General features: G+C 42.6%; 1 protein-coding gene across 2 annotated transcripts; it reads left to right on the plus strand.

The window, feature by feature from the left end:
* Positions 1–321: 321 nt before the first annotated feature.
* Positions 322–114,050, plus strand: TAF2 (TATA-box binding protein associated factor 2). 2 transcript variants are annotated; one of them, XM_014577326.4, is made up of 26 exons: positions 322–1,234; positions 3,157–3,211; positions 5,695–5,855; positions 16,645–16,763; positions 27,188–27,329; positions 27,774–28,005; positions 29,578–29,762; positions 30,795–30,908; positions 33,542–33,641; positions 38,049–38,134; positions 43,259–43,394; positions 45,003–45,157; positions 47,009–47,123; positions 47,270–47,379; positions 51,725–51,790; positions 53,910–54,162; positions 62,040–62,180; positions 63,906–64,016; positions 66,431–66,624; positions 67,475–67,614; positions 76,855–76,924; positions 79,144–79,253; positions 91,637–91,866; positions 95,797–95,949; positions 96,343–96,448; positions 112,361–114,050. In XM_014577326.4, exons 1-26 carry the CDS (start codon positions 1,182–1,184, stop codon positions 112,624–112,626), a joined length of 3,603 nt encoding a protein of 1,200 aa, XP_014432812.1. In that variant the 5' UTR covers positions 322–1,181; the 3' UTR covers positions 112,627–114,050. The 2 variants fall into 2 exon arrangements, with proteins under 2 accessions (XP_014432812.1, XP_014432813.1); XM_014577327.4 differs by lacking the exons at positions 322–1,234; positions 3,157–3,211; positions 5,695–5,855 and having other exon boundaries at positions 16,659–16,799.
* Positions 114,051–144,179: the final 30,129 nt, after the last annotated feature.

The following is a 144,179-nucleotide window of genomic DNA, read 5'->3' on the forward strand; positions in this document are numbered from 1 at the left end:
GGGCACAGCCAATCAGAAGACAATTGCCAGGGGGAGGGGTGAGATAGCGCCTACAGCCTGACCTTACAAAGCATATTGTCTCTTGCCAAGCCGCCAGTAGCTCACTAGCTGCGCATGCGCTTCCTGAGGTCCTGCTCACCCTCCGCTTTGTGCTGTTACGGTCGAGAAGCGCATGCGCATTCTGGCCGAAACGCTTATCAGTATAATTTTGATTCCCCTACCTCCGTTTTTTTCTGTCTCGCTTATATTCTCCCGAGGCCGAGACGGAATTAGAAATGATAAGGTTTTCTTTAAAAAAAAAAAATCAAAATCAGACTTGACCTTTCAACTGCCGGAAGGTCAAAGGTTGCCGACAAAATGGCGGCCGTGGCTGCTGGAGGGCTTACTGGCGGAGTGGATCCGGTGAACGCTGGGACTGCGTTGCATTGAGGGGCCGAGCTCCTGTGTTCACGACTTAGCACCTAGCCGCCCTTGTTGCCCCTGAGAGACGCTGCTGGACGGCAGCGGCCGCCAGCCCCAGCCAGGAACCGGAGCAGCTTCAGGCGCGTAGGAGCCATCACCAGCGCCACCAAGTCAGGAGCACCCCTCGCCCAGGGTGCAGCCGCGCCCCCACGGCACCCCACCCCACCCGCTAGAAGCCCCAGAGCCCCCGCCGTGCCCATCCCCTCCCCGCCTTTCCTGCCTCAGACCTTTGCAGCGGCAGCCTCGCTCCCGCCTAAAAATAAAACGCCTCAGCAGCCCCCTCCCACCTACCTATTAGCAACAGCCCCTGCTGAGCCAGCACTGCCCATCCAGGAGCATGAACTCACCATCAATAGTTCCCAGACCTCCCCCAGCAGCAGCGTCAATTACCTGTTGAGCAGCAGGCCCACAACACCAATTTCTCCTCTGCACTTAACAGTTCCGGTTGTGCACTTTCCAGAGGGAGAGAGGCAGGGGAAGGGAACTGTGTGTCACACTCATACCTGTATATATAAGACTGTATATTGTTGACTTAATAACTGGGCTGCTTCTCTGATCTGGTCATGGCTGAATCTTGGGAGTCTTAGATCCACTGCTGGGAGAACAGTAATGAAAGGGAACTTGACAAGGGGAAAAATCAAATCACCTATTCAAAGACTGCTACTGAGGATGATGTTGATGCATATTTGACTCTCAACAATTCAGTGCTGCTGTGCAGGATGAATAGGAAGAAAGGAGACAAGGGATTTGAGAGCCCGAGACCTTATAAATTATAAGTATTTTTTGTATCTCTTTTATGTGCTTAAGATTAGTGTTCCTTCTCTTTATTGTATAATATGAAAGCTTTATTGTATAAGCTGACCAAAAGTTGATCATTAAGGTTGGAGTTTAAGTCAAGTGAAACTGTACAGGATAACCTAGGGATGCTTTACTATTATTGCTGAACATGCAGTTATACACTGAAAAATAACCTAGTAAAATAATTTTACTCTTTAATGATGCATGGTGTGTTTCCATGTTCCCCATGTACTATATCAAATATGCACTAGATATGTAAAAAAGTGTTTGGGTTTTTTTTTTCTCCATGTGAGGTGGGAGAGGCACCTGTTATGGTGCTGCTGCCTTTGACACGGGGGAAGGGAGGGACTTGTGTAACTGTTTAACCATGACACTCACATCCCTCATATACACAATTTTCATGTAATTTTTTTCCTTCAAATTCAGTTTGATATCTGGAAGGAAAGCTATATGCTTTCCAACTCATGTATAAAGATTTTTCAGCTAGAAGGTAGTTAACAATATTGTTTATTATGCATGGATGAGAATAGAATTCTGTTACTTGTTCTATGGGTGTAGGTGCTCCGTACTTAAACCATAGGAAAAAGTGGCAAAAATTATTTCAGGCCTCAATCCTGCATGATCTTTACAGAGATGCATAGTTTGGCTGCACAGAATTTGTTGTGGAATGCCATATGATTTCTCAGGACTTTCTAATTCTTGAAGCAAGTGCAGTTTCCCATAAAACATCCGGTGTCTTCCTGTTCATGTAGAGAATTATATATATGATGAGAGAGTCAACTGGTCAGAGATATGATGTCCATAGCATACCTATTCTCTTGCAGTTTGGCAGGGATAAAATTCCATTAGTTTTATATAGTTGGTCATATTATACTTTTATAATTGACATTTAATGTATTGAAAAGCTGTCTAGATAATTGCTAGAGCTTTCATAGCTTCCTACAAACCCTGTACTATTGTATTTGGGGTCATAGACAAAAAGATTAAAAAATAATTCCTGTGCAATATTTTAAAGCTATTCAAAACAGTTCAACAAGGATGTTAGAGATTAATTTAATAATTGTGTAACTGCATCAAAGGTTAGTGGTTACATGATTATTTGATAATCCCTAGAGGCGGGGCCAGCAGCCACACACCCATGCTATCCCACGCTGCTACCTCTGTTTAAGCTGGCTCTCCTGAGCTCCCTCTCCTGCCTGCCCTGGCTGCCTCTGAGGCAGCAAGGGTGGGTCAGGTGGCTCTGCAGAGCTGGCATGTGTATTGGCTCCTGCTGACCCTCCCCACACTCATGTGCTACTGCGTTGAAAGAGAAGCAGTGACTTGGGGTGATACACATGGGGAGCTGGCTTGAAAGCTGGTTTTTCATGTGTATCGGTTCCTGTCTGCCCCCGTCTCTCTCCATGCTGCTACCTGTCTATCTCATACAGAGGCATTAAGGGGCAGGGGAGTACATGTAGTTGATAGGATTAACAGATAAACCCAGGCTTATCGGTTAATCGTGTTGTTGACTACATGTTGACATCCCTATAGTTCAAATTATATTTTTTCCTGTAGCATGTATGAGTACATGCTATATAATGGTATATAGAGTTACTTTAATGATTTTAGTGATGCAATGGGACATACTGTACAATTCCCTTCCTATTTAATTCACTGTATGCCATTCATACAGATAAGATCTTCATGCCACATCAGTCATGCATTCTCCCTATATATTAATTTATACATATTTACATAGAGTATAATATGTATTCAATATCTATATGTGTATAGAAACACATATGACAAAGATTGTTCATCTAAGATTTTTTTAACTATGTGAATGAGACATGAGAAATGACATTAGTATGTTACTTGTCTGTACCTTATTTTAAATGTTTTTGTTTTTTCCAGCACAACGCAACAGGTAGTCTGCATCAACAACATAAATTTTCAAAGAAAGTCTGTTGTTGTAAGTATATTATATCCACAGTGTTAAAGGTCATGTCCAAAACCAAAATTTCCTTCTTTATTTTTTGAGGAAACATAACTACATAAAAGCTGCACATACTCTGCAACTTCTTTGCGCTTTTCTGTGTCCTAGATGCAGGACTCTTGCCTGAGAGAAAGGGGCCAAAGTTTCAGATCTATAGATACAGGATAGACAGTAATTTGTGCCTGGATTTATCTGGAATGTGATTTAAGTCTCTTAAATTTAATTTGAGCTGTGCCTAGCAAATAAAAAGTTACTCTTAAGAGAGTATAATAAGTTTAGGTCTTAACTTATTATGTTGAATTCAGATTTTATTTTACACAAGTTTATTTAAAATTATAATTGAAATTACAAAATTAATAAATCCAGTTTATATAAAAATCTGATTCTTTTTCTGTATGTCTTCCCCCCAACAAATCTATTTTTATCCATTCTGGTTAAAATTAGCTTTTATACCTTTAAAAATAGATCACTACAATTTCAGCTAATACCCTAACTAAATAGTGGCATGTCTACAATGCACAGGTATCCCGAAATAGCTACCCCGCGTCTACACAAGGCACCCATTATTTTGACATATTTTTCGAAATAATGGGTGTGCTATTTCACCATCCTGGCAAATCTTGTTGCAAAAGGGATAAGGGACGGCTCAAAATAGTGCGTTATTTCGAAATATGGCACTATGGAGATACGCCAATTTTCAAGACAAGCTATTTCTAAATAGAGTTGAGATAAGATACACAATTTGCATAGTGCAAATTGCATATCTTATTTTGAGTTTTCGGTGCTATGTAGATGCACCCTTAAGGATCAGAGTAGTAGAAATTTAAGCCCTGATCCTGAACCAATGTGAACTAATGACTAGGGATGTTAAGGACTAGTCACTTCCCCCACTCTTGCTGCCTCTATCAGATAGAGGCAGCAAGAGTGGGGAAGAGAGGGGTACTTCAAAGCAGCAGCGCTGCACAGTCCGGGTCTATGCAGTGTTGTCACTTTGAAACACTGCAGTAACGTTTCAAAGCGGCAGTGCTTCAAGGAGCCTAGGGTCAGCTGGGGAGTCCCCAGCTGATCCCAGACTCAGTGGGGCGTTGCCGCTTTGAAATGTCGCATGGAGCCCAGGGTCAGCTAGGGCATTTCAAAGCGGCAGGCTTCCTGCTAGCCCTGGGCTCCACACGGCGTTCCAACTTTGAAATGCACAAGAGTCCCCACTGGGGCTCTTGTACATTTCAAAGGTGGAATGCAGAAGTGCCTATCAACTAGTCGATGGAAATCCCATTGACTACTCGACTAGTATATTAATCGCTAGTTAACATCCCTACTAATGACCAGGCCCTGGCAGTCATGCAGAACACAGTTGATGTTAATGGAGCTTAAAATGAGTTCACAAATCTGCTTGTGTAGATAACCTTGCAGGATTATCAGGACTTTGGTTATGGAAATTGGTTTTATTATGATTTAAGTAGTCATTTCAGTTTGAACTAAAAGGGACAACATCAACTTGAATTCTAGCCAATTAAAATTAAATGATCTTCAATAATTTATCTATTCCTGAGTCATACTGCCAACTTCCTTAGTTTTATGGTTGAGAGTGTCCACCTTTCAAAAATTATAAATAGGACTCTACAAAATTCATAGCCATGAAAAATGTGTTGCAAACTGTGAAATCTGGTCTTGCTTGCTTTTACGTTATGTTATACAGGTTTCACGGGGTATACCAGCATTTCTCAACTTGGGGGAGCTGACCCAAAAGGGAGTTGCAAAGGGGCTGCAAGGTTATTTTTTTTGGGGGGGAGGATGGGGAGGGGATGAGAGCACAGAATTCCCTCCCTAACATCTGTACTGCCTTCAGAGCTAGATGGCTGCAGAATGGCAGCTATTGGCTAGGTTCCTAGCTCTGAAGGCAGTGTTCTGCCAGCAATAGTGCAGAAATAAGGGTGGCAATATCATACCATACCACCTTTCTGCATTGCTGCTTTCAGAGCTGGGCAGCCAGAGAGCAGCACCTGTAGACTGAGGCTCCAGCTTTGCAGGCAGTTGTGCAAATGTAAGGGTGGCAATACCATCTTGTGCCATCTTTACTTCTGTGCTGCTGGTGGCAGTGGCTCTGTCTTCAAAGCTGTGCTGCCAGCCAGGAGATGCTGCCCTTCAGGACCCCTACAAGTACAACACTGTGAAATTTTAGATTTTAATAGATGATATCATGAAAATTTATTATTTTTAAAATACCATGAAATTGAACAAAATGGTCCAAGAATTTGGCAGAGCCCTAGTTATACGAGAGAACCCATTTTTAACTCTTCTGAAACTTTGTTCTTTTTTAGAACAAAAAATTATTTGGATGTATTGTTTGACTTGTGTCCCTTTTAAAAATATGAATAGACTGAATTAATATAAAGGAATATTTTTATGTTTTTGAATATGATTGCATAATTAAATGATGGTATTGGTTTACGTATCTATAGGGCTATGTGGAACTGACAATATATCCTACGGTTGCAAACCTGAATAGAATCAAACTGAGCAGTAAACAATGCAGGATATACAGAGTCAGAGTCAATGATCTGGAAGCAGCTTTTATTTATAATGATCCAACACTGGAGGTTTGTCACCATGAGTCAAAGCAGTAAGTAACTTGTTTGAAGTTCTGTAAATGAGTTGCCTTGTGTTACTGTGATAGCAAGTCATTGGCTTTTCCCCCTGGCAGATTTCGACTAGTGGATTTTATTATAGAAACATTAATTTTAGTGAGAGTTAACCCTTACCTAAATCATGGTGTCCCTTGTCAGTTCCTTTTGTATACTGAATTATTTCCTGAAAAACTTAAGAGAGTTTGTCTAGCTTGATCCACTATGCTACTAGTTCATTTAAGTAAAATATAATTCTCATTCTTTGGTCCCTTTCCTTCTGTGGTACTGTTCTAGAGAAATACTATTAGGCTACGTCTACATTGGCCCCTTTTCCGGAAGGGGCATGTTAATTTCAGCGATCGTAATAGGGAAATCCGCGGGGGATTTAAATATCCCCCGCGGCATTTAAATAAAAATGTCCGCTGCTTTTTTCCGGCTTTTAGAAAAGCCGGAAAAGAGCGTCTACACTGGCCCCGATCCTCCGGAAAAAGCGCCCTTTTCCGGAGGATCTTATTCCTACTTGTGTCCCTTTTAAAAATATGAATAGACTGAATTAATATAAAGGAATATTTTTATGTACTTTGAAGTAGGAATAAGATCCTCCGGAAAAGGGCGCTTTTTCCGGAGGATCGGGGCCAGTGTAGACGCTCTTTTCCGGCTTTTCTAAAAGCCGGAAAAAAGCGGCGGACATTTTTATTTAAATGCCGCGGGGGATATTTAAATCCCCCGCGGATTTCCCTATTACGATCGCTGAAATTAACATGCCCCTTCCGGAAAAGGGGCCAATGTAGACGAGCCCTTACTGATTGTTGTTTTATCATTTCTTTGTTTTACTTTGTCATAGATTCATTTTTTAAATGTATTTTCTTAGGCAAAAATGATGAACTCAGGTTCACCTGCAATGTGTCAGGTGTTTGTCTCATTGTTTTCAAATTAATATGTTACTAGAAGGTTTAAAGACATTTTATATAATCTGGGCAACAATGTTAAGATTTAGGGCATATCCCAGTTTTTCTCATCTTGTGGGTTGCCACCCAAAACCGGGTTGCCAGCATGTGTCAAGGAGTATGTGGTAGGCCCTGGGAGGAAGGAAAAAGAGCCTGAGTCCTAGTCTTGCAGTGGGGGAGGAGTTGCACAGCACTCCCCACAATCACTCTCTGCTATGAACCTAGTGCTGTGCTCACAAGTGGCGTTGTCACTAGGGGCAAATGTGGGGGCTATTTTCTATTTATTCACATCACAGGCAGAAACCTACAGGCACCATCTTTGGTGAGAGGACAGTTCTCTTGTCATGGCCACTCTGTTCTTAGCCTTTCTGCTGAGACAATCAGGAATGACACAAATTGTGGCTGTTGTAATGTCTTATGTGTATACTACCAAGACAGACCTCTAGAAGCATTTCACCAAGCCTTGGCTGTATTTGAACTTAGATTCTTGAAGTTGTAGGTTCATTATCTCATTGTTAACTCTCTGTGCAAAAATGTGAAAAATCCACTCTACCCAGGTGCAGTTCAGTGGATAGGGACCCAGAGTGGAAGTCAAGAGACCTGAATCTAATCCTAGCTCTAACATTGTTTCTCTGCTGTTCAATATCTTCTGAGCATGTTGAAACTGACAAGAATCATATTAATTTCATAGTGCTGATGTTTGGCAAAACTGTAAGCTTCAGCAGATGCATTCTGTGGAATTATTTGTGTGTTTGGATGACCAAAAATATAGACACCAGAGTCTTTTCTACACAAGCAGACTCTTCCGTCATAATTCATCCTTTAAACTAGGTTTAGACCACACATGGTGAAAGTGTGTTTCATCTGTTCTATAGAATACACCGCTGCTGCCAGCTGCCAGTGGTAGAACTTGTACTAGTGATGTATTAAGTGAATGAAGTATGCTAATATAAATAGTAGGAGTGACCCACCCCCTTTTACTCCAGAATTTCAGTGCTTTGGTGTTACAAAGGAAGAAGATCACTGCTCCTTTTTTTTTTTTTTTTTGCTAGGCTCTTCTCTTCTATGAAAGTGGGTGTCTACTTCTTTCACCCTTCCAAGACTTACATTTTTGGGTGGTTCTTTCCAGTGAACAGCTCCAGTGTTTACTCCTGATGTTCCTTTTCATAGATTTTCCAAGCAGTGATGAGGAAACTGGGATAGTTCTGTATTATTTTGTGACTGTTCAGAGGATTTTGAATAGTGGCTGTGAAAACTGACTCTATTCCGCTCAGTTTTCACTTAGCAGTTATCTTTCTGCATGGTCAGAATGCATTCCATTTGTTCACATTTGATTCATCTTGACCAGTGAATGCCACGCTTCTGGATCTAGGAAATGGAGTCTAATGATGGAGTAATAGTTTCAAATCCACATTGCTTCTTAAAGGGAAGAAGATTTGGACCTCTTTGACTTATTGAAATATCTTTGAAAGTGTTAATGGTTGATGAAGGTCATTTAATGAATATGGTTATTGTGGATTTTCAAAAATGTTTTTGATGAAGTCTTGTTATAGAGTAAAAGCTACTTAAAGGGCTTACTCTGATTTTTCTTAAATCTTGGAGTACATTTTGTTTTTGGAATCAGTGTAACACAAACATATTTCTTGGGCTTTGTGGCCTAGCCAGCAGAACAGTGGAGTAGACACTCTCTGTGAGGGAAGGAGGCCAAATGCAAAACCTAGTCGACAGGTTAAAAAATAGAAAACACATTGTGTTCTTCAACTTTCAAAAGACCAAAATTGAGTGGGGGGGAAAAGTTGAATTTTCCCCATATTTGGCCTCTGACTAATTGGTTTGTTCATTGAGCTTATGTGCTCAATTTTGAGTTTCTTGTTTTATATATTAACTCAACATTGCCCGGTAGTGCCACTACTCTGAATCTTGACCTTTTTGTCTCTTTTCTGTAAGGTTTATTGAGAAGCAATCCTATTCCAGGTACATCCTGTTTTTCTGGCTTTTCTGGTTCAGCTTCTTTCAACATTCGCTTAGTTATGTCAGTTTTGAAGACTGTACTTGCTTTGGTGATTCTGTCTTGTTACTGTTTGATTTTTGTGAGAAGCAGTCCCATTCCAAGCACATCCCATTTTCCTGGCACAGCCAAGTGTTTACATGGTTTTAAGTTATGATAAGAGAAAGCTGTGTACTGAATTTGGTGGTCCTAGCTCTTACTATTTAGGAGGAGTGCTTGATCAAATAGTCTAACTCTAAAATACATAGTAGATGATTTCTGACACGGAAGTGAGCAGCCATCCTGCTGATGGCACTATGTTATTTTAGTTACCAAATCTGTGGAGGCTTTTATGAAATTCTGGTTGAATGTAAATATACCGGAGCATCAAATAGAAGCAAATAAAACATTGGCCAGTACTTTCAAATGGAAGTACCTCTAAAATTAGACACCTAAATAAGAGTCTTCTGGTTTTCAGAGGTGGTGAGCAGCTGCAATTTTCATAGCAATGAAAACTGCAGCTGCTCACCACCTCTGAAAATGAGACCTCTTATTTAGGTGTCTAACTTTAATTTGGAGATTCTGGCTGTTACTTATATTGGCAAAAAAAGGTGTTTAATATATGCTTATTAGCTCTGAACTTTCAAGACCCTCTGAGGAAAAGACTTGAAGTCCTTATAGATCACTTGGTGAGGATGTTACTAAGCACAGCAGCAGGGTAGGCTGGCATAACCACTGCTCTGCATCTGAGGGGGCCCCGTCACCTTGCAGTTTGGCCTGCTAGAGTATTCTTCCAAAGGAAAAAAAACCAAAGGGTCAATTTGAGGTTCTCAATGTGTCTTGGCCTTCCGGCAAAGTGTGACCACGAACAGTGAAAGATCTGGCCTGAAGTCAGGCAGAGCTGTAGCAGTTTATTCACTCAATCTAAGGCCATGGTGTCCGACACAATAGCCACTAGCCACATGTGGCTGTTTGGCTGGTTGAGTGTGACTAGTTCGCTATCGCAGAACTAGTTGGACACCACAGGTCATAGGGCTCTGTCAGGGGCGAGCACCAAGCATTTTTCTGTGGGGCTCTGGCAGGGGTGAGAGCCAAGCGAAGTTCCAGCAGGGGTGCCCAATAAGCCAGGAGACCTGTGCTTCAGAGGGTGGTGGTGGGGACCTAGGCTCACCTAACTCCACTGCATCCTAGCCCAGTGCCCTAAGTGGTTTGCCACTGGATCAGTAGGAAATCCACCTGCTGCATGCCAGGTCCCAACAGGCTGCTGCCGGGCAGCCCACTGCCCTGCTGGCCCTCAGGTCTCCCAAGTGCCAGCCCTCCACCAGGACTCTCTGATCCTGGAACATCTGTGGTCCTGCCCAACCAGCAAGTCCCAGTTTAGAGAGGTGAAACCTGTACTCTGGTCAGGAGGAAGAGAAATGTCTCTTCACCAAAGAAAGGTAATGGCTGAAAGCCAAGTGTGGGTACCCTTGCTGAACCACTGGGCGGGGAGAGGAATGCTGATGCAGTTGCTGTTGTGATGTTTCCTTCTGTATTCCAGGAACTGAACTTAGACCATTAAGTTGTTTTGAACAGACCACTGAATAGACATCAGATTTACTCATTTTACTCTTACAGTTATAATGAAATTCAACACACACACTGTTTATTCAGATCATAGAAAACTGTTTAAAACAATATTGAACTGAGTATTTTGTTACAAAAAGTTACAGTGGGATATATGCTTCCTAACTGTGTCATTAGGGGGAGCTGGAAAGTGAATGTATATTATTCTCTCAGTCAGTTCACACTTGGTAAATTGGAACCATTTATCCTTATTTCTTGACTTGTATTTTTTGTCTACAACTATGGAGGTATTTTTTAAACAGCCACATCCCGTTTGTAGAGGGCAAGTCAAGCCATGAAAAGATTGCTCTATGGTACTAATTCTCTCATAGATTCCTATTATAATGAATCATCTATTTGATTTGGACCGCTGTACATCTCCACAATAAAAGGAACAAAATAAAGACTGATTTTTATTAAAATGTTAGGCTCTATTGATCTTAATAGTCTACCTTTCTCGTTACATAATAATAACCTTTTCCTGTCTGTGAATCCACTGGAATTTAAAATGTAACCACAATCTCACCACAGTTCCTCAAAATTGAACAAATTCTTTCTGACACATTGGAAAAGAATCCTTTGCCAATAATTAGAGACAGAAAATGTTAACTTTCCCAGGACTAGATTTACGTTAATATGAGTTAAAACAGAAAATACCCCAAAATTAAAACTAATATTAAAGTCAACTTATTAATTTTTATTTTCTTTTGGTCGTGACTTGCTATAATTTATAAATTAAGCCATGAGTGAATTAGGAAATGAATGTTTGCTTTTTTCATTCTCACCCCAAATCCTTCAAACAACACTTAAGCATTTGCATAACTTTGTGCATGTGAATAGTCCGGTTGAACTCAGTGCAGATTGGATCTCCCTGGTCCCAGCACCCTCAGGACCTGACTGGTCCTGAATGAGGGAATTCGCCGGACCAGGGGAGGTTATATCTCGCTCCCTTGCTCCTGGCTCTCCCCAACCATGGACCAGCCTCCTGGCCAGCTCCCCCTTGCTGCCAGCCTCACTGCGCTGCCATTTCCCCCACCTCTTTCCCTGCTGCACCGGACAGCCCAGCTTCCTGCACGCCAGGCTCCTGGCCCCCACCAGACAGCCCTATTGTGGGTGCCAAGCTGCTGGCCCCCACCGGGCAGCCCCACTGGGTTGAGCCTGACTGTTTGGTTGCAGTGGGCTGGGCAGCCTAGCCGCAGGGAGCCCAGCCACCGGCCCTCCACTGGGACTCTGGTTCTGGAACATCTATAGTCCTGCCAGACAACAGATGTTGCTAGTCCAGGGAGTCCCAGATTATAGAGGTTCAACCTGTAGTACTGTTCATGTGACTGATTCTTTCTGGGAATCCTACTTTTTAAATACACTTCAGTTACAATACAGGAAAAAATGATCATGTAAACACATGGGAATTTGGAAATGCTCTCATTTCTTGCTAATGTTCTTGGATAGTTTAAAGCAAAATAGCTTATTGTTCCTAATGTTCTCAATCCTGCTGCTGATACCATTCTCAGTATATTTTAGCTCAATGTCTTAGCCAAGACATTGGAGGGGAAGGCTGTGTATCTTAAGCATCAAGTTTGAGACCTAGATGATCCTTTGCCATTCTTCCTTCCAAATAAGATATAGTAAATTGAGATTAATGCAGTTTGTACTTGTAGTTGACTCTAGTGGATAGAAATTGGGTTGAGATCGAAAGAAAGTAATAATTTAAAATGAAGTCATGTCTAGTTTGTGTGGACTTGAGCTTCCATGGGCCTCTCGAGTGGAGGTTAGCTTCGGAATCTGTGACCAAAACCCTTCATTAGGGATGTGAAAGACTAGTCAACTAGTTGACTATCTGATAAGCAAAAGCTTATCCAATAGTCAATTCACTAGTCAACTAGTTGCTTCCCCCCTCTTGCTGCTTCTATCAGAAAGAGGCAGCGGGGAAGGAGGAAGAGAAGGGGAGGCTTCAGAGCAGCAGTGCTGCATGGAGCCAGGGTCAGCTAGGGACTCGCCACTGACTCCAGCTTCCATGTGACTCTTCCTCTTTGAAACACTGTGTGGAGCTCCCCGTGGCGTTTCAAAGTGTCAGCGCTGCAAGGAGCCCCATGCAGCATGCAGCAGTGCCGCATGGAGCCAGTGCTCAGGACTCCCCAGCTGGCCCCCGTCTTCGTGCCACGTTTCAAAGCAACAACGCCATAGGGAGCAAGGGGACAGCAGGGGTCTCAATCAGTCCTCCACTGGCCCAGTGCTCCCCGCATTGCTTTTGCCTTTGAAGTGTAGCAACAGCCCTGGGGCTGTTGGCTACGCTTCAAAGGCGAGGTTCCCTTATCAACTAATGGAATAGTCAATGCAAATTGTATTGAGTATTCGATTAGTCTATTAATCTAAATTTAACATCCCTCCTTTAAATATGCCCCTCTGTTGTGCAAAGCATTATGATTTGGCTTTCTGCTGGGCTACAGCCCTCCATCCCCACAATAACTGGATTTCATTGGCAGTGAGCTTGTAAGTGCTTTGGATACTTTTGAGAGAAAAGACAGCGAGTAATTTAAAATATACTTTAAGGTGTATTGTTGCACACCCAATCTTCAATGAGCAAGTCTGTAGAAGTAAATTTATACTGGGAAGGTGTTATTGATCTTCAGAGTTTTAACAGTTTTTTTTAAAACTAAAGATATGATTTAAAACCAGAAAATCAAGAAAACTCTCAAACTTGACCAAAAAATTCTAGTATTTATGGGCAAAGGATGCAAATTGGATAATGTTAATGATGGGATAGGTATGGCCAGATACTATTGGAGAACTGAATTTTAACTGTGAATTTCTGTGCTTTTGTGAGTTAAAGTAAAAGCTTTAACATTCAATACAACTCTTGGTGTGAAAAACACAAAGTATAGCAATTTGTATCCAGCAAGCAAGGCAGAGAAGAAGACTACCAAACTAAAAACCTATTTCATTCACAAATCATAGAAATGAAAGCTAGAATGAACCATGAGAATTCATTAAGTCCATCCCACTGTGCTGGGGCAGAGCCAAATATACCTAGACTATCCTTTATTATTGTTGCGTCCAAACTGTTCTTAAAAACCATCATTGATGGGGATTTCATGACCTCCCTTGGAAGCCTATTCCAGGGCTTGACTAGCTTTAAAGATTTTCTTAATAGCTAAGGTAAGTCTCCCCTGTGCAGGTTAAACACATTCTTCTTGTCCTGCCATCAGTAGACATGGAAAATGATTGTCATCCTGCTCACTATAGCCATTAACAAGCACATATTTGAAAACTTACCAGGTTCTTCCCTCAGACTCATTTTCTCAAGGCTACTTGGCCTTTTCTTAACCTTTCCTGGTAGGTCACATTTTCTAAACTTTTTATCATTTTTGTTGCTCTTCTCTGGACTCTCACTAATTTGTTTACATCTTTCCTAAAGTGCACCCCAGAATTGGCCACAGTACTCCATTTGAGACCTCACTAGTGCTAATGAGAGTGGAGCAATTACCAGCTGTTTCTTGCATATGACACTCAAGTTAATTAACCCAAAAATGATGTCAGCCTCTTTTTTTTTTTACAACTGCAGCACATAATTGACTCAGATTCAATTTGAGATGCACTGTAACCCCACAGATCCTTTTCAGCAATACCAGTTATTCCACGCTTTGTAGTTGTGCATTTGATTCTTCCTTCCATCCTAATTAAAGTATTTCGCACTTGTCTATTGAATTTCATCTTGTTAATGTCATACCAGTTCTGCAATTAGTCACAGTAGTTTTAAATTCTAATTCTGTGATCCAAAATGCTTGGCAACTCTTCCTGCTTGGTATCACCAACATATTTTATTATCCACTTCATTATCCACGTCATTAATGAAAACACTGAATATTATTGACCTTATTGCTTCCCACTGGATTAGGGATGTAATAGTATAGTCGATTAACTGATTAACCAGTAAGCAAAAGCTTATAGGTTTAATGCTATAGACTACATGCATTTCTCCCCCACCCCTTGCCAGTAAATTTTTTAGCAGGCTGGCCAGCAACCCAGCTCAGTCCCAGCTTACACTGGGTCCTGGACCAACCTCCGCTGTGGCTCTGCTTTTAAAGTGTATTAGGAGCCAGGTGGGCAGGCAAGCTCAGACCTCTCGAACCCGGACAGGGGCTGCCCGGGGACTATAGAATAATCGACTACCTGATAGGAATTAACGAGGTTAATTGACTATTCAGTTAACTGATATTTAACATCCCTGCAGTGGATAAGGCCTCCCAGTTTGACAGTGAACCATTGATAATTATTCTTTGGTTGTGTTCTTTCAACCACATTTGCATCCACTGTAGGAGCAAGAGAAAGCTTGGACCACTTGGTCTGGTGCAAAATCTCTGAACCAGAAGTTATGAACCAAAATTAGGCCATGTTTTAAAGTAGATGTTTACAAGTTCACTGTCCAAAATATAACCTTGGCACAAGTACTGCTACCATTGCTAAAGCACAGGCATTCCTGAGAAGCAACACGTATTGGGTATGTGTGAGAACACTCTCCAAAGAAATTAGCCCCGGAACATCCTGACCAGATACGAGGATGTTTTGCTTAAGACACCTGGAGCATGATACAAATGGAGGTAACAAACAGATGTCATGAAAGACATGAGGTGGTATGTAAATAGTTTTTCTTAGTATATAAATTTTGAACTTTCTTGCCTTATCCATTTGTGTAGCCAAGGGGACAACAGAAATTCCCGCTGCTGACTGAACCTGGGCACTTATGTTGTAGTGTCACAGCTCAGTAGTTACAGGTTTGCTCATACTGTGCCTTAAGGGCAATAAACCTGGCTGATTGCCTTTGTCACTAAATCATGCCAGTGGTCGTTCTTTATGAAAAGTATTGAGATTTTTTTTTTAAAAGCTGCATCCTAGGCTTGTGTTGTCCAGAGCAGGGATGTAAATTCCTATTTAATTGTTTAACTAGTTAAATGTATTGTTCTCTCTCCCCTCCTCCCCCCTCCCCATCCACTAAACCAGTAACCTTGTCAAAGAAGGAAATTAGGTAGGTTTGTCATGCTTTGTTCTTGATAAATCCATGCTGGCTATTCCAGATAAGTTCATTATCTTCTAAATTCTTACAAACTTATAATTTATTTATTTTAGTATCTTTCTGGGTATCAGAGTTTAAAATTTTTTAATGTCTGCTTTTTAGGTACGTTGTCCTTATTTTGCTGCTCTCGCTCCTTTCTTTCCTTAGATTTATGACATCTGTCCTTTCATGATCAGTTTCACCCAACTGTCCTTCTATTTTCAGATTCATAACCAATTCCTCCCTGTTGGTGAGAATTAGATTTTTAAATCTGATTTCTGAGAAGTACTATATATATTTAGTCTAATATTTTCCACAATTGAATCTGAAATTAGATTTCTACTGCACCATTTAAACACCTAAATAAATGAATGTATTTTCAAAATGTTGAACATCCTCTAATTTTCAGGAGCAATTAAGTGCTTAAATGTTTTGAAAAATATTAGTTTGAAGTCTAACTAAGTTCCTGCTTTTGAAAATCCTGGCTTAAAAACATAACATGTTTTTCACCACACTGACCTTAGAAATTCACTTGTGCTAATAAATGGGTTGTCACTTTTTTTTTTTTACATTGAATACGTTCAGATTATTTTAAGAAGTAGACACTTAGTTGTTTCTGTGTTTTGTTTCTGTTTTAGTAAATGTTTATAAGTCTGATTTTTTTTCCAAGAAGCAGTACAGGTTGAATCTTCCTAGTCTGGCGCACTCTGGTCCGGCAGCATCCGTGGTACAACATGATTTTAGTTGGCTGGATGTCTACTTACCATGGGTGCAGCTAAGTTTCCCATGGTCCCATAAAGTTTGTTTACAGCCACTAGTCCTGGCCCTCAGTGTTCTGTGCTGTTATTTTGCTCTAATTTACCCCTAAATGTCTTCTAAGAGACCCATAAATGGTGGTAGCGTTGGCAACGTTGCTGGACAATATTGACCTTCCGTGATTTGGCAAATTCTCTGGTTCGGCACTGGCCAGGTCCTGATTGTGCCAGACTAGAGAAGTTCAGCCTATATTATTGTTTGATACTTTCAGTTTGTTGTATGTTTAAATTTCTCTGTTTAATGCTAATCATCTCAAGAATTATACAAATTAATATTATAATAGAAGCCAAAGCAAACAGAGAGCATTATAATATAAGTTGTGCTGATGCTGTATTTTAATGTTCATGATAAGAGTTTAAATGGATTTTACTTTCTCGTAGGAGAAATCTAAACTATTTTTCCAACGCTTATGCTGCTGCAGTCAGTGCTGTGGACCCTGATGCTGGAAATGGAGAACTCTGCATTAAAGTTCCTTCGGAGCTATGGAAACATGTTGATGGTAAAGTGTAGAGACCATATTGATACTTAAATTAAGGTACTGCAGATTTGATAGCCAGGGCATTTTGTACTGAAAGACATTAGATTGAAGTGAACATAAATAATATATTCAGTTATGTAGATTTAATTTGAATGACTCTTTCCCCTTCCCCACAAAAAGAATCCCACTGGCACCTTTTTGGAAAGAATAAAAAGCCCAGATCCACAAAGTTGCAATGCTCAGCTTCACAACACCTAACCAACAGCTGATGCAACAATGCAATTTGCAGAACCTTAGTTAGCTACCTGAGAATGGGATTCATGAAAGCTAGCATGTTAGGCAGGGAACTTCCTAAGCACAGGTTGAAACTTTCTAATCTGGTACTTTCTGGTCCGGCAGCATCCGTCAGGAATGATTTTAGTTTACCGGAGGTCCATGTATCATGGGTGTGGCCAAATTTCCTCTGATCCCATAAAGTTTGTTTACAGTTACCAGTCCAGGATCTCAGTGTTCTGTGCTATTATTTAGCTTTAATTTTCCTTAAATGTCTTCTAAGAGCCCAATAACCAGTGGAATTGTTGGTAATACTGCTAGACAATATTGACCTCCCATGGGCCGGCAAATTCTCTGGTTTGGCGTTGTTCAGGTCCCGAGGGTGCCAGACTAGAGAGGTTCAACCTGAAGTGAAAAATGCTGTTCTTTCATGGAGTTAGGCAACTGAATAACGGTTACAGGGGAGATGCTTTAAGTATAACACATGGAGGAGAGGGGAAGTTGATAGTAGTGAATAGCAATAAGTTAGCAATTATAGAAAACTGATAAACAAAAGGATATAAGAAGTCTATGGCCATCAAAGATAAGAACAGCAAAAATAAGTTTTTAAAATATACTAGGTGGCTATGCCCCTTGCTCGCTAGACTCACAACCCCCCTCTCTCTGGGGGTAGGTGTCTGGCAAGGGAGGAGGAGGCAGGAGTAGCCTGGGGGTGCATGTTCTTGGCAGAAGGAGTGAGGGAGCTGGGGGTGTGGGGTGTCCGCTTCAGGAGGGCTGAATGAGGGGGTTGGGGGTGCAGGGTGTTGGCTTGGGGGGTATGAGTGAGCAGGGTAGAGATGGGGAGGTCTCAGCAGAGGGGGCGAGTGAGCAGGGTGGGGTGCATGACATAGTTCCTGCTAAGGTGTGCCCTGTGTGGCCACGCACACAAAATTATTCCCTTGTCCACGTCCTCCGGCAAGCTGCACAGCAGCTCTTGCATGGCAGGCAGCTGCTCTGATGGGTGGGGCTGGCTGAAATGGCATGATGAGGGAGCCAAGACTGCCGGGGCTGTGTGGTGGAGGGGAAGGCCTGCTCTAGTGGCTAGAGCTGCCAGGTGGCAGGGGGGCCCGGGGCCTGTTGTGGTGGCTCAGGCCGGGAATGGGACCTGGCAGGGGGCAGGGTCTGCTTTGGTGGCTGGGAACGGGACATGCTGCATGGCGGGGAGTGGGGAAACCTTGCTCCAATGGCCAGAAACGTGTCCATGAGTGTTAATAAATTGGGTGCCACGGTGACACACATCCAAACCAGCGCACGTGACCTCAATATTTGTGCACAAGCCAAAACTCACTCTGCTTATGGTTGGAAAATCTTAGAGGAAACACTGGTGCGGGGTCTCAGTGGAGGGGTGAGTGAGCAGAATGAAGGTGTGGGGGTCTCGGCAGAGCGGTGAGTGAGGCAGCTTCCCCTCCCCCCGCCCCGGCGGTGCAGCCCTTCCCCTCCCCCCCACCCTGCGGCATAGCCCCCCAGGGCGTGTAGTAGGAGCCCAAGCTGGAGCAGCCCATGCCCAGAGGGGATCTTGCTGAGGCTGGCCATAGCAAGCGGCTGAGGACAGAGGCAGGCAGCAGCAGCATGTGGATGCTGATGATGTGATGACATCATTCTGTTGTCTGGCAGGACATTTTTTTATAGAGAGAGAGATTAGGAACAAAAAGAAACCTGACAATGATATTATCCTTGACTAGATGGAAATGGTTGGATTAGCAATAGTGTGGTAAATGCAGAAGTGTTCAGTACATGTTTTCTCCCCATGTACAGAAGAGAAATATAATATAGTCTCCTCAAATGTTTATAACCCTTTTTGCATTCCACCAGCATCTCTGGAAAATATTAAACAGAAGCAACTAAAGTTGACATTTTAAAATCAGCAGATCCAGATAACTTGCATCTAGGTGTCTTAAAACAGCTGCAGCTCACTGGTTGTTAATGTTGATTTTCAAAAAATCATGGAGCTCTGTGGAAATTCCAGAAGAGTATAAGAAATCTATTTTTTTGCCAATTTTAAAAAGGGTAAAGGAGATGATCCATGTGATCATAGCTCTGTCAGCCTGACATGCATCCCAAGGAAGACAATGGAGCAGCTGACATAACACTTGATTATTAAAGAACTAACAGAGAATAATGTAATGTCATTAATACAAGTCTACAGATGTTTCTGTAGAGTAGATCCTGTCAGCCTAATTTAATATTTTTATGAGATTGCAAGTTTGGTTAATAAAAATAATAATTTTCATGTAATAGACTTCTGTACAAAACTAGACATATCAAATTAATACGACACACATTAAATGGATTAAAAACTGTCTACCTAATAGATCTCAAAATATAATTTAAATAGGGAATCATCAAATGGGCATGTTTTCAGTAGCGTCTCTCAGGGATCAATTCTTGGCCTTGTGTTATTTAATATTTTTATCACTAACCTGGAAGAAAATATAAAATTATCACTGATAAAATTTGCAGGTGACACTCAAATTGAAGGAGTGGTAAATAATGAAGAGGACAGGTCATTGAATCAGAGTGATCTGGATCACTTTGGAAACTGGGCACAAGCAAGCAAAATGCATTTTCATATGGCTAAAAACATATACATCTAGGAACAAAGAATATAGGTCAGGCTTAAAGGATGGTGGATTCTTTCCCGGGAAGCAGTGACTCTGGGAAAGATTTGGGGGATGTGGTGGATAATCAACTAAACGTGAGCATCTATTTTAATGCTCTGGCCAAAAGAGCTGATGTGATCCTATGATGCATAAAGAGGAGAATTTGGAGAGATTATTTTATCTCTGTATTAGGCATTGGTGCAACTCTTTTTGGAATACTGTGCCTATTCCTGGTGCCTGAAGGATATTGATGAATTGGAGACAGTTCAGAGAAAAGCTGTAATAATTACTAAAGGATTAAAAAGCATGGCTTATAGTGATAGACTGAAAGGGTTCAATCTATTTAATTTAAGAAAGAGAAAATTAAGGGGTTACTTGAAGAGCGTCTGTAAATATCTGCTTGGGGAGCAAGTATTTAATAATGAGGTCTTCAGACTAGCAGAAAAAGGCCTAGCATGATCCAGTGGTTGGAAGTTGAAGCTAGACAAATTCAAATGAGAAATAAGGCATACATTGATAATAGTGAGAATAATTACCCATTGGAACAATTTAGCATGAGTTTTGGTAGGTTCTTCTTTAGTGACAAGTTTTGAATCAAGGGACGGATTTTTTTCTAAAAGCTCTGCTCGAGAAATTATTTTGGGGGAAATTCTATAGCTTATGTTATACAAGAGGTCAGAGTAGATGATCACAATGGAATTTAGATGCCTAAGCTGTGTTTGTGTGTTTTTTAACTGAGAATGAATTAAGCACCTGCCTTACTTAATGCAAAATGAGAAGAAGAGATGGTGATTGATGCCCATATTTATAACTTTCCTCCCAGTGGTTAGAAATTTACTTGGCATGTGGAAGGCCCTGGGTTGAATTTTCCTCTGCCTGAGGTGAGAGAGGATTTGAACAAGGTCTCTCACATGACTCAGGAGAGTGTGCTAACCACTGAGCTCTGAGATGTTTTGTTAAAGCTGTTCTGCTTTGGATAAATAATCACCGGAGCAGGGAGACTAGTACCTGGGTCTCCAAACACTCTGGGGGATGCCATAAGCATCAGGCATTAGAGTCTTATTCTTTCTCTTTCTACCTCATATGCAATACTCTGATTATTTATCCAAAAGTGGAAGAGCTTCAACAGGAGTGATTGAGGGAGGAGTACTTGCTCTTGGGTTTAGGCACCCAAGTACTTTGGTGGATCCTGGTCACACATCACTCATGAGAATAACTAGACTACGTATTACTGACAAGAGCTTCTTTAAAAAAAAAAAAAGCTCTTTTGCCCTAAAAGCACAGGCTTTTGGGATAATGTTTTACCTGTCAACATCTGTCTTCTGAAGCTATCCATTTTCACAAGGATAATTGGAAAGGGCATTCTGACTTCTGGCTTCAAGTTTTCCTTGCAGTAGTTAAGAAAATGGGTCAGTTACTCCCCTCTAGTGAGTTCTATTTTAAGTCTGTTAATAAAAGCCAAATATCTTGCATGCTAAAATTATTTTCATAAACTAAATCAAGGAATATGGAAGCCAATTGGCATATTTTGATAACATTATGTGTATTTCCATATCTTCATCTATTTTTCAAGATACATTTTTCTTATGACTGTCACATTGTGGGAGATTTTATTATCATATGTGGGTGGTCTAGTACATATGGTGAAGAAGAAATGTAAATTTATGTGTATACTTGGAATAACTGTGCTGGTACAATTAACTAGTTTCACAAAGAATCAAAAGAGCATCAGTATAACAATTAATATATATTTTCTTGGATATATTTAAATCAGTCTTTCCTAGATTAAGTTTCTGTGATGATAGTGTCTTTTGATACTTGACCCTTATTGTATTTGCTAGTACTTCATTGGGGAGAATTATGTTATACATGGTACCAGTATCAGCTTTTCATTTCATCCTACTGTTTTCAGCCATTTGAGAGCAACTGTGTGTACAATAAATTTCAACAATACCCACATAAACTAAATAGTGCTAGACCCATACCAAACATTTAGTTTATCAGGTTTAGATAATTAATTCCATCCTAGTATTAATAGCTTTACTCTTTATATACATTTATAAAGTGCCTAGCACTATTGTATCTATTACAGAGTTTAGACATTGACATTAAGAGGAACCACCATTACACAAATTTTTTCTTTCTCTCCTCTTTTCTGTTATGTGGGATAGTTTGCTAATATTTTGTACAGATTTTAGGCTGACGTATCACCTGATTTATGAGAAACTGTTTTGAAATTATTATAATGCTGATTCTTTAGCTAGAAAACTCTTGCTGAACAATATTTGTCTTACCAATATTTGGGAGTGCTGAATGTATTTTCTTTCTAACTAAATAATTTGGGAAATGACAGAAACCTGTATTTAAGAATACCATACATATAGAGTAATGAATTACTTCCTTTCTAACTATTGTTTAAATTACTATGTAATTTATTATTTATTGATACAGCCCACTCTAGGAAACAGTCATGGAATAACTATTGAACACAGAAAGATTTGTGCATTCCTTTTCATCTTCATATTGTCTCCATCACTGTCCATAATGTACTACAACTAATGTGGTATTTACAGTGGATGTTTGATCAAGCTGGGTTACCTAATCCTTTCTGGGATCTGTGGGAAATGGAAATGAAACCTTATGGAGTGTCAGAGTTGACAACATTCTATGCAATGTGGAGGTGCAATGAAATGCACAAGTATTTCCCTTTACCTTTTTATATCTTTAAAAGTTTCAGTGAGGTAGCCATGTTAGTCTGTAACTGAAAAAACTTAATAAACAACAAATAGTCCTGCAGAGTCTAACAGAAAATGTAGATGGTATCATGAGCTTTTGCGGGCACAACCCACTTCTTCAGATGAATGGAGTAAAGGAGTTCAGGTTGCAAATAAATAGCAGAGAAAGGGCATGGGGAGGGAATGAAAAGGAAAAAAATGGGAAAAAAATATTGTCATCAAATTGTCATCAAATTCTTCAAGATAGGTCCAACAAAGAAAACAACAGAACACAACTTGTCATTACAGGCAGTCCCTGGGTTACGTACAAGATAGGGACTGTAGGTTTGTTCTTAAATTGAATCTGTATGTAAGTCGGAACTGGCGTCCAGATTCAGCCGCTGCTGAAACTTATCAGTTTCAACAGCGGCTGAATCTGGACGCCAGTTCTGACTTACATACAGATTCAACTTAAGAACCCCAGGCATCCCCAAGTCAGCTGCTGCTGAAACTGATCAGCGGCTGATTCCAGGAAGCCTGGGGCAGGGGCTTCCTGTAGTCAGCCACTGGTCAGTTTCAGCAGCGGCTGACTTGGGGACGCCTGGGGCAGAACAGCTGGGGTGCTGCCCGGTTGGTCCTGTAGCGCCCAGAGCGGCGCTACGGGACCAACCGGCAGCGCCCCAGCTGCTGTACCACAGATGTCCGGAGCAAAGCCACGGAGCACGGGGGCAGCGGGACAGCCCAGATGCGCCGTGGCTGTCCTGCTGCCCTCGGGCTCCGTGGCTTTGCTCTGCTTTGCTCCCCGTCCCCCTGGTCTGCAGACCAGGGGGACGGGGACCAAAGCTGCGGAACACGCGGGCAGCGGACAGCCCAGACGCGTCTGGGCTGTCCGCTGCCCGCGTGCTCCGCAGCTTTGCTCTGCTTTGCCCCCCGTCCCCCTGGTCTGCAGACCAGGGGGAGTGGGGGGGGCAAAGCAGAGCCACGCCTCGGAGCGTGCTGCCAGCTGACAGCCCAGACGCGTCTGGGCTGTCAGCTGACCGCGCGCTCCGCGGCTTGGCTCTGCTTGGCTCTGCTTTGCCCCCCCCCTCCCCCTGGTCTGCAGACCAGGGGGATGGGGGGGGGGGCAAAACAGAGCCAAGCCACGGAGCGCGCGATCAGCTGACAGTGGGGCAAAGCAGAGCCAAGCAGAGCCAAGCTGCGGAGCGCGTGGGCAGCGAACAGCCTTGTCCGCTGCCCACGTGTTCCGCCGCTTTGCTTCCTCTCCCTGGTCTGCTGGAGACCAGGGAGAGGAACGGCCCCGTTCGTAACTGCGGATCCGACATAAGTTGGATCCGCGTAACTCGGGGACTGCCTGTACCTACAGCCCTCAACTTAAGCCCCCTCCAGTGCATTATCAGCAATTTACAACCTATCCTAGAAATTGACCCCTCACTCTCACAAGCCTTGGGGGACAGATATTCAAAAAAGTAACACACACAGACCTGTTGGAGAACATTTTAACTTGACCGAACGCTCATTAATGGATCTCAAAGTTACCATATTAGTACAAGTCAATTTCAAATCCAGCTTGAAAGAGAGGCTGCAGAACTTGATATCATTTACAAGTTTGACACCTGCAGTAGAGGTTTAAACCTTAATTGGATGACTCGCTATATTCCACATCCTAATGACATAAAAAACCAAGCACCGGGTACTTAAGAATTCTTAGAACCCACTCTATAAGCTTCATTTAGCACGGACATTCTAATTGAAAGAACAAGTTAAAAATTACTTAGACAAGTTACATGTCTGCAAGTCACCAAGGCCTGATGAAATGCATCCTAGAACACTCAGGGAGCTGATAGAGGAGGTATCTGAGCCTTTAGCTATCATCTTTGAAAAATCATGGAAGCCAGGAGAGATTCCAGAAGACTGGAAAAGGGCAAATATAGTGCCTATTCATAAAAGAGGAAATAAGAAGAACCCAGGAAACTACAGACCTGTCAGATTAACTTCTGTGCCAGGAAAGATAATGAGGCAAGTAATTAAGTAATTAATCTGCAAACATCTGGAAGAAAATAAGGTGATAGGTTACAGCCAACATGGATTTGTAAAGAACAAATCATGCCAAACCAATCCGATAGCTTTCTTTGATATGATAACAAGTCTTGTGAAGCGGTGGACGTGGTATATACTTAGACTTTAGTAAGGAGGCATTTGACACAATCTCACATGACCTTCTTATCAATAAACTAGGCAAATACAACCTGGTGGGTGCATAACTGGCTGGATAATTGTTCTCAGAGAATAGTTATTAATGGTTCACAATCATGCAGGAAGGGAATAACAAGTGGGGTTCCGCAGGGGTCTGTTTTGGGGCCGGTTCTGTTCAATATCTTCTTCAACATTTTGATGATGGCATAGAGAGTACAATTATTAAGTTTGCAGATGATACGAACGTGGGAGGGATTGCAAGTGCTTGGAGGACAGGGTTGAAATTCAAAATGATCTGGACAAATTGGAGAAATGGTCTGAGGTAAACAGGATGAAGTTTAATAAGGACAAATGCAAAGTACTCCACTTAGGAAGGAACAATCAGTTTCACACATACAGAGTGGGAAGTGATTATCTAGGAAGGAGTACTGCTGAAAGTGATGTAGGAGTCATAGTAGACGACAAATTAAACATGGGTCAACAGTGTGACACGGTTGCAAAAAAAGCTAACACGATTCTGGTATGCATTAATAGGGATGTTGTGAGCAAGACACGAGAAGTCATTCTTCTGCTCTACTCTGAGCTGATTAAGCCTCAATTGGGTATTGTGTCCAGTTCTGGACACCACATTTCAAGAAAGATGTGGAGAAATTGGAGAAGATCCATAGAAGAGCATCAAAAGTGATTAAAGGTCTAGAAAACATGACCTATGAGGGAAGACTGAAAGAACTGGTTTAGAAAAGAGAAGACTAAGAAGGGACATGATAGCAGTTTTCAAGTATCTAAAAGGGTGTTACAAGGAGGAGGGAGAAACATTGTTCTCTTTGGCCTCTGAGGATAGGACAAGAAGCAATGGGCTTAAATTGCAGCAAGGGAAATTGAGGTTGAGTGTCAGGAAAAACTTCCTGCCTATCAGGGTGGATAAACACTGGAATAAATTGCCCAGTGGTGTTGTGGAATCTCCATCTCTGGAGATATTGAAGAGCAGGTTAGACAAATACCTGTGAGGAATGATCTAGACAGTGCTTGGTCCTGCCATGAGGGCAGGAGACTGGACTAAATGACCTCTCAAGGTCTCTTCCAGTTCTAGTGTTCTATGATTCACAATATTTTTTCCCATTTTTGCTTCTCTTTCCCTCACCATCCCCTTTCTTTCTCTATTTATTTGCAAGAAGTTGGTTGTGTCCATAAAAGCTCATGATACCATCTATATTTTTTGTTATTCTCTAAGGTGCTGCAGGACTATTCGTTGTTTAAGTTTCTTTCATATTTGTACTTTAAGATTGTTTGTGAATGGGATGTTTCCTAACACAGCCGTAACTATCTAAACATACTTTTGTTTTCTAATATGGATCCCATTTAATTCTAGTCATCTAAGCATATTCCAAAATAAAGGTGAATAATGTAGTAAAATGTGCCAAACTCAGATAATTGATCAAACGTGTAGGCTTTTGCTTGCAGACAGTCTCTTCCGTTTGGGTATTGTAGCCAGGGACTGAGTGGTTAGTGCTCTCTGGCACCACATTTTCAAGCACTCAAGTCAGTGTCTGCCACTAATTTGATGTGGCTATGGGCAGGTCATTTAGTTTCTCTCATTTTTATATTTTAAGATTGTCGTGTTGTTTTCTTGTCCTACCATTGATTTTTGAGAGATAATGTTTGTGAAGCATTTTAATCATATAAAAGATGTCATAGCAATGGTTTGCTGAAATTCTTGACATTTATAATTTGAAACTGGTTCTGTTAAATATGTAAAATAGTTTAAGGTTCTGCACTTCCAAAGAGTTAGCCTATCAATTTTTGTGGTTTTACAAGCACATTTTCCTGCTAACGTGTGAAAGTTCCATACTAACGTGGAAAACTGAGGATAATGGATCAGTGAAACTGTCTGTGCATGCAGTGCTGTGAAATGCACAAAACTTAATTAGAAAGAGAAATATTTTTATTCTTCCATTTCAGTTATACTGTTGTAGGTGTTACTTATGATAATTAAAACAATGTTTAAACAGATAGCAATTTTAAGCTTTGACATACTGCCACAGATATATTAAGACTGTGGTGAAATCTAGTGGACAAACCATTTGAATTTCATTTCTGACCAGTCAGCCTTAATATAAATAACAATAACAGTAAGTTCATACACCAGATTCTGAGATACTAAATGTAAGCAAAGATATATAGCAGTTGCCTACAAAGTTCTTACTGTAGTAGGATGTTTTAATAAATGTAGTGCAAATGAGAACAAAAGTGATAAAAATGTGGATATTGCATGTAAGTTTTGTGGAAAACATTTTCAGTAATCTGGGGAAACGTCAGAAGTTATAGTACAAGAGTAAAGATATTTTAATATTAGGGAGTTGGAAGGTGAAATGGAATCACAAGTGAAGATTTTAATTAATATGATACTTTACTATAGAAAATAGTTCAATAGATTGATGGTACATTGCACTATTTAAGCTTTAAATGGCCCAATTGTCTGAATAACTGAGTATTCTGCACTCCCCCCTGAGTTAATGAGAGTTGAGACACTCATCGCCTTGTAAGATAGAGCCCACAGTTAAATAAATTGTATATGTATTGTTATTATACACATATGAAACACATGATTGCTTTCTTTCTGCTGTAGAGTTAAAAGGCCTAAAGGTGCACATAAATTTTTCTCTGGACCAGCCAAAGGGAGGCCTTCATTTTGTGGTGCCCAATATAGAAGGTAGCATGGCAGAGAGAGGGGCTCATGTCTTTTCTTGTGGATATCAAAATTCTACAAGGTAAGAATCTTAATCCTCAAATGTTATATTGCATAACAGATCTTGAGTATCTAACAGAATCTCAACATATTGGAAATATTTGTAATAATTCCTCTGTTTTCCAATTTAGTTTCTTATGGAAAATGTCCGTTGTTTAATCTCAGACTTCTGTTTGGAGTGAATTCAACAGACAGAGTCTGGCACAAAATGAACCACTGGAGATTTCTAAAGTCTACATGGCATAATTTAATGAGAAACAGTAGCAAAGAAGCTTCCACTGCTGGCAAACTTGTGTGAAGTTGGTGTACAGTGAGAGCTGTAGAGTGGGGGTGCTAGCATGCCAAATATCAAAGTATTTAGAAATATATATAGCCTGCAATTGGAGAGGAAAAAGTTGTCATAAAAAAGAAAAGTATGTAGTGTTTTCTTATTATTTTCTTTTTAACATCTTAATCTTTTTTCTAGATTTTGGTTTCCTTGTGTTGATTCATACTCTGAATTGTGCACATGGAAACTAGAATATACAGTAGATGCTGCAATGGTGGCTGTCTCAAATGGAGATTTGGTGGAAACAGTGTATACCCATGATATGAGAAAGAAGACCTTTCATTACATGCTGACTATTCCAACTGCAGCTTCTAACATCTCTCTCGCTATAGGACCCTTTGAAATCCTTGTTGATCCATATATGCATGAGGTAATAATCTTCAGAGGACTCTGCTTTTTAGAGAACTAGTTTATTTTAATGCCTTCAGCTAGATCCAGCTAGTATCAGTCCAGGAAAGATATGCAACTAATATACCAGTCTCTGTTAGTAAAATTATGGGTTGATACTGATCTAAAGGTACCTTTTATAAATCCTGGTAATGTTTTGTATCTCTGAAATAAAATCCTAGGTAGAAGTCAGGGAATTAGATTAATTGGAATTGGTAAAAGGATACTTTTTCAAATAAGTTTAGATAGAAGTCAGTGCTCATAGTGATTAAAAGTTGTTGCCACTTAGTTCAGTGGCTTATGTGAACAACTAAATTGGTAGCAAGATTCTCTGTCAAGGTGGCCTGTTGTGTTGTCCATGTCCACAAAATGAGTATTTATTATTATAATCCTACCTATATTCTCAGAGAGATTGAAGATGAGCTAGGCAGACAAATTGAGCTAGGTAGAAAACTACCTTTTCACCCCAGGAAATGGCCCATATATGTCCCTCTTGGTTGAAGTTCAAGCATGGGAGGGATATTGTTGGCATACCTATACTATTGGTGTCTATGCTGTATTTGATCTATGGAAAAACTGAAAACTTTAATCTCCAATGCTGAGAGCCTGATAACTTTCACAGGATTAAATTAATTAAAAAAAAATATGGTGGGAAATGTAATATCTAGTATAAAAATCAGTGGAAATGATCTGAAAAATCCAGTGACAAAGCAACAGAAATGGCATTTCTGCAGTGTTTTAATGGCTTCTTGGCTATTAATGACATTGATCCAAAGACTCTCCTGACTGGTGGAACACCACAGAGATCAATGGAATTGTCATAATTCTGATCCGTTATTACCAGTTGCACAATAACCTTTGGGGAAATAACAATAACAAAAAGTAGTTAGTAGGATGAGGCTATAATATGGTTGAAACTAAATAATAATAGCAACATTCAATGAAATAGCTACTGTCCAATATAAAATCATGCATTATTTCATAAAGGAAGATAGTGTTCAACAAAGTGCCTGATGGATTTTTAAAAAATCCTTAGAATGGTAGACATCAGTAGGAAGGCATACTTTGGAAAGTTTCCTAACTTCCTGATCCAAAATAGTTTCTATGCATTGACCTATAGTGCACATTGGTGAATGGGTTAACTTTTCAAGTTTAGTACTGCATACCTGTGTAGCTTGACTCATTATACCCACGTTTCTCAAACTGTGGGTCTTGACCCCCCGGGAGGGTTGCAGCAACTTAGAGGGGGGTCGCGAGCAACTTAGAAGAGGGTCTCAGTATCACAATGTTTGAGAACCGCTGCATTATATGATAATTTTTTAGCAAATTATTTTTCTGTTGCACTTCTGATAGTTAAGATAGGCATCACAGTGACCTTTTCTTCTATGATACTTGTTACAACAAATGTAAAAGTGCTAGTTGTTGGTTACAGTCCTGTGGCTTCAACACTGTTTTTTGTTTGATTTTTATTTTGCTTTAAATGTTATATAATGTTAAAATTTAATATTTAAATATTGTTAAGTTTCTCATTAAATTAATTTTGTTTTGTTTTTAGGTGACTCATTTCTGTTTACCACAGCTTCTCCCATTACTGAAACACACCACGTCATACCTTCATGAGGTCTTTGAATTCTATGAAGAGATTCTTACTTGTCGCTACCCTTACTCTTGTTTCAAGACAGTTTTTGTAGATGAAGCATATGTTGAAGTAGCTGCTTATGCTTCCATGAGTATTTTTAGGTTAGTATTTATAATAGGGATGTTAAAATATGTTTATTTAGGTAAACTTGTAACCTCTGAGAACTTCAGCAGTTACATGTTTACATGTAATGGTGGAGGCAGAGGTAACACTGCAGTGAATCAGGCAGCTCCATAGGAGCTAGTACGTGCAGGGAACCAGTTTAAAAGCTGGCTTCCGGCTGCACTTGCACTTCCTGCACTGCTGCCCCTAATACAAATGTAGCAGCACAGGCCAGAGGAGTGGGGGGACAGCTGTGTGTAACCATGCATGTTAACCAGGTGAGTCCAGCCCCATCGGTTAACCATGCAATTGTTTACACTTTCACATCCCTAATTTAGAACACTTATATGTCTAAAAATGTGTGTTGATAGATAACCCACAGACAAAACACCCCTTTTCTGGTGATGAGAAGATTAGGGCCAAAAGTTTCTAAGTTGGGTGCCTAAAGTTAGGTACTTCAGGGGTTGATTTCAAAGGTGTGGATTGTCCACATCCCATAGTGACCTCATAGCCTGACTTTAAGCACCCAGGTATGAAAATATTTGCCTTTGTCCACATTGCTGTCTTTTAAAGTAAGTTTCTAGTTTCCTACTTTTTTGCAAAGATATTTATATTTAAAATAGCAAATCAAAACCCAGCATTTGCAATGCTGCATTTTCCTTTCTGCAAGCAGAATTGCTCTCTTACAGAAGTTTGACAATTTTTTATTTGTCTTTTTCTTCGGTTGCAAAAAGGTGTCTTGTATCCATAGAGTTTCCCCAGGTAATACATAAAAACCAAGCTAGCATCATTTCTGCATTTGGGACAGAAACATTGAAATGTTAACCGTTGTATGTGAAAACAACTAGAGATCTTTAGGTTACTGAAGAGGTCTGGTTTTAGGTTATTTAGAAGACGCAAAAGACAAAGTAAGTTCTGCTTGCTAAAAGAGTAAAAGATTCCGAAATTAAAGTACCACATCTCATATTTTGTTCTGGTTGTGTTTCCTTCTCTTGTAGATTGTTCTTATGTTCTTTTTTGTTTTCGTCTAGCACAAACCTCTTACATAGTGCAATGATTATAGATGAGACTCCACTGACAAGGAGATACTTAGCTCAGGCTCTGGCTCAGCAGTTTTTTGGCTGTTTTATATCCAGAATGTCCTGGTGAGTAGCATAAAACAGTAGTGCATACAAAATGATAATAGGATATTTTGGAAGTATAATTTGCATTTTACCCTAATAGTAGCTGAAACAGTATTCTTAGAAGAAATAATACAAATGATTATGTTACTGTGATCAATGCAGTGAATAAGAATTCAAGATAAATTATTTGTTTTCCTGCTGAAAGAAAAATTAAAGGGAAGACATTGTTCCCACCTGGTCCTAATTTATGTGGTAATTACTGAATAAGATAGGGCACAAAGCGAGTAAAAGAATTACCGGTAAATCAGAAGATCAGAATCTGATTTTAGAGGTTAAGTGATAAAAACGTGTACAATTTTTTTTTTTATTGTGAAAAAATGATGACTGAAGGGTCCTAACTAGGCTTTTGAGACCTGTAGCTGTTGGACCTATGCAGGCTGATTATCAGAGCTGTGAGTTCTGGTTCTGGAATAGGTTAATCTGTTCAGAAGAAAATTTATACCGCACAGTGATATGGTAGACAGTGGTTCCGGGTATTTAGAAATGCACAGAGTAGGCTAATCTCACATTATAATTGGCCTTTAATTAAAGGTACCCAACACTTTCCATTAAGATTTTTTTTTAAGAAAGTTTTTTTATAAAGTCCAACCTTAACTATTTGGGTTTAAAATTTCCATGTTGGATGTCTGCCTGAGGTTGAATTTCTTTTTTAAATTTTTAAGAAAAATAGCTTAGATATTTCTGAAAACAAGATAGGAGAAAAATACTTTTTATCCCACATTTAAAAGAAAACTTAACTGTTTTATTGAGATGATCTAGAGTCTGTGTGTTTTGGAACAAAGACTTGAAATTAGGGATATAAATGCCCATTAAAATAGTTAACCAGTTTAAATGAAAATTTTAATTGGTTAACTGTGGAGGGCTGGTGTACAGTGCCTGGGGTCCCCCGCAGCTGAACTTCTTCAGCCCAGCCCTCGATGGACAGGGGGCTGCTCTGGCCGGCCAGGGCCTTGCTGCACTGTGAGTGAGGAGTTGTTCTGGCCGGCCAGGGCTCCGCCTTGCCATGGTCAGGGGGCTGATACCCCAGCCAGCCCTCAGGTTAACCAGTAAGTATGAAGGCTAATGCTTACCCGGTAACCTTTTACATCACTAATTGAAATGAGACCGAAAGATTGCCTTTGTTTGAGCATGAGCCTTTTGCTATTCCTGTGAAAATTTACCAAAATGTAAATATATAAGCCTTCAAAAAATTATACTATGCAAATATTGTAAGAGTTTGGCAGATATAGTTTCTGCAGATTCTACCTACATTAAAGCTGCAGGAGCTGATCATGATCCCTACAATTGTTGCTTCCAGATACTACTCCTTGGCACTAGATCTTATGGCACAGAGATTCTTCTGTGCTGTCAGTATTGCCACCTGCTGTCCCCAGGCAGTGTGGAGGAGGAAGCAGCCTGACTGGATTTCAGAATGAACAAGAGGGGACTTGTGGAGTGGGAGAACTAGTAGATTGCAACAACAAGCCTGGTGAGGGTGCCTGGGAGCTGACAGGGGTGAAGGAGAAGTTTAGGAGCAAGGAGAATGGGATTGTCTTGGCACATTTACTAGGATGGGAAATGCCTTACCTTCATAACTACAACACAACTCATCAAAAATGTCTTGCGTTTTTTTCTTTTCTTACCCATCTGTCCATCAGCCTGTTAACATTCAAATAAAGTCTTGTCTATGCTGTATATTTCAGTCATCAGTGGCTTGCCAGTGTTTTAATCCACCAGTGCAAACTCCTAGTATAGACTAGACAATGCTATTCTGAACTATTTGCTCTGATTATCTTAGCTGTGCTGGAGACTCGACTGGTCATGAATAACTTCAATAGGGGCAAAATTCTGGTATAGATAAGGCCTTTTTGGCTTTCTCCCACTCACATCTTTGCACCTTTTATGCCACACTTGTCCTTGGAATTTGTTGCTATTGTTCACCAAACATCTTCTTTCTGCAGATTCATATCCCTCCTCAGAACATGCTTCTCAAAGGCATCTAACCATGAGATGGTTGGGATGGCAAAACTAAAAATATGCTTTAGGAATTGTTTTAAGAAAGTACTGTATGGTCTGTATTATGTAGGAAAACTGTTATCATGATGGTCCCTTTTGGCGTTGGAATCTGAATCAATAAATATATTTTGACTTCAATATTGATGAGATATTCTGCTGAGTAGGAACTGTTTCTTTCATATTTGTACATACTTGTGATTATTTTTCAGCAGTCTTTTCTGTACATGATGCTATCTAAAACTCATCCATCACATTAAAATAGCTTTCAAGCAGTAAAAGCTGTTTAGACCAATATTGATTTTTATGCTTTAGTAAGTATTCTTATCTTCATTACTGTTACAGCTAAACAAAATTTTATATTTTAATCTGAGCTTCTGTTGTAAAAGAAATTTACGGTTTTAACTGGCTCATTGATTTCACGAATCCTGTCCAGGTACAAAATTGATTCACAGGATATCAGGCTCATATTGACTTATTATATAACCAGCTGAAACATGTACATCAGTGAAACATGAAGCATGAGCTGCTCCTTGCTAATTCAAAATACCCTGCATATGAAGGCAAAATTCATCATGGTTCTTTCCCCCCCCTTATTGCAGGTCAGATGAGTGGGTGTTGAAGGGAATCTCTGGCTATATTTATGGCCTTTGGATGAAAAAAACCTTTGGTGTTAATGAATATCGCCACTGGATTAAGGAGGTAATGAGATGGCAGGTTTGTTATTGTAAAGCATGCATACATTTTAATATAACTATAAGGTAAGCTAGAAATCAATACAGTTTTGCATTACAATTTAAAGGGACATAGTCCACTTAAATCATACTTCTCAAAGACCACTTATCTTCTGTTGTTACAAGTGTTAATGAAAGAAATCTAGAAACAACATTTTTCTTAATCTTTTACTTTGTGCACAGTCAATGTCATTGCTTCCCCTTTATAGTCAGTTTCTTCTGCTTTTTTTAGTCTTTTTCCCATTAACAAGGGAGAAAAGGAAAATATAATTTTTAAACCTGAGATATTACTTGAATCTGCTTCATCTTTCTGTGGTGTTAGAACTGCCATTGGATCTCTCTTTGAACTATGGAAGTAACCCAATAGGGGCTCAAGTAACTTTTTACATAGCATCATTTTTCAAAAAGTGTCTATTATTATTTTAGGGCTAAATCATAAAGGAACTTACGCATGGCAGTGCTGAGTGTTGTGTTTAACTTTTAGGTGCCTAGAAAATTACTAATAGAGAGGTAGCAATGTTAGTCTGATCTTGCTAAAACAAAAGGAAAAATTATGTAGCACTTTAAAGACTAACAAGATGGTTTAATAGGTGGGTCTGGTCCATGAAAGCTCATCACCTATTAAACCATCTTGTTAGTCTTTAAAGTGCTACATAGTTTTTCCTTTTGTTTTAGAAAATTACTGGGACTCACCATGCCTGAATTAGGCATTTGCGCTTCCTGTACAATGAATGGAGGCGGAGAGGCTTCTAAAACTAGGATTCACAAAAATCACACTCTATGCAGTTCCCCACATAGGCTAGCCAAAGAATGATGTGGAAGAGAGGGACGTGTCCTAAGTCTCAGCCATTGTTAGGGAGTTTGGCACCTACAGCCAGGCCAGAGGAGGCTTCTCCCTCTGTGGAAACCCTCTCAGCATTAATAATCCTACACCATTTTTTGCAAGAAGCAGAGGAAGGAGAAGGACCTTCCTTTGTCATTGGAGCCCAGTGGCTCCAGGTTCAAAACCCCAGGTTCAAGTTCTCCCTCTACCTGAGTGGGAGAAGGGCTTTGTACAGGAATCTTCTACCTCTTAGGTGAGTGTCCTAATTGCTGGGCTGGGGAATATTTTGATGTGGGGCTCCCAGAATTTTTCATTAGAAAAAATCATTGGAGCAAGAGGACTGAATCCTGGGTTTCCACCGCTAACCAGGCTATCATCATTATCCTTCTCTCTCTTTTGTTTCCAATGACTCTTTCATTCAGAGCCCTGATCTGATAGGAGAGCTCTAAGCCTGCTTACTGGATCAAACTCTGCAGGCAAGTGAAGCCAAGGAGCATCTGTCTTTCCATGGTTCATTTATGGCAGTGGGGCGTAGGTGTCTAAACACTGAGGCTATGTCTACACTTGCAGCTTCTTGCAAAATTATGGCCGTTCTTGCACAAGAATCCACAGAGCGTCCATACTGCCACTCTTCCTCCCACTCTTGCGCAAGGAAATATACAGTACGGCGTGGTAAGAGAGGGCTTCTTGAGCAAGAGCTACGCTCTTTTTTAACAGGTGTAAGCCCTCTTGCGCGGGAACTCTTGCGCAAGATCACGCCAGTGTAGACGTAGCCTGAGAGTGCAGCTGGAGAGCACAGAGGCTAAAACAGAAGCACGAAAGAAGCTTTTACTACAAAAACTTGGGTGCTGAGTAATATTCCCTCTAATCTTTTCCATCCATTTGAGGATTTTTCATCCACGTGCAAAATACATTCTTTTATGTGTACTGAGGCATGCTTGAATATGCACTACCAGTAGAAACAAAACTTAGCTGTGGACTTTCTGCTAATCAGCTGAGCAGCATTTGAATCTCTCCTGAGCGGCTGCACACACACACATCTTTCAGGGAACACTGGTGCTGAGTGAGTTTAGGAGCCAACAGGGTTCAGTGGCAGCTAAGAGGTAGTTTTGTGAATCCCAATGGGGCCTGGTTCTGGGATTCAGGTGTTTAAAGTAGCAATTAGGTGTTTAAATCCTTTTGTGAATTTAAGTCTTAGGCTATAAAAATAATTTAATAAATCTTATTTGGTTTTGATGTTGTGCCCACGAAAGCTTATGATACCATCTCCGTTTTTTGTTTGTTTCGTGCTGCAGGACTGTTCATTGTTTAAGTTTTTTCTTTGATTTTGTTTTCTATGGCCTGGTTTTGCAAAATACATTTGTTTTTATTTTCCAAAGGGTCTGAAATAATATTCTACCAACTTCTCAAAGTGCACTTTATGATAAAAATCTTATTGACTTGATATCTTGTGGTCTGCCTCCATAATCCCAGAGGGGTCCAATTGGTATTTTGACAAATAATATGTCCTGGGGCATCACAGAAATGTAGAAGCTGACCAGTATGACTCTTTGAGTGCTAAAATTAATGAAGTTTGGTATTTAGGTTTTGTTATGAATTGAATATTCTGACCATGTTTCCTCAAAACTTCCTTAGCATCTTCCCAAGTAGAAAAATTAGGCTTTGATTATACAGTAAGTTCTGCACATGATGAGCCTGGTCTTAATAGTTGAATTTTTTGAGTTATTGAGAAGGAATCACTTTTCATGTAACACATTTACCCCTGTTTAACTCTCTCTACAGGCAGTCCCCGGGTTACGTACAAGATAGGGACTGTAGGTTTGTTCTTAAGTTGAATCTGTATGTAAGTCGGAACTGGCGTCCAGATTCAGCCGCTGCTGAAACTGACCGCCAGTTCTGACTTACATACAGATTCAACTTAAGAACCCCAAGTCAGCTGCTGCTGAAACTGATCAGCGGCTGATTCCAGGAAGCCTGGGGCAGAGCAACTCTGCCTCGGGCTTCCTGTAGTCAGCGCTGGTCAGTTTCAGCAGCGTCTGACTTGGGGACGCCTGGGGCAGAGCAGCTGGGGTGCTGCTGGGTTGCTCCAGTAGCACCGCTCCTCGCTCCTTGGCGCTACTGGACCACCCCAGCTGCTCTGCCCCAGGCGTCCTGATTCAGCCACTGCTGAAACTGACCAGCAGCGGCTGAATCAGGACCTGGGGCAGAGCAGCTGGGGTGCTGCCGGGTTGGTCCAGTAGTGCCCAGAGCAGCGCTGCAGGACCAATCGACAGCACCCCAGCTGCTCTGCCCCAGGGTCCACAACAAAAGCCTGGTCTGCTGGGAGGGGAGGGGGCACACTAGCTGCGCGCCCCCCCCCCCCCCAGCAGACCAGGGACACAGGGAGCAGAGCCGCAGCGGCAGCGGGGTGCCGCGCCTCTGAGGCTTTGCTCTGGCAAAGTCTCAGAGGCGAGGGACCCTGCCGCGGCTGTGGCTTCAGTCCCGGTGCCTGTGGTCTGCTGGGGACGGTCCCCAGCAGACCACAGGCACCGGGACTGAAGCCACAGCCGCGGCGGGGTCCCTCGCCTCTGAGGCTTTGCGCCGCTGCTGAGGCTTCCCTCCCGGTGCCTGTGGTCTGCTGGGGACGGTCCCCAGCAGACCAGGGGCACCGGGACTGAAGCCGCAGCAGCGGCGGGTTCCCGCGCTTCTGAGGCTTTGCTCTGGCAAAGCCTCAGAAGCGCGGGAACCCGCCGCTGCTGCGGCTTCAGTCCCGGTGCCCCTGGTCTGCTGGAGACGGTCTCCAGCAGACCAGGGGCACCGGGAGCAGCTTACGAACGGGGCTTTCTCGCCCCGGAGCTCGCAGGCAGCAATCCGACATAAGTCGGATCCGCGTAAGTCAGGGACTGCCTGTATTTCACCACTCCTCAGTGTTCATAATCATGTTTGCAAAGAGCTCTGAAGTTGTAAAGCAAAATATATATTATAACAACAACAACACAAGTTCAACCAAGAGTTTTTGAAATGATTATGAAACCTCTAAATGGGGATAGAAAGAAAATGTCTGTCAAGGTGTTAATTCCAGTTTTCTTGTATCTCTTTCTGAAGTAGCTGGTACCATGCACTTTCAGAAACAAAATGCAGAACTAGATGGACTGGTCCAGTATGGCAATTCCTATGCTTCTAATAATGATAGATTATTCTTAGTGGAAATGCAAATCTTAGTGGAAATGCAAATCTTCTTGGAAACAAAATCACTCTCTGATACTGGTGAAGTCCCTTGTTTTTACTCATAAAAACAGGGGAAGTTTATGCTGTAACAAAGTGAATAGCAAAATTCCTCTGATATATTATCAGCAAATGAATATTAAACTGAATGAGAGCTGTCTGGTCTTCATTGTAATCTTGTAAATATTGCTAGCTCTTTAAATTAGCAAAATTACTTCACATAAATTTCACTTGTTATTGTTCAGATCTGATCACTAAGAAATGGTCACTTTATAGAACACTGGAAAGCCCACTAATTAGCCTATTCTGCTTAACAAAATATACATTTTTACATATTGTACTTTTCAGGAGCTAGACCAAATAGTGGTATATGAACTGAAGACTGGCGGAGTTTTACTGCATCCAATATTTGGAGGAGGAAAAGAGAAAGACAAGTATGTTTGTTTAAACTATAAGTCATTGTAGGGTGTGTGTTTTATGAGGCCATTAATATATACTTTGTGTGTTGAGAGGCACAAGGCCAGAAACTGAAGGACTTCAGTTGCCTAAAGCCTTATAAAGTACATTGTGGGGGTAGTTTATCACTATTGTTTTATGAATCTCTAATTTTAAAATATAAGGACAGTGATTTTTATTGAATGTTTTAATTTTGCTGTGAAAATCAGGGACATGAGAGAAAAAAGGAGTTACAAACTTAATTCCTGCCATTTTTACAATGACTTTTTTAATCATTTTTAGGGGTTTTTTACACAAAATTTATGGTGAAATTGGTGACTGGATTTGATTTTCTTTGCTCTCTTGTTTCTGATACCATGTCTTGTTTTCTTCTCTTTTGATGCTGAGCCTTTGTCCTGTTAATTAGAAAAATGAAACTAAACAGCAGACCAGCTGTTAAGAACCACTGCCTACCAAGAAAAGGAGAATGTCTGGAATACTTTTCTGCATTCATCCATCTGCAGGAATGCTTTTTTGCTATTGAGTGTATACACATCCAGATTTTGTTTTGGTTTAAAATCAGAACTCATTGCCTCAGAATACCCATTTAATAATTGTACATTGATTTAAAAAAAAGAGAAAAAATAAAGATCTTTCAGAATGAGGACTGGAATGTAATTAACAACCAATTTCCTGCCTTAGTAATACCTCAACAACACAATGTTGTATGGCTGTTGACAGTCTCAGAATCAGCTTGCATGTGCATTCCAGGCCATTACTCCACTTTGCCTTCCAGCTCATGTTGGGTTTTTCTTTAATTCAGTGCCCTGCTTTTTCACAAATAGCAAAGCAGGCAAAGTAGTGAGCTGGCCTTGCTGCGCACACCTCTGGAAAACAAGGCATAGCTGTTATGTCTACTTTTAGGCTTCCTAGCCTGGTGGATATCTTGTTAAATTAAATAGGATGTGCCGGAGTGGAATTTGATTTAGTGTTGGAGTTCTTTTGTTTTTGTTTTTTATTGGCAGCTAAAATTGTAACAGCAACATATTCTCCACTTCCGAGAAGCTGACTTCAGATGAGTGGGGCTTGGGGAAGCCACTGAAAAAAAAATATTGCATGTTTTGAAAGCCAACAAACTGCTTTATGTTGTAACCTCATTAGTTTCAATGGACTCACTCTGGATTTAGAATTGTGTAACTGAGAGTACCTTGCTCTAAAGTGCTTAAAATTGTAAGTGTTCCCATTACATGCAATTCTGATCCCTGGTTAGGAATTAAATGGACACTAGGGATGTGATAGTGTATTTGTTTAAATGGCTAACCTTCACAATTACAGTAAAGGGCATTCCCCCCTGCTCCCGCACTGCCTCTGATACAGAGGCATTGGGGGGGAAGGGTAGGCGGCTCTGTGGGAACCAATGCTCGCAGGGAGCCAGCTGAAAAGCTGTTTCCTCATGAGTACCAGCTCCTGCCTGCTCCTTTCTCCCTTCGTACTGCTGCCTCTGATACAGGGTGGGGCTGGCAGTTACACGTTTACCAAAAAACCCGATTTTTAAAACCCCGATGGATACCATCTATATAAAAATGACATTTCTTTCATAAAATCATAATATATATAATGCCTTTCATTAGAGTATTAGGTCATTTTATACCTTTGATATAAATTAAACCACTATTATTAATCTCTTAAATTTTAATAACTAAAACAGATGTTGCTATCTAAATATAAATAGGAAGCAGGCTCTGTAGTTAAGACACCCTAAATAATTAAAAACATTGACTCCAAATGTATTTCAGTTTTCACTTAGAGCAAAATCGTACATTGTTATTGTATGCTGCAAAGAATCAGTATGATGAAGAGTCTTTTTTGGTCTTTGGTTGTTAAGAGCTGTCATTCTGTGAAATTTACTAGGATGTCAGGGAGATGGGGAAAGCTAATTAGACACCCAGTTCTCAGAGATACCTTTGGGAAAGAAAATTAACTCTGTTGTTCATGGCTGTAGGAACTGACTAGAAAGATCGCTCACTTAATTCTCAGGCATCCTAGTGAAGAAGAGTTAAGTTTTAGCACTGATGTTTCCCTCTCAATAGCTAGTTGGAATGTGGCCAAAATACAGTTAATTTCCATAGTTACTTTTGAGTCTTTTTCATTAAGAAAAACCTATTTTTTGCAAATACATCTAATTCACTCACAGCAAACACAATTATTACTAGTTCTAGATTCAAATGGTTTTCTTTAAATCCTGAGAAGAGAAACAATACAGTTTATTGCAATAGGAATATGTGTTATAAAGTAAAGCTGCATATCGATTAAATGGGCACTTCATCCTTCTTTACATCCCACAGATTATGGCTCTTCTTGGACAGTCTTGATTGTGGGGTTGCTAGCTTTACAGTGCTTAGCTGCTACAAAAATCCAAGTAGATTCAAATGACCTCTCAGTTTCTTGAGATAGGGAAAATAAGAAAATATAGACAATGCGTGCAGGTTTACAATGCATAGCTGGGGTGTGTATGTGAACATAAAATATTGTCAGTATCCTGTCACATAAGTCAGTATCACTATTGGATTTGAGTTAAATCACGAAAGTAGTGCAAAAACCATTAGTCTTTATAGATGCTGTAAAAGGTTCCAAAATGTGGTTGCCTTCATGTTTATAATTTCCAGTTAAATTCAAGGCAAAAGATAAGGAAAGAAAAATGTGTTACTTAAGATAACAAGAAGTTTGGGAATTCTTAAATTCTCATGTTAGGCTGGGCTCATGTAAAGTAGGAGTTGGAACAACAGACAAGGAGCCAAATGATGGTCTGCTGGCATAGCACTAGTTACTGTGCCTCCTTCAGATGCATGGAGATACTTTCTCTCCAAGGCCAGGAGATTCTCATAAGGTGAATTTTTCCTTGGCTGGCTGTTTATCCAAAAGGTGAGGCTTCTTAGCTTAGTCGTTGATTCTTAAGATTTACAATTTTGCTCACTCTGCTTTGCATTTTCTCCTCTGTCTATCAAGTTTGGAAAAAATAGGTGGAAGGCCTGCTTTGAAGCCATGCAAGTTTGAATTAGGTCATTGCTCATGAGCATAAATCTGGGAAATTTTAAAGCAGCAATTTAAAAATATTCTATGTTTTCCACATCACAGAGGTTGTTGATCTGTGACCCCCCCCCCCCCCGCCCCCCTCCCAAAAAAAATGTAAAAAATCCAGGTACATAACATCACTTTTGGGTTGAATGTCTTAAGAGGTCACCAGTTTATGGAACGTTCAGTATAAAACACTTTATAAAAAGGGCAAAGCTCTAGCACAATCAAACAAGCCATTGAACATGAATTCATCAGCCAAACAAAAATAAATTCAGACTTATACAATTTATCGGCTGTAGGTCCTTCTCTACTAATTAAAAACAGGCAAATGTTCTTATTTTTCTCACAAATAAGGTAATTAGAGTAACTTCTATTTTTGAACTGGGCTATAGATCAAGCAGCTTATTTTTAAAAGTTATTTTAAATCTTATCAAGAAGAAGCCCATTTAAAATATAAAGTCTGTATACCACACAAGCTATTTTCCTCACGAATGAAGGAAAATGTCTGCCACGTGGTGGGTGGCTGCCACAGCTGAAGCCAGCTGTTCAAGGCATCTCTGTAGTTCTCGTAACTCATGCACCCAATTCTCCTCTTCTCCCCTCCCGCCAAGCCTCCTCACAGTGCCAGCCCCCATTATTAGCCCCCTCCCGAGAGCCCCCCTGTGCCAGCTCTGCCCCTGTAGCCCTCCCACTACTAACCCCGCACCCAAAGCCCCCCAGTGCCAGCTCCCCACCCCAGTGTCCCCCCCAGTGTCAGCCCCCCGTTTCTTAGAACCCCTCCACCTCCACCCAGAACCCTCTCCAGCACTAGTTCCACTCCTGGAGCCCACCGTGCCTGCCCTGCCCCCCCTCACGTACCCCTGCACCGCCTCCCAGCCACCAGCTGAGTGCTGCTGCCTGTGTTACAGCTGCTCTAAGGCTGCTGTGTCGGGATCCACATGGCCCTCTTGCCACACAGCAAACTGCTGTTCCATGTCCGGGAGGAGACCCTGGCCCTGCCTGGTGCTGGTTGGCTGAAAGGCGGGCCAGGACACACCTCTCCCAACAGCTGCAGTGAGAAGGGAAACGCTGGGCGGTGTACCCTAGCCCCAGCCTCCGCAATAGGCCTGGCACCTCCGCAATAGGCCTGGCACCAGCCGGTGACCCAGCAGTTTGGAACCACTTGTGTATAGAATAAGAGAGGATATGCTGCGTTGTGTGGTTTAAACAAAAATCTGTTTTCTAGCTATTTTACAATTTATGAGCAGCTTTACTGCAGAGATTGGCTTTCAAATGAAACTGCAATTACTATATATTTAAACAAAGATTTATTTGGAAAGCATACAGTTATTTCAATCAAATTGCTTTTAAATGAAGGATGGGGGCCCAAAGCTATGGACAGTTCTCAGTAGTCTGATGACGTACTTCCTTTCCACCATGGTTTATTGCTGGACAACTACATTACTGTTCAGGGCTCCCAACAGAAACGCTGGGCCATTGGGCAAGGTGGGGAAGTGGCTCTAGGCACTTCTGAGGTGGAAGGGGTGAGTTTGGGGGCCAGACTCCCTCAGCCAACCTTTCAGCGCTACCCAACCTGCGCTGCTCTGGTGGCATTTTAAAGGGCCATGGGTAGCTGTCCCTTTTGACCCCTATTGGCAGCCTTGGGTGCTCCATTCTGCTGCATTTTCATTTTCCTCAATATAATAATGGCAGGGAGCTCTCAGCTGCTGCTAGTGCAGCAGCTGTGGGAAATCATGGGTCCTTTTAAGTTGTCTGAGCCCCTAGGCAATTAGCTCCTCCCCCCCCCCCCAGCAGTAGCCTGTTACTACTCCAACTGTAGTTTTCTCTCACTTTATTCTCTGTACTGCTCTTTGTACTATGCATAACCTATCTCTATGCTATAAAAATTGTAGACTTTTTCATAAGTAAGCCCATGGTGCATTGTCGTCTTAAATGAGTAGAAATCTGAATAAATACTGCATATCTTGTTTACCAGTAACTGTTGTGGACTTTTTGCCATCAATTTCAGAACAGAAAATACATTAAATTATTTTGATTTAATGTTTCAGCCCTGCATCGCATCTACATTTTTCTATAAAACACCCTCACACATTGTCCTGGGAATATTACACTATGTTCCAATGTAAAGCCCATCTTGTTATGAGATTGATAGAAAACAGGATCAGTATGGAGTTCATGCTACAAGTAGGTGGTTAATGCTTATATAAGGTATATTCAACTTTTTATCTTTAACTGCAATTATGTTCTTGAAAGTGACTTTTTAAAAATCACGGGGTTTCATTTTTGCTCATGTGTCTCTCTAACTTCAAAATAAAATGTACTCCTAGTACAAGTAAACTGAATTATGATGCAGGGTTTGGCTATTCCCTTCACTGACACAAATAGGAATAAAGGCTCTGAACCCCAAATTATCTCCTAAGTGATATCTTCAGAATTTCATTGCCTCCAGTAGAGTTAGTGCTTGAAACTTAGTAAACAAATTTTTTTGCACAAAAAAGAGAACAGCCAGGATCCTGGCCTATGATGGGCTCCTCGCATCATTATTATAACTAAATAATAAACCATAACAATTAGAATGGATCTTGTGCTCTTAGCTCTCTTGGCTTTGCAGGATTAACAGGAGCATATAAGTATATATATAAAGTACTTGAGTAGGAAATTGCAATTTTTACATCATAAAGTTGGATTTTACTTTGAACAGTTAAATACTTGTGAGATTTCTATTTCTCTTTACATTTTACGATTTTATAATTAAAAATGTGCCATTGTTAATAATGGAAGACACAGAATAGCTGAGAACTCTGAATGCAGTCATCTTCTCTTGTCACTAGAGATGTTTTTTCCTATTCAACAATAGGGATAATGATAAAATACTGTATAGGACAAAACATGCAACTCTAGCTCTTGTTTGAATTGGGGATAACAGCAGCCTATAGTCTGTTCCTTCATATACTATCCAAACGGCAACTTATCATTTATAGTCATTTAGAAGAAAAGTCAACCCTGATATGCACTTTAAATACAGCAGTTTACTGTCCTGAGAAATAAATTCAGTGACCTATTTTACAATAGATAGCCTTAGAAGTTCATTTTTTTTATAGCAAAGGTACAATCAAGTTTTAAATAGACTTTTAGTTGGAACACAGTAATGTACTACATGAGATAAAATCATAAAAGATTTTTTTATAAGGATGCACACACAATGAAGTTAGTTATTGGAGAATGCATCCTTATGTGTAAAAGAGAGATAAAGGATAATCTCTACTTTTTTATATGTGTTATCACATTTGTGAAAAAGAAAATGATTGTTGTTGATGGTAACCTTAACTATAAGCTCTCAAAGCATTATAGTCCTGTGCTTTAGAAAGGCTTATAGCTAGATAATAGATACTGAAATTCATTTCTGCATTCAACTCCATGTAAATTTATTAAAAAGCTGCCTGTTAAAGTATGATTGATGATGGGTGGTGAGCAAAGATGAGAAACAGTAAAATAGTGTTTAGCTTCCTTTTTTTTCCTTTTCATTGTTTGTTAATAAGATAATGTTGATACTGCAGCTTCCTTTGAATTAGGTCTCTGACCTGTTACTAGCAACCTTGTTTCTGCATTTGACTGCAAAATCCAACTTCAGATAGTGACAACATGAGTTTCTGAAATCCCCTTTTTAAGGGATTTTTTAAGGTAAATGTTTCAGTATGAGCTGATTGGTATTAATGTTTCTTGAAGACAACCAAGATAAAAATATCATGTAATTCAGTATTCAAATATGTTAAAAAAATTCTGTCATTTTAGGTTTTCAACAAATTGTTGAGTCTGGCCAGCACTGCCTCGTCTCAGAAGTTCCAGTCTCACATGTGGAGTCAGATGCTGGTTTCCACATCTGGATTTTTGAAATCCATCTCTAATGTCTCTGGCAAAGACATCCAGCCTTTAATAAAGCAGTGGGTGTATCCTTTTCATTCTAGTTCTGGATTGTTAAAGTGAGAACAAATGTAGCTTTTCATTGGCACTATTAAAGGAATGTGCAGAAAGATATGAAATACCTAAATTTTAAAAAGAGTTAGAAACAAAGGGATTTGCATTACAAATGGGCACAAACTATTTATTCAAATTCCTTTCATAGTAACTTACAGTATGCTGTCTTTTTCTGGGTGCTTTTTGCTTTTCAAGACTAGAAGGAGTTGCAGTATTTGTCAGTTTTACCAGTAGTGAAATTATTATGAAAGAAGCACGTGCACTCTGGTAGAAAGAAAGGCCAAACTATTCTACAAAGAGCCGGAGGTACTGCCCATAGAAATATGCTGAAGTCTGACATGGTAAATGCTTAAATGTCTGGTGCATTTTTAGCTGTGATTTCTAGTAAATCACTGTGGCAACAGTAACATGGGATAGCAGATTGATAGCTGAAAACAGACTAGTAATAAATAACTTGGGATGGCTGGTGTTAGTGTTATAAACTTGTTGATAATAGTTCATGCTGATAATATATGCTCATACTCAGTGGTGTTTCAGATCCCCATGAAGTTAGTTTGGAAACAGTACTTTTTCAGATCAATGTGAGCCCTAATATAACAGAACTTTAAAAATAAATGTATCTGTTTCGTTCATATTTTATTCATTCATTATGAAAGGGACAAGATAAGTGAGATAATGCCATTATTGGACCAACTTCTGTTGCTGAAAGAGACAAACTTTTGAGCTTCTTGGAGCTCTTCATGTTGGGGACGGTAACCAAAGGATCTAATCTAAAGAAAATTTGAGACAGATTGTTATGGCTAAGGACCTCACACGTGCCATATAATTGTACTGTCTAAGTAGAGAAAACTCAGTTTAATGTATGTGGGAGTTATTCATTTGTTCTGAGTTTTCCCATAAGTAATATTTTATATAACTGAGTACACAAAAACACCCCAAGGCAAGATTACTCTTCCACAATACTATGATAATACATACATATCTATATGCTTCCAAGTAATTTTAGAGCATATCACATTTCTGTAGTGAAATATTTCATAATGGATTTTAAGGATATTAGAATTTAACCAGTTAACAGGTTACTGATAAGATTATGCTTATTGGTTAATGTTACCTGCTAAATGCTGCCCACCTGGAGAGTTGGCTGCATCTCCCCGCCATGACTTTTCATTTAAATTTGGAGCTCATAGGAGGGCCTCGTCCTGGCACGCACAGGATCCTGGCAGCTGGCTTCACTGAGGCTCTACATTTGAATGTGGAGCCAGCACTGGAGACACAAATGGGGGAGGAGGGGAACAGAGCAGCGCTAAGGATGGAGAGGAGCTGGGAAGGGCTCCCTCCTTGCCCCCTGTGGTAGCTGATCCAGTCCCTGCTGCACCACACCTCCTAAGAGGGTAACATCCCTCAGTTAGGGTACCTTTGTGCTAGATGATACTCAAGAACATCTATGGGAGTGCGAAATAATACAGCTTTGCATTATGACTTGTTTTTTATTTTGTCAGTGGAAACTATTTACTGCCTTTCACAGTACTAAGTATTCTGTCAATAATTCATTTTGTTGAGCTTTCTGCATATAAAAATTTCAATAAGACTTTTTAAAAATATTCCTGAGGTGCTTCCTTTGCATGCTGCTTTTATCTCTCATTGATAGGATGGAAGGGAGTCCAACATATTTTTACCCTTCCACTTTTCTTTGGATTTCTTTGTACTGTGACATTCAAATATAAAACTAGTGCAAAGCATGAGACTATAAACCTTATAAAAGTTATTTTTATTTATAAATACTATCTTTTGTCCTTCAAGATTCCTATACAGTTTATTAGGGATCAGAGTAGTGTGGTAAAATTTTATGGCAGTTTTGCATTTAATAGAAAACGAAATGTATTGGAATTGGAAATAAAGCAAGACTATACTTCTCCTGGGACCCAGAAATACGTGGTAAGGACCATTTTCCATAGTTTGTTTGCAAATCATTATTGATATACATTTATTTCTGTATACACATTTATTAATATTAGGTTTACATTTATATTAGATGCATTAATTTCTAATACTAATAATGAAATTATCTTAATTTTTTTCAGGGTCCTCTTAAAGTGACAGTGCAAGAACTTGATGGATCTTTCAACCATACATTGCAGATAGAAGAAAACAGTCTTAAGCATGATATACCTTGCCATTCTAAAAGTAGAAGGTAAGAATTAAAGCTACAGAATGCTGATGTTTTATACAAAGTATTTATAAAAATTGCTGGTGCAATAAATGGGAAATTGCAAGATTTTAATACTTCTTTTAGTAAATTAAATATTGATAATCTTTTTGTATAATTTACCAATTTTGTGACAATACAGTCATAGGCAAAAAAGGACCACTAGATCATTTAGTCCAGGGATGGGCAAAATATTTAGTCCAGGGGAGGGCAAAATATAGCCCATGGGGCAGATCCAGCATGCTAAGCTACCAAATCCAGCCCATGGTCCAGCAGGAGCTTCCACCAGGCTCCTCTGTTCCCTCACTCCACATGCCACCACTGCAATGATCGTGTGCTTCTGCGAATGCTGCAAGTCCGAGATCAGGTGGGGGAGAGGCTTTGTGCACTGCCCCAGCCCCTAGTACAATCTTGCAGCTTCCATTTGCTGGAAACTGGAAGCTGCCTATTTGCAGGACAGGCTGTGCACAAAGTACCCATCCCTCTGGGCACACAGCAACTGTATATGGCCCCTGCAGCTGGGGGCAAGACAGACAGTCTGCCTGAGGGATCTGCTGGGCTGCTGGCCAGGAGCCACCTAGGTGAGTGCTGCCTGGCAGAACTTGTCTCTGGCATCCCATCCACCAACCCTCTGCAGTCTTGCCCCATGTAACCTAAGCACTCTTCTCCCCCACTCCTGCACTCCTCCTCCCTCCCAGACCTTGCACCCCAATCCCCTGCCCTTGGTCACAACCCAAATCTCTGTACTCCCTTCTGCACTCATGTACCAGATCATATCCCCCTCCTAGACCCCGCACTCCTGTCCCAGGTCACAACCCCTTCCATCCAAACTCTGTCCCAGATCCCACACCCTCTCCTGCACCACAGTCCCTTACCCTTCTGCACCCAACATCCATCCCAGACCCTGCATCTCCTCCATTAATATAATGGAAAAGTGCAGCCCTTGTCCACTTACAAATTCTTGGAGTGCCCCCCCAATCAAAATTTATTGCCCACTCCTGAGCTAATCTGACCATCTGTATATTACAAGCCACCTACAGCAATCAGCACCAATTAACCCAACAGTCAAAATTAGACCAAAGTATTACCGCCCACATGAGACTGTACTGGTATGTACTATAGGCAGAAAGTAGAAAGAATGGGGGTGCACTAATGCTTGTTGCTTCCATAGTGGCAGGGAAATTATGAAGTGTGATATACCAAGATAATCCTGACAAGTGACTTGCACCTACATGCTTTAGAGGAAAGTGAAAAATCCTGAAGGTGACTGCCAATATATCTTGAGGAAAAGTTCGTTCCTGACCCCACATATAACAGTTAAACCCTTAGCACATGAGGAAGAACCAGCCAGTCAAGCACCAGAGAGATAGACTGCTCAGTGCCAGTCAGAGCCGTGGCCCACATTAGGCTTCAAAGGAAGAAAATTAAAAGGGACACCCCAGAATATATTCCAGTGGGAGGACATCCCTTTCTGACCCCTGTAGGTGGCCAGCTGAAACCTTGAAGCATATAGTTTTAGGATTAAACTACGTAAGACGAAAACCAGAAGTGCGCCCTACAGCTGCCAAACCCTGCCTCCTCCCATCACAAGCAACCCCATCGTACAATCATATTCATAAAATTGTCCAGCTCTCTCTTACAGCTAATTTAGTTGTGTGCCCTAAAAACTCCTTTTAGAACCTCATCTCTAATGGTTAGAAACCTTCTTATTTCAAGTCTGAATTTGTTCATGGAGAGTTTATACTAATTTCTTGTGCCAACATTGTCTTTTATCTTAAATAGCTCTTTGATAAATACCCTCCCTGGTATTTACTTCCCCTGTGTTGAAAGCAATCATTTCTTTTCTCAGCCTTCTTTTTGTTAGATTAAACAAGTCAAGATCTTCCAAGTCTCCTTTCATAAGATAGGCATTTCATTCTCCTGATCAGCTTAATAGCCCTTCTTTGCACCTGTTCTAGTTTAAATTTATTACTCTTGAACATGAGTGATTGGAGATGTACACAGTATGCCAAGAGATCTCAGTGCTGTGTACAACTGCATTAATGCTTCTCTATCTGTGCAAGAAATGCCTTACCTGATGCAACCTAGAATTATATTTGCCTTTTTCCCAGCTGCATCACTTTGGTTAACTCATAGTTGGCCTGTGATAAACTTATACTGAGATCTCTTTTCTTTTCTGTTGCTTCCAACTTCTGAGCCCACAACATGTAGCAGAAATGCTTATTAGACCCTTAGTGCATGACCTTGAACTTCGCACTAATCAGTTTCATCTTATTTCTGTCACTCCACTCATTAAGGTCATCTGGCCTTCCTGTGTAATATCCTGATCCTCTTTTTAATGACAGTGCCCTCCAGCTGTGCATCATCACTAAAATGTCATTAGTACATTCCTACTTTTTGTGCCGAGGTCATTAATAAAAATATTGAATAAGATTGGTGCCAAGACCTATGTTTGAGTAACTCCATTAGTAAACGCTTTCCAGTCCAATAATTCACCTTTCACTCCTCCCATTTATCTCCTTTTTCCTTTTAGCCCATTACTTATTCATTTGACATTTCTAGTGCTTGATCCTCACCTAATTTTACTAATAATTTTCCATGTGGTACTATGTCAAATGCTTTACTAAAGTCCAAGTAGATTATTCTGATCTGGTAAACCCATGTTGTGTTGGGTCCCCTTTACCTTCATACATTTAATTATTCTTTCTTTCACAACTTGTTCTAATTGGGAAGGAAAGAATAATTGCATAGTACTGAGGTCAGACTAACAGATCTATAATTGCCCAGGTCACTATTTTCCTCACTATTTTCCTACTTTATAAATATAGATGCAACATTATTTTTCACCGGGCGTAGGTAGATGATTATTCTCCCAAAAAGATTAAAAGCCTTATTATTGGACTAATTATCTCGTGTCAGTTTTTTAAAGTATTCTGGGCTGGAAATTACCCCTCCCAGTTTGAATGCATTAAGCTCTTTGAATTCTTCTCCCACCTCAGCTGTGGTGATTTTCATTTCTAGATGCTCATTTTTATAAGCCATACTGATTTCATGCATATGTTTCATTTTATTTTGTTTACTGAAAATGAATGCTATAATATGTTACCTTATAATTAGCAGACATCTCTACAGTGTATAAGAGAGCAAAAAACAGAATCAGTTTGTAGTACTGCATTCACAGGTAATCAAATGTTAATACTTGACGACAAATTTCCAGTTTGCAAAGTTCCTTGGCCTTGTAAAAATCTAAACAGAAACTTGTTTCTATAATATGGAAGAGTTTTTTAATAAATTTAATTATTTATTAATTGCTGAAAGAGAAATGCCTTTGGATGAGAAATCTCACCAAGAAAGAAGACCAGAAACAGCAAGAAATAACTCCTGTTGGGAAAAAAAACATGTTTCCCCTCCCCTAAAAATAACAAGATATTATTAATTAAACTGATGAATAAAGCAAACCAAATACCTCCCTGTTCAGATTGTCTCAATCTCCTAAAAATATTTTTAAAAAATCACTTCAGCCCCAACTTTGCAAAGATGTATGTGCTATTTAATTTTAAGCATGTAAGTACTGTAGTCTTATTTAAGACAGTGGATCTCCTTTTGTGCTTTAAGTTATGTGAGTAAGGATTTGCAGGATCTTAAATGAGTCAGAATGGGAGAGAAGGGAAATTAAGTACTTACATTTTCCAAAAATTATTTATTTTGGAGTTTTACAAAAACTATCAACATAAACATGAACACCATAATGTTATTTTTCTCTAGCAAAACAGAAAATCAAAATATACAATGAAAAACTTTAACAAAGCTAAAATCCTTCTTTCTGGAATTGGTGTCACTGATGGGGTATTGTCAGGACCAAAGGCAGAGAGGATTTCAGCAAGACTAAAATATAAACCCTATAACACAGAGCTTGTCAAACTGACTCAGGACACCAAAGTATGTTGCAACCCTATTAGACTTGCAAGGGCTGAAGCCTAAACTGTACCTCCACCAGGGCAGCAGTATTGGAGTGCCAATCCCTTTTCTCCCTAATCAGGACAGCAGACTCAGACTCTGCTTCTCTCCAGCCCCCCACCTCCCCATCTTGTGGTGGTCATTTTGTAATTGTGTTGTCAGAAGGGGGTTCGTTCCGGTGTAGTGAAATTTGAGAAGCTCTGTTAAAATGGTGTTTTTAATGGGCCCATGTATTTTATCTTAGTATTCATAGCGATCACATATAACACTTAATCCTGATTTAAACATGTTATATGATATATAAAGTCAGTATAGTTGTCAGTTTTTTTCATTTAAGGTATAGCTTAAATTGTATTACTTCTTTGAAACACAGAAATAAGAAAAAAAAGATTCCATTGATGAATGGAGAAGAGGTGGACATGGATCTTTCTGCAATGGAGTAAGTTGGTTTGTTGAAGGCAAAGGGAAATTGTCTCCTCCATGCCTATGAGTTATTCCCTTAATAGTATTAATAATTAATAAGTGCCCTATGCACATGTTGAGGTTTTTGTGATACTATCTCTCAATTCATAATATTTGTTTTTTTCCTGTCATCTGTCATTTTTATGTTTGCTATTGTTGTTCAATATTTGAGGTATAGTTTCCTAATTGTGGATAGTTTAGGAAATTCTGATAATTGTAAATCGAGTAATATGAGCTTTCCCTCTCTCCAGAAGTTTTGCAAGGTCTGTAATCTATTGTACTCCTAGTCACATTTTCTCACAAGTGACTTCATTTTTTCTTCATGTCTCCCTCCATATGCCTAGAGCATCTTTCTTGTCTCTGCATAAGGAACAAGAAGTCCTGTGGCACCTTAAAGATTAACAGATTTACTGGAGCATAAGCTTTCGTGGGCAAAGACCCACTTCGTTAGATGTTTCCTCTTAAAACTTCTTTCTTTTGGTTATTCTTTTATTGCTAGTAACCATTCTGGCTTTAATTCTAGATGTTTTCCAAATTTATATATATGTACAATTGAATAAATATAGAAACACTTACATTACAACATGAGATATGCTTATGTTCAGTGTTAATTCTCATCATCTTCCTGTGCCCTCTCCTATCCATTGTTTGTCACTGTCATCATCTTGCTGTGTTACCAACTTTTACATGGTAAGTTTCTTGTAACAGAGGCTTTTTTTTTTTACCTGTGAAGCATCGTATGCAACTACAGTGCTATATAATATTGCATTGGAAAAAAACCTCCCTTTTGGAGGGCACCACTGGAGAATTTAATTTAGGAAATTGAGATGATGGTAAATTAAACCTTTTGACTCTGGGTCACTACTTTAAATCCCATATAGTAGTACTTCTAATCACTGTTAGGTACTAGGGATATCAACATGTAAATGACTACATGATTAACCAGTAAGCCTGGATTTATTGGTTAATCCTGTCAACTACACACATTTCCCCCCCTGCTGCAAGGGTGAGGGGAGGTGGAATATTGCATTGGAAAAAAAACACTGTGGAGAGGCACCAAATCTGCTTCCCCCCTCCAATCCCCATGCTGCTGCCTCTGATAGAGAGGCAGCAGCACAGAGGGTAAGGGGGGGCAGGCAGGAGCTGATATGTGCAGGGAGATGGTTTTTAAGCCAACTCTCCATGTGTGCCACTCCAGGATCCTCCCCCCCCCCCCCCCCGCCCTCCCTTGCTGTCTCTTAAGAAGGCAGCGGGAGTGGGCAGGAAGGAACCGGTGTTGGCGGGGGGAACAGGGGGACCGCTTAAAAGCTTCCCTGCTCTCTCTTCCCACTTGCATGCTGCTGCCTGTATTCTACGGGGCAGCCTCTCTATCTGCAGTGAGCCTGGGCTCTGTCTACGGCAGTAGCCTCCTGTTCGTGGGGAATCCGAGCTCCCCTCAGACAGGGGCTGCTGCCATGGAGCAGCCTCTGTCCATGGGTATCTGGGCCTCCTCTCCCCCCCCCCCCCCCCCCCGAGCAGGGGCTGCCGCCGCGAATCAACCTCTGTCAGCAGGGAGCTCGGTCTTACCCGCTGCCTCTGATACAGAGGCAGCACTGTGGGGTGGCAGAGGGCTGCCCAGGACTTGGGTAGGGAGCACACTGACGGCTGGCTTTGCCCCAGGGACTATTGAATATTTGTGTAACTGCTAAAAGTTGATGCGGTTACACAACTATTCAATTACATGCTATCTAACATCCCTTTTAGGTACATGTGAAATGAACTGGAGATTCTCATCAGTTTCCACCATGATAGCTGTTAAAAGCCATCCATTTCAATTGTCTCTTATTGGCCACCTTGTTTGTACTCTTTGCACTGTTCAACCATGCCATATACAGTCTCTGAGAAAAGAGAATTAAACACATTGAGAATACTACTTATTTTGCTATTACCTTTCATATTGTTGTTAAGGAAAATGTTTATTTCCAGGTTTGCCTGTTTAGCATGCTTAACTGCGGTTTACCATTTTTTGTTAATTTACAATTAGCTGAAACATCATTTTTGTTTACTATTGTAGGGTTACAATGCTTTAAGCTATGAATCTTTGTGTCTCTTTTTAGTGCTGATTCTCCTTTACTCTGGATAAGAATAGATCCTGATATGTCTGTATTGAGGAAAGTAGAATTTGAACAAGCTGACTTCATGTGGCAATATCAGCTTCGATATGAGAGAGATGTAGTTGCACAGGAAGAATCCATTTTGGCATTGGAAAAGTTCCCCACTCCTGCTTCACGACTTGCACTGACTGATATACTAGAACAAGAGCAGTGTTTCTACCGAGTGAGAATGCTGGCCTGCTTCTGTCTTGCAAAGGTGAGATCATATAACACAGCAATAATGAGAGAAATCTGCTAGACATTGTAAACATTTGAAAATGAGTTTAAAATCACCATAATTTTTAAACTGGCTTGATATCTGGCCTATTTAAAGGGGTTTGCCAAGTATTTTTAGCATGACTGATTTGAAAGGAAAGCTTTATTATTTTAGTCTGTAAATGTAGACAGCAGAAAGCTTTCATAATAATTGTCAAAATTGAGATGTCAGACATTTAAACCACAAGGGATTTTTCCAGATTTCATTAAGTTGCCGAAATAAAAGAACTTTTGTTTAAATTTTTTTCAGAGCCAAAAGTATTTTATTTTGGTGGGAAAGTCCTTGGCCCGTCTTCTGAGAAATCTGGTGAAGTGGTATATTTCCCCTTTATAACATGAGAGAGACTACTGTGTGCATTCACATTGCTACACTGTATATCTTTAGGTTGAGTGAAGCAAAAATAATTTAGTCTGCATTTGAAAATTTAGAATCAAATTGTTGACTTAAAAAAGGGGGGAAATAGTTTGGATACAAAATTAATAAATATTAATGGAGTTCAAATGAGAAGCAAATTGAATATCACTAGAAACATACAAGTGAAAATGTAAAAAGAATGAAAATAAAAAATCTTATGGAAGCATAATCAAGAAGTAGCTGGATGTTTTCTGGTGTGCAGTAGATTAATCTCGCTGAACTTCCTTTCATTATGAGGATGAATACAATAAATATTGATTTGAAAATATTTTTAGTCACATTTTCAAAATCAAAAGACTCTGCTCAGGGGCCTGGGTTGCGGGTCCCTGGGAGATGTACGCCTCACTCCCTGGTCCGAGGGTCTGCTTTATGCGTTTCCCCCATTCCCACTGGTACACAAAGTGCTCCTGAGGGCCTGGGAGTTCAAGGCTTCCCTCATTCTCATAGCGCCAGCGTGGTCCAGACAGCACTGGTTCATGTCTCTGCTGAGCCTCTCCTGCGAGAGACCAATTGCCCTTCCGCTGTATGCGGCTGTGTAGTGGGGTGGAATGGCCACCCACTGAGCCAGAGGCGGAGGAACCCCTCTGGGAGCCATTTTGGGCCCAGCCTAGCCCCGCCCCCTCACCTGACCGGAAGTCAAAGGGCGGGGCTAGGACTATAAGAAGGCTGCCAAGGAGCTCAGTCAGGGCCCAGCCTCTGAAGGAGCCGGTGGCCTGTCTGGAGCTCCTGCCTGGGGAGGCTAAGACCCGGGCTAGGCCGCCCTCAGCGGCCGCCTCGGAAGCCAGCCAAGGCTTCCCTGCCAGGGCTACTGAGGCCTGGCCAAGCCAGCCAGCGGAACCTCCCGGGGACCCCGAGGACTGGACCGAGCCGCTGGACCAGCTGGAACCCCGATGGGTACTGGAACGCCGGGGCCGGGTGACCCCGCGGGACGCTGCGGGGTTCCAACCCCTTGACCCCTGGATTGGGCCAGCCGGACCCTGCTGGGATGACAGCGCCTCGACTCCCTGCTCAGACCTGCTGGAGGTACAGGTACCAGCGAAGGGGGAGACAAGAAGCGGCCCAGGGGGTTAGCATGGGCTGAGAAATGCCCTAGGCCAGCAAGTTGCGGGCTGGAGCCCCTGCTGAGCCCGTAGCAGCTGAACTGCTGCATTCAGGGCCCCTGGGCCGGGGCGCAGGAGAGTGGGTGGGCCTGCGCCCCCTGCCACCCACTAACCGGGTGGCAGTCTCCCCCCTTTGCCACTGCTGCAGGTGCACTACCTGCCCAGCTCTTGAACTAGGAGCGTCTACAAACCTGGGTGTTTGTCTGCGGCCCTGCCTTGGGTTAGGGCCGGCTCAGCTTACTGTGGTTTGTTGCCATTTGTTGCCCTGCTCGAGGGCCTGGGCCTCCGTATGGTGGTCTTGGTACCTGGCCAGGATCCGGACCGGACCTTTTTAAAGGGCCAGGACTAGGACTGTTGCCCTGCCCTAACTGAGTTAAGGGACTTAAGTATATGCAGAATTTCTTCCCCCATGGCCCGGGCCTGAAGCAAGGCCGGGCCTCTGAACTATTGTCTCTCACCCCGACCTGAAGTAATGCCGGAGATAGACTCACAGACTCGGACTGTTTTAAGGCACGGTAGGGCCATAGGGCGGACTATCCACCCATTGGGCCAGGGCGGAGGAACCGCCTCCGAAAGGCCTGCCGACCTACAACTAACAACCGCCCCCGGAAGGGGGGAAAAGCTCAGGCTATAGTGGACATTGCCGGAGGGCAGTGTCCTGAAAGACTGCGCCACCTGCCGGCCGATCTAATTCCCCGAGCAGACGGCAGGGGGTGCTGTGGTGGAGCCGGGAGCCCGCTACAGGCTGTCATAACACAGGACTTCGGCAGGCTTCATCATCCTGTGGTCTCTATACCTAATGTCCTGGAAGCTCCATAGCTGACACCGGTAGAGCTGCAGTGCTCAGAGTGGGTGCAGGAGGTCCTGCTAGGGAGTAGGAAACCTTCCACTAGGGCCACCTACCTGGCTAAATGGAAGCGTTTCTCTATCTGGGCTACCCATCAGGGGATTTCTTCTATGGATGCCCTGGTCCTGCTGGTCCTGGATTGTCTACTGGATCTCAGGGTCCAAGGGCTATCTTCCTTGTCAATTAGGGTACACCTAGCAGCTATCTCTGCTTTTTACCTGGGCTCCCAGGGCAAGATGATCTTTGCAGACCTCTCATGGTGTATCATTTTCTGAAGGGGTTGGACAGGCTTTATCCACATGTCCAACAACCTGTTCCTCAGTGGGACCATAAACTGGTCCTGACCAGACTCACATGCTCCTCCTCCCCCTTCGAGCCTCTGGTGACGTGTTTGCTGGAAGGTGTCATTCTTAGTGGCTATCACGTCAGCCAGATGTGTGTCAGAGTTAAGGAGCTTTATCTTGGACCCTCCTTACACAGTCTTCTTCAAGAATGTGGTTAGGATACACCCTCCCCCCGCCTTTCTACCAAAGGTGGTGTTTCAGTTTCATGTCTCTTAAGACATTTTGCTCCCACTTTTTACCCTAGGCCTCTGGTAAAGAACAGGCTTTACACACTCTAGATCAGTGTTTCTCAACCAGTGGTATGAGTACCCTTAGGGGTACTCAAGAGAAGTCTGGGGGGGCGGGGGCATCAACACAACTGAAATATGGAGAAAACTGAATTTTTGTTTTAAATTTTACAGCGCTTTATTATTTTTGTATTTTTTACACCCAAAAATTGCATCGCCCGCTTGGCTATGATTAAGTTGTTCAAACAAATGTGTTGCAATGGTAAAAAAAAAAAAAAATGTCTGAAAACTGTAGGTACTGAGGGTACTCTTTTAAAAAAAAAGGGGGGGGGGAGTACTTTATTAAAAAAAGGTTCCTCTCTAGATGTTAGGAGAACACTGGCCTTTCATTTAGTCAGGACAAAGCCTTTTTATAGGTCTCTGCAGTTTCTGGCTATTGCGGAGAGACTCAAGGGCTAGCCAGTCTCTGCTCAGAGGAGTTCTTCATGGATAACCGCCTGCATCAAGGAGTTTCACCTTATCAGCATCCTATACAACAAACAAAAGAAAATCAAGGAGGAGCTGTCAACATTAGAAACTCTCATAAAAAACCAAGCTTCCACATATACTTCCTCTTCTTCAGACTTTACTAAGACGCAACAAACCACCTACACGGATCACTTCATCTCCCCTCAGAAGGAAAAGGACAATAAACTATCCAAACTCTGACACGCCTCAGGATCTCTCATTCCCAATACTTTCAGCTTACCTAGCAACATTGTCAACCTATCCAGCCACACTCTTAGCCCAGCAGAAGAATCTGTCCTCTTGAGGACTCTCCTTCTGCCCCACCTCGCCTATTTTCACAGCCTCTGCCTAAAGGAATATTTCCATCACACAGATGTACCACACACTGACCTTGCAGCTTCTCCCCGCCAATCCCACAAGAGGACGGCTTCTATGTGGACCCCTAGTAATGGTTGTAACGAGAGTCTTGACTTCTAAATTGATTGCTTCCGCAAATGTACATGGGCTGACATTGGCAGCAAACAACATCCTATAACATATAACCTCAGTCATGCAAAATGCAATGTTATACACAGCCTCAAAAACATTCTAACATCATAATCAAAGAGGCTGTCAAAGGGGGTGCTGTAGACATTATGAACAGGTGACCAAACAACTCACCAACACCAGATTCTACAAGCTTCTCTCCTATGATCCCACTAAAGAATACCAAAAAACCTAAAACAACTGCTCATGAAGCTTCCTGATGCTGCTCAGGACCAAATTTACAGTAACACCCTCCCTAATCCCAAACCTGGAGTTTTCTGTCTGTTACCCAAGATACACAAAACTGGGAATCCCGGACGACCCATCATCTCAAGTATTGGCACACTTACAACAGGATTATCTGGCTATATTGACTCTCTCCTCAGACCCTATGCTACCAGCACTCTTAGGGTATGTCTACACTACCACCCTAGTTCGAACTAGGGTGGTTAATGTAGGCAACCGAAGTTGCAAATGAAGCCCGGGATTTAAATTTAAAATTTCCCGGGCTTCATTTGCATAACGGTAGTTTGGAATAGGAAGCCTAATCCTAACTACCTACTCCGTGCCGCGTGTAGCCACGGGCACGGAGTCCGAACTAACGGGCATTTAAAAATGGCGGCCCCCTGCAAGATGCAAATGAAGCCCGGGAAATTTAAATCCCTGGCTTCATTTGCAACTTCGGTTGCCTACATTAACCACCCTACTTCGAACTAGGGTAGTAGTGTAGACATACCCTCAGCTATCTTCGAGACACCACTGACTTTCTGAGGAAACTACAAAACATCAGTAATCTTCCTGAAAACACCATCCTGGCCACTATGGATGTAGAAGCTCTTTAAACCAACATTCCACATGAAGATGGATTACAGACTATCAGGAATACAATCCCTGATGACACCACTGCATACTTGGTTACAGAGTTCTGCGACTTTGTCCTCACCGACAGCTGCATCAAGGAGTGTTATGATCTGGCTGAGGTTCCAGCCCCACCTCTACATCTTTTGTGGCTCAGGTCCCTATTCTGGATATCTGTAGGGCTGCCACGTGGTCTTCAATCCACACCTTTGTCAACCACTACGCACTGGCTCACCACGCTGGGGAGGATGCAGCTCTTGGCAACATCCTCCGCTCAGTAGAAGATTAGAACTTTGACCCTATGTCCTGAGATTTCTGCTTTGGAGAAGGTGTTCAGTTTTTATTAACTTTATTGAGCAAAATAATAATTTCCTCTAGATATTTGAGACATGGTTGTCTCCTAACTAGAGCTGTGATTACTGTTGTGAAAAATGTGGTTGCAGAACTATGGATTTTCATTTTGATGCTCAGAAGTAGTATGTGATATTCTAGGATAAAACAGTAGTTATTAACTACACTGAATACAACATCTGCTTAATATATTGCATTCAAAACCATTAGTAGCAGATGAAGCAGCCAGATGACACATTGAGCTATAATCACCTGAAATTTTAATAGTGGTATGAAATAATCTTTTTGGCTTTCTAGACATGTTGGTTATTTAAGTATAATTTTAGTTGAAATTAAAATGTACCTTAGCTGGCCTATCAACAAATACTACCATCAACCAGGTAATGATTTTTCAGTGAATCAATATCAAAAGTGAAGGAAATGCAATAACACCTGTACAGCTCCCTGAGTAGATGATACCTGTGGAAATGACCATGAAGAAAAAAGAGAAAACCAAGTTCTTGAGTTCTTTTTTGAATGGGACACGTAAGCTTTGGATTCTGCTAAATAGACAATGATGCTATTTTGCTGTAGAATCACAAATTAGCAGTAAAGATCCTCCATTGCTACGTGATCATATTGAAGGATGAATGAATAGCCAGGTGTTTTTATTGTGATGTACAGTATAAGGGTACAAGAATGCTTAAAAATACATTGTTGGAGGAATATGATGAGAACGGTGTAAGTTAGATAAGAACAACGAACCTGTCCTAGAGCTTTTATAGTCCCTAAAAGTAGAAATAATTTGAGACAAGCTTCTTACCTTGTGATGTGGGAAACTTTGTCATTCGTTTAATTTATGTATGCATGGAAGATCTTCACCAAAGGCCATGAACAAACTACTGCACATAAATAGAACAGAGAAACAGAAAAAATGGTTAAGTTTATGATTGAAAAGGTAAGAAATTAATGTGACTAAGTTAGAAAGTATTAAAAGACACTGCTGTTGGTTCAATTTACCATAGATGGTCTTGACACCCTCTACTTTGCAGCAAACTGCTTAAGTAAAAAATTAATATGCATTCTTTTAAAAATTATGGTATGCAGTATTTATGTAAATAACAGTTTATACCATGTTGATGTTTTAATCTTTGGTAATACATCTCCTGAATGTGTATGAATTACTCTGATACAGAAATTTTAGAATTGAGGATATAACTTCCATTGTTACAGTAACATTTATCTCTGGAAAACAAAAGTGTTCAGCAGCCTTGGGCATGTAGATGTGAGGTTTCTCTCTGTGGGCACGTCTACACAGCAGATGTCTACATCTACATCAATTGCGTAGCTTAAGTTGAAATATCTTATTACGGCTTTTGGCGCTATCTTTACACAGCAGGAAGTCCGAGAAAGAGCACTCTTCTTCCAACTTCCCTTATTCATCGTAAAATGAGTGTTACAGGAGTCAGAGTAAGAAGTCTTCCAGTTTGCCATTATTTTGACATTGTCGAAATAACTGCTTATAGTGTAGACACGAAACATGTTATTTTAGAATAATGTCAGTTATTGTGAAATAACACTGCTGTATAGATGTACCTCGTGAGAGGGTTTGTGCATTACAGAGGAGAGGTAGAATCAGCTTTGTCATCTTGGGTTAAAAGCACTCTTTAGCTCCTTCTCTGTTTCTTTACCCAAGAAACCTGGCAGTTTCCTGTTTCCATATTTTCTGCCTGTCTGAGTGAAAATTGTTTCCTGGAAGTGACTCTGTTGCCCTTCTAGAAACATGAGAGGAAAAAATATCAATGTGGCTCTGTCAGACCTTAGTCAGAACATCATAATCACAGATCCAATTCTGCCTTGCAGTATAAAATATACTCTTCTGTGAGGGTCCTTTACCAAAGGCAAACTGTTCAACCATTACTGCCAAATCATAGAAATGCATAAAGTCCTGATGGTAACATTAAAAATTATATAAATAAATACAGTGTATATTTTAATGTCTGCAGACATTTACTATTCTATACACTAAAGATCTCAGAATGATGGCCAGGCCCTAGGATAACTATAGCTGTGTCTTTGTGGAGTAATAGTTCATTACAGTGAAACAGATCTCAGCAAGATTTGCCTGACTTCGTTCTGCTTTTGGTCCATGAATACAGGAATACATAAATTCAGACAGGAGCCTGAATTGTCTTTTACTCATGGGGTGGTCTTTTGCTTCTGAGGTGGTTGACATGTGGTTGAAATCTATGTTGAGATTATTGGCTGGGTAAATTTGGGAAGTTATTATTGCAAATGCCTCTTCCGTAATTGGCTTCTGTAGAGACAGAAAACTTGGCTTAATGAGCACAAAATATTTGTCTAAAATATAAAAAGAGGAAATAATGAAAAACAGAAATTGATCATGCAATGATAATTAGTTGCAGATTTCCTATAAGCAAAAAGACTTCCATACACTTTAGTTCCAGTGCATAGATGGTATGTTGGAGATGATGGCATATTGATAAAAATATGCAACTATTGAAGAGCAGTTTATTTTGTCAAATTATTATTGTTGGTTGTTTTTTTTTAATTGTTGGAAATACATATGTTTTGCTTTTGTTCAGCCAATCATAAATTTGCAGAGGTGATGGTAATATGCCTTCCCTTCCTCCTAATTATATAGATTGCAAATTCTATGGTAAGTACATGGACAGGACCACCAGCCATGAAGTCACTCTTTACCCGAATGTTTTGTTGTAAAAGTTGTCCAAACATTGTGAAGACCAACAACTTCATGAACTTTCAAAGCTACTTTCTGCAAAAGGTAAAAGATATTTTTTCATTGTAATTTTTAAAGATATGTCAGAAGTTATTTTCTACAAATGGCAAATTGTACAATATAAATTGTAAAAACACCATCTGTGCCACAAGCCAAAAATCACTGGTTCTCTCCACACTCTCGGTATGAAGATTGTATCTAACTTTCTTGTCTGTTCGTTGCATTCTTGTCAACACTAACTTGAAAGTTATAACTGTTTTCGTTCTGAATATCTAAAAGAGAGCAGCAGTCATTTGAATTTAAAATATATTTCACTATTCAAAAGAACCAAGTATATGGGCATAATAGACGAAAATGCTTTGCAAGCATGTGCAAACTTAATCTTACACTTATTGTTTTATTTACCGTGATTAAACAATTGTTGTTCCACTTATGTAAAGTTAAATTACTCATATTATTTGTCCGCTGTTTTTTTATTTCATTAATGACCAAGAATCTCTTCTAAGACAAATCTTATTCAAATTAGGGATGTGAAAGGTTAATTGGTTAACCAACTAACCAGTAAGCATCACCCTAAATGGGTAATGCTTGCCAGTTCTGGTTAACCATCTGGCTGGAGCAGCTCTCCACCCACCTAATTCAACCTTGCAGCGCCAGCCGGAGCAACCCCTCTGTGTGTGGTGGGGCGGGCAGCCTCTTCCCTAGAAACGGGGCTGGCAGCTCTTACCAGCTCCGCTTCCGGGGAAGCGGCTTTGCTGCAGCGGGGAAGCGGCTTTGCTGCAGCAGTGAAGCCAGCTCCCCAGGGGCTGGACCAGTAGGAGCTAGCAGTCCCACTGCTAGGGAGGCTTCACTGGGCTTGAGGCTTTGCTGGGCATTATACTTCAGAGCCTGCAGTGCATGTAACTGGTAAGATTTTCAATGGTTACACGTTTACCTTTTTAACTGACTTTTGACATCCCTAATTAAAATGTCATTACTAATTTGCCTGTAGAATAGAAGAATCTTGTCACTGTTGCCCTTTGTTTCTCTCTCTCCCACTTTTTGTTTGTCAGCCCCATGTGTTGCATCTCAATTTAGATTCTAAACTTCTCAAGTTAAGGACTGTCTGTCTTTTATACTGTATGTGTGCAGTGCCTAGCATAAATCCCTATGCTCCTTGGTACTGTTGTGATTAAAAATAACAATTTACAATGATTGACAGTATTTTCTTGTCAAATTCTTTTTTAAGAAAATTCTGGATTTTTGAGTTGTCCCATATGCCTTATTCCTCCTAAATTTAGTTTTAATCCCACTTCTTTCACATCCTTCTCCCATTCTTCCCTCCAAAATTACTCATCCCTTTTCACCATTTCAGCGTCTCTCATCCCAGACTTTCATATTCTGGCAAATGCAGATGCATTGGGTCTTTGTTCATTCTCTGCCACCCTTTTCAGTGTTGTTTCTCTTCCCAGAACACACAAACTTCAGAATCCTACATTTTAGATTTTGCTTCTGATGATGTTTCATTTGCCATGTTTAGCCTTATTTGCCTGGCATCAGCTTCCTGTTCTGTATACGTGGGCCCATTTAAAATCTGTTTCCATCAGAACTAACTGTTTTTAGAAAATAACATCACAGCACTTCTAACTAAAAATTGTGTAGACATTTGTATAAGGCATGAATTTTGGCTTTTCTAAGAGTTGTTGTTGTGAAACTGTTCATTGCTCATTATTTGAGGTAATTTTTTGTTTTCCCTGCTAATGTAAGAATTTTGTTTCAATTTTCACACAGACTATGCCTGTTGCTATGGCCTTGCTGAGGGATGTTCATAACCTCTGTCCTAAAGAAGTTTTAACATTTATTTTAGATCTAATTAAGTACAATGACAATAGGAAAAATAAGGTAAGGTTGCAAATAGGGTACAAATATTTGACAATCTATTTAATAACTCTTGTTATGTGCAGTGTACAGAGCAGTGCCCTGTGGCGGTGAGCATGTGTGCAGGTACACATATATATAAAATGTGTAACACAAGCACATATTCAATAAAGCTGGTAATAGATAACAAACTAGTGAACGTAGAGCCCCAAGAAGGCTATCTGGCTACATAGCAATTATTTCCCAGCTAACTGGATATGCTTATGGTATGTAAATTAATATATTTGTATTACTAACATTGACTTTAGTCACAATTAGGTAGAAAACAAGAGAAAACTTTGGCAAAATTTCATGGCTTAGGTTCCTCTGTCAGTGGTTTCCAAATGCTGAAAAGCATCAAAAATATGGAAAATTCTGTAGCAGAGAGTATTCTAGGACTGTCTTTTCCAGTTGAGAGAGAGCTGTCCCTACCCTTTTCTTCCAGCCCTGTAATTTGTTATTAAAAGCCTACTCATTTTAACGTGTATCTGTCTAGTTTATCCTTCCTGGCTAGTTGTTCATGTCCCATTCACCAATGACACTTGAGGAGAATGTTGTAAATAATGTCATTATTTACATTAAGCAAAATAAGCACAGTTAGGAAACAGAATTTCAAACCTGAGTATGTAGAGGAAGAGAAATGGCCTTGTATTTAAGGTAAGAGATTGAGTCTTTGAAGATTGAGGATCAGTTCTCAGCTATGCCACTGACTTTGTTTGATCTTGATCAAGTCGTTTAATCACTCCATGCCTCAAATCCTTATATGTAAAATTAGGATGATGGATGATACTTCCCTACTTTCTAAGGATGTTCCAAAAGTACTACAGTAAAATTCCGTTGATCCGGCATCCAGTACTCCGGCACTCCTGATGGTCCGGCACCATCAGGAACCTGGAAGTGCTCTGGCTGCTGGACAATTGGAGCTGCTCTGCGCCCGGCTTCCCAATTCAGCTGCTGCTAAAACTGACCAGCAGCTGAATCGGGGAAGCTGGGGGCAGAGCAGCTGGGATGCTGCCGGGTTGGTCCCGTGGCGCTTCCCCTTGGGGCTGCGGGACCAACCTGGCAGCACCCCAGCTGCTTTTGGGGACGCCTGGGGAAGAGCAGCTGGAGTGCTGCCGGGTTGGTCCCACAGCGCCGAGGGGCAGTGCTGCGGGACCAACCCAGCAGCACCCCAGCTACTCTGCCCCAGGCATTCCCAAGTCAGCTGCTGCTGAAACTGATCAGCAGCTGACTCCAGGAAGCCTGGGGCAGAGCTGCTCTGCCCCGGGCTTCCTGGAATCAACCGCTGGTCAGTTTCAGCAGCAGCTGAATCCGGAACGCCTGGGGCAGAGCAGCTGGGGTGCTGCCGGGTTGGTCCCACAGCGCTGAGGGGCGGCGCTGCGGGACCAACCCGGCAGCACCCCAGCTGCTCTGCCCCAGGCGTCCTGGATTCAGCTGCTGCTGAAACTGACCAGCAGCGGCTGAATCAGGGACGCCTGGGGCAGAGCTGGACTATCAGAAGGGGGGCTATGAGGGGTCTGTGGTGGCATCCCCCCCACCCCACCCCAGACCCCTCATAGCCCCCCCTTCCGATAGTCCGGCATATCTGATAATCCGGCACCCCCTGGGTCCTAAAGATGCTGGATTATCGGAAGTTTACTGTACATAGAAAATACCCACAGAAGCACCAAGTGGAAGAGAGCTCGACATGGAAATTCATGTGTATGCTCCTTAATAGAAGGTGTCCTGATTTTCAGAAGACAGCGCCCATTTACACCAGTAAAAGTTTGAGTTCCTACTACCTCTGAAAATATAGACATCTGAACATGAAATAAAGTGCCTAATATAATATATGCATGTTTGAAAGTGTCGGACCTTATTTCAAATCAAGTAGATGAGAAAAACATTGCATTCACTGATGTTTTGGGGGGGAAGAGAACAGTCATAGTATGACTATTATCAGAATATTCATAGATTTTTTTTACATGAGGATTAATGATAACGCTGTCTGCCTGCTATAGCTGTGTCACCTAACTTCAAAAGTATCTACACTAGCCACTAAATCATTCAGTTTAATAGCCCCCTTGCTTCCACCCCCCTCTTATCAGGCTGCATCCCGCCTTCCCCCCCAATGACTTGTGGTCCCCCCCCCCCCAGCAGGCCACATCCTGGCCCCCGCACCGCTCCCGTGCCCCCCCATAGACCCCGCATGGCTCCCACCCCACCCTCCTCAGATAACCAGAATTTTTAGGTTACTGGCATGCCCTAATCCCCAGGCTTGTAGGATAACACAGGTTTTACTGTACTTTGTATAGGAGCAAACTGAGCTAAGTGCTTTAGCATGATTTGTTTTATTTTAAAAAATAAACAGTGCAATGTTCACTACCTCTCTTTGTTCAATTGATGGTCCTTTGATTCAGTTTTCAGACAATTATTATCGTGCAGAACTGATTGATGCACTAGCCAACTCTGTAACTCCTGCAGTCAGCGTGAACAATGAAGTTCGAACTCTGGATAATCTAAATCCTGATGTTCGACTCATACTTGAAGAGATTACCAGATTCTTAAATATGGAAAAGCTTCTGCCCAGTTACAGACATACTATTACAGTCAGGTATGATTTAATAATTTCTAAAACTTCTACGAAGAAATATAAGGAGATGATCGACATAATCATGTTTAATGTATTTTCTTAAAATTTCTTATGTCCTGCTCTTAACACTAATGTGATCACATTGAGGTTACTTTCCCTAATTTTAAATGATGTGCTCTCTTGATTTTAAATACACTAAAAAGAACATTAACAGAATGCAGGAAAATATTTTTTGTCATAAGGACACTAAAAGGCATGCAGAGAACATTCTTTCTTTTTAAAAAAATTGTGAGGCATATAAGGTATTTTTAAACCATACAGTTAAGAAAACTTTAAAATATCAGGAAGAAAATTAAGTTGTCATAGAACAAATAAATGCAAATACTAGTGTTACTGAAACTTTAATGTTGAAAAATTAGGCATTCAAATCATCAAATTCTAAAAATCTGTATTTTAATGGCAATTTAAATTGGTCATATATTGTATCCCATATTGATCATTCACAGTACATTTATGAAAATTATGCAAAGGGAACAATTGGGACTATAAAAAATACAAAACATCATGGGGCAGGTTTTCTGCTGGTGTACATTAGAACAGATCCTTTGAAGCCAACCTAGGGAATTTGGTGCAGTGTTTCTATTTACACTGTAAACTCATCTTTTATGAATTGTACTTGCCTACAACCCTGACAGCCATACAAAATCACGGTGGTATAGTAATTTGGATACTTTTATCCTAGAAAATTTGCAGTGAAGTTTACAAATTTATATTGTACTGTCAAAGAAAGTAGCTTCATTAATCACAGAGATTAATAGTCTAGAAACTTACTGCAAATTGTCCTCCCTTCTCACTCCTACCCTCCATCTAGCTGTTTGAAAGCCATTCGTGTTCTTCAGAAGAATGGACATGTCCCAAGTGATCCCGCTCTCTTTAAGTCATATGCGGAATATGGACACTTTGTTGATATCCGAATAGCAGCTTTGGAGGCAGTTGTTGATTACACAAAAGGTAATTTTTTGAGAGAACTTTTGATCACTGCATAAAATTCACATGCAAATGCAGAACCTGAACAGTTACCTCCAGCTCATTTGGTGAAGTGGGTTTTACCCACAGAAATTCATGATATATTTTTTTAGTCTGGGTGTCACTGGACTGCTTGTTGTTTTCAAATGAAATGATGGCATGACAGTGAGTAAGCCAATGTGTGGCTAAAAGAGAACACAGGATTACTAGTAAGGTTTGCCCATATGAGCATGAGTTTCATGAAGTTGGGATGAATATTGCTTTTCAGTATCCAGAAACAAATGCCTTCTGCAATGTGTTTTTGGTGGTGTGTGGTAGGTGATATAGAAAGCCGAAGAATTCACTTAACTACTTATTTTCAAGATTTAAATAAGTTGAATGAGTGGTGTGTTTAGAGTTAGGGATGTGAGCATATAACCATGTAAACCAGGGGTGGCGAACCTAAGGCCCACGGGCCAGATGTGACCCCTGGCTTGCCAAAATCTGTCCCCCAAGGCTCAGGGCCCTCCTCCAGTACTGAGGATCTTGCACTGGCAGTCCAGTCTCCTTGCTGCCCCCCTCATGGGGCTGGAGCACACACAATCTATTAGCCTGGGCCTTCCTAGCCTCTGGTTTGCGAGGGGAATATGGGGAATGTCTTTCACCTTCTCAGTCGGGGGCTACGTCAGTGAGGGGTTTTTTGTTTGTTTGTTTTTTTGCTTCTCACCTGTGTGCAGCCCCCAAATGATTTTTCTGTGGGTCAGCAGCCCCAAACCCAGAAAAGGTTCCTCCCACCCCTGATTAAATGGTTAACTGATAAGACGTTAACATTCACAGTTACACGCAGGCTTCCCGCCCTGCTCCTGGGGAGCTGGCTGCCACCCCTTGCTGCTCCCTCTGTATCAGAGGCATGAGTGTGGGGCAGCAAATAGCTTTTTGGAAGCGGGGCTGCAGGTAGGAGCTTCCTGCCATCCTACGCTGCTGCCTCAAATATTGTGAGCACCATTAAACCCAAAAAATCTAAGGGCTCCAGTTCCAGAAAATCATTTGTACCATTTGCGGATCATGGTGGCAAGGAAAAGATAATCACCTTTAAATCTATACCAGTACAATCAGTCAGGCTCTTTGTATCTACCATTTTGGTATCACAGAAGACCAGATTATCATCTGACAGGACTTCTTAGAGTGCATAATGCCTTCCATACCATCCACTCTTTCTGCCCACAATCATCTCTGTTCAAGCTGCTCCCTTGCTACTGACCGCCATGCCATGTTGGTACAGCAGGAGTTTAGGTTTTCATGAAACTTCAAGGTGATGGTCTTGCTCCCCTTTGTTCTGTACTGATCTTCTCATGGTACCAAGGATTCCTAGGATTCCAGACATTCATCCAGTACGATGGGAGAAGCGGTAGACGTGGTCTGCCTAGACTTTGGTAAGGCATTTGATACAGTCTCACATGATATTCTTATCAATAAAATAGGCAAATACAACTTAGATGAGGCTACTATAAGATGGGTGCCTAACTAACTGGTTAATCGTTCTCAGAGAGTAGATATTAATGGATCACAATCTTGCTGGGGTTCCGCAGAGGTCTGTTTTGGGACAGGTTCTGTTCAATATCTTCATCAAAGATTTAGATATTGGCATGGAGAGTATGCTTATTAAGTTTGTAGATGATACCAAGCTGGGAGGGGTTGCAACTGCTTTGGAGGATAGGGTCATAATTCAAAATGATCTGGACAAATTGGAGAAATGGTCTGAGATAAACAGGATGAAGTTTAATAAGGACAAATGCAAAGTACTCCACTTAGGAAGGAACAATCAGTTTCACACATACAGAGTGGAAAGTGATTGTCTAGGAAGTAGTACTGCTGAAAGTGATTTAGGAGTCATAGTAGATGACAAATTAAACATAGGTCAACAGCGTGACACTGTTACAAAAAGAGCTAACACGATTCTGGTATGCATTAATAGGAATGTTATGAGCAAGACACGAGAAGTCATTCTTCTACTCTATTCTGCTCTGATAAGGCCTCAGTTGGAGTATTGTGTCCAGTTCTGGGTACCACATTTCAAGAAAGATGTGGAGAAATTGGAGAAGGTCCAGAGAAGAGCAACAAGAATGATTAAAGTTCTAGAGAACATGACCTATGAAGGAAGACTGAAAGAATTGGGCTTGTTTAGTTTGGAAAAGAGAAGACTGAGAGGGTACATGATAGCGGTTTTCAGGTATCTAAAAGGGTGTCATAACGAGGAGGGAGAAAAATTGTTGTTAGTGGCCTCTGAGGATAGAACAGGAAGCAATGGGCTTAAACTGCAGCAACGGAAATTTAGGTTGGAGTTTAGGAAAAAATTCCTGTCAGTGTGGTGAAACACTAGAATAAGTTGCCTAGGGAGGTTATGGAATCTCCATCTGTGGAGATATTTAAGAGTAGGTTAGATAAATGTCTATCAGGCATGGTCTAGACAATACTGGGTCCTGCCATGAGGGCAGGGGACTGGACTAAATGACCTCTCAAGGTCTCTTCCAGTTCTAGTGTTCTATGATGGAGTCATTACTTTTTTCTACCAATACTCCACCTCTACAAAGTGATGTTGAAGAGGAGGCAGATGGGAATGTCTCATGTTTCTCCGATATTAGTTCAGGGCTCTCCTTATCTCAGTCAGAGGAGTATTATTCTGGAGACTTGGGAAAAGGAACTTATTTAACACCCTCAATCCCAGTGCGTTGTGCACTCTTGTAAGCCCCCATTCATATCATATGGGCCTCTTCATTGGCCATGATGGAAGACACAAGTGGCAACAATTTTCTAGAACCCCCTTCAATCACTTATCTCCGAAATGGGGTGGACTAACCCCTCCTCCCCCCATCCTTTCTCTCAAAGGCCCAAAGTAAAAGAAGAGACTTTCAAGGAGCAGGAGGAAAGTGTGGACAAAGATGTCACCATGCCAACCAACATCTTTTCTTCATCGCCAGGTGAAGCAACCATTCCTCCTCAACCATTGAACTGACAACTTCAGTAGTTTCAGGACTTCATTTAAATGATAGTGGTATTCATACAGATACCGTTTGAGGAGGTTAAGGAGATACAACATAGACTTAAATAATAAATAAACAAACAAATAGGTAGTCTGTATGCAGTCTATTGATAAGGCTCTGCTCTGCTGGATCTGACAAAAGTAATATCCTTGTGACAATACTGCCCACTTGTAGAAGGACTGAAAAAATGTTTCATCTCTCCCAATTAACAGGGAAATTAATATCATGCTAAATCAATGCTCTACGATAATAATCAAAAGCATTTTGATTTACTTGGTCACAAAATATGTTCATTGGTGGCTCTGCAGTTTAGGATAACCAACTGTCAGGTGTTGATGGTCCGATTATATTTCACCGGTTACTGAAAGCTCATCTAGTTTATTGAGCATTTATTACCAAAATAGAGGGATTTGTTCCTGGCAGTCATTGCAGAGGATCAGCCTCTTGCCAGAACATCTCTGTAGACCTCTATAAATGCTGCTAACACAGGTGCTTGCTCTGTTTCTAAAGCAGTAGCCATGAGAGGGGCCTACAAGCTTCAGCTGTCAGAATTTTTGAGTGAGGTCCATAACACAGTTGAGGATCTTCCCTTCAGTGACTTAAAACTGATTGCAGAGAATACTAACAAGTCTCTGCAGACATTTAAGAGTCCAGCGTCATTCTACAGTCCCTGGGAATTTAAACCTGTGCACATAAAAATAAATTTAGTAAGTGCCAGACAGCACAGAGATCAGTTCTCTGACTCCCATAGACCTTATGAACCCCAACAAAAGAGGCAGAAGATCCAGAAAGAGAGACTGCTACACAGGCATCAACCTCACAAGGGTGCTGGCAGCTTCCATGGGCAAGGTGTGGAGGGGGCAGCTTTGCTCTCCTGGAAGGGGTGGAGCGTTGGGCAGAAGGGGCAGGGCTGGGGCACCCATTCCTCTGTGCCACCCAGAGCACAGTGCCAGTCCTCAATGATACCCAGAATTCAACTCCTCTCACGCCAGTCTGTCAGCAGGCCTGCAACCTCACAACTCTCATAATCAAAACACGAATTTTGATGGGTTGGTTGAGGTTCTGAGTTACTCCCCCTTTCTCCTTACCAGCTACAACAGTTCACGTGCCTTTCTTGTTTCAGGGACTGGCTTGATCACTTTCAACAAGCTTGGGAGCATATCACTGGACAAGTGAGTTTTGGAAATTATATTAGCAGGGTACTCCATCCATTTTGCCTGTCTACTGCCATCCCACCTACCTTCATTGTCCTTCTTCAAGGCCATACTGAGGGGACAGGGGCTAAGCAAGCCAAAGCGTGTCTCCCCCTGTGCCTGGCATCTGACTCCAGGCACGAAGTGGATCATCACTGCCACCAAGCTAGGCGATCTCAGGCAGAAGTGGCTGTCTTATACCCAGGGCTCACCAAGCCGCGGCGAGCCCGCTCGCCAGCTGCGCAGTTCAGCACACTGCGCATGCGCAGACCATGCTATGCATGCGCTGATTGCGCTGCGGTGCCATGCTGGGCTATAATCCACTCGCCTGTGGCAAGTAGATTACCTGAATTGTCGAGCCCTGCTTATACCCATCCACCCAGCTGCCATAAACAGTGACTGAATGTACTGCGGGGGAGGTGCAGGGAGACAAGGACAGAACATCAACGCTGTAGGTAACATGTCTTGGAGCCAAGCTGGGTGCAAAGTGGAATAGGTGTTACTAAGCAGGAGAGATACATGGGGTGATCATGTGTCCTACCCTTCATATTGTGCCCCCCTCCCAGTGTGGGGAGGCACCAGTTGTCTATGGCTGTCCCAAATATCTGAATTTCTGCTTCAGAGGAGGCCTCTCTCCAGACTTTCCACCAGAAATCTTTCTCCTTCAGTGGTCCTGAGGACCCCTGTGTGCTTTCCTGACAATTCTTCTGATCTCCAGAATATTATCTAAGATTGGATAGCATAAGGCTTTATTATTGTGATAGTCTTATATTGTCCAAGACAGTTTGGCTGTCACACCTGGTAGAACTATCAAAGCAGCTTCCTATATACCTTCAGGCATGTTCAGACTGTAATTGGGTGGCACTAGCCTCCCGCAAGCGTCCCTGTCTGGCTGAGTGTGTGTGCTTGCACTCACTCTGTACTTCAGCCTTTTTTGGCTACTCAGCTCTCCAGCTGAGTCATGCACCCTGTGTAAATCATTCAAAACCCCTTCCAGGGTACACGCTTACCAGGACTCATTCAGTGCCCACTGTATGGTCTTTCAGTCTATTCCCCACTTGGATGGAGAGTGCTGCTTCCAGGGTTTCTCTTCCTGGAGAGAGTGTCCTTGCCCTTACCTCAGGGTTCTATCACAGTTCATCATATAGTCTACAGTAGCTCTGTACATGGAGCTCTCCATGGTGCTGCTGCTCCCTCAGGCAACTAGTCACCTCTGGTCTTATCTTCCTGAGATCTCTAATGGTACTGAGCTGACTCTGGGCCTAAAGCTCGTTGTATAGTGCCTTCCTGGCCCCTAACTGGTCGCTTCCTCCTGCAGGCACTCTAGCCTCGTTGTAGGACTTCTCTGTGGTTTGCTGGGATGGGATATGGCAAAGCCACAAGACTCCAGCAGGGAACTTCAGGGCCTGGTCCACCCCATCACGCAGACAGTATCCTGGAACTTCAGTCAGATAAAACACTCATATCTGTAGTCATTTTGGCCAGCTGAGCACTGCTGACATAGGTTGCTTACTACAAGTTCAGGAAATTCACATACAAAACAGGAATCTTTCCACGAGGAGGACCTACTCTCCAAAATGCAAAAGGTTCTGGACAACCTGTAATATTGATCAAATGCAAGCCCCACGACTGAAAAATCTTGGACTACATTTCCCTCCTGGAATACATGGGTAACATTTAATTCCTAAGTTTTACCTGGCCATGAAATCAATGTGTTATGTTTTGGTACAATCTAACTATGTTACTCAAGCTTTATAATATTGAAATTCCTCAGAGGCATTTATATTTGTCCTCAAATCAAAGATCTGATTCCCATATGGCACCTCACATTTTCCTTTTGAAGCTTATTGGGTGTCCGCTTGAAGCATCAGAGTGCTCAATATACCACAGTGTCATCAATGGCAATTACCTCAACAGAGTTAACGAGAACAACAGGCTTATGGCCAGGCTTTGTTGTGCCTCCTTCCAAAGGGACAAGCTGGTAATGAACCCACTCTCTAAATTCATCTTGTCAGTCTTAAGGTGAAGCTGAACTCAGTGCCAGGAGAGAAGAAGTTGCAGGCTTGGACATCTCCAAAGACTTGCTATATTACCTACCTATACAACTGACCAAACTTTCTAGGCTTTCTCCGCCTCTTTGTGACTATAGCCAGTATCGAAAGGCCAAGCTCTCTCATCATAGAGAAACTTGAAATGGATCATGAAGCATATTTTCATCTTTTATCACTTGGCTGTTGAGTCACTTCATCCAGACATCAAAGTTTCACCAGGGCTCAGATGGCATTGTCTACCTGCTTAAAGTTAGTCTCTGTGATCTTCAAGGAAGTTCTGTGGAACAACTCACTAGCTTTTGTTGAACAACATGTGTTTTGGTGTAGCAGCCAGATAAGATGCCAAGTTTGGGAGTGCAGTACTTCTATCTCAGACTGATAGAGCCTAAACACCTCATTCCCACTCTCCAGGGAGAATATTTATTGTCAGTTACTTCTAGGAGGATCCACGCCGGCAAATACTCAAAACAAAACAGAAGAAAACTTACCCTCCAGCAATTGTGGGTCCCATGGCCACACTCTCTGTCTCCACTTTTGAGACTCCTGACCCATGTGGGCTTTGAATTGAGAGGGAACTGAGAGAGGAGTTGTGGCTGCTCCATCCATTATGCCCTCACACAGGAGCATACAAAAGCACAGACATATTCACAGCTCAGTGGACACTGTTGTTAAAAAAAAAATCCAGTCTGTCACACATGAGGTGCATACCTATAGTAGTATGCACATTGACTAAGTACCTTGAAGAACCACAATTACTGTAGGATTAGTAACCATTCTTCTAGTAGATCTGTTAAAATATTTTTAAAGAGAAGATGCTGATTTTTCTGTAGATAATTTTCAGTATAATTAAATACTGTTCCATTAAATCCAGCTCTCCTTACATTCATAGGGCATTTCAGAGAGCAATGGCAACTTTGCTTTGGTGTAGATTAGACCAGAAAAGATAAATAAATTATAGTCCAAAAACTGCTGACATAGAGACCAAAACTGAAACAAATCAGAAGGAAAAGTTGAACTAGCATGAATAAAACATGAAAATTAGATAAAGGAAACAAAACACAGTAAATGGAGAATGCTGCACTCTTTCTGTTTTATAGAAACAAACTTTCTGTTGAAGACATCTGCACAGCAACAGTTAGTAAATGCATTTGAAATGTGGAGGATTCTATTTAGATAGATGAGTAAAGTCACTCCTGAGCAAATAACTACATATTGGTGATGGTTATAAATTAAACCATGTTGTAGCATCCTAGGAACACACTGAGAGAGGAAATTAAAATAGTTGAGGGAAAATGTTTATTTTATCTCATACTAGCGGATGTTCCTGGCATTGCTTGGATCTTTAACTGAAATAATTTTTTTTTTTTGAAAAATACATGAAAAATATACATGCTTTATATCAATGAATGTATTTTTTGTAAATGAAGGCTGGAGTGAGAGTTTGGGGGTGAGAAGGGGCAGGGTGGAGGGAGTGGGGGTGCAGAAGTCATTGCAGGTGGGACGTGCAGGACTCAGTTCAGAGGGCTCAGGACTGGGAGGTTGGAGGAGCTTAGGGGACCACCTAGGGTGGCAAGGGTAGTGCTGCTCTGGCAGTGACTCTTCTCAGAGGGTAGGGGCAGCACTCAGCTGCCAGCAGGCCCTTCCCAGTTACAGCTTCTCCCCCTCCCCCCTGCAGCCTGCAGTTTTCTGGGGAGACAGGCTTCGGAGGCTGCCACCCCTCCAGCAGTCCATCCCAGGGCTTGCAGGCTGTCTGAAGGGGCGAGGCTCTGGGATCTACTCCCAGCCTCCAGTGTCTTCCCCCTGGCTCTGCTGGCTCTCTGGGGGCCAGGCTCTGGTGACTGCTCCTCCCCCTCTAGCTGCCCCATGTCCAGTGGCTCCTCCCCTTCAACCTGCAGTCTCTCCACAAAGGGGAGTAGGCTCTGGGGGCTGCCCCCCTTGCTGCCGGCAGGCTGTTTAGGTGGGGAGAGGCTTCAGGTTTGGAGCAGGAGGTTCCTTACCAGCAGGCTGGCAGGGAAGATGGCGGAGCCCCAGATCTGCTAGTCACTCTCCTGGTGCATAGCTTCCCTCAGTGGCCACTCTCAGTATCACATCCCTCCTCTCTCTCTTCCCCCTCCCTTTCCATGTTATGAACAGAGTCACAGACTCACTCTAAAATATATATAGAGAGACTATTTTTTTCTTTTGTAGTATTACAGGTTGAGCCTCTAAAATTTGGGACACTGGTCTGGTAAAATCCCTGGTCCAGCATAGGGATGTAAGCGACTAGTAAACTATCCAATAAGCATAAGCTTATCAGATAGTCGACTAGTGATTCGACTAGTCATTTTTCCCCCTTGCTGGCTCTATCAGAAAGAGGCAGCAAGGCGGGGAGCAGGCTTAAAAGCCGGTTCTCCCCAACACAGTCTCCGCCGTGGGCAAGGGAGGTAGAGGCAGAGCAGTAAATGGTGTGAGTGGGGACTGAAGCAGTCTCCATTTGTTTTGGTCCCACTGACTATTGAAATATTCAGAAACAGTTTGATAGAAAGAAGATTGTAGAGAGGGACTATGTTCACAGTTTTGTAAATAAGTATTTTCCTAGCATTATTTATATCCAGTCATCTATCACAAAACTTAATTGTATCACTAGTGCCAGAATAATATTTTCTTAAATGCTTTTGAATGAAATATACTACTGGATTATATTGTCTACAGACTATTTACTTTTTAGTGTGCCATGTTGAATACTGAAGAATTTTTGCTCCTTTAAAAAAGAAAACAATGTCATTTTAGATGTATCACTAGTATTTACCTATACTGATATGGAAATATGTGTTAAATCATTTGAGATACATTCCAGTCATATTACAGCTTCAGATAATCCCTTGTGATTCTACATAACACATGTAGAATAATTTTCTAATGTCTTTACTTCCCTCTTTATTTGTGTAGGCATACTAACAAGTCATTTAATTTTTGTTATAGTTGATCGGAGTTATGAGGAATTACAGTGGTTGCTTAACATGGTTCAAAATGATCCTGTACCTTATGTAAGGTTAGTATGTCTACAGATACTCAAAAGTCAGCACTTTTCTCCAGTATTCAAATTAGTGCATAAAGTTCTTCAGTCTGTATTATGCCATAGGTTAGGATAGATTACCATAATGGTCATTTCTAGTCTTAAAATTTATGAATATTTTTTGAAAAATTGTTTCCGTTAATTTTTAAAATACCACCAAAATTCATTTTTGCTATTCATGATCATTTATATTTAGCAAATAGTTTATCATTGTTTAACTAAAAAAAAAAAATCCCTAAAACTTGATCAGGTTTTAGTCTCAAATTACATGTGTGGTTTTGGTTTGTCCTTTGATTTAAGAGGCTTTGCTGTATACAGTTGGTACATCTAACTCTAATATTGATCTGTTGCATGTAATGAAAACAAATCTTAAGTGTGTAAAAGTGTTTTAAACATAATAATGTTCATTAGGTTCTAACTACCAAAGAGCGTAAAGAAGTTGTTAGACTGTAGATGAGAAAAAGGATAACAAATGAAAATGTTGTGGTTACTTACTACTTTAATTTAGATTTAGCCAATTCAGTAAATAAATATATTAGCATGGGCTATGTCATTAGTTATGATCTTCATTTCCCGGCTCCTCAATTCTTTCTTTTACTGATTGCCAATGCAGCAGTACTGTTCTTTAAAATGAATATACTTGTGTATTTTTCCTATTTATGTTTTAGGCTTCCTATGCAAGTATAGTTACTATTTTTCCTAGTCCTAGGAATATATTGCTGTTATTTTTTAAAAGGAAGTTAGATATAATTTGATTTATTATATCAGGTATAAGTAACAGACAATATCTGGTGAGGAAGCAAAATATTTTTAATTGAGTCTCTCAATGAGATTCTGTCAGTTTGAATAGAGCATACTTTAAAAATTATATCCTGAATATAAAAAACTCCCTTCAATGTTAAGGGTATTTCTGTTCCCATATTTATGAGGGTCTTTTCAACAAGGAAAAAAATAGACTATTTAGAGAAAATGGTGAAAAATACTATTCAGAATTTGTTGTCATAAGCATAGTAAACAATCTGAAAAAATGCAGGTTTTTTTCATTTGTTTTTGCTTGCTGCTGGCAGGTGTTGGGGTCATAAGTGTTTTATTGCAAATATTCAAACAGTATTGTAATTTCTAAATAGTTGGCGTCCCTTTAAAAAGTGAAGAGTGAGTCTTAAATGTTTTGACGGATTCCTGTAATTTTGTAGCATGTTTAATGTTTAGACAAGTTTAAAAAAAATTTAGGGGAGAATAAATATTTATTAGAATGTGAAGTGTTCTGATATGGTTCCTATTAATTTAGCTAACAGCACCACATGGCCATTCAAATTATCATGAAAACAGCTTAGATACAAAATCACACTTTCTCTTTATCATGATGTGTAATGTTGTCAACTAATGTCCACACTGATTGTGTCCTATTCATTACTTTTAAACTGAGTGCATAAATGTGTGCATGTATAGACTGAGGAAAGAGCTAACATGAATTAAAGGTATGTATTATGAATGTTGTGAGAGAGACACAGGAAGTCATTCTTCCTCTCTACTCTGTGCTGATTAGCCCTCAATTAGAGTATTGTGTCCAGTTCTGGGCACCACATTTCAAGAAAGATGTGGAGAAATTGGAAAATGTCCAGAGAAGAGCAACAAAAGTGATTAAAGGCCTAGAAAACATGACCTATGAGAGAAGACTAAAAGAATCGGGTTTATTTAATTTGGAAAAGAGACGACTGAGAAGGGACATGATAGCAGTTTTCAAGTACCTAAAAGGGTGTTACAAGTAGGAGGGAGAAAATGGTTCTCCTTAACCTCTGATGATAGGAGGAAAAACAATAGGCTTAAATTGCAGCAAAGGAGGTTTAGATTGGACATTAGGAAAAGCTTCCTAACTGTCAGGGTGGTTAAACACTGGAATAAATTGCCTAAAGAGTTATGTAATCTCTATCATTGGAAATATTTAAGAGCAGGTTAGATCGACATCTATCAGGAATGATTTAGATGGTGACTGGTCCCACCGTGAGGGCAGAGGACTGGACTCGATGACCTCTTGAGGTCCCTTCCAGTTGTAGTATTCTATGATCCTTTGTAATAGGGGCTCACAGATCTTAACATTTGTATACCCAGTAAAAACTCCAGTGCCAAAACGAGAATTTCAGACATACAAAACAAAGCAATTTTGGATTACAAAGCAACCTTTGTTTCTCTTTTAGACATAAGATTTTGAACATGCTGACAAGGAATCCCCCCTTTACTAAGAACATGGAGTCTCCCTTGTGCAATGAAGCTTTGGTGGATCAGCTTTGGAAACTTATGAATTCAGGTTTAATCTATTTTTAGTTTTTAAAACTTTGAATGGTTAACATTCTGCACGTTCTCTGGTATATAAAATCAGTACTCTATTTATGTTTGTTTTTAGCAGCTCAAAATTGAGGCTTTCCATTCACAGTTTTATCATCTTGAAGGGATACCCAATATAGAGGATTGTCCTTTGGCACATTGTTTTTTCTTCATCCACTTAAATTATCCTACTTCTTGCAAAGTACATTTATCATAAGACTCCCACTTGTGGAAATCTTTGATCCAAGTCTACAAGGAATATTTCTTATAATAGGGCACACGGTTTTCACCTTGTGTTGCTACTTCACATGTTGTTGGTCTGTAATTTTCATATTTATAATTTTGGAATAAATTCTTAAATGAATTTTTGAATTATTTTCAGTATTCAGATTGATTAAACACTTCAGTCTCTCATTAGATGAAGCACCCTCATCCCCAACTTAAATGAATAAAATAGATTTAGAATTTCTGGGGATAAATTAGATCTTAATAGTTTTTACTTTAAAATTAAGACTTAACTTGGCTTTGACTAGTAAAAATCCTAATGTAAGAAGTGTTTGTATCTTTTGCTATTTACTTGTTTTTTCATTGCGAAGGCAGTTTTATCCAGTACTCATGAACTGCTCTTTAACATTTGGCAGAGTTTCGATTTCAGATAAACATTGATGTAGTCTTTTAGGTCATTGAGAGCTGACTGTTCTCTTTGCATCTTTATTTTTAGTGTTTGAATGTTTTCAGATACACTTCAGAGGTTAAGGTAGGGTGACTACTAGTAGTTCAGTTTTGTAAAATTTGCCAAGTGTCACTCAGGGAATACACATTTTTATGTTCCCTCTGGAGAATGTGTGTTCCCTGTTTCTCAAGAGGAATGTGTGTACAGTGTTCACTTATAGGCATTACCTTTTTTTGCAAATAACAAATAAGTTAATACATTTTTGTTGTACAGGCAGTCCCCGGGTTACGTACAAGATAGGGACTGTAGGTTTGTTCTTAAGTTGAATCTGTATGTAAGTCGGAACTGGCTTCCAGATTCAGCCGCTGCTGAAACTGACCGCCAGTTCTGACTTACATACAGATTCAACTTAAGAACCCCAAGCTTCCCCAAGTCAGCTGCTGCTGAAACTGATGAGCGCTGATTCCAGGAAGCCTGGGGCAGAGCAACTCTGCCTCGGGCTTCCTGTAGTCAGCGCTGGTCAGTTTCAGCAGTGGCTGACTTGGGGACGCCTGGGGCAGAGCAGCTGGGGTGCTACTGGGTTGCTCCAGTAGCACCGCTCCTCGGCGCTACTGGACCAACCCAGCAGCACCCCAGCTGCTCTGCCCCAGGCATCCTGATTCAGCCACTGCTGAAACTGACCAGCAGCGGCTGAATCAGGACCTGGGGCAGAGCAGCTGGGGTGCTGCCAGGTTGGTCCAGTAGTGCCCAGAGCGGGTGCTGCAGGACCAATCCGCAGCGCCCCAGCTGCTCTGCTCCAGGGTCCAAAACAAAAGCCTGGTCTGCTGGGGGGGGGGGGCACACTATCCGCGCCCCCCCCCCCCAGCAGACCAGGGACACGGGGAGCAGAGCAGCAGCGGCAGCGGGGTGCCGCGCCTCTGAGGCTTTGCTCTGGCAAAGTCTCAGAGGCGCGGGACCCCCCCCCCTCCGCGGCTGCGGCTTCAGTCCCGGTGCCTGTGGTCTGCTGGGGACCGTCCCCAACAGACCACAGGCACCGGGACTCAAGCGGCAGCAGCGGGCGGGTTCTCGCGCTTATGAGGCTTTGCCAGAGTCTCTTTGCTCTGGCAAAGCCTCAGAAGCGCAGGAACCCGCCCGGTGCCCCTGGTCTGCTGGAGACGGTCTCCAGCAGCCCAGGGGCACTGGAGCAGCTTACGAACGGGGCTTTCTCGCCCCGGAGCTCGCAGGTAGCAATCCGCTACCTCGACCTCCGGGGTGAGAAAGCCCCGTGCGTAAGTGCGGATCCGACATAAGTCGGATCTGCGTAAGTCGGGGACTGCCTGTATTTGGGACTTTAAGCACTTAAATCCCTATGCATTAAGATTACATTCTGTTTGAATTTTATTTTCAATAAGGGATAATAGCAAAGATTGAGTGCCAATAGCAATGTTTGTTAAAGATCAGATTAATTAATAATCCACCAGATATATGGCTGTTTAGCCTTAAAGCCATGGTTCATTTAAATTTACTAAAAGCTAAAATAATTACATTGTGGGAAAACAAATATTTACATTTCTTCTATAATCCTTTATCTTTTATTGACAAACATTGATGTTACTGGATTCCAAAGTGTAGTGATGAGCTATATTTGTAAGGATTCACATATTCATTCAGCAGCTGTATTTAAGATTAACAATTCTTCCAGCCTGCTCTGTGAAAATGGGACCGATGCTGAATGTGTACTCAAGTGGGTTTTTTAAAAGTTTTTCTAACTAGAATAGCTAAGTAAATTCTTTTATTGAATGTTAAATGGCAAGATCATTTAATGTGGATAAGTGTAAAGTAATGCACATCGGGAAAAATAACCCCAACTATACGTACAGTATGATGGGGGCTAATTTGGCTACGACAAATCAGGAAAGAGATCTTGGAGTTATCGTGGACAGTTCTCTGAAAACTTCCACACAGAGTGAAGCGGCGGTCAAAAAGGCAAATAGGATGCTAGGAATTATTAGGAAAGGGATAGAAAATAAGACCCAGAATATCTTACTGCCCCTGTATAAAACTATGGTACGCCCACATCTTGAATACTGTGTACAGATGTGGTCTCCTCACCTCAAAAAAGATATTTTGGCCTTGGAAAGGGTTCAGAAAAGGGCAACTAAAATGATTAGGGGTTTGGAACGGGTCCCATATGAGGAGAGGTTAAAGCGACTGGGACTTTTCAGTTTAGAAAAGAGGAGACTGAGGGGGGGGGATATGATAGAGGTCTATAAAATCATGAGTGGTGTGGAGAGGGCTGATAAAGAAAAGTTATTTATTAGTTCCCATAATAGAAGAACTAGAGGACACCAAATGAAATTAATGGGTAGCAGGTTTAAAACTAATAAAAGAAAGTTCTTCTATACACAGCGTGTTGTCAACCTGTGGAACTCCTTGCCAGAGGAGGCTGTGAAGGCTAGGACTATAATAGAGTTTAAAGAGAAGCTGGATAAATTCATGGAGGTTAGGTCCATAAAAGGCTATTAGCCAGGGGATAAAATGGTGTCCTTGGCCTCTGTTTGTCAGAGGATGGAGAGGGATGGCAGGAGACAAATTGCTTGATCATTGTCTTCGGTCCACCCTCTCTGGGGCACCTGGTGCTGGCCACTGTAGGTAGACAGGATACTGGGCTAGATGGACCTTTTTGGTCTGACCCAGTACGGCCGTTCTTATATAAAGAAAACAATAAATATAGTTCTTCGAGTGCTTTCTCATATCCATTCCACTTAAGTGTGCGTGCACCATGTGCACAGATTGTTGGAGAGTTTTTCCTTAGCGGTACCCGTCAGAGGAGCCCCCCTGGAGTGGCGCCACTATAGCAGCATATATATACCCCTGCTGGCCCTCACCCCATCAGTTCCTTCTTACTGCCTGTGAGGGTTGTTGGAGCTCTAATTTTGCTTATTTGCAAGTGCATGACCAGCAGTATTCACAAATTCTTACTAGTTACTTAGCATGTAATTGAGTCCCTTTGTTCTTTTCAAGTTGCTCTTCCTGTTAATTGTTCATTAAGTAGTTAATTAGCTCGTATTTGTGTTGGGTTGGGGTCTACCAGCTGGACATGGCACTCAGCCTGGGGAGGCTGCGCCTCGTTCCAGCTGGACTGGAGCAAAGAGGAAGGGTTTCCTGGCCAGCAGGAGCGTGGTGCAACCTCCCTGGACTGAACGCCATGGCCAGCTGGTCAAGCAGCCCTTCCCCTTTGCTCCAACCCATCTGGAGTGAGGCACATCCTCCCCAGGCTGAGCGCGGGCATCTGGGCTGGAGCAAAGAGGAGCTGCTGCCCAGCCAGCTGGCCATGGCGCTCAGCCAGGGTGCACCACGCTCCATGTGGGCGGAAGCAGAGGGGAAGCCGTCTGGCCAGGTAGCCGTGGTGGTCAGCCAAAGCAGAGGTCAAATCTTTGAAGGTGTGAGCAGGGTCAGTGTACCAATCTCAAACCAGTGGCCTTTTCCCAATTGCCTTTCCCCTTTCCATCGTGCCTGGTTGCATATCACAATGGATTGATGGGTCCTGGGCATGGTGAAAAGTGGGTATTTCATTCCAGTCTGCTCTCACTCCCCTTCCATCCCCCTACCCCATCCCTATTCACGGTCCCCTCTCATGAACACCTATTAAGGTTAGAGATGCAATAGCTTCTCGATCTGGGGTCTGTGGAGGAAGTTCACTGGGACCTCAGGGGGAGGTGCTTCTACTCCTGTACTTCCTGGTCCCAAAAGACCAAGGGCAGCTTTTGCCCTATCCTGGACTGATTCTGATAGCTCTGGTGTGGCCTCACCAGTACTGGTTTCCAGCTCTCCCCAAATTCTTAGTAGAACAGCCTTTGGCCTTCCCCCTATACCCGGACCTGATCTCTTAGGAGTTCAGCAGGCTTCGGCACCCAAATCTCTGCTCCCTGCATTGCATGGCATGGAAGCTCTGTGGTTGACAGCCACGGAGAGGCAGTGCTCGGAACGAATCCAGGCAGTCCTTTTGGGGAGCTGTAAACCTTCACAAGAGTATCTTACTTGGCAAAGTGGAAGCGCTTTCTTATGGTCAGAGGATAAGGGGTTCCCCCCTATGGAGGCCCCTGTGCTGGCCATTTTGGATTACCTCCGGGATCTCAGACTCCAGGGTTTGGCTCCTTCCACGATACGGGTGCACCAGGCAGCCCTCTCAGCCTTTCATTCAGGGTTGCAGGGCACGTCCGTTTTCACAGACCCTATCATCCACCATTTCCTTAAGGAGTTGGATAGGGTTTACCCCCAGGTGCATGAGCCATTGCCCCCCAGGACCTGAATCTGGTCCTCTCAAAGCTCATGGACTCCCCCTTTTTGTACCATTGGTAATGTGCTCCTTTTTGCACCTGTCCTGGAAAGTGTCCTTCCTTGTAGCTATTACCTCGGCCAGGTGAATGTTGGAACTGCAAGGTGGACCCTCCATGTATGGTCTTTTTTTAAGGATAAGGTCAGGATTTGCCCCCACCCCACCTTTCTTCCCAAGGTGGTATGGTGCTTTCATGTTAACCAGAATATTTTTCTGCCTGTTTTTTACCCAAAACCTAATGGTTCCAGGACAAAGCAGGCTCTACACTCTTTAGAAATTTGTGTGCTTTAGCTTTTTATTTAAAAAGCTCTAAACCCTTCCGTAAGTCCCCCCAACTGTTTGTATCCATAGCAGACAGGATGAAGGGTCTGCCAGTGTCAGACCAGTGTCTTTCGTCCTGGATCACCTCCAGCATTAAGGCGTATTACAAGTTGATGTAGGTTCCAGCCCCACTTATCACGGTCCACTTAACCAGGGCCCAAATATCTTCCACTGCCTTCATTGCTCAGGTGCCTATTGTGGAGATCTGTAGGGCAGCCACCTGGTCATCCTGCACACCTTTGCCATAACAAAGTAGGTCAGGGAGGGCGCGGTGGTTGGCAGGGCTGTGTTGCAGTCTGTCTCTATGTATGCTTCAACCTCACCTCCTAGGGTTTGGTTTTGGAGTCACCTAAGTGGAATGGACATGAGCAAGCACTCGAAGAAGAAAAAGCTGTTACTTAGCTTCGTAACTTGTTCTTCAAGATGTATTGCTCATGTCCATTCCACATCCCACCACCTCCCCTATGTCAGAGGATTCTGGTAGGAGTATATATGCACTGCTATAGCGACGCCACTCCAGGGGGATCCCTTGCTGGCCTGACGAATATCGCTAAGGGAAAACTCTCGGCAATCTGTGTATGTGGCACATGCACACCTAAGTGGAATGGACATGAGTAACACATCTCAAAGAACAATAGTTACGTAGGTAAATAACCGTTTTATCTCATCAGAATATTTTCTTCTTCGTTTTGCATGTTAAATCTGTCCAGATTTTATTGCTCCCCCATCACCAGCCAATTGCTTATGCAACTCTCATCAGAAAAGAAGTGCCTGAAACTGCATAAATATATACAACAAAGTCCATTCCAAACACTGTTCGCTCCCATGATACTTCTGATTCACAGGAATACATCTTGTAATTTTCCCCTCTGCAAGGTCTTGCTCAGCCAAATCAACACGACAGTTGGCTCATCATTACCTTGTTTATCAATTTAATTTCTATTCTTGCTAGTGAAAAATATGTTTGATGAACTCATAATCAATCAAGTGCTGGCCTGAGCTTGTACCAAAACCATTGTACTTACAGCATTGTGCCAAATATTTTTTGCTATAGGTGGTGCCAAATGTGCTTTTACCATTAGAGTGTGATATCAATGCAACATGAAGTTTTTAATCATTGCTTTTTTCAGGAAAGCATCTTCAGTGTATTTAAAACGTTTTCTTAAATGTAATTACAAATAAGAATATTGGATTCAAGTTGAAACATACTAGATGGTAGTCATGTTAGTTGCTCTTTTTGAGTTATGTCAGTGACATTTCCAGAGTTTGTGCAGCAGTTTTGCTCCAGTCATTGGGGTTCCTCTTTTGCTAAATTTTATAAAACACAGAGGAAAACATAGTTGTTCTTTCAGAGACGTCCCCAGAGGTGATCAACAGCAGGTGTCAGGGCGTTCCAGCGCCGCAGAGCGGATTCTTCCTAGCAATGCATTGGGGCCACACATGTGTAGTGCAGGAGGTGCATGGTGCCACCCAGCACCACCGTGCATGCACGGCCATCCTCCCTTCAGTTCCTTCACACCATCACCAGCTCAAGACAGACCTCCGCAGTGCTCTTTGTTCCTCAATAGTTCTCTATAGATAGATAGATAGATTCGTTAACTCCAAATTCTCCCTAGTTGTTCGTGAAGTTCTTAAAAAAAAAAAAAAAAGGCTGTTCGCCCCAAGTTGGTTCTCCCACCATTTAAGATCATCTGGAACGAGGGGCTCACTGGAGTTTAAACTCTGCACAGACCACAACAACGCAAAGCTGGCCTCAGATGGCCACGCAAAATCCGTCAAGTGTCTTGGGGACTTCCATATTCAAAGGGACTGCCCACACTGTGCTAAACTTAAGGCACCAATGCAGAAAGACAGAGACCTCCATTTAAAAATGCTCATGATAGAGAAGGGCAAACACCCTTCCTCATATCAGGGCTCTCAGCAGATTGCCAATGATAAGGGGGAAAAAACAAAGAATCCCCGAAGAAATGTGCCACCTCTCTGCCACAAGATCTGCACTCACCTAAATGGCCTTTGACCAAGAAGCAGGTGACAAAAGCTGGAAAATCACGCCTAAGCAAGTACGATATGCCGGGTACCTCTGGTGCTGACTGAGCTCCCCACAGATGTGCCTCACACAGCGCCCATATAGAAGCTACAGGCCATTCAGTGCCTACCTCGCAGAACTTGGCACCGAGCATGGTGCCAAACAGCGCTGTGCCTGAGATCACAGCACTGAAAGTGGTTACAAGGGCACTGCAACAGCTGACAGGGCAGCCTATTGGCACTTCCCCGCTTTTGCTGACCACAGCAACTTTTCACAGTGTGTGCTCTGTGTCTAGAATACCACAGTTGTGGCACTGGCGCCGCTTGCAACTTCATTAGCAACTTTCACTTACTGGCATCAGAGAAATCTTGTGTCTCCTTCACTTTTAGCTCTCCATTTTTAAGAACTGACAAATTATCTTACCACAATTCAAATACACATCATCACCTACTTTATTATCAACTGATGCTGACAAGGAGCCAGAGGTTTTCTCACCCCAGCTTTTGCCACGTACAGAAACATCAGGACACTTGTTCCATGCTTATTTTGTCCACCCTACCAACATGGGCATGGCCCCCTGGGCTCCATACCCATGGATACCACCACCCATGCCTTATCCACCGCAATGGCAGTATTGGAGTCCATGGCCTCAACATCACAAAAAGAGGCCATATAATACAAAGAACGCTATGAAAGCACTTTGTCCCCTGTCCCAATCCTCTCTAATACAAAGAGAATGGAGTGAAATTGATGAACAGTAGTCCACCAATTTAGGTTCGGACGCATTACTAGACACAAATTCACCATCTGTGACAGGCAAGGCTGTTATGCCACTACCCCTGGCAACCACTAAAGACTTCACCCCTTTCCAGGAACTTTTTAAGAGAGTTGCAGCTGAACTAAATATTGCCATGGAGGAAGTGCAGGACACACAACATGAGCTTACAAACATCCTGCAGTCTACACCTCCTTCAGAAATCGCCTTGCCTATTAACTCAGCCACCACGACTCCTGCCAATTCTTTGGAAAACTCCTGCCTCAATACCTCCCACCTGCAAAAAGGCAGACCACAAGTATTGTGTCACACCAAAGGAGTCGGAGTTTTTATTTACTCATCCACCACCAAACTCCCTAGTAGTGAACATGGCTCAGCAAAGAAACAAGCAACAACAAAGTTGTTTCATGCCATTCTGACAGGGAAAATAAAAGATTAGACACGCTCGGCAAAAAGGTGTACACCTCACAATCACGAGTGGCAGATCAACCGTTCAGTTCTGACAGTTATTCACACAGTGGGGATACCCTCACATAGACCTATTCGCCATCAGAACAAACAAAAAATGCCTACTTTATTGCTCCAGTGGGGGCATGGGAAAGCACTCATTTGGAGACGCTCTTATCCTCAAGTGGAATGACCACCTACTCTATACATTCCCTCCCTTTCTCCTCCTCAACAGAGTACTCATCAAAATATGGAGGGACAAAGCAAGGGTTATCCTAATAGCATCTTGGTGGCCCCAGCAGGTCTCGTTTTGTACACTGGGCTGCTTCCCGTAACATATCACCGGAGGATGCCTCCCTACCTACATTCCTTGATTACTTACTACATCTTAAGCAATCCAGCCTTTCCATGAGCTCAATTAGTATACAGTACATCTTGCAGCAATAACAATGTTCTATATGACCATCGATGACACCATGGTCTTTGTGCATCCCACAACAAAGAACTTCCTCAAGGCTTACACTCCCTATATCCTGATGTTTCTGCCCTACAGGAACTATGGGACCTACATCTGGTACTGAGCACACCCATGAAGCCTCTGTTCCAACCTATGGCCACATGCTCCCTTCTCCACAATGCTCAAAATGGCATTCTCACTTGCAATGATGTCCACTCATTGGGTAGGAGAGATGGCTGCCCTAATGACAGACCCACCATTTACCATCTTTTTTAAGGATAAAGTCTTTCTATAGACATATCTGAAGTTTTTACCTTCCACCTGAAGCTCTGCCTTCCACCTTAACCAAACAATACACTTACCTATATTCTTTCCAAAGCCTCATGCCAATGCCTTTGAGGCACAGATGTATACACTTGACATCCACAGATCACTCTCCTTCTACCTCCACAGAGCAAAACTTTTTAGGTTGTCCCCACGACTCTTAGTCTCCATTGCGGATGTAACAAGCGGCATCAGCTATCATCTGAAAGACTATCCCATTGGATCTCTGACTACGTCACAATGTGCTACAATCTGAACCATTTACCACCACCTACCTCAGTCCATGCACACTCCATGAGAGTGGTCGCCACTTCCTTCGCTTACCTGAAGAAGGCTCTCATCAATGATGGATGTGCTGCTACTACATGGACATCAGAATAAACCTTCACCAGACACTATGCACTTTCCACTGGCCCTCTTTATCCTACAAGGGTAGCAAAGGCCGTACTAACAACTGCTTACCTCCCTGATCCAAAGTCCCTACCTCCATTGGACAAATTGTTTTGCAGTCCCCCCCAGAGACCTCTCTCTCTCTCAGAGGTTACTCACCTTAGCTGTAACCGACATTCTTCAAGATGAGCGTCCCTACCCTCCCTTCCTCCCCTCTACTTTGGATCAAAAACAAAAAATATTTTCCAGGTAGAGAAGGAACTGAAGGGAGGGTGGCCACACATGTGCGGTAGTGCCAGGTGGCACTCGGCGTGCAATGCTTGCATGGCCCCACTGCACTGCTAGGAAGAATCTGCTCTGTGGCGCTGGGACGCACCAGAACCTGCTGTGGAGTTCCCCCAGGGACGCTCATCTTGAAGAATGTCAGTTACAGCCAAGGTGAGTTACCTCCTCTTCCTACCGCAAAAACTTTTCAGTCATTTCTCTTTCTCTCAAACTTTGAACTATGCTTGTTTTGAGCTGTAATGCCTCACTAGTAACTGTTCCTGCTGTGTGAACCTAGAAAAGACAGACAGGAATAACAACTCATTTTACTTAGGATTGCAGATTGTATCTCAGTCCCTCTCCTAAAGTTGTCGTCCTATATGGTATTCAGTTAAATTATTTTTAAAAAGAGTAAATGCATGCTTGAGACACAAAGTGAATGGGGTAATAGTCTTTTATTGAACCAGTTTCTGCTGGTGAGAGTGACACGTTCCTCAGCTCAGGTTGTCTCTCTCACCAAAAGAAGTTGATCCTGTAAAATATATTACCTCTCCTACCTTGTCTTGCTAATATCCTGGGATTTACATAGCTACAGCTACACTGCATAGAGGACCATTTTTAAGCATATGCAGAATATGCAGCTACTTGGAGCATCATTGTGCCCTATATTTAGTAATGCTTTATGAGGCGCATCTAACGCTGGCCATGGGCAGTGCTGGCTCGAGTGGTCCCAATCCCCCAGTCTCCCACTCCTACTCTGCCTTCTGGCCTCGATTCTCCTGCCCTCTGCTCCCCCGCCCCAACCTGCTACGCCAATCCTCTGCTCCACCTCCAGCCCACTGTTCTGGAGGGCTGCAACGCTCCCCCATCTGCCTGGTCCCCCATCAGCGTCCCTGCCCTGTTCCTTCTTCCCACAGCTCCCACTCCTGCAGCTTTGATCAAGATAGTAGTTATCATGAAGTACAGGATGCAAGACGGGGATACAAACATCATGACTCTGAGTGTATTGCAAAACTGAATTTCTCAGCATTTTATTGATTTGTACTACACAGCATGTGATTGGTTGAACCTACTGTCTTGTGTGGCAAAAGTTGCTACTATTTTAGCTTCTTGCATAGCTTTTTGATTTTATAGCTTCCCTAGATACTGCTAGTTGTGCTGGATTTTATTGTTCTGTGATGTAGACAGGAAATAAGTTGAAGCAATAAAATTTATTTTTCATGCAACTCATTTTCACTTTCAGACTTGCAAATGTGTTCCACTTACCTGCTAATTGTCTTTGACAGTAAAATCTAAAATGAGATGTTAAATGTGGAAACTACTGGCATTTGTCTTTTTTATTAATATTATTTAGTGCTATTGTGATTAGGCATGTTAGATATTGGGTAATTGAATAGTCCTCAAGAGTGGGGCCGGCAGCCTGTGCACTTCTGCCCCACTCCCGACCCCTGTCACCCGGCGCTGCTGGCTCTATATCAGGTAGGAGCCTGTCTGCAAGGGGAACCAGATTAAAAACCAGCCCCCCGTGCAGACTGGCTGCCTGCCACCCCACGCTGCTGCCTCTGATACAGAGGCAGCAGCGCGGAGTGACAGCAGCCCTTTCCGCAAGGGTTGGAGCTCCCCGCAGACAGAGGCTGCTGCAGGGGGAGGGAGATGGAGCAGTCTCTGTCCAAGGCTGGTCTGGCAGAAGCCCCTGTCTACGGGTGTCTGAGCTCCCTGTGGACAACGGCTGCTCTGCCTCCCATGGAGCAGCCTCTGTCTGCAGCAAGCCACAGGCAGAGGCTGGTCCAGCAGCAGACCCTGTCCGTGGAGGATTCCAGCTCGCCTCCCCCAACCCCCATGGACATGGGCTGCTGCCACAAAGTAGCTTCTGTCTGCAGTGGGTCCAGACTCACTGTGGACAGAAGCTGCTCTGCAGGGGAGCTTGGGCCCACCATAGACAGAAGCTGCTTCGCAGCAGTCTCCCTGGCCCCCACTTCCCGCTGCTGCCTCTGATACAGAGGCATCATGGGGGGGTTGGAGTAGTAGTAGTTGACAAGATTAACTGATAAGCTTATCGGTTAATCATATAGTTGACTATTCGTTGACAACTCTAATTGTGATATAGCACCCAATAATCGCAGTCATGATTGAGATCCTGTTAAGCATTGAATAGAACATATAGGTGGACATTCTCCGTGCCTCAAACAGCTTACAGTCATTATTATGAGTAAACATAACAAGTGAGTGTAACAAATAATAGGAGGGAAGGAGGAAGATGAAGACGACATAGCAGGCTAAAATGTGCACAGCTTGATGGTTCCAAATAATTTTGAATTTTATTTTAAAGATTATCTCTATATTTTAACACTTGTTCCTCCTTGATTTTTAGGTACTTCACACGACTGGAGGCTACGATGTGGTGCTGTGGACCTGTACTTCACGCTTTTTGGCCTTAGTAGACCTTCTTGTTTGCCATTACCAGAGCTTGGACTGGTCCTTAATCTGAAAGAAAAGAAAGCTGTTCTTAATCCTACCATCATCCCTGAGTCAGTGGCAAACAATCAGGAACCTGTGAACAATCCTAACAATCATGGACAACTGATAGGATTTCAAAACACTGTAAGCACTGACTATCTGCACATACCCCTTCACCCTGCTTTGAGTACTTCCATTGGCTCCCAGTTGTACTGTGTAATTAATTCACATTTCTTGTCTGAATTTTCAAGACTTAATTCTTTGTCCTTTTTGGTTTTTATTACCCACATCTCTCCCAATATAATGCTAGCCTTAATAGCCTGTTTCTCTCTCTCTCCCATTCCACCATTGCCTATTCCCTAATCTGTGGAAAAACCTTCTAGGTAGTTTGCTGAGCTCACACCCACTTCTGATTTGTATCCATTCTAAAATGTAACTGTTCTTCTTTGAGTGCTTGTTCATGTGCATTCCAGTTTGTTGTGTGTTCATGCATGCATGGAAACTGGAACATTTTTGCCTAGCAATAACTGTCAGGTCAGCCTAGGCACTCTCTGGAAGGTGCTGATATGACTCTTGATATAGCCTTGTTGACCCACCAGCCCCCCTACTTCCTCCTTAGTGTCTGGTAATGGCAGCTGGAAAATCTCACTCTTGCTATTGCAAGCACTCCTATCAGCATTTAGTGTTTAGAGTTAATAATTTTAGTATAGTTCTAGTTTGTAATTAGTTTGTTGTTTTTTTCCCCTTTTCCTCGAACCGGGACATGCCTCAGTCCCCAGGATTTAAAGCTTGTGGCAAGCTTATGCCAAAGTGTGACCCTCATACAGAGTGTCTAAAGTGCCTGGGTGAAGGTCACGAAAAGGAGAAGTGCTGCATTTGTAAGAGCTTTCAACTGCACTCTGAAGGACTGTGAGCAGAGACTCAGAATCCTGCTTATGGAGACCATTCTTCACCCCCAATTGGATTCGGTGCCATAAGGCCCAACATGCAGTGCTGCATCATCAGCACAGAGGGCCCTGGTGCCATTGACCTGTGATGCGAGTAGAGACCAGCACTGACATGGTATCAACACGGCACCGACTGTAGAGGCACTCAGCGCAGGTCTGTGTCCTCTGTGCCTCAGAAGAAGCAGAGGCATGAAAGGGGTAGATCCTCCAGAGCAGGCAAGCTGCTGGGCAGACCAAGACACACCTCTGGGTATATTGACTCCTGTCCCACAAAGGGGTCCAGTCAAGTCTGATCCATGAATGCTCCCTGGAGCTACATGGCTGGGATTTTCAACTTCCTTTCACCCTGGAAACTTACGAGGGAGCCCGAGATGATACAGATGACTGCACTTGAGCCTTCTAGGAGGGACAAGGCACCTGTGTCAACTAGACTGCCAGTCGATCTTGTGATAAGCCCTTTCTGCTGCCATGTCGTTCATCTTCCCGGGTGCACACTTCCCTGCTGAGGTCAATTCAGGATGTGGCATTGTATAAATCACTGAAGTCACATCGTTCAGCATCGCACCACCTTGGTCATCAGCCTCCAAGTCAGAATCTGACATGGAGTCCAACCGCTCTAGAAGGTCCAGGTCTCAGCACCATCATCAGCTCCCTTCTTGGCTTAATCCATGGTTCCAGAATTAGGTTAGCATCAATAGCCTCGGCACCTGGGGTTATTGTCGGCATGTGTGATTCCCAAGGATCTTTCTTTGTTTGTGGGCACCTCGGCCTTCCTTTTTACTCCAACATCAACCTTGGTACTGATGACTGGAGCTGGTTCGATGTCAACATCTGTCCCATTTTCAGTGGCGACCATTTCAGTGCCGATGACTTCTCTGCCGATGATGACTGCTCCAGCATCAACCATGATTACTCCACCATCAACTCTGTCAGGGAGCACAACCACTCCAGTATGACCACCTTTCGCACCGGCACTGGTGGCCCCCTCAGCGTCACAGCCTTTTCAGGTCTCTGCAATGAGGCTGGCACCTATACATATCTCCTCATCAGGAGTGCAATAGGATCCTTTAAGAGCAGAGGGCAGTGCCGCCCTCAATCTAATTAACTCTTACTTTCAGAAAGCTGTCACTCCCTTGGCTTCCCGTAGCTCACCTTGACTGTAAATGCTGAACCAGAGCCAATGGGAGACACAAGGCTCTGTGTCTATGGAGCCTTTAGATAAACCATCCAGAGTGGCCCATTAGCAGCTTTCCAAAGTGCACAATAGCCCACTTTGAGAAACACTGCTTTGGAGGATCAAAATATCACGAGTGCAGAAATTTGGTGTTAATATGTGGATCATTAGAGATTTGAATTGCTTCTGAAAGTTATCAGCATTTGTTCAATACTTAACTTATTCACATATAACTAGTTTCTATCCTCAGCTGTGCTTCAGGAATGTCTTTCTATATAAATATTTCTGTAACATTCTTTGTTGTATGTGAGTATCTCAGAGCAACTAATAGGTAGAGATGTGTGTTTGAAGGCAGCTATGGCCATTAACTTGTAATCTACTTGGAAGCAGCATAGTCTGAAGAATGTGTGAGCAAAGGACATCATTTCACTGTATCAGTTGTTTGTGCAACTTGCTTAAATATGTGTCTTTGTTATTAGATATGCTTATAGCACACACAGTACCTTAATATAGGGATGATAATGCATTTTCCTGCTTTAAGGATCTAGGTTTCCTCCTCTTGGTTCCCAGAACATAATTGTGTTCATCTTAAAAATATATATATTACCCATAACTGATGCTAAATTAGTTTTGCTTTTGTAATACAAACAGAATAATACAGTACAGAATTTGGATAGCACCTCTGGCAAACTTTCTTCCTGAATATTTCACGGACTAAATAGTGTTAGAGGTAATAACAGAACATGAAATGAAGAAGTCTGAACAAGCAAAAATGTATTTTTGTGAAATACAAAGAATTTCTGACAGATGCTACAGCATGTCTAAGTTGACTAAATTGTCCTTTGATGAAGCAGGTTACCTAACAAACAAGGTACTAACCAACTTCAACGGGCCTTTATTTAACAAAGGTGAAACCTCTTTACAAAGCTGCTGCTGCACCCCTCTGTAGCTCTCACTCAACCATGGCTCATCTCCTCCACCCTCCTTCCTGTTTCCTGTGCTTCCTAAAAATTACAAGCAGCATCTAAAACACCATACTGTACTATAAGCATGAGTTGTTTGAGAAGGAGAATTGTTACATTATTCTGTAATCTGCTGTGGGAGGTAAATTACCAAGGCTGAAGTTTTAATTCTAGAGAGCACGCATTTATAGCCACTTGATTAATGTGGGACACCCTTGATTCAAAAGTGGCACAGCACCTTAATATAGTAATAAATGCATCTAATGTTCTGGAGAAAAGGCTGTTGTAAGACTTACTTTAGTCTAGATTTTAGTAAGGATTAATATTTATTTCTGTAAGCGTATGTATTTACCTTTATTTTGTATTTTTGTATTTTTAATACCTATAACTGTGTTATTTGTAACTCATTAGACATATACATTTATTTTCATGTTCCTCTTATCCGAGCAATAATTTTTAAAAGGGTCTTACACATCTTCTTTCTGGAGAAAAACTGCTATGACATCTAAAAGAATATCAGAGTCATAACTCTTATATTTGACTTTTATTCAATAAAATGTTAGCTTTTAAAATTAACCTCTGAAGATTATTTTTAATCCCTTGTATAGGTCGAAATTATGATGATTATTAGGTTGAAACTATGATGATTATTGGCTGAGATTTGACATGAGGAGAGGTATTGAGACAGATATAGAGAGAGGATTTTCAGGAGCTGCAAAGATTTGTTACATACCAACAGTACCATGATTATGAGAGAGAGAGAGAAGAGAGGCCAGTTCTAGATATTCAGAGGGAGCAAGAATGAGAGAAAAAAGAAAGCATGTTTATAGGAGAGGTTGGCTCAAGTCCATGAAAGGTTTTAGGGATTTTTTTTGTCTCAACTACAGGGAAGATTCTGTTCAAGTCAAATATGTGTTCAATGATTATGTCTCTTTTACATTTAAATATGCTTTTGCTGTCTTCTTATTTTAATCTTTAAATGCTGCTTCAGGAGGATGATCATCTTGTTAAGGAAACAGCATCCTGCATTTCTGTTCATCAGCAAGGAATGAAGAGGAAGGCTGATATGCCACTTGGATCCCCGTTGGAGCCAGGGCAGATACTAGAGAAGAATGAAGACAGTAAAGTCAAACTAAAAATCAGAGTAAGAAAATGGCAATTCAGCTTTAACAATATGCTAATTAGGATAACAGTAAAGTTAAAGTCTTTGCTGAGTTTTCTAACTGCTGTAGCTAAGAAAAGGTAAATTGTGCAAATGTGTAAGGTAGTTGTTTAGATTACTTTAGCAAAATTATCCCCCCACCAGATTCTTCATTGGTTAGCAGGAAATGAAGCTGCCAATTAATTGTTCTAACTGTTCATGATGTTTTCACTGTAAATTAGAAAGAAGGATAATGTGCAAGACTTTTATATTATATTTTCTTCATTTTTTATTCATGATTAGTGATAAAATTTGGTTCTTTTCACTAGAAAAATAAGGCCTGTTAGAATTAATAATACTCCCTTATTTTTGCATATTTCTTGCTGATGTTTATAGTTCTCAAACTCTCAGGAAGAGGAGGAAATTGATATGGACACTGTTCATGATAGTCAAGCTTTTATTTATCATCACTTGAATATGCTGGAGAGACCATCAACACCAGGTATGAATAAGTCAATTGGCAGATCACAGATAGTATGAAAGTCTTAACCAATTAAAGTGTTCTTGTTTTGCAGCTCCTTCCCCCCCCCCCCCCCCCCATGCAATTTAGTGAATGTTTGAGCATTGATGAGAAGCAAGTAGATTGCTTTTTGAGTCTTATATGTCTTTTGGATTCAGGAATAGTTCATATAGGTATATATTACTGTTTTCTGGTTGTATATTTTTGATACATATCTTAGTAAGTAAATATGCCATGCTTAGAGAAGAAACTCCAAATTAGAATAAGCTGAATCCATAAAAAACATTAGGGAGAAGAAAAATTGAACCAGTCAGTGATTTGGGAAAGTTGGTTTCTGACTTTATTTGGTTACAAAAAAAAAACATTTTAAAATAGATAAATATAAATCAGAAGCAAATGTGATCTAATAACAAATGTATAGTGTGACCAATCTGAATAAGCGCTAACTGGGTTAATTCTAGTAATAAAGACACTTAAACTGGCTTCAGAAATTCTTATAACAGTTTAAAACTTGAAAATCCTCCCTTTGTGACTACCTTTTTATTTCCTGTCCTCGAGACAATTATCTAGTGGAGTTCTTTTACTCATCTTTTCTGGAATTTTACCTCTAACTATTATTTTTTGGTAATATATTTTGACACATTTCTTAAGCAAAGTTCCCTACTCAACTTCCATAATCTGTCATTAAAAGAGAAATTCACTACCTTACCAACACTAATTAATCTTTGATTTCTCATTCTTCTAGCGTGTTTCTTAAATAATTTCCAAGATTTTTTCCATAACTTTGCTAAACTGTTTGAAAAGTAATTTGCAACATTTTACTTTTTAAAGAATAGTAATTGACCTTATGAAGGGCAGTGAGCATAGGACTACTTCTAAATATAAGGGTTACAGATTTTTTTTTAAGGTAAGTGTGTTTGTCAGTCATAAGATATATAGGACTTAAAGGAACCTCAGTAGTCCTCTAATTTGGTACCCTGAACTCAAGGCAAAACTATGTAGGGTATGTCAACAATGTCCATTGGCATGGGCAGTGTAGTCACACTTTGTCACCGGGGAGAGCTCGCCTCGTGATTTAAAAAAAAAAAAAAACCTCACCCTGAACAAGGAGTGGTCGCTTTATTTCTGGGAGCAGAGTTCCCAACAATAAAGCACTGTCTATACTGGCACTTTTCAGCGCTAAAACTTTGGTTTCTCAGGAGGATGTTTTTTCACACCCCTCAACAAATAAAGTTTTAATGCTGAAAGTGGCAGTTAAGTAACCAGACCATTCCTGACAAGTGTTTGTCTTACCTTTTCTTAATGATAGAGGTTCCATAGCTTCCCCAGATACTTTATTCCAGTGCTTAACTGCCCTGACAATGAATGAGCTTTGCCTGATGTCCAAACCACCCTCGCTACAGTTTAAGGCCATGGCTTCTTGTCCAATCCTCAGAGGGTAGCAAGAACAGTTTTCACCCTCCTCTTGTTAACAACCTTTTATGGTGAAGCAGTGAAAGTAGGTCCTTCAGACCTGGCTAGGAAGGCTGCAGGCAAGCAACCAATCCATGCTCACCATGCTCAGATAAAAGAAGCTGCAGGGCGTGAGCAGCTGAGTACTGACTGGGTCCAGGAAGTGTTTCAAGGCTGTGAAACTCTGTAGGCAAGGGGACAAGTTCTGTTTAGAATTTCAAGAAAGGGGCTAGCATTTAAAGGGCTCAAGGACAGATCTGAAAATCCCACAGAGGGGTCAACTATTTGTTGAACTTTATTACCCCTCAGAAGAGGGCTGAAGATGACAGGTCTGGAGAGCTAGGTCAGTGAGAACTGCTAAGACAAAGAGGCTGCAGGGAGAAAGTGCTGGTGGCACTGCTCCGTAACAGACTTAAAGCTAACCCAGAAGGACTTGATAACTGAGCCGGGAAACAGAGCTGAAGACACCAATGAGGGGGCAGGAAAAGACTCTGTTGGACCTTTTACCCCAGAAGGGGCTCATTCATGCATGTTAACTGTGTTTTAGTGAGAGGCCTGAGCCACAGAAGGCCCACCTGATAATGGTCACAGCCTATAGGGGGCACCAAGAAAAAGAAAGAGCATGAGTGCACACCATCACAGCATACCTGAAAGATCACTTTTTTGCAGTTGTGTTAAACTGTTGAATTTTATTTAGCGTATGATACACTATAACCTCTGGATCGCTTTCTGCAGTACTCCTTACTAGGCAGTTTCCCCCCATTGCAGTTGACTGTTGCTACTTAAGTGGTGAGCTTTGCATTTGACCTTATTGGATTTCAACCTATTTACTTAACACCATTTCTCCAGGTTGTTTGGATCATTTTGAATTTTAATCTTATCCCCAAAGCACTTGCAAACTCTCCTTCCCCTCCCCCCCAGTTTGGTCTCATCCACAAACTGTGTATGTGCACTGTCCATTCTAGGGATGTCAGCGAGTAGTCGACTGTATGATTAACCGATGAGCCTACCCTTATTGGCTAATCTTGTCGATTACTTGCATTTCCCCCACCCTTGCTGCCTCTGTATCAGAGGCAATGGAGGGAAAGCAGGAGCCAGTGATAGGGAGGTGTGACGGGGTGAAGGAACCCCGCATTCTAGGGGGGCTCTGGGAGAATCTGCAAGAGGGAGGGTTGCAGGAGATGCATGACAGCAGGGAAGCCGCAGACAGAGAAACCTGAGCCCTAGCGGAAGACGTGGCCAGAGTTAAGGGAGCCACAGGCGCAGCAGAGGCGGGGAAAATGGCAACGGCGGCGCTGATGGACAACGTCACCCGCCAAGCTGGTGGGGGACTTAAAATGGAGCTTGGACCCAGGGGAAGGGAGAAAGGAGTGGAGAGTGAATCAGCTGTGAGTGGGGAGAAGCTATAGGTTGTGGGGGAGGAAGCGGCCCAGGGCAGGGCTGTGGAACCCGTGAGCAGGTGTGTTTGGGGGCCACAACCCCATCCGCTGGTCAGGAATTGGCATCCCTACCGTAGGACCCTGGGTCAGGACCCGGGGAGAGAGGGCAGGCCCGGGTCCCCCTACCTTGCCACTGGGGCTCGTTGTCTACACTGGGGAGGGAGGGAGCCCCGTCTGGGGAAAGCTTAACTTGTGCCTGATAGTGATTAAGGAGCTATTAGTCTATGGCGATTTTGACTATGCAACTGACAGTGACCCTGACGCCGTAATCGACATTGAACCGGTATATATTGAATTGGTAACTAAGGGGGGATCCGAGCAGCACATAATAAAGTACTTTTCAGGGACTCGAGCTGGTGGTGACTCCTTCTGCTGTTGGACCCTTGTACAGGAGGAGTCATCTTAAAAGCCGGTTCCCCCAAGCACCAGCTCTGCAGTGCCACCTGTCCCTTCTCACCCGTGCTGCTGCCTCTGTCAGAGGCAGCAGTACAGGAAGGGGGGAGCACGGGACGCTGCTTTGTGGCAGCAGCCCCTGTGCGTGAAGCTCCAAGCTCCCCTCGGGCAGAGGCTGCTCCTCATTCCATGGAACAGCCTCTGTCTGCAGCAAGCCTGGACCTGCTACCGACAGAGGTTGGTCCCCAGCAGCAATCCCTATCTGTGGAGGTGAGGGGGATCCAAACTCACCGTGGACAGAGTCTGATCCGGCAACAGCCTCTGTCCACAAGGAACTTGGACCCTCCACGGACAGGGGCTGCTGCTGGACCAACCTCTGTCCATGGCCTGGGCTGCCGTGGACAGAGGCTGCTTCATGGCAGCTTCCCTCCTCCCCTCCTCCCAGCAGCTTCTGTCCATGGGGAGCTCAGATCCCCTTGGACAGGGGTGGCTGCCATCCCACGCTGCTGCCTCTGATACAGAGGCAGCAGCGGGGGGCAGCTGGTCTGCGTGGGGAGCTGGTTTTTAAACTGGCCCCCCTTGCGGACCAGCTCCCAGCTGCCACCCCGTGCTGCTGCCTCTGTATCAGAGGCAGTAGCGTGAGGTGGCAGGGAGCTCCCTGGGAGTGGGGCAGAAGTGCACTTAACTGCTGGCCCCCCCCCCCCAGGGACTATCAAATAGTCGTGTAACCGCAAAGATTTCATGCAGTTACATGACCATTCAAATACAGGCAGTCCCCGAGTTACGCGAATCCGACTTATGTCGGATCCGCAGTTACGTATGGGGCTTTTCTCGCCCCAGAGTACAGGAGCGGCGGGACGCCCAGATGCGCCGCGGTCCCGCCGCCCGCGTCTTCCAGGGCGAGAAAAGCTGCTCCGCGTCTCCCTGTTCTGCTGGGGGGGAGCCCCCCTCCCCAGCAGAACAGGGAGACGCGGAGCAAAGCCGCGAAGCACGCGGGCAGCGGGACAACCCAGATGCGCCACGGCTGTCCCGCTGCCGGCGTCCTCCGAGGCTTTGCTCCCCGTCTCCCTAGTCTGCTGGGGGGAGCCCTCCCCCGCAGACCAGGGAGATGGGGAGCAAAGCCGCGGAGGATGCAGGCAGGACCGCGGCGCGTCTCAGCGGTCCCGCCACCCGCGTCTCCCTGGTCCTGCTGGGGGGGGGGGGGGGCGCAGCTAGTGCGCCCCCCTCCCAGCAGACCAGGCTTTTCTCGCCGACAACGCCTGGGGTAGAGCAGCTGGGGTGCTGCCGGGTTGGTCCCGCAGCGCCGCTCCTAGGCGCTACTGGACCAACCCAGCAGCACCCCAGCTGCTCTGCCCCAGGCGTCCCCAAGTCAGCCGCTGCTGAAACTGACCAGCGGCTGACTACAGGAAGCCCGAGGCAGAGTTGCTCTGCCCCGGCTTCCTGGAATCAGCCGCTGATCAGTTTCAGCAGCGGCTGACTTGGGGACACCTGGGGCAGAGCAACTGGGGTGCTTCCGGGTTGGTCCCCGCAGCGCTGAGGTGCGGCGCTGCGGGACCTACCCAGCAGCGCCCCAGCTGCTCTGTCCCAGGCATCCAAATTCAGCTGCTGTTGAAACTGATCAGCGGCTGATTCCAGGAAGCCCACGACAGAGCAACTCTGCCTCTGGCTTCCTGTAGTCAGCCGCTGGTCAGTTTCAGCAGCGGCTGAATCTGGACGCCAGTTCCGACTTACATACAAATTCAACTTAAGAACAAACCTACAATCCCTATCTTGTACGTAACCCAGGGACTGCCTGTACCTAGTAGCTAACATCCCTATTCCATACCATTATCCAAATCACTAATGAAGATATTGGAGGCAACTTGTCCCTGCACCAATCCCTGCAAGACCTCACGTGATATGCCCTATCATCTTGAATGTGTAGTCCTGATAACTGCTCTCTGGGAACAGTTTTCAAACCAGTTTTGCACTCACCTTATAATAGCTCCATTTAGGATATATTTCCCTGATTTGTTTATATGAGACTATATCTATTGCTGTCCCAGTATCCACAAGGCTTCTTCTCTTGTAGAAGAAAGCTAGTAATGCGTTTGACATAATTTTATCTTTACAAATCACATTGACTGCTACTTATCCCACTTATCTGCTAGGTGTTTGCAAATTGATTGCTTGATTATTTGCTCAATTTTCTTTCCCTTTGCTATTGTTAAACTGACGGGCCATGTTCCCAGAGTTGTCCTTTTTCCCTTCTTTATAGATTGGCACTGTACATCTCCTTTTCTGCTGTTATTGTAAAGCATGGTGCATGCTGGGGCATCTGAGTCATCTCAGATACTCATTAGCATATGAAGATGGTATGTTGAGGGTTATTTATAACTTTTATGTGATGTTTTGCAACATTTTGTTTTAATATTTTATACACTATGGGGTATAAAGTCAAAAACAAGAACTGCAAAACTGCCAAATTGTTTACAAATGGGACTTACGGGACCCTCCATCAGCCAGCTCCATGTTCTAATATAGTTCCATATTAAGTATGGTGAGGTTCAGAATGGGTGTTTTCTAAAACATAGTGGAATGGAGGCCCATTGGCCATTATTTATAGAAACCTATAATGGACAAAAAAATTAGTCTGAGATTAGGTACTGAATAACCCACTTACCCATGCTATTTATACATTTAGCTCAGATGAAATACATTTCGTTTCTTAGGTCACTAAGAAATCAGACATTATATTTGACTTTGAATGTGCATGGAACTCACGCCTTTGAAAATCATATTTTGAGAGATAAAGTGAGTGAGGATTACCTACCCTACCATCTATCTCTAATATCATGTGACCAACATGGCTACAACTACACTCCATACACCACTGTATTTTGAGACCATTTGATCGTTTTGCATTGTTTTTTTCCCTTGTTTTCTATTCCATGATTTAGACTGCTAGAGACAGTTATATTAAAAATATTCTTTGCTTTTAAAACTTCACCTTTTTCTTTTTGGTACAAATTTCTTTTTGGTATGAATTTCAGATGAGCAATAAAGGCAGATGAGCTCAAATAACAAACAAGTGAGGAAAAATCATACCTTATCTAAATAGAATTGCTTCCAAATGCAGTTTTCTTACTTTTTGAAAGATATCAGTGAGTCTTTACAGCCAAGATTTTCAGAGGGATTTGAATTATTGCAGAACTGGCAGAGTAAGTGCACTTCAACTGTTTGTGGTATTGAAGTGCCTTTTGATGGAGGTGATAAAGTAGACCATCTTTTTAGTAGATATCAAGACACTCGTGTCATCTCCAAACCAAGGTACCCTGAAAGAAAAGTGGGGTCTTAGTCCATATACAGCATCTCCTCAGAGCTGTGAGCCAGGCTCACATCAGCTCTTACAAAACATTAGGGAATTCGCCAAACATAGTTCTAGCTTTGCAAATAGCAGCTGGAAAGAGGCAGTTCATGCTGGCTTTGAAAGTTGCCATATTTATATGTGAGTGATATTCAGCATGCTTTTTTGATTTCCCCACAGGATAATAAACTGGACTCAAACACAAATATTTCCATGTTACTGTGTTTTGCAGTACACCATGTAAACTTGATTTTCTTTGCTATATTACTGCTTTGCAAGCTTTCTTTTGTATCCTTTCACCCATAAAGTCAGCCCAAGAAGTTAGGGTTGAGACCCATAACAAGGATAGTAAAGGGAGGCTTGCAGTACAACTGGTTATTTTCTGAATAAATAGGATTTCAGTTTTTAATGTTGTAATTATAACACCTTTCACAGTTCAGCTTCCATTGGAAAAAGTTTTCAAACTTCGGTTTAAAATGCCCTTAATACAAGTGACATTCTTTTTATGCTGTTCAAACCATGAATGCTTCTATGCATCTTACAAAAAATAATTAAACTGTGAAATATCCTTTAAACTTGCTGTTATGTTATTTATAGTTCTTCCCTAAATACAGCAGCTGTGAATCAACAGAAGCATTTTTTCAGCTTCTGAAGTCATTGAAGATCAGATTTCTAATATGAAAAACAGAATTTTTATTTGCTGTTAAATCATCAAGAACAGTGGAGTGTTCCACCATCAGTCTTAAAAGGTCATAAAAATTTCAAGACTTTGCACTTTTTCTTTCTAATGTAAACACCAGCCTTCATGTCATATTTTAGACTGTAAGGTGACTATTACATTATATTGCACAGGTGAATTTGGTAAAATGAGTTTATTCCCTATGGGAAAGTGTCCTTTCCATTAGATAGTTCTTTCAATTAGATTAGCTTTTACATCAGACAGATTTAAAATATGATCTATTTACTTTCATATTCCGCTGCTCTTAAAATGTAGTCATACTCTAAAATCAATCACTATAAAAATTGTATCACAGGATTACACATTTGAGTTAAATGCGACCCCTGCACAATAAACCTGAGTTCAGCTTTTCTGGCTCAACACATCATCAACCCGTAATAAATAGAACTTTAGTTACAAACCTTTTCATAATGTACAATTGTATGAAGGTCAGTTTCTCATAGTTATATTGGCTCTGCAATACTAACAAAAAAGAAAAAATAAATAAGCAAACGAGACTCTGAAAATATATAAAGTGCATATCTGTTGGTTCCTTTAGCTAGAGTGTGAAAAGTGTGCTGGAATGATTTGAAACTTGTCATAATGAGTGGAGCAAATATTGCCTCAAATACTTTAGCCATATTTTTAAAATAATGCATTTATGACCATATACTTGAGTTTGTGGTAAGATCTACAAAAGTCTTCACTGTTACAGATTGTTGGAGATCAGTTTGATGTACAAATTCAGCATATCATGGCTAAATATATACAGACACCATGGTTTTCAGTTGAAATTCAACCTGGGACCTGTATCAAGAGCACAAATCCCTACTCCTTGGCAAAATAAATTAACACAGGACTTGCTTTTGTGGTATGATTTTGCACACCAGCTGGGATGTAAATTCTAAACTGCACCAGCATGTTGCGTGCTTGTTGGTTTATGTGTATTCTTCTGGAATACACTGACAGTTCCTTAGTACATGTTGATGTAGCCTGCACTACATTAAGGTGCACTAGGGAACTTAAGTGCATGTTAGTAGGGTCCACACAGGCCAATTAGCTCACACTACACTGATGTGCACAAGACCCTGCACCCCACATGATGTACACTTCACATCATGTAGACAGACAAGCCCTCAGTCAGCTATGAGTAAATAGCATGCTGTTATTGTCACAAGGAGCAGCCGCTAGAGGGAGATAAGATTACCAGAGATAGGATTACCTGCAGTTGTCAATGTACTTAACAGTGCAGGTAGGTTTGAGCAGTAATTCTTGTTTCTCAGAACAAGGTAGCAGCACTGACAGAGGCTTGTTTTCACTTTACTTTTTAAAGCTTGAAATATTTGCTGTAATTGTGTTAGATTAGCTTTAATATATATTATCTAAGTATGCAGTATGTATGGAATAGTATTCTCCAAAATACACTCATTTCCATTCTGGTGGCTTTTAGGTTTTGAGATTCTGTTGGCACCGGTATAGCACATTAAATTGCATATTAGTTTGCTGTACATTACACGTTCTGTCCTTCCTGAAGATTGGCATTTCTAGGTACTTCAGAAGGAATTGTATGAAAGCTGATATAACCGTAACAACCATTAGAGATAAAAGCCATAATATCATTGAGACATTTATCTGTGGTCTTACAGGGAGTCATTCGTGCATTCTGCTGTTAAAACCCATATAGATCTTACATTCTGTTGCAATTGCTAATTTTACTGTGAGAATGATTTGTTTCAAGTAATTTGAGGGATCTGATCAGGTTTTTAGATTGACAAACAAATGTCCACACAGCTCCTCAACAAGCTACTTGGCTTATTGAAAGAATTATGGCATTTTATACATTTTAATAAATATATTAAACAAAATGTAAAAAAGCTCAAGAGAATGTATCCTCAACTCTATTGTTAACAATACTAAACTTAAAGGAATACAACTATTAAATAAAGATACAATTACCAAATTAATATCAGTATTGGTATAATTTGAAACCATCAAATTAGTTAAATTGTCCGTTTAACACAACAAATAATGCTTACAATATTATAAAAAGGGCTCTAAGGATGTGCTTGTCCCTTTGGTTATAAATCCCAACTAAAGAATTTTACCAGGTTAGTCAAATCTTTAACTTGGAACTGATGCAGTATTTTGATACTAAAACCAAATGATCTAATATCTGAACCACAATTTCAGAGTCAATTACAGAGCTTCCTCCTTAGATTGCAATTCTTCTGTGATCACTGATGAGTAACTCTTTTCAGTCCTCTCCTGTGAAGATAAACTACAATGTGAGCCTTTAAAAAGGCCTTTCATAAGCAGATGTTTAACAACTCTTGTTTGGAAGAGCTTTAAATACTTAGGACCCAACAAAAATAGAACACACTTTAATAAGTATTTTTGAGGCTTTGTTTTATGGCTTGGAGAAAGTTGGAGAACTCTCTTTCTACTGTCTTCCTTGTGTGGACTATATGGGTGATGCTATACAGATGCACACAGACAGCCACACCCTGTATGTATAGAATAAATGTGGTGGCATATCCCACCTAATAAAAAAAACAAGAATGAAAATGGAAAAAAATAAGATACAATAATAGAAGAATTATATGAACTAGTCACCCTATGAAATAAGAGCTGGAACTGTGAGGAGCCAGACAATGATGTTGCTGACTCTGCATTTCTTGTTAGCAGACAGACATTCTGTGTGCAGGGAGAGACTGTCCAAAGACAGGCTTAGGCTTTTTTGTTGATGCCTTTTCTTCCTTACTGAGGAATGATCAGATTTAGGATTCTGGAAGATCTGGTGGCTCATTGATCCAGAGGGTAAGGCTACTTGGCCCTTCCCTTGGGTCTTACAGTTTTGAACATTGCTCTCTCTTTGTAGTGCTGTCCTCCAAAGTGTTCAGAACAATAAGGTGCAAATTAGAGAGTCTTCAGCAATCATCCTATGGGACAAGTCTCACTTAAGCCAGCAATTTTTAAAAAAAATTGATTTTACATATCACAGAGGCCATAAGTCTGCAATTCCCCCCAAAATATAAAAATACAGAACAAGAGACCATTTTTGAGGAAGCTGACTTGGCCTTGTCTAGATGTAGAGATCTCTTGATTGATATATATAGATATAGATATAGATATAGATAGATAAATATATAGATATATACCTCACCACTTTACCAAATTTCAACACCCAGTAAAATAAAAACGTATTTTAAAAGCCGTAACAAACTAACAGCCCCTCAACATTCAGCCATCAGCAAAATTAAAAATAAAGTGGACAGCTTATGACTAGATGTTGTAATTATTTCACAAACAAAACAATTTAGTAATCTTTGTATTTAGGAACTAGGACATAAGTCAAGCAGCTTGTTTCTGAACGTTGTCCTTTTGATAGAAAAAAAGTTAAAGCTTATCAAAATAAAACCCATGTAAAATAAACATTCAAGTTTAAAATGAAGTCTGTAGTCCCATGTGTGTTACTTGTCTTATGTCATATCTCTGCAGTCTTTGTAACATGCCATTTGAATAACTAGATGTTCTATGAGTCCCCAGTCTTAGTTACTATTGGTGTCTCCAAACTCCTCTAATAATGGCAGTTTCATTAATTCTGCATACCTACCCAACTAGTTGGAGCAGAGAAAAGCTGAGAATTATGTTGGCATGTGCACATCCAGAACAAAGGAAGATCCCAAGTGTATTCTGAATTTGTATATTCTGTTTGAAAGAATAATAGTAATCACTTCAAAAGTGATTTCGTGAGCTCTTTGTTATTGGTTTTCTTGCTGTTATGTCAGAAACACAGGTTCAGACTCTTATTCCATGAGAAAAGAAATTGCATTGATCTCTTGCAGCAATTCCCTTTTGGCCTATATAGAAGTGAAATTGATGGCCTTAGAAAGACTTTTTTTTTTTTAGCTCTTCTTACCTGGACTGGCAGGACCCTGACATAGGCATTCAGTATATGTTAATCAAAGGGACTCCTGGGGGAGAAACGGTGAACTGGTTGTGCAATACTGGTTTCTGTCTAGGGAGGATCAATGCCTAAAGGAGGTGGGATATAGTCCTTCTAATCCCTTACAAAGGTCCAATTTATAGATGTCTTACTTCAAGCACGGGTGCAGGCTTCTTCTGACACATTTATGATGCTTATGTTGACTTCAAAGCATTCATTGAGAGTATCAAATATCACGTCTTTTGGGGAGTTGGTGCTGTTGGAATTTTTGAAAAACAGCTGTTGGCAATGAAGCTGTGTGAAGGAAGTGAATGTTGTTAGATTCAAGGATTGTGGCACAAGCTGGCTCTATTTTAAAGAAAAGTGTATGAAAGGATTTGAGCTAGTCTAATCACCCTTGATTTCCTCATTTGTATGTAAAGTGTTGCTGCTGTCTGTGCTTATTTCTTTAGTAATACTATTCCTCATTGTTTTTGCTGATTTCATTGTGATCATCACTGGAATTCCCTTAAGTTGTTGGTATATAAAACCATGAATATATAAGTTTGGGAGTCAACTGCAGAAGGAAGAAATTAGTGATGTTATTGATTTTTAAGTCTAACATTTAGTTGGATAGTTCAGTGATCAGTTTAATGAATATCATTTTGTCATAGTGTTTCCTAGACTTTTGAAAAATGAGCCTCCCTCTCTGGAATATTAAGCCTATTGTTCCATACAAAGTGGTATTAAGGTTTAGGGCATACACGTCTTAACATATACACGTTTTCTGTACTTCCTTGGCTAGTCTGTTATTCTTCCTCTGCCCCTAGGCAACACAACCGATACTTTGGGAAATGCCGAAGTATACTTTTTTGTCCATGCTCTGAAGAGCAGTGAAGAATCAATGGGCTGTCTGCAAACTCAGACATTTGTTTTTGCATTGATTTTACTGGATTCACGTTATGAAAGCTTTCTTTGCAATCATAGGAGCTAGAGACCTACTGTTTTACACTAAAAACAAACTTGGAAAAAAAAATATGCTGCACCTTTCAGCTACTCTTTCATGCTTCTCTCATAGGGGAACTCTGACCTATCATTCAGGAACATTTACCATTTGGTTATCACTATTAACCTACTACCTCCAGTACTTGCTCTGTTCCCCTCCCCTTCCACAGTTGGAAGATTCAGAAATATGCTTTGGCATCTGTAATGCTGGTGTAACCTAGCATTCTGAAATGTGACATGTATTATTAGAGGTGAGCCAGAAACAAAACAATGGATCTGAAAATCTCTCTCCTCTAAAGTTAGTCAGAGTCTATCACTACTCTTTATTTTACTGCGACTCATAGTAATAGAATTCTTTATTTAAATAACCTTTAACACACATAGTATATTTGGCCAATGTAACATGCAAATAAAACATGTGTATATAATATTGTGTGCACGTAAAGTATGTGTATGCTTTTATTTACCTTACCTGCAGTAAAGCCTTCTTTATCCATATTTCATGAACTCATTGGGACTGAGAAATTCATAAAATCAAAAACTTTATACAATTGAATATCTTAAAATGACAGTAAGTATGATGCATAGGTGGCAGTATGATGCATCACTTTCTTTTTGTCATTCAAGCCACTGCAAGATAATTTCCAATGCATCAGCATGTGAAGGAATGTTACTGTTATGTGATTCTCTCAGTGCCTGCTGTTTGGGAAAAATGTTTTTTTAAATGATTGTACGGAACATTGGTGTTCATAAAATGGAGGTGTCTAGTAGGGATGTGAATGTTTAGTAGGGATGTGAATGTTTAACCCAAGAGGTGGGGAATCTTTTTTGGGTTGGGGGGGCCTGTGTCCCACAGAAAAATCAAGTTGAGGGCTGCACACAAATGATGAGAAAAAAAATTCTCACTGATTTGGCGCATGACTGAGAAGGAGAAAAACACTCCCCACATTCCCCTCTCATACCAGACCCTAGTGGAGTCCAGGCGAGTAGACTGTATGCTCCAGCCCCGCTGGGAGCCTTAGAGGGGCTGGAGTGTTAGTGCAGGCTCCCCAATGCTGAGGGGGAGCCCTGAGCCTCAGGGGCTTGATCCAGGCAAGCTGAGGACTGCATCCAGCCCCCAAGCCTTAGGTTCCCCACCCCTGGTTTAACCAGTTAATTGGTAAGTCTCACTCTTAACAGGTTAGACTTACTGGTTAAGTTTAACTAGTGGGGGATGGAGCAGCTCCCTGCCTGCTGCGGGCAGGGGGCTGCTCCAACCCTGTAGGGGGCCCACTGCAGACAGGAGCTACTCTTGCTTGGCTCTTGTTAAATGGGATTTTAGATCCCTAGTTTCAGTTATATTCTACATCTTGAGCAGACATGTTTATTTTTCATTGTGCTAAGATTTATAGGTTCACCATAATGGGTATTTCAGCATGCTTTCAGCTTCAAAGTAGGAGTTAAAGGAATGAGTTTAGTTCAGTAGGTTCAGTGGGGCGGGGGGGGTGTCTTTTGAGCAACTTAAAATTACTGAAAAGAAAGAACCGCTTCAAGTATAGTCATGAAATAGTCTCTTAACTTTTTGAGGTAAACTGGGCAGTGGCCTACAGAGTTGGATTAGACCTGCCCTGGGTAGAGTGATAAGTGATGTGACTAATATGCATTAAAGTCTGGTTAACTGGTTAAATTGGTTAACAAGTGCAATGTGCATGTCATGCATTTACTATAATACAGATTGTACCTCCCTGATCTCGCACCCTCGGGACCTGACTAGCCCCAAACCAGGGGAATTTGCCAGACTGGGGAAGTCAGTGCCGGCTCCTCTATGGCCACCAGCTGTGGGGTACGACTCTGGTGGCAGCAAAGGGGAAGGCACTGACAGGGTGGGGACAGAAGGTGGCACTTGGGAGAAGAGGCAGGGCAGCTGCGGAGCCCCCATAGTCAGTGGCCTGGAGTAGAGCCCTGCTGCCACCAGGCTGCACTCCTGTCCCTGCTCTGTCAGTGCCACTCTGCCTCTTCCCCCGAACTCCGCCCCACCAATCCCTGTTCCTCTCCCACCCTCGCTGAGCTTGAACACTGCTATTTGTAGCTCTCCAGAAGCTCTGGGAGGGTGAGGGAAAAAGGAGTTGAGCATGAGGCCCCCAGCTCTTCCCTCTGAGTGCTCTAGCCCCAGAAGACCCATGGATGTTGAACCGGGGGTGTTAATCGATGGGAGAAGTCCGGTTTTTAAAGGTCCAACCTGAAGACTAATACAGTATCAGAAATTAAAGCCACTTTGAATTGGGATGATGATGTTTACATAAATATAGTAAGGCATATATTATTCTGCTGAGTTCAGGATTAAATTTTGTAAAATGTTCATAGATTCATAGCATTTAAGCCCAGAGGGAAAACTGTGATCATCTGGTCTGACCTCTTGCATAACATAAGCATTTTATTTCACCAAATCAGGCCCGTATCTATCCAGTCTTCAGGTAATGGAGAATCAAATCATAACCCTTGATAAAGTGTCGCAGTGCTTAATTACCTATCCTAATTGTTAAGAGTTTGCCCTGTATATCTATGGTGAATTTAAGCTTCAGTTTCCAGACATTAGACCTTATGTTTTTTCCTGCTTGATTAAAGATCAGTGTATTTTCTGAAATCTTCTCTCATGTAAGCACTTCTAAGTAGTGATCAAATTACCTCTTAATTTTTTTGTAGATACACTAAATAAATTGAGCTTTCTAAAGCCTTTCTCTATGATTGTCAGTCATATTGAAGGAGAATGCAAAGTTGGTTCCTTTTTTTTTTTTTAATTTCTAAGTTATTTGGATTACCAAAACAGAGGCAGTTATACTGAGTTTTGCCAGTGCAAGGGTAGACACCAAATCACGGTGCACTGGAAAGACAATCTTTCTGCAATTCTGTAAAATACTACATATAACAGGAAGGAAAAATTCAGACTATAGAACAGACTTGCTGTGTCAATTAAATCTGCCTGTATTTACTTGGAGGTAACATTCCTGTATTGCTTCAATACGTGAAATCCTGATGTGTAAAGAATATTGTTATCCTATTACTATAATTGTCCTCATTTGGGATTTCTGTTTATTTAAAATGACAAGCTTTGAATGTCTGTAAAATTCAGAAGAGAAAATAAATGCTTTTGTTAAAAATAACTTATTTTTAAAAATTGGCTTATTTCCTCTCTTAAGCGTAAAAATTCATTTTTGTGCAGAAGCAGCAGCAACATAAGATTTAACCACTGCATACAGTTTATTAGGTTTTTGAACTTCGATGATGGAATATTGATGTCTTGAAATTAGAATTGTTTTTAGTTTCTTAAATGTATTGTCACTGATCATCTGGGATACATTTATACCATTTTAAAGCAGGGAGTAGCCCATCCCACCTACGGGGCTAAGAATTAAGTCTACAGTATGGAAATGGTCAGTGTGCTTAGATGCTTGTCTGGGAATACCAGAAGATAATGGTACCAGCATACCAACAGAATCTGTATTAGAATACTAAATATGATGGGAGACATGATAGTGTAAATACTGACTTATATTCCAGCAACAGCTTTGTTTAACATTGTGAGTTAATAATTTATTGCAGTGGAAAAATTGAAATTCCAATTGTATCTCTGTTTTAGGTAAAGAACAGTCTTCACTAGAGCTGAACATGCTTCCAGTGCCAGCAGCTCCACTCTCCACCTTTAGTAAAGAATCAAATTCCTCAAAACACAGTGATCATCATCACCACCACCACCACGAGCACAAGAAAAAGAAGAAAAAGCATAAACATAAACATAAGCATAAACATAAACATGACAACAAAGAAAAAGATAAGGAGCCCTTCACTTTCTCCAACAGCCCAGCCAGCGGGCGATCAGTTCGCTCTCCATCACTTTCGGACTGAAGTGAGCACTTCTAGAACTCAACCCAAAGCGTTCACGGAGCATTTAGAAAGATATATATAATTAAAGCCTCTATCTTTTTCTATGAAAATAGGAAAGCATGAATTGTCTAGCAGTTCAGAAGCTGTCACAATCTAAATTTGAAACATTCTATTTCTATATTCAGTAGCTGTGAACTGAATCTGATTCAGAAAAGTGTTTTATGGTTCTGAGTCGGTTTCTTTTTCCATGTTCTTTCTCCCCACCTCCCACTCATTTTCCTTTTTAAACAAAGAAAACAGTTCTTTATATAAGGACCCCACGTCTACTGGCAACCCCCTGAACATCATGCTGTCCATGTGTACTGCCAGATTCAATTATGTTTTAAGCCTTTGATGAATGCTATGAGGCAAAATATGTTTTAAACAGAAGCCAACTGCCAGACCTCTGATGAAGCACTGTTTCCAAGACAGTATTGTATAACCAAGCATAGACCTCCTGAGAAGACAAAGGCTTTCCTATAATCTTCTGTTGAGCTATTTCTTGCTTTAACCACAGCAGTGCAATGTCAGAATTTTAAAAATAATACATAGAATATTTGCCTTTTTCCGATACTAAAACTCTTAAAGTTCCAAGCTTCTTTTAAGCTGAAGATTTTTATTATGGACATGACCCTTTGAATATAATCGCATTCTGCAATTATGTTTCTGTAATTTTAGCAGAAAAACTTAATGCATGTTTTGCCCTTAATCAGGCTTTTAAATATAATAAAATATGCAAATTGTTTTGGCAAAGGCAGCTTTTTCATTAAATAAAACGAATTTGGGAAAACACTTTTTGGAAAAAATGCCTTTTGCTGAAATTAAAAACATTTTGGAAATCTGTATGCATTAAAAACTTAGTATTGTCAAAGTGAACTTACTTGAAAGTATTCTACAATGTCAGTTCATGAATCTACAGGAAAAAATATATAACTACATTAGCCTAGGTCTGGGACTTGAAAAGGCGAGTGAATTCAGATGTCTTTAGCTATGATTTGTGCAGTTTGGTTATGCCAACATGCCTAGCCAATATTTTGTTTTAAAGCTTCAGTTTTTAAAAGTTTTGGCAATACATGTAAAAACATCACTGCTTCTTTTTACATTTTCTCCTCATTTGTACATAGAGGTAGGGTTTTTTATTTTTTTTTATTTTCATGTACCAGTTTATTACTATTGGGTGGATTTTACATCTTATTCAGATTTCTGTTATAAAATGGTTGTGTTTAGGTTAAATATTTTATTTTCAAATGTTTTTGTTAAAGGACTCCTGAGAGAATGAATGATGTTACATCTAGGAAAATAGTGTTCAAAAGTACCCAAGAAGACTTTTTTTTTTTTTTTAAATCTAGTCTGTTTCCCTCTCTACCTCCTTCCCTCCCCCTCCAATAAACACTTTTTATATGAAATACCTGCTGTTGGATCTTGTCTCATTTTTGGTGTGTACTATGGAACAGAAACAAATTATCTACAATCTATGGGAAAATAATGCATCAAGAAACGAGATATTAAAACATATTCCTTAATGTGGCTTTACTTAAGACTATTCTGTTACTTTTAGGCCTTACCTCTGAGGCTTTAAGATTATATTGCTGTTAGATACTTTGGAAAGCAGATGTTTTAAATGGCTATACTTGAAAAGGGATATATTTATATTGGCACTGGCACTGAGGAACCCTAATCAAAGACCATACCCCCAAAAACTTACAATGTTGGTTAATGATAGGATGCGGCAGGCAGCGGAGATAAAACAGGTGAGGTCCAGAAGGAAAGACATGGTAACAATAATATAAGCATGATTTGTACAGTTTGACCTAACACCTGGCTAGGAACTGTCAACTGATATTTTGAAAGAGAATATGGTAGTGGCTTGATGGGGTTTTTTCTCATTTTTTCCCACATAAGATACGAAGTGGAAAGGTGTCCCTGGAATTGTGACTGTTTAGAGAAAGCACCATTCTAGTGTTCTGAGCACAGAGGTGAGAATCAATAGACCGAAGTTTTAATCCCGGTTGTGACCTTTATTGGTTTGATTTTGATTAAATTGTTTAACATCTATGTGTTTTAGTTTTTCCTTTAGAATTAACTTGTGGTTGCTCCCCAAATGTGATACTGTTAGGCACTGTCTGAAGACACAAAAAGTCACAGTCCTGGCTCCCAAAGAGTTTGCAATTTTGTAATTTATAACTATTCAGTGTTCAACTGTTTTAAAGTTTTCTCCTTCAACATTAAAAGCTCAATGTGCAGTGAGTCAGTGTAATGCTTGGTTGTTGGATTATTTATCTCCTGTACATTCAAATCTTACAGCTCACCTACAGCACATACAGTTCATTTTGTACAGTCTGGTTCTGAGATTCAAAATTATAAACTGTCCTAATCCACAGGGCTCTGCTACCTGGGTTATAACAGAACATGCTTGACTCGGATATGTTTGCATTTGTCCAAGCACTGTGGAGATGTGCACATGCATATTCATATATATGTATATAAATATAAATGTATACATTTATATGTTTGTCTCTCTCGTGTAATGTATGCCTGAACGTTAGAGAAAGTGGTATGTGTGTGTGTGTAGATAAACTGAGCGCAAAGACTAAACAATTCATTTCAGTGTCTGATGCTCAGTTGATACCTTTTCTGTCTATTCTGTGGTTGTGGGGAAGGAATTCCATAATGTAAGCTTTCCTCTGAACTCTTGCACCAGAGGGGATTCTGGTCTTTGTATCGCGAATTAGTATCCATGTCCATAAAATACTCCATACTAAACTTTTAAGATTAGTATTAACAACAACAATAAGCCATCTTACATTGTCTAGCTCCTGAGGGCATAAAACTACAGTATTTTAACCACTGTTTTTCATATTCATAAAAATCATAGTTAATTTTTACGTGAGTTGAACATGAAGGAACTTAACTCTCGGGCAGCCTGGGGCCACTTCAAAATTTTAAAGTGGCCCCCAGCCAAAAATTATTGCCCACCCTTGCTTTTGGAGGAGGTGTCTTTTGTGATTCCTAAATTTGAGGAAATATCTTCTCATTGCAACAATAGTCTAGAAGAAAGTGTTTATCTTGAGTTCTGTTACATGGGGGACACAGTTGTTCTTGAATATTTAAAGCAAGCCTAAATTCGGGCACTTGTTTAATTTCAAAAATACTAGCACCCAACTGCTCCTATTTACCTCAGTTTCTAAGGCCAAATTTTTTTCAAAATAGCAAACTTTTAAATTTCTATGGTATCTATCTAAAGTGTACTTCAGAGTGCTTTTGCAGAGTATATAAAGATAGAGGATTTAACCATGTAAAGTTTACAATCTTAAGACAAAGGAGGGCCGGAAAGGGAGAAAAAGACTTACAGTGAATGTAACTGTAAGCTGCTTGTTAGCAAATACAAGGTCCATTCCCTCAGCCTTGTAGCAAGTGGGAAAATTGATAGGATAAATTTCAGGTGTTGATGTTCAGCTCCTAAAGCTTTGGGGGCATATAAAAACATCAAACCATACTGAATGAGCAACTGAAGTGCCTTTTTCCGCAGAGGTGTAACAATTTAATTACAAGAAAAATGTGTGTGAATAAGAGCAAGGTTGTGATAAGCTGTGCTGTAAATAACCTTTGTTTTAGATCTGACAGGCTTTTTCCAATGGATAGAAGAATTCTGATCTAGTAAGGGGTATTAACGGTTAAGTAGCTCTGAGTGACAGCTTAAGAAGATCTCTCCTGAGTAAAGAGCAATGCTCTGATGGGATTTATCTTCTAAATGTTTAAACAGGTTGTTAAACAGTTATAGCTGCATGTTTTCTCTCCCTCCTCACCCCACCCCCACCCCCACTTACAGAGTGAGATTAGGAACTGGGTAAACCTGGCAAAACCACATGATTTAGGATTATCTTGAAAAAAATCCAATGAATTTACCACCTGGTTCTCTAATCTCCAACTGATTATGTACTTGATGCTTTTGCTACACTATTCTCACCTCAATTTAGCTAAAACATAACCAAGGTTTTCCTTGCAATATTCATGAAGAGGTCATACTGCCTCTTAAATGGTATACTTGCTCAGGGCTCACCCAAATCTGAGTAAATGCCCTGCTCCAGTAGGAGCTGTTAGACTCCCAATCAATATCACAGTGATAACACTGGAGGAACTGGAGAGGCAAGCTGATGTTTATGTCCTGGGAGGATCGTATAGCACAACTGCACCAGCAAGAACCAGTGGCCACAATGTGCTACTAATCTCCAGTCTCCAACTGGTGAAGTGCATGTGTGGAATACACATAGGGACCAGCACTTGAGATGAAAATTTTTCCCCCCAAAAAATGCTATCCAAAGCAGATGCCTGCTATGGAAAATTTCAGGCCAAATAGCGAAAATTTGGCAAAGTTACAAGCAATTGAAAACCATCTCTTACCATTGGAAGTGTAACAAAGGGCAGTGAATGATAGTAGCCTTATCTATAATAATGTTAATTACATTTGATGTTGCAATATTTCTGAAAGAAACTCAGGAGTCTAGTTCTAAGTTAGATATCATGCATGCAAAACCCGAATAATTAAACTCAGCCAATAATTAAATAGGTTAGCCTATGTGTAAGGACAACCACTGCTTTGCCTACAATACCACTGTTGTCTAAATACATACTAAACAAAACAATGAATAGGGTGGTAGCATTTTAAAGACTATCATAACGCTGGTCATCTGAAGAAGTGGGCTGTGCCCACCAAAGCTCATAATGCCATCTACATGTTTTGTTAGTCTTTAAAGTGCTACCAGACTATTTTTTTTAAGTTTATCCTGTACAGACTAACTCGGCTACACCTTAAAACCGTGGTCCCCAACCCGGTGCCCGTGGGTGCCATGGCGCCTGCCGAGCCCTTTACATACGCCCGTGGAGCAATCTGGGCTGGCCCCGCCCCCAGGCGTGCGGCAGGTGCCAGCCCCGGGCGCATGGCTGGCCCTGGCCCCGGGTGCACCGCATGTGCCAGTGCCGACCCTGACCCCCGGCCCCAGAGGCACCGCGCATGTCCTTGCCGGTCCTGGCGCTGGCCCTGGCCTTGGCCCCGGGGGCGCCGCACGTGCCCTTGCCGGCCCTGGCCCCGGCCCCTGGGGCGCCGCGCGGAACCTGAGCAGCCCCTGCCTGGGATCGCAGCACATGCCGGTGCCAACCTCAGGCGTGCGGCGCATGCTTGGCCCCGCCCCCAGTCATGTGGCCTGTGAGCGGCCCCGCCCCGTACGTGCAGCGCATGAGCGGCCCCGCCCCCAGGCGCCCGGCAGCCCCAAAATGTTGGGGACCACTGCCCTAAAGCTTCTAAATATATACTGAATGCCTTCTAACTTCAAATGCATTTGGAAGTATTGATGTTTCCCTCAACTTGAGGGGGTTAGTCTATAATCATTGTCTTGCCAGTTGTTTCCATTAAAAGGAGACACCAGGAATGGGGTCAGATATTTCTTTGATGCAATCTTGCTTATTTACAAGGAATGTTTTGCCATCTTGTTTTCCTGAACACTCTAGGAATCAAACAAGAATAGCCGGTTTCTTTGCTTACCATTCCAAGCTGCTTTTCACCCAGCACTCTAAAAGGTTGAAGTTCACCTTCACTAGTACATACTCTGCAAACCATGAGAGACATCCTGGAAGACAGGTGGCTAAGACAAGCTTTTTTTCACAGCAAACATAATGGATGTAAGCTTGGCACTTAATACAGTTCTTTACATCTCCAAAAGCTTTGTACTAGCCAGGGGCAGATTGACCATGAAACAAAGGGTGCTGTGGGAGTGGTGGGGGGTGGGGGGGGGGCTCACACTGGAGCAGCAAAGAAAACAAATGCCTCATTTTTTTTAATTGTATCCTTTGGTATATATGGTTGTGACTACTTTCTTCCACTATTTGATCTGAGGAAGTGGGTCTGGCCCACGAAAGCTCATCATCTCATAAACCATCTTGTTAGTCTTTAAAGTGCTACATTGTCCTGCATTTTGCTTCATTTTCAGATTTGTACTATATGTTTGTTTGCGCTCCTGTAGTTATGCCCAGAAGGTGTTTAGCCAACACATGAAGGCCAGAGACAAGTCAATAGTGAAGCTGAGTGGCCCATTAAGGGACACTTAGCTCACAATAGACCCTGGAAAATGCCTGCCCTGCCCACACCTGAATTAATGGACTTTTCCTCACACAGAAAGGAAAAGGGAGGGGCAGAGATGTTTGAGGGCCTCAGAGAGAGGAGCCCACCAGGGAGGCACCGGCTTGGGAGGAGAACCTGGGATAGTTCACCCTGGGTGGGGACTGCCCCTTTCTGGGGCTAATCTGCTGATCTCTCCCAGTCCAGAAGTTGCTAGAGTCCTGCTTCCTCTTTGACCCAGTGCCTACCCAGGGAAGCCCCCATGGGTGAGGAATCCTGGCCCCGTGCCACCAGAGGCACATTGTGCATACTGCTGTCAGCAAGTAGCAAGGAATGGAGCTGGGGTGGGGAGGCAGAGAATAAGAACAATTTGAGAAGAGGGGGAGGGCTTGTCATGTAGGAAGTATCCATCTGCCAGGCAATATGGGAAATGACCCAGCCTGGTGAGGAAAGGCTGGAGTTGCTAGGGGGGAGTTGAAGTGAAGTGAATGGGGAAACACTTTTTTTCTTCGTAGGAGTGTCAATGAACTAAAATATCAGGGTCAAGCTAAGTGCAGAAAGCACTGGCCTGAAGATACCGGAGCTCCAGAAAACCATTAGGACAGGTCTACACTATGCTTAAGTTGTGTTGCTCGGTGGGAGGGGATGTTTTTTTCACACTCCTGAGCAATGTAAGTTACAGCAGCCTAAGCTCTGTCCACATGGGTGCTATGTTGGTGAGAGACACTCTCCTACCCCCATAGCTTCTGCCTTTCACAAAGGTGCTGTAATTATGCTGACAGAAGACCACTCTCATCAGCATAGTGCACCTTCACCAATGAGCTACAGCCAATATAGCGCTACGGAGTAGATTTCCCCTCATGCTGCTCACTCATGAACGCCAAAAGCATAAGAATAGTACAGTAACTCCTCACGTAATGTCCTCCTGGTTATTTCGTTGTGATGTTCTATGGGAGAACGTGCTTGTTTAAAGTTGTGCTGTACTCTCTATAGAATGTCATTTGGCTGCCTGCTTTGTCCACTTTTTGCAGGATTCTCCATGAGAACAGCCTGTCCTCGTGGGGGCTTCTAACCAGTGTGGGCCGGCAGCATTTACCCACTACCCCGGTGCCTCCTGCCTGCCAGTGAACCCCATGTGGCATTCAGGGGCGCGCGGGGGGGGAAGCTGGAGTGGAGCAGGGAGGTGGGACCTTGGGGTAGGGCTGGAGCAGATTCAGCACCCCCAGTAAAGTTGGCATCTGTGCTTGTACAGCACCTGAGTCACAGTCAGGGACGCTGCGCAAGGTGCTTTCCGGCCTACCGTGGCAACTTCAGCCTCCTTTCCTACCTCATTGTCTGCAGCAGGCTGTGACTGGGGGCGGGGGAGTAAAGTGGGGGTACCCCCCTCCACCTGTATGTTTGTAAACACACTCAAGGTTCATGCTACCCCTCCAGTGATCCACCATCGCTTTTTGGCCCAGCCACCACCCTCCTCTCTGCTCAGGAATATGGCGCTACACTGAATGCTTGCAGTGACCCACCTGAGGCCCCCCGCTGCCTGCAGAGCAGCTGCAAGGGGTGCAAAGCAGCAGCCCCTCCTTGCTGTCTTGCCCTGGAATACATGGAACATCACATAGCAACGTACCCATCACTTAGCGGGTGTGCACAATTCTCTGGCAGACAGCTTCAGCAATTGCTTCTTCACAGACCTTCCCTCTTGAATGAAATTTTCATTTAGCAAGAAACACCATCTTGCTGTTAAAAAGTTTCACAAGAAGATAAATATCTACTGTTCCAGAACAGCATTAGGCTGAGATTCTAGGAGTGATGTCCTTCTGTTATCCAGGACAGATAATCTGAGGTACATCTTTCCTCCCATTCCTCTTCTCTCTTAGATCCTGTGAAAGATTCATCACAACAAGGCCAGGGTTATTTTCACCACACTCAATTGGCTCAGACCGTTTTGGTTTCTGGACCCCCTACAAATGTCAAACCATCCTCCCATCATGATCCAGCCCTTTCTGGCTCTGCTAACTCAGGATAAGGGCAACATTAAACATCCCCAATCAGACTCTTTGCACTGTATGTCTTGGCATTTGGTTGGGCATCAGATTGAATTGCTCATGTTCAGTGCCACTCCAATACTTACGATATTAAGTCATAAGTAGCAAGTGAAAAGGTCAAAATAGTTTACCTCAGAAATGAAAACAAATTTGCGCTTTAAATTCTAAAAATCAAAAAGGATTAGAATCAAGTAGTGTCTCATCCTGCCAGGTGGTATAGTTCCTCTATACACATATTCATAGTCCTTTACAACTCAGGACACCAGCTTCTTCCAAGTGTTGAGGGTTTGGTTTGGATTGTTTTGTTTTTGGTGGTTTTTTGGTTGTTTTTTGAGGGAGCAGGATTGGAGAGATGCTAAGTGATGATGTCACCTTCCTTCTTTTCGTAGTTTCTTTCAGCGTGATGAGGTGGGGGATTCACCCCCCATTGGTCAAGCAATCTCCATTGTCTGTATGCGCTCTCTGAGAAGTCTTCTGGGCTGGCTGTTGGCACAGTGGAATCCTTTTAATAGGCTTTCAGCATGTCTGGTTGCTCCACTGTTGTACCTGAAAGGTTGGTTGTGGGTATTCCCTACCTCACAATATATTTCAGTAACCCACACAGATAGCAAAACTTCATAACTTCTCATACAATGAAAGCACATAAGATGTTCTATAGATCAAGACTTGTAAAATGATATCTCACAAGGCATAAAGATAGTACAAAACATATCATAATTATGTGACAGTGGTAAATATAGGAGTCACTCTCTCTCTCTCTCACACACACACACACACACACACACACACACACACACTTGTTTCCTGAAAGAACTCATTAGGCCCTTCCCACACATGTTGAATCCAACACTGAAATGAGGTCTCAGTGTGGTACTCTCAGTTCTTACTCAACCATCTTTCAAACTGTTGACAATATATTCTGTGCCACATCTTCCCAGGAAGGTTGACTATCTTAATTGCCATCACAGAGCCCAGACAGATGAGCGAATGGGGAGAGCTCATGGCTCATCCACTGTACAGCATATTTGATAAAGAAAAAGTTTTCTGTCACCTCCATCCTACATTCATTGCCAAGGTAGTAGTTGAGTTTCACATTAACCAACCTAGTCATTTACCAGTATACTTTTCAAAAGCCTCATGAACCCAGTGAATAAAAAGAGATGGCATTTCCCCAGTGTCAGATGGGCCCTAACCATTTATCTGCAAAGAATTAAACAATTTAGGAAAACATTGAGACTATTTGCCACTATCACTGAGTGTGAGGAGACGCATTATTTGCCCAAAGACTCTGTAAGTGCATTTCAGTATGTATCACTGTATGTTGTTAGTTGTCAGGTGTTCCATTCCTAGTGGAGAAAGCCGCCTCTACAAGAGCACAAGCAACCTCAACTTCTTTTCCTTGAATGGTACCAGCACTAGACATTTCTAAGGGTATGTCTACTCTACAGCGCTAATTCGAACTAACTTAGTTCAAATTAGTTAATTTGAACTAAGCTAATTCGAACTAACGCGTCTAGAACTAAAAACTAGTTCGAATTAGCGTTTTGCTAATTCGAACTAGCACGTCCACATTAAGTGGACCCTGAAGCGGGGTTAAGGATGGCCGGAAGCAGTGCCGGCAGGGCATCAGAGGAGGACTTAGACCATGGAGATGCTGTCTCAGGCTAGCCGAGGGCTGTGCTTAAAGGGTCCCAACCCCCACCCCGGACAGACAGTTCTCAGGGGTGCCCCGCTTGCAAAGCAGTCCTGGCTTGGAGTGCCCTGAGTTCCCACACTGGGCACATCACAGCACTCGGCCATCAGCCCGGCTGCACTTGCTGCAGGCTGCCATCTGGGGAGAGGGGGCAATTGGGGGGCTGCAGGAGAGCTTCCACCCCCAGAAGCCCGCAGAGCCAGACCAGTCCTCCCCATCGGGGGCTCGTGCCCCATTCCTCCCTCACCTCCTTCCACTTACCCTTCCCTAGCCCCTCTTCTTGATGTACAAAATAAAGATAACGTGTCTTCCAAAATGGAATCTGTCTTTATTGAACAAAACTGGGGGAGACTGGGAAAAGGAGGTGAGAGAGGGGAAGAGAGAGGCTGGGAGAGGGGAGGGCAACTAAAATGATCAGAGGTTGGGAACAGGTCCCATATGAAGAAAGGCTAAAGAGACTGGGACTTTTCAGCTTAGAAAAGAGGAGACGGAGGGGGGACAGGATAGAGGTCTCTAAAACCAGGAGTTGGGTGGAGAGGGTGCATACAGAAAAGTTCTTCATTAGTTCCCATAAAGAAGGATTAGAGGACACCAAAGGAAAGGAATGGGTAGCAGGCTTCAAACTAGTAACAGAAAGTTGCTCTTCACAAAGCAAAGAGTCAACCTGTGGAACTCCTTGCTGCAGGAGGCTGTGAAGGCTAGAACTGGAACAGAGTTTAAAGGGAAGTGAGATCAAGTCATGGAGGTTGGGTCCATGGAGTGCTATTAGCCAGAGGGTAGGAGTGGTGTCCCAGCCCAAGGTTTGTGGAAGGCTGGAGAGGGATGGCACGAGACAAATGGCTTGGTCACTGTCTTTGGTCCATCCCCTCCAGGGTCCCTAGGGTTGGCTGCTGTCGGCAGACAGGCTACTGGGCTAGATGGACCTTTGGTCTGATCCAGGACGGCCATTGTAAGCTCAGGGCTCAGGGTCGGGGGTCTCAGTGGACCCCCTTGATTCTCTTGCACACCTGCTCCTGGGTGGCCAGGCTGGCAGCTATCCTGCCCAAGCCAGCCACTTTCCTGTGCCTAGTGCAGAGATCGTGGACGAGGTCCACGAAGTCCGCACTAGCCCAGGCGGGTGCCCGCCCCTTGCGGTTCCAGGCAAGCTCCCGGGAGCCGCCAGCCTGGTCCCGGGAAGAAGGGGAGGGCTGGGGGGGCATCGGGTAGGTGGCTCGATCCGTGTCAGGTGCAGGGTCTGCTGGCTGGGTGCTGGCAGGCTTGCACCTGGCACGGGCACCGTAGCCAGCCCGTGCCCCTTTAAGGGGTCCGGGGCCGGGAGGGGGGATGATGAGTTTCCCTGGTGTTGGCCAGAGTGTCCACCAGGGAAACCTGGGGAGGGCTAGCCTCCCACTAGTTCGAATTAAGGGGCTACACACCCCTTAATTCGAACTAGCTAGTTTGAACTAGGCTTAATCCTCGTGGAATGAGGTTTACCTAGTTCGAACTAAGCGCGCCGCTAGTTCGAATTAAATTCGAACTAACGGAGCACTAGTGTAGCGCCTATGAAAGTTAGTTCGAACTAACGTCCGTTAGTTCGAACTAACTTTGTAGTGTAGACATACCCTACGGGAGTTACGTGGAGCACCATCCATGCCTTTACAAAGCATTACTCCCTACAACAGGCCTCTTCATCACAGGCAGCCATAGGGGCATCCGTATTTTAGACACCCATATCAACTACATCCTCACATTTTCCTCCTGTTTGAATACAGCTTACCAGTCACTTGTGTCTGAAATATACAGAACTCAATGAAGAAATGAAGGTGACTTACCTGTAACCAGAGGGTTTTTGAGATGTGTATGGTACCTATCCGTATTCCACTACCTGCCCTCCTCCTCCTCTGCTTTAGACATTGTCTGATTCATAGTAAGAGAAGTACCTGGAGAGACATCACGTGTGTTGTCATTTATTCTTCGGCTCAGACCAATGGATGCTACTTGCTCTAGATCTTTCAGGCCCATGACATGCCTGCATACCCATGTATGGAGTAAAGATGGGGCCAAACGTCTTTGTAACCCCTATTGTTGCCTATGTCAAAAAATCTTGGGTGACTTTTCTTTTTTTAAATGGTCTAGTGCTCTCCCCATCTCTGCCCGCTCTCCCCCACCTCCCACCCACACTTTGGAACAGGGCCTAGAATTTTGCGGTTCCTGTGAAAAATCTGCCCAAATTCAGCCAGGTTATAAGCCTTTAAAAATGGCAGTTTGCACATGCTCAGTAGAGGCTTGCTAGAGTTTAGCACTAAAATTTTCAAGTTGAAAAGTCAACTTTCAAAAATACACGCCTGTCAGCTAGAGACTCCCCTTACCCTTTCCTTACCACGGAGGTCGGGAACTGCCATCCATTTCCTATCAATGGCTTCTCTGCGCCTCTGGCCCTGGCAGCACCACCTTTCTGACTCCCCACCCTCTGGTTTGCTGCCTCCTGCGGCATCGCCTTTACCAAGATCTCAAGTAGGGCATAGTTCCAGGCAGCTAGTTCCAGGCAGCTGGGTCCAGGGCCACAGGTCCAATGGAAACGTTTCCTCAACTGCTTTCACTGCCAGGCCCCTTTCATTGATTAGGGCAAGGGAAGGCTGTGCCTCCCCAAACAGCCTGGCATTTGCACACCCATGCTCCTCCCTGAGTCCCCTTCTGCTTACCCTTCCCTCTTGGCTCCAGCCCAGATGGGACCTGAGATATCTTGTGGCTGCCTTGTGCTGGGAAACCCCTGGGGCTATGGCACCTGGCACTTGGGGTGGGAGGGGTCACTTGGGGCTGGGAGAGTCATATGCCACCTGTCTGTTCTGTACTCAGAGGCTGGGTGTTGGAGGCCTGGGCTGCCTGGTGCTCCAGACTTAGGGGGCCAGCATCTGTGGGGAGGGAGGCTCCAGGCTCTTGCAGGGGAATAGGGTGGGTTCTTGGGTGAGACCGGGTCTGGCATGAGGCTAGCCCTCTGCCTATGTCTAGGGCCATACACTAAAGGCAGGCTTCAGTGACAGCGCTGATACAATTCCTTAGTTCCAGGAGATTTGTACACAGCTCTGAAAATATTGTGGGATCAGAGGAGCTTCCCATTATTGCGACAGCTCCTCCTGCAGATGCCAAAATCCTGTGATTTGTGACTAGTTTATGACAGTGTGCCACACTGCCTTTTCCTGGCTGCTAGGAAGCACTCTCCTTCCCACCACTGCTGAGGGAGATTCCATTCTATTGTCTCCATCTCCCACCCCCACGACTATTCTCTTCTGCATCCTTCAGTATCCCCTTCCTGCCCCCACAACAGCTGCAGCCCCTAAACCTGCCTGTTGTTCAGCCTCTGCCCCACTGACCTACTACCCCTCTATCCACCTTTCACAGTGTCTCTGCTTCTCCTCATAGTGTCTCTCCTACCTCCCCCCCGAATGCTAATGTGGCAACCATTTTGCCTGTAACATGGCTTCTATTCATGAGTGTGGTTTGAGCAGGAAAAGCATGTTGGCATTGCCTCCTCCCCCAAACTGCAAGTCTTGGTTACACTACACCTATGCTTCAATTTCAAGAGGAAGATGGTGGCTACCTTTACTAAAGGCAGATTTAATTCCATGTACAGACAGTCTAGATCTGTACAGGGGCGCGTACGGGGGCGGGGCTGCTCACAGGCGACATGACTGGGGGCGGGGCCAAGCATGCGCCGCACACCCGAGGTCAGCACCGGCATGTGCCGCAATCTCGGGCAGGGGCTGCCCAGGTTCCGCGCGGCGCCTCCGGGGCCAGGGCCAGGGCCGGCAAGGGCATGCGTGGCACCCCCGGGGGGGGGCCAAGGCCAGCGCCAGGGCCAGCAAGGGCACGCGCGGCGCACCCGGGGCCGGGGTCGGCCATGCGCCCGGGGCTGGCACCTGCCACATGCCCGGGGGCGGGGCCAGCCCAGATTGCTCCGCGGGCGCACATAAAGGGCCCGCGGGCACCGGGTTGGGGACCACGGGTCTAGATTGTGGCAAAATGGTGGTCATCTTGCTGGCTTCCATCCCATTGACAGTAGTGCCCATTTTGATCAAGGGAAAATTCAGGCCCTGAAATGTGAAAAATGTCCCAAAGTGGCTCGCATTATAATACAATTGTGTGAGTTGGTAGTATGGGGGCCAATCACTGGAGCTGCAAGTCTGGTCTGAGCAATTAATGCTTCCCCAGCTTCAATGATACCCATGTAGGATGGAGGAGGAAGCTGCTGGACTTGGATGGAGAGGTGGGAAGGTAGGGTATAGATACTACAGCCATCATGGTACCATGGAAAAGCCCATGGGGTAACTCATAGTTCTTTAGGACACAGGATTTGATGTTTGAACAGAGTGCAGTAACTAAAACTTGGACTCACTCCCTGAACAATGAGGATGAAATAAAATATTGACTCTTTGCTCATTCAGTGAGCACTGCCCATCTTGCGCATGGAATGAGGCAGTTGCTTATGCAAAGACCACAATGTGATCATGTAATCAGACTGCAGTACTGCCATCTTCAATAGAAGAGAAATCATGCGATGGATCCCCCCACACGTCATGAGATTGGCCCAAAAATCACAAGGTGTTTTTTTTTAATTATACTGTATCTTTAAGGCCAGAGTCTTGATTGCTGAACTCCCCCTGACCATCCCAGGGTGTGTGCATGTGAAATTAGAATTGCCCACTCTCCACCATGTGCTGGATAAGATGATTTTGGTTCTTGCTGCAAGAGCTCTCACCTCCACATCTGCCCATCTCCTGCCCAGCAATTAATCCTGGTCCCGCTGTCAGTTCTGTCTCCACCCACCCCTCTCGGTTCAGCCCCTGCTCAGTCCACTCTCCCAGCACTCACCTCCGTCAGTACAGCCCTTCCGCCTCACCTGCCCCCACACTCCTCATTTCAGCCTCTCTGCAGGCCCCAGGCCATACTTCAGCCCTCCCAAGCTCCCCTCTGCTCCTCTGAGGGTTCTTCGCCCTGCCCAAGCTGGGAGAGGGGAGGAAGCAGTGTGGGGGTCTCCTCTCCCACTTCCCAGTCTGGCAGGGGAGCAGCCATCTAGGGCTGGCCATGGGAGCGCTGACCTGCCTGAGGACGACAGCATTTTCAAAGTAAAATTAAGCCTCCCTCGTGATCCTGACATTTGAGAAAACCACGAGTGAGGCTTAGCAATCACGTCTCTTTCAATAGACTCACAAGAGCTGGTGTCTTTGTTGCACCAGAATGCATATGTACAAAGAAGGGGCCCAATTAAAGTTGCACAGGCAACTTCCCTTCTTATATTTCTTAATTTTGGGGGGTGTGACTTTGCACCCTTAATTATGTCCTTTGGATGCTGTCTTTTTCTGTGCGTCATTATTTATTTCTATTATGGCAGCTCCAAGTTTGGGCCCCACTGGGCTACACACAAACAGAATTGTCTCTGCTGGAAAAGCACAGTCTACATAGCCAGAAGAGAAAAAGGGGGTGGGAAAGGGAACAAAATAGAGGCACAGAGGCTTGCCTGAAGTCAATGTCAGAGCCTGGAGGAAAACCTGCCTTTCCTGGGTGCCTACAATATTCAAGTCTTGGCACATGTCCAGGTATATTCAGCCTTTAGGCCTCACATGGCCATGCTGGGATTTTATTAGGAACACGAGGCCTAAAACTAGATAGTGTAAACATTTACATACATATAATTAAAAGTGCACAATTACATTTGCTTGAATTTTGTGTCTTCTGTGATAGATTAATAGCACTTGCTTCATATTTGAGTTTACCTGAGGTAGCAAACATACAGTTGATCACTGACCTTCTCCTCACCCTTCAGAGGGCAGCTGCGTGACTCTTTTTATGACTCTGTGAGTTGCATTTGACCCTTGTGCCGCATATTGTGCACCATGCGTCTTCTAAGTATTTGATCACCATTGACAAGCAGCTTTAGAGCTGAACTAAAATGTAATTCACAGCAGTGGCTATTTGCCATCCTTTGTTGCGCCCTGCTGCTTTAAAAATCATTGCAAAATGTTAGAGGGACTTCTCATGAAAACAACTGGTTTTCTCTTTGGACCTTATAGCAAATTTAGCACAACCTCTGAGATTCAGCAGAGAGTTTTACTGGCATCACATCAGACACCAATGTTTAATTTAAAAAGTCTTTTGTGTGAATGCGTATTGGAGATGCTGATGTAACATAGCACCCTGTGTCATTTTGAGTGATGGTCTTGTTTTCTGGAAACTTCTGAACAAGTTGGAGATGTCAGACTTGGAACGGAACATTCATTTTTCATGCTGCAAGCTCCCTCATGGGTCATGCTGGTTTATTGGAACAAAATCCCCAAACCCAAACCTTAGCTATACAGCTGCTGTTGATTGTTAGCTACATCATTCTAAGCTAGTGCTGCTCAGCCTCGCCCCCATGTCACAGGAAAAAAAGGGGTTCTCTGCCTGCATTGCTACAGAAAAAAAGGGAGGGTGGTCTTGAGACCCCATGTTGAGGCCATGATCTAAGATACAGGATGAACCCCATTTAGCCAACTCTGGACAAATGGCTTGGTAACATTTTATCATCACTTAGGGCAGGGGTGTCCAAACTTTTTTCAAAGAGGGCCAGATTTGATGAAGTGAACATGCGTGAGGGCCGACCATTTTGCCTGACATTCTTTGAACCATTAAAATTAAATGCAAATTAACTATTTTATGCAAAGTTTATTGCAAACGGCAAACGACATAACACCAACTATACATGTTGTGTCCAAATATATTTATAACTGATTTAGACCAACTGACATTAACTGAGATTTTACAATGTATTCATCTCAATTGAAAAAAAAAACTTGCCTACACTAATGTGAAGGGTGAAACTGAGATCTGGACTGCAGTACATAGGCTAGGTCTGGTTCAAAGGCAGTGGTTTTGATGCGCAAAATGTCACGCAGGTGAGAGTCACTTAGTCTTGTCCTCACGTGGTTCTTGTTACAGTTCATAGCAGAGAATGTCTTCTCACACATATATGTTGAGCCAAACAAGCTCAGCATTTTCTTAGCCAATGTTCGAATCTCTTGAAACCGGCTCTTATCCAGTTGGCGGTAAAAGTTCACAAGAGAGAGCTGTTGGTGACGACTGCGTAACTCGCTGTCACAATGCAGCTCAATGAGCTCGAGCTGCAGCTGATCTGGAGCATCATCGGGGTCAACAGAGAATGGAGAGGAGAAAAGGCTGATCTCCTTTTCAATAGCTGCAAAGTCCTGAAAGCGCCGTTTAAACTCCCCAGCCAGAGATGCAATGTCTGCTGCATACCTGCTCGTTTGCGCACTGATATTGTCCTGTGGAAAACTGTTCATTATTTCCTGCAACGCTGAAAAATGTATGATATTGGGCTGTGTTTGTGACAACTGCCTTATGAAAAGTTGCAGCTTTGTCCCAAAGGCTTTGAGGTGTGAATAAAGCTGGTTCACCACTGCATCTTTCCCCTGAAGACTCGTGTTCAGTACATTCAGATGCTTTGTTATGTCAACTAGAAACCCCAAATCAGCCAGCCAAATAGGATCAGATAGTTCTCGCATTGGTTGTCCCTTTGTTTCCAAGAATTCTCCGATTTCCTTTCTGAGAGAGTAGAAACGCTGCAGTGCAGACCCCCGACTGAGCCATCTTACATCGTTGTGATATAAAACATCTTCGTATTCAGCCTGGATGTCCAGTAGAAACTGTTTAAACTGGCGGTGGCACAGGGCTTTAGAGCGAATAAAATTAATAGTCTTTAGCACCGGTTTCATAACATGATCATATTTGAGATGTTTAGCACAGAGAACTTGCTGATGAATGATACAATGGAGTTTAATAGCTTTGCCTCCTTCTTCGATCACCTTGTTACAGATTAGGGTTGATAATCCACTTCGTTCACCAACCATGGCAGGTGCCCCATCAGTAATAATCCCAGTAACTTTGTTCCAAGGCAGTTTCATGTCATCTATGGCGGAACTAACAGAAACAAATATATCTTTTCCTCTTGTTTGGTCCGTAAGGCTCTGGAGGTCAAGTAGCTCTTCAGTCACATTCATTTCATCGTCCACCCCTCTCATAAAAATCAGCAACTGAGCTGTATCAGATAGGTCCGTGCTTTCATCACAGGCTATTGAAAAGAAGTCAAAATCCACTCCTTTGGATGTCAACTGTCTCTTAATATCTGATGAAATCTCCTCAATTCTCCGTGCTACAGTGTTACGAGCCAGGCAAATGTTGGCAAACTCTTGCTTCTTCTCGGGACAGATATTCTCAACCATTTTCATAACGCATTCTTTGATAAAGTCACCCTCAGCAAAAGATTTGCAATTTTTAGCAATTAACGTTGCCACCTCATAGCTCGCCCTTGTGGCATTTTCATTTGACTCACGGGCTCTTATGAAAAATTTCTGTTGTGACATTAAAACAGCTTCAAGTTGCTTCAACTTTTCACTGCGGTCGTGCCCTGTTAGCTTGTCGTATGTGCTATGTCTCGACTGGTAGTGTCTCTTGAAAATTAAATTCCTTATAAACAGCCACAGTCTCTTGGCATATCAGACAAACACAGTGATTCTCTATTTCAGTGAAGAAATATTCCACTTTCCACCTGTCCTGGAAGCGGCGGCCCTCACTGTCAACTTTCCTTCTCTTATTTACAGTCGCCATTTTTTTTAATTGACCAGAAGGGGAAGGGATCATGTGAGTGCAGTGCCAGAGGTTTAATACACTGCCCAAGTAATACACTGCACTAATACACTGCCCAACAAGAATTCTCTTGCCTTTGTGGCTGTTTGTGGCGAAGTCTCTAATGATGAGCTCCACGTGCCTGAGCCCGTTTGTGGCGAAGTCTCTAATGTTCGCAGCTCCACGTGCCTGAGCCCGCCAGGAAGCTGACAGTGCGCAGGGCCAATCGCAGATACTGAGCTTGAGCAGCTGCGGAGTCCATCCCTGCACTCTCAGCCCCAAGGTAGAGGGCTTGCAGGGTCAGAGGTGGGCGGAGAGCGCAGGGCACGCTGGCCTCACGGCGGCCCGGGGGCAAGGCGAACCCGTAGCCAAGCGGGGGAGCAGGGCTGTGGACGTGCCCTACATGGTGGACTTTAGGACCGCAGCGGCCGCCATGGACGGCGGCAGAGCGGCCGGAAGCGGCGTCAGTCAGAGGAGCGCCGGGGAGCCTGGAGAGGGGCAGGAAGCGGGGGCTGTTCCTGCACTCTCAGCCCCAAATCGGAGTGCAGGGGCAGGGTTTGGGACCGTGGCAGCGGCGGCGGCGGCGCGCTGAGCGCGCCAGTTAAAAAAAGCACCGGGGAGCCGGGAGAAGCGGGGGGCCGTATTAAATCCGACCGCGGGCCGCATTTGGCCCGCGGGCCGGACTTTGGACATGCCTGACTTAGGGGGACAAGGTCCTGTTATAGATGCTGTATTGTTATATTCACTGTGGACAACAGAGAAAGCTGATTTGTCTACATGGAATATATGAGTGAAAGAAAAAAATATCCTGTAACATTAGTAATATATTTAGTATTTACACAATGTTTTGTATTTTCAAAGCGCTGTACACACATATGTATCCTTATATGTCTGTTTCACAGGAGAGAAAAGTTAAACAAACAGATTGATTTGTTCAAGCCCATGCAATGACTCATAGAGCACAAGAGTATCTGTGTTCAGTGGACAGAGCACAATATTGGGAGCCAGGAATTCCTAGATTTCTGATTTTTGGCTCCAGCATTCACTGTGGTTAAGGATTAGAGATCATGCTCTATATTATTCTTTTACTGCAAGGCCAGAAGGGATCACTGTGATCATCTAGTCCAGTGGTCTCCAATCTTTTTAAGCATGAGATCACTTTTTGAATTTAAGTGCAATCCAAGATCTACCTCAAACCCAAATACTCTTTCCTTGTCTCCTTCCCGCCCCTGCTCACTCCATCCTCCCTCTCCAGGCTTTCACCAGGCTGGGGCTGAGGGTTGTGGTGCAGGTTCTGGTCTTGGATTGAGGGATTTAGAGTGCTAGAGGGGCTCTGAGCTGAGCTTGGGGGATGCAGTTGAGGTGCCAGAGGAGGTTCTAGGTGCAGGGGGGCTCTGGGAGGATGTTTGGGTGCAGGGCTGCTTGGGGCTAGAGCAGGGGCATGAGGTGCAGGAGGGGGGTTCATGACTGAGGCAAGGTTTCAGGATGTGGGCTCTGACTGGGCACTGCTTACCTCAGGCTGCTGCTGGGTGGTGGTGCAGTGGGGCTAAGGCAGGCTCACCCCTGCCCTGGCCCTGCACCACTCCCCAAAGCAGCCAGCAAACTCCATCCCAAGTCCTGTTGTGCCCCCTACTCTGCTCTGTGGAGATAGGATACAGGATGGGAGAGGGGGCACCTTGACATCTGCCCCGCACAGCAAGCAGGAGGCTCCGGGGGGGAGGCAGCTCCAAGCAAAGGGCAGGAGGTGCACTGCAATAGGGGGAGGGGCAGCTAAAGTTCAGGCACTTGATAGTCACTTGTCAGAGGCTCCAAGACCTACCAGGAGATCCCGATTTACTGGTTGGTGACCACTGATCGAGTCTAATCTCTTATGCAAAATAATTACTAGAGCAGATCTTTTAGAAAAACATCCAATCTTGATTTTAGAATTGTCAGCAATGAAATATCCATCCCTGGCCCCTGGTAAATGATTCCAATAGTTAATTTACCCTCTCTGTAAAAAATGCACACTTTATTTCCTATCTAAATGTGTCTAGCTTCACCTTCCCAGGCATTAGATCATGCAATTCCTTTCTCTGCTAGATTGAGTAGCTCATTATTAAATATTTGTTAGCCATGTAGACTGTAATCAAGTCATCCCTTAACCTTCTCTTTGTGAAGCTAAATAGCTTGAACAATTTGAATATATCACTTATAAGGCATGGTCTTGTCGAGCCATATGCTTATTATTATCACGTATGAACTCAGCTGTTAAGTTAAATTGCTACATCTGCAGTTTGAAACATGACTTGCTAATAGGGAGGCAAATCTTGCATACATTCACAGTGCAGTAAGTACAGTGAGGCTTATTGTCAGGTACATGAAAGAATCCATTTTCTGAATGAATGGCACAGCTGGATCACTGATGCGTCTGTTGTGAACCTTGTTTCTAATGAGGCATGTTTCTTTGCTTTCACCATGACTCTCCTGGAAAGCCCATGGTAAGGAGTGTCAGAACTTCTGCCAAATCTCTGCTTTGCCCATCTTTCTTCTTGTTTTATACTGTTCAATCTGGTTCCTATTAAAAACTTGATCAGTTGCTGCCTTTACTCTTTTTTAGCATCTTGATTACTTATAGTATCTGGTGGGAGGGACAATTTGGAATTTGGTTGATGAGAGACAAGACTCAAAAGGCTGACTAAGGTTTTATGTCTGCAGTCCCCATAAAATGCTTTAATGGTTTGAAGGGCCTTTCATAAAACAGCTTTAGAAGTCTGGCTTCCTTCCGAGTTCTGATTTAGTTCTTTGGGTTCTCTCTTCCAACCCTAGATGAACAGGGAAAACAGTAGTGAGAGCCACAGAGGCAAGATACTGACACTTTGTTATAGGAAACCAGTATCTCCAAGAGCTCTTTTCAAGTGTAACTGTTTTATTTATATGGCTCCAGGACACTCTGTTTATTTAGTTTTCTCACTAGTGAAGAGTGGGGTGAATTATTGTAACAGAACATCAAATGATTAGCTGTGCAGGTGAACATGTTTCAGTTTTTAAGTTTAAAAATAAAGTCAGGATTACTTAGACAAATGCTTTACGTCAGTGGTCTCCAACCTTTTAAAGTATGTGATCACTTTTTGAATTTAAGTGCAATCCAAGGTCTTCCTCAAACCCTCACTCCATCTTTCCTCCCTCCCCCGTCCTTCCTCCCTTTCATCAGACAGGGGCAGAGTGTTGGGGAGCAGGCTTTGGTCTTGGGCTAAGGGATTTAGAGAGTGAGAAGGGCTCTGAGCTGAGATAGGGGTTGGGGTGCAGAAGTGGGTTCAGGCTCTGTAAGGGAGTTTGGCGTCTAGGGGGCTCAGAGCTAGGGTAGCGGTTTGGGGTGCAAGAAGGGATACATGATTGGGACAGGGATTCAGGATGCAGGCTCCAGCTGGACACTGCTTACCACAGGTGGCTCCTATATGGTGGTGCAGTGGTGCTAAGGCAGGTTCACCCCTGCCTTGGCCCTGCACCACTCTCAAAAGCAGCCAGCAAACTCCATCCCAAACCCTGTTGTGGCCCCCACCCCCAATCTGTGGAGATAGAATACAGGGTGGAAGAGGGGAACAGCTCCAAGGCAAAGGGCAGGAGTTGCGCAGCAGTGTGGAGATGGCTGCACTTGATACCTTCTTGGCCAAACCGGTCAAGATCACCTGTCAGAAGCTCCAAGATCTAACAGTACCAAGCACTGCCTCTGAAAGGAGTTCAAAAAATTGAACCGGTTACTAGTCAGCTCTTTTGCTTCAAGAGCTGGGAGTGCCTTATGGATAACTTTAAAAGGAGAAAAAAAGGAATTGTGCCTTATTTTACTTCTTTCCGATGTATGAAGCAAGACTGAAAAATTGTTCTCAAAAGATTTTTCCTGCTTGTTTTATATTACAAATTTCAATTCTTTGCTCCCTGGGAATATTTGTGGACCTCTGGAGAATTGGGAGCAAGGAAATGAAACCTGATTAACTGGTGGGGGAAATTATTTTTAATTCAGATTATTTCTTTTTTAATACCTATTTATCTTGCACAATTGAGGAATCTTTGGGAGAAAAGACATCTTTAAGGCTTTAGCCACACTTAAAAGTTTAAAGTGCAGCTGCAGGGTGTGTGTATGTTTTTTCATACCTCTGAGCCAGAAAGCTACAGTGCTATATAGTGCCAGTGTAGACTAAGGGTGTGGCTACACTGCAGAGTTATTTCGACATAAGCTGTTCCGGAATAGCTTATTTTGAAATAGCATATCTACACTACGGGTAAGCCTCAGAATTGATTTAGAACCCCAGGAAGCTCTGGAGAGGAGTAACTTAGAATGGCCCTGGTGAGGGGCTATTTTGAAATAGCAGCAGTGAAGCGTCTACACACGTCTTATTTAGAAACAGCTATTTTGGAATAGGTGTTATTCCTCATGAAATGAGGTTTACAGAAGTCAGAATAAGCCATCCATTATTTCAAATTTATTTCAAAATAACGGAATGGCTGCGTAGACACTTGTATTATTATTTCAAAATAATGCGAGTTATCTCGAAGTAACAGTGCAGCGTGGACGACCCTTAGTCTTAAACACCCCCGGCATTTCACTTAGTGCCTGAGAGTTCACAATCCGCAAGGGTTATCTCATAATGCCAGCAAGTGTGGGGCTGGCTCAGGAGATGAAAAGGAGGCCAGAAAATTCACTGGGGAGGCAGCAGGGAAAATGAAGGATGGGATTAGAGATTTGAAAGTGTGTAAGGAAAGGGATGGGACTGGAGAAACATTTATGTGGGGAGCAGGGGAAGGTGGAGAAGAAGATGGATAAGGGGTGCTTCTGTGCTGTTGATGGACAGATGACGGTATCGATGGGCTGAAGTGGGAGCAGTGCACACTGGGGAAGAGGGTTGATTGACTTGTCTGAAGAGATGGATAATTTATATGGAGGCTAAGTAAGGGGAAGTAAATTGAAACTTGTGGGTAGTGGGGGGGCAGCTGATGGATGGGGAATAAGAAACTGATGGGGGAATGTGACGGGGCAGATAGACCCCGCGCTGAAGGGCAGAGAGTAGCCCGGGCTCAGCTGGCTGAGAAAGCCCCGCTCATCCAGCCCTGCTGGGGATGCTGCCAATGGAGCCACAGCATAAGGGCTCCAGGAGCCCTGCAGTGGGGGAGGCAGTGGGGGAAGGAGGAGGTCAGGCCGCACCCCCTGGTGTTACTGCAGCAGCCGGAGCCGCAGCCGCCACAGGGCCAGCAGCCAGAGCTGGAGCCGCAGCCGCCACAGGGCCAGCAGCCAGAGCCAGAGCCGCAGCCATCTCAGGAGCAATGCCAGCAGCCACTGCCACTTGGGGAGCAGCGCCCGCTACCCCCGCGTCAGCCTCAGCCAAGGACCGGACCCGGAGGGAGGCAGACTACAGGGGCGCCGCAGAGTGGCAGGAAGCAGCCCAGGGCAGGGGACCACCCCAGAAGGGCCGGCAGGAATCCCCGCTGAGCAGGCAGGAGCCATGGTCTCTGCCTATAGGGCCCTGGGCTGGGACCCCCTACCTCCCTTTTCCCTACCCTGGACAAATCACTCCTTTGCCAGAAGAGGCTTGCCTGCGACTATGCCCGAAGGGCCATATATACCTGAATAGAAGGATGTGTACTTTGGGATTAGGTAGATACCTGATAGGGGGGTATGCGCTCCTCAACAGGGCAATGAAGAATTTGTACAGAACAGTGGTAAGCAAGGCTAGATTGAGTCAGAGGCTAAACAGAGGGGAAAAGACCTAGATAAGTCCTGCTAGTTGACACTCATTACTTTTGAGAGACAGCTCACTTATTTAGCTGCCTAACTATGGATTTAGGAGCCTAACAGTGGACACCTGTTTTTTAAAATCTTGATGAAGTGAATAAGAGTAGCCATAACTTTGACAGCACAAAGGGTTTGCCAGACTGTGGCTGAGCGCTGTGACTGCAGCATGTGTAGGCAAACCCAAGCTAACTTTAGCTAGGACAAGTACTGATAACAGTGAAGCCACAGCTGCTGCATGGACAGAAAAAGTCTGCTTGCTGGGACCTGGGGTGCTTACTTGGGGGGCTGGTACATGCTGCTGGTGTTGCACTGCTCTTGGTACCTGAGTTAGCTAGATTAAAGCTCAGATATGTGCCATATTACACCACTCACTGCACAGACATACCCTAAGAGTAGGTGGCTTTGGCAGCTGGGCAATTGTTCCCAGACTCGTTTGCCTCTGGTGCAAAACTTAAGCAAGCACAAGTGCACTCCCATTTTTCTGCATTCTTATATGTGTCCATTCTGCTCTCTGCTAGCAGCATAGTATGGCGAATGGATGTTGAGCTCCAAATGTGCTTGATTTTTCCATCTGTTGCTTGTCCACCATAATGCTTTGCTCTCATCAGTCACACCAGGAGCAGCCTTTAGTGCCTTCGGGGATCCAACAGCGGCATTGTAAGTGGGCAAGGCAACTGTGGGAAAAGACCCAGGTTGACACTGACTTGCTTCTCCCATTAAGGCTGCCACTCATGTGATATCACCAGAGGAGCCAACAACTTCCACAGGCCGCTGGGCAAGGTGTGTATGTGTGTGTCGGGGGGTGGGTCTGCACTTCTAGAAGAGATGGGGCCTTGGGCAGCCTGCCCCCTCAGTGCTGCCCAGACCATGGCACACTCTTCTCTGCCAACAGAGCTGCCTGGAGTGTGCTGGTGGCACTCTGGCAGTGATTCAAATAGGCCCAGGGCTTCTGGCTGTGGCCATAGTAGTAGCAGCTGCAGCCAGAAGCCTCTCCTCCCCCAGCATCACATTTCTTATCTCATTCCATAACACTCATCCCCCAACACAAAGCTTCACAGTTGTTGCCATGAATTTTGAATTGCACACTGACGTGATTTAAAAAACAAGAACAAAACCCAAATCCAGCAGTAAATCTAACTGTCTGCTCATAAGACACATGTACAAAGAGGAAGGAAACACACAAGGTTTTGTGTGACATTATTTACAAGGAAAAGACTTGAAACTCTTCATGTTGGCAGTCTGACCCCTTAGGTGTCTGGAGTAATTAACTGATTCCTGTTTTTGTATCACAGTGGAAAGGTGATAAGAAGACAAACAAGTCACTTTTACCTTGACTCCTGTCATTTGGAAGTGCAAACATCAATAAAAGCCCTCGTGTTTTCACTGAGTGCAAATAAAACTTTGTAAAGTTTGCTATCTCCCCTCCATTTTCCATCTTGAATGTTATGTAACCAAAATGTGTTAGTCTTTACTGTAATTTGAGCTAACTTCATAGAACACCTAAAAATACAATCAATATAAATTTTCATAGTACGGGGTTGCTTATTAATATACAAACACTGAGCTATAGCTCTAGGGAATTTATTACGTAGCATCTTTTCCCCTGTATTTTTATTCACAGAATAATTATAAAAGTACTTCATGGCTCATAGGACTGGTAATGGAAATATACTGTAGAAATTAAAATGGGGGAGCTCTACTGCCTGGAGGGGAATGGAGCTGCACATATACACTGGCTGAGGATCTGGGCTTCTACCTCAATGTCATCAGCCAGAATCCAGACTATATTATAATAGTAGTTTGATGGTTTGTAGGGGGAAATAATTATATATGTGCTGCTGCAATCAATGTACATTGTGCTTTACAAAACATAAACAATAGTTCTCCAAAGAGCATTGACTTTAATATGTACAAGTGGCATCCTGGAAAAAGGGGCAACAGTTCAAGTAAAGGAAGGTGTGAGTGTCAGTAGGATGGCTGGAAGAAGTTGGTTTTAAGACAGGATTTGAAGAAGAGAGGGTGCTTGGTAGAAAGGAAACGTGTAGAGAGTTGCATGAAAGTAGGCATTAATGTGGAAATGTGCCTAAGTCATCAATTCAACAAAGCATTAAAGTACATGCCTATGTATATCCCAGTTCATCCAAGCACTTGATGCTTTGCTGAACTGGGGATTAAGCAGGGTGAAGTCAAGGTGGCAAAAGCGTTTAAGGTGACATGACTTATGGGAAAAAGTTACAATCAAAAGTGGTTTGTTGGTTTCAGTGGCCTTGTAAATCTAGGCCTAATTCTGACAAATTCTTATGTAGAACTCAGTGGAACTACAATTATTCATGTTTGTAGGATCAGAACAATGAAAAGGAAGACTTTCCAAGGAGGACTGAATACATTTTGTAGCTTGAGATTTAATTTCTTTAATGATCTGACTCTCTTGGGAATGCAGCTAATCAATTTGTAATAATCAGCACATTCGTTTAAATGTGTTTATAGAGAGGAAGAACTTGTTTACTTCATATAACTAGTTCTCTTCCAGAAACTGTTAAATAGAAAAGAAATAACTATTTCTTTCCCAGAAAAAAAACCAAAATGATGTGACTGAAAATGTAAAAGAAGTGATATCAATAAAGTAAATTTCACATGTATCAAGTGCTTTATGATGTCCTGAGAAACAACAGCAAAGCAAGTCAGCAAACATGACTATAGAGGGAACAAATAAAAAATAGAAAAAACGATAATAAAGCACCGCTTTATGGGACCTTAATAACAGAAAAAAGAAAATCCTCAGAGTGATTCTCCTTTGGAAGAGAATCCCTTCAAGTTGAAACCAAATGTTCAAAAGCCCTATTCCTCATTACTGCACATAATAATTTATACTTATTAAAGCACCTCTCCCCCCCTCCCCCTTCCCCCATGGACTGCCAAAGCACTTGGGGTGATGTACATCACAATAAAAAACAATTTAAAATATAATAAAAACAGTAAAATGAAAACCACCCTATAAAGGCTTCAGGGAGGAAAACCAGGCAAGGGGGTCTGATAAAAGGGCACAGATGTTATAGTTAATCAGAAGCAGACCATAAATTGTGAGCAGGAACATAAACCAAATTTTGCAAATCAAACGGAGTCAGATTATGAAAGCCTCAAATAATTACAGATGAAATTCAAGTTGGTGATCTCAGTCCATGTGTGTGGAACTCAAGTGCCCCGTCTCTGTAACTGCTGCTCTCAACAATAGGCAAGGACTGAGGTGCATAGAGTCTCCTTTTCTTCCTTGCCCCTGGACCTCTTCCTTGAGGCACATTGACTGGGCAGTGCTCTTATTTGTTCTGTAGAGGATGCTGGTCTTCACAGTCATCACGTCAATTCTCAGCAGCAACAGTTCTCCATTCTTCACTTTAGGCTTTGAAGTCCAAGGTGAACCTTTTGTTGATTTCAATGAGTTTTGGATCAGGCCCTATTTTTTAAAAATGGTATACATTTATAGATTTGAAAGCGGTCTCCAAAGTATGTCTTTCTGTTGAGGAGATCCAGAGCACTGTGATAGCCAGGGGTCTCCCCACCCCCCAATATTAAGGTACTTTGTGCATTCTTGGGTAGGATGGTTCCCTGTAATACATTCTCAATCTCTTTCCTCAGCCTGTTATTAAATGATTTACAATCCGAGGCTGCCATTTCCTTTGGAAGACTGTTGCACAGGCCCTTGGTCAGTTTCCTGCCTTGTGCCACCAAAAATGATTTCTAGATTTTTACATCCCGCAGATAGTTGTCAGTAGTTCATTACCATTCCCCTTCACTGTCAATTAAGATATGAGATACACACATGTATGTTCTTCCCATGTCTGATCTAACTTACATCTCCCTTCCTATAGAAATCCCTCTGCCCTTTAATTATCATGGTTGTTCTCTGAATTACCTTTCATTTGTTGTCATTTTGCAGGGACTGAGATGCCCAGTCGAGCGGGGCTGACAGCTACTGCAGGGTAAGGTAGTGGTGGGGCTGGCTCTGCACCCCAAGAAGGGGCAGGGCCAGGCGTGGAAGGGGCGGGGCTGAGAGCTGCCAGCCCTCAGTGCTGCCTGGACCATGGTGCCTCCTCCTCTGTGGCAGAGGCTGGGAGCACCCGACTCCTTTGAATCTCTGGACCACAGGGCAACTGCCCCCTTTGCCCCTCCCCCCATCAGTGGGCCTGGCTCAGTCCATAGTATTGAAAGTAGCTCACCAGTGCATTTAGAAAGAAACTGCTCTCTGATGTGAACTTTCTGAAAAGTAATCCCAATTGCTCTGGCTGTCACAATAGAAACCCCTAGTAATAGAACACTGTAGAAATCTACATAGAAATCTTCATAGAAATCTATGAAGGGCTATTGGGTCCAGAAGATTAGATTACAAAGAAGATGATGACTGTGGAGACCAGTGGTCTGCTAGGACAACTGGGAAGAGTTGCTTGTTGAGGATTAAAAGCTAAGGCTCTTATTTCTCGTGTTGTAGAAAAAGGAGAGAGGCCAGGGAGACAGAAAGGCTCTATAACCAAATTTATTCAACCCTGTACAGAAGGGTCATGTTTGACTTGGTGACAAATTTACAGTTCAGGGTGGGTTTTATACTCCCCAGACTGGTTCACCAATGCCTTAAGTTACATATGCAGATTCCTATTTACACAAACATTTTGATGGAAAACTGTTAAACTTTTGTTTAACGGTTTAAACTTAAATTTTGTAACTTTCCCTTTTTGGCACAGTATAACAACCTTCTTGAATATTTTGTTTACTAGGTCCCCTGGTTACAATCCTGAGTTTATGTAGGATACTATCTCATTTAAGAAACTTGTACATATTGCACAAGATCTGGAATTTTAAAGCTAAGTGGGATGTTGATTGATTCATGTGGGCATGTGCTAAATTATAGAAGGATTGTTTGGGGGTAGGACTACTGGGATAGGGGTGAAGGGAGTGTAGGATAAGCAGTGCTGAAATATTTGCCTTCGAAAGAAAAATAACCAACAACTAAAGGAGGCAACATTTTGCCTGTGAGACCACCTCCCGGAGAATAACAAGATTAGCTGAAAGAAGCAGGGATTAGATAAAAGAGGTAACAATATTGCTATAGAACCAATAGGAGCCTGGGATTCTATTAGAAGCCCATACAATTCCACTCTCCAATGCTGCCCTTGGCTCCCTTTCTAACGTTATCCCTGACATGGAACATCCAGTATAATATTTAGAGTGATAAGAGTTAAACCAGTCTTCAAGCTATCCTCAGCAAATGAATAGACTTTGCAAATGACAAGAGACTTAAATCAGCCACTCCCAGCCCCCATCCCACCATTGCAGAACTGTTCAGCTACAAACCTGTAAGGGCCTTAGATAACTCCCCTCCCCAGCTCTCATCACTTAGACCCTGTTTCCACTGTGTTAGCTGTAGGGTTACCAGATGGTTTCAAAAAAATACCGGACACACTTGATCTCAGATCACGGGGGAGGACTGGCCGGGAGGGGAGTGAGGCTGGCTGGAGGAGACTGGCGGTGGGGGGAGAGGGAGGAACCAGCCAGCAGGGAGCAGGGCTGGCCGGGAGGAGGTCGGGGGGAGTGGGACTGGCCAGAGGAGATCGGGTGGGGGAACTGGACAGCAGGAAGCAGGGCTGGCCAGGAAGGGGTTGGAGGGAGCGGGGCTGGCCAGGAGGAGGTCAGGGGAAGTGGTGGTGGGGGGAAAATGGACAGTGAGGAGCGGGGCTGGCCCAGGTGCACGCAGATCCTGGGGTGCTGCCTGTCCCACGGATGAGTGAGTCCAGTCCGGCCTTGCCCCCACCCTGTCCTCTCTACTGTGTAGTACCGTATTGCCTGATTAGTAGACATGCTCACGCAGTGTGAGCATGTCTATCAGCCAGGCAGTACGCAACTACATACTGATACTCATGATAATAATAAAACTTACTTTGTTAGAAAATACCAGACATTTATATGTCTGGTATTTTCTCAATTTGTTTCCCGGACAGAAAGCTCAAATACCGGACTGTTCAGTTCAAAACCGGACACCTGGCAACCCTAAAGTTAGCTGCACCCAATTGGCCAAACCCTAAATTTGTCTAGCTCACTGGAACTGCACCACTTTACCCCAATTGAAAATTTGGCTCTTTGAGGACTTTGTGACAGAGTGGGGCACACACAGCTCAGGGTGGTGAAATTTCAGGAGTTGGGAGCAGTGAGTTTTTGGTAGAGATTTTTATAAACCGTTTCTTAACGGGATGAATACTTCACTATCACTTCTTCTGGAAAGAATAAATTAAAAAAAGTTTCAGACCAAAGAAAATATTTATGGCTAACTGGTAGCTGTTGAAAATTAAGGAACTAAAACACTTGGGGAAAACATGCCCAAGCAAATACATACTGTATATCATAATCCATTCAGATTACTATAGGGATTGACTCAAACCATGCCTATAAAGGCACCAGATCAGAATATTTTTTCTATTAGCACAGACCTTTGAACTGTGCTTGTCTACTATTCTATTACCTTTTGCTGTACAGTTCTGGACACAAAAATCTAAGTTGTTTTCCTCGTGCATAAGCCTGTTCACAGTAGGTGAAACTAAGCCCAGGCATAGAAGCCATGAAAGGCTCCTAATGAAGCAAAACCACGTCATGTTCTTCTGCTCAGGGGGTCAGTGAGGTTGGATTAAGCAATACATTAAATAAATCTTAAGGATATTTTAAAACCATAATTCACTTCCAAAAGGGAAATATGGAACAGATTAATATTAAGGAGGGATTATGAGTTTGCTTTATAAGTCACAATCTTTTATTCATAATTCATTAATATTTGCAGTGCAGATTCTGCAAAGTACTATTTTTTTCCATTTCTTTCCATGACACGCTTGAGAGCTGGAATGGTGTTTTTGATGTGTTTTTTTTAACTATAATACAGATTTAATACAAACACAGAAATAAAAGGATTAAAAAGTGCCAGATAAGCACTGAATTTCTAGCATATCGGGACATATGTAAACAAGATTTCAAAACTAGGAGCTTCATGTTACCTGAAATCCATATTTTGGCATCTAACAAATGGCTTGATTTAAGTACTCAGAACCTCCCTCGAACTGTGCAAGACCAAGAAATGAAGGGCCTGATTTTCAGATGCTTTGGGGACCCACAGCTGTCATTGACTTCAATTGAAATGTTAGCACTTTGCTCAGCATCACTGAAAATTAAGTCCTCAGGTCCAACTCCTCCAAGTAGGTAGGTACCTAATACCCACTGATTTCAAGACTTACT

This window comes from Pelodiscus sinensis, chromosome 2 (genome assembly GCF_052426305.1).
Source record: "Pelodiscus sinensis isolate ZL-2025 chromosome 2, ASM5242630v1, whole genome shotgun sequence".
In the NCBI taxonomy this organism is placed as follows: Eukaryota; Metazoa; Chordata; order Testudines; family Trionychidae; genus Pelodiscus; species Pelodiscus sinensis.

Bases quoted from the DNA above. Each gene is read 5' to 3' on its own strand.
- TAF2 (XM_014577326.4), top strand. From the start codon at position 1,182: ATGAATAGGAAGAAAGGAGACAAGGGATTTGAGAGCCCGAGACCTTAT. The intron at 1,235-3,156 runs ATAAGTATTTTT...TTTTTCCAGCAC, and splicing joins AGCCCGAGACCTTATAAATT to AACGCAACAGGTAGTCTGCA. The intron at 29,763-30,794 runs GTTAGTATTTAT...GTTTTCGTCTAG, and splicing joins GCTTCCATGAGTATTTTTAG to CACAAACCTCTTACATAGTG.